Genomic DNA, 144,179 nt, shown 5'->3' on the forward strand with positions numbered 1-144,179 from the left:
TTTCCAGGAGTGTTTCTGAATAACATCAGGATCCCTGTTCCAGGTGAGTTTCTGAATGACACCGGGATTCCTGTTCCAGGTGATTTTCTGAATGACACCAGGATCCCTGTTCCAGGTGAGTTTCTGAATGACACCGGGATTCCTGTTCCAGGTGAGTTTCTGAATGACACCAGGATCTCCGTTCCTGGTGTGTTTCTGAATGACACCAGGATCACTGCTCCAGGTGCGTTTCGGAATTACACCGGGATCACTGCTCCAGGTGTGTTTCTGAATGACACCGGGATCACTGTTCCATGTGTGTTTCTGAATGGCACCGGGATCACTGTTCCAGGTGCATTCCTGAATGACACTGGGACCAGTGTTCCAGGTATGTTTCTGAATGAAAGCTGGAACTGTGTTACAGGTGTTTTTCCTAATGAAATTGGGATCCCTGTTCCAAGTGCGTTTCCGAATAACAATCAGGATCCCTGTTCCAGGTGCGGTTCTGTATTACACCGGGATTCCTGTTCCAGGTGAGTTTCTGAATGACACCAGGATCCCTGTTCCAGGTGAGTTTCTGAATGACACCGGGATTCCTGTTCCAGGTGAGTTTCTGAATGACACCGGGATCACTGCTCCAGGTGCGTTTCTGAATGACACCGGGATCACTGCTCCAGGTGCGTTTCTGAATGACACCGGGATCACTGTTCCAGGTCCTTTTCTGAATAATGCCGGGATCACGGTTCCAGTAATGTTTCTGAATGACACTGGGATCACTGTTCCAGGTGTGTCCATATGACACCGGGATCACTGTTACAGGTAAGTTTATGAATGACACATCGATCACTATTCCAGGTGAGTTTCTGAATTACACTGGGATCACTGTTCCAGGTATGCTTCTGAATGACCCCGGGATCCCTGTTCGAGGTGTGTTTCCATATGACACCGGGATTCCTGTTCCAGGTGCATTTCTGAATGACACCAGGATCCCTGTTCCAGGTGAGTTTCTGAATGACACCAGGATCTCCGTTCCTGGTGTGTTTCTGAATGACACCGGGATCACTTCTCCAGGTGCGTTTCGGAATGACACCGGGATCACTGTTCCAGGTATGCTTCTGAATGACCCCGGGATCCCTGTTCGAGGTGTGTTTCCATATGACACCGGGATTCCTGTTCCAGGTGCATTTCTGAATGACACCAGGATCCCTGTTCCAGGTGAGTTTCTGAATGACACCAGGATCTCCGTTCCTGGTGTGTTTCTGAATGACACCGGGATCACTTCTCCAGGTGCGTTTCGGAATGACACCGGGAACACTGCTCCAGGTGTGTTTCTGAATGACACCGGGATCACTGTTCCATGTGTGTTTCTGAATGGCACCAGGATCACCGTTCCAGGTGCATTTCTGAATGACACTGGGACCAGTGTTCCAGGTATGTTTCTGAATGAAAGCTGGAACTGTGTTACAGGTGTTTTTCTGAATGACACCGGGATCACTGTTCCAGGTCCTTTTCTGAATAATGTCGGGATCACTGTTCCAGTAATGCTTCTGTATGACACTGGGATCACTGTTCCAGGAGTGTTTCTGAATAACATCAGGCTCCCTGTTCCAGGTGTGTTCCTGAATGACACCGGGATCACTGTTCCAGGTGTGTTTCTGAATGACACCGGGATCACTGTTCCAGGTGTGTTTCTGAATGACACTGGGTTCACTGTTCCAGGTGTGATTCTGAATAACACAGGGATCCCTGTTCCAGGTCCTTTTCTGAATAATGCCGGGATCAATGTTCCAGTAATGTTTCTGAATGATACTGGGATCACTGTTCCAAGAGTGTTTCTGAATAACATCAGGATCCCTGTTCCGTGTTTGTTTCTAAACGACAGCGGGATCACTTTTCCAGGTGTGTTTCTGAATGACACTGGGGTCACTGTTCCATGTTTGTTTCTGAATGACACCGGGATCACTTTTCCAGGAGTGTTTCTGAATGACACTGGGGTCACTGTTCCATGTTTGTTTCTAAACAACACCGGGATCACTGTTCCAGGCATTATTCTGAATGACACCGGGATCACTGTTCCAGGTGTGTTTCTGAATGACACGGGGATCCCTTTTCCAGGAGTGTTTCTGAATGACACGGGGATCCCTTTTCCAGGATTGTTTCTGAATAACGTCAGGATCCCTGTTCCAGGTGAGTTTCTGAATGACACCGGGATTCCTGTTCCAGGTGAGTTTCTGAATGACACCAGGATCTCCGTTCCTGGTGTGTTTCTGAATGACACCGGGATCACTGCTCCAGGTGCGTTTCGGAATGACACCGGGATCACTGTTCCATGTGTGTTTCCATATGACACCGGGATTCCTGTTCAAGGTGCATTTCTGAATGACACTGGGACCAGTGTTCCAGGTATGTTTCTGAATGAAAGCTGGAACTGTGTTACAGGTGTTTTTCCTAATGAAATTGGGATCCCTGTTCCAAGTGCGTTTCCGAATAACAATCAGGATCCCTGTTCCAGGTGCGGTTCTGTATTACACCGGGATTCCTGTTCCAGGTGAGTTTCTGAATGACACCGGGATCACTGCTCCAGGTGCGTTTCTGAATGAACCGGGATCACTGTTCCAGGTCCTTTTATGAATAATGCCGGGATCACTGTTCCAGGTATGCTTCTGAATGACCCCGGGATCCCTGTTCGAGGTGTGTTTCCATATGACACCGGGATTCCTGTTCCAGGTGCATTTCTGAATGACACCAGGATCCCTGTTCCAGGTGAGTTTCTGAATGACACCGGGATTCCTGTTCCAGGTGAGTTTCTGAATGACACCAGGATCTCCGTTCCTGGTGTGTTTCTGAATGACACCGGGATCACTGCTCCAGGTGCGTTTCGGAATGACACCGGGATCACTGCTCCAGGTGTGTTTCGGAATGACACCGGGATCACTGTTCCATGTGTGTTTCTTAATGGCACCGGGATCACTGTTCCAGGTGCATTCCTGAATGACACTGGGACCAGTGTTCCAGGTATGTTTCTGAATGAAAGCTGGAACTGTGTTACAGGTGTTTTTTTGAATGAAATTGGGATCCCTGTTCCAAGTGCGTTTCCGAATATCAATCAGGATCCCTGTTCCAGGTGCGGTTTTTTATGACATCGGGAATCCTGTTCCAGGTGAGTTTCTGAATGACACCAGGATCCCTGTTCCAGGTGAGTTTCTGAATGACACCGGGATTCCTGTTCCAGGTGAGTTTCTGAATGACACCGGGATCACTGCTCCAGGTGCGTTTCTGAATGACACCGGGATCACTGTTCCAGGTGAGTTTCTGAATGACACCGGGATCACTGTTCCAGGAGTGTTTCTGAATGACACTGGGATCCCTGTTCCAGGTGCGTTTCCGAATAACATCAGGATCCCTGTTCCAGGTGCGTTTCTGAATGACACCGGGATCCCTGTTCCCGGTGAGTTTCTGAATGACACCGGGAATCCTGTTCCAGGTGAGTTTCTGAATGACACCGGGATACCTGTTCCATGTGCTTTTCTTAATGACACCGGGATCACTGTTCCAGGAGTGTTTCTGAATGACATCGGGATCACTGTTCCAGGTGTGTTTCTGAATGACACCGGGATCCCTGTTCGAGGTGTGTTTCCAGATGATCCCGGGATCACTGTTCCAGGTAAGTTTCTGAATGACACATGGATCACTATTCCAGGTGTGTTTCTGAATGACACTGGGATCACTGTTCCAGGTATGCTTCTGAATGACCCCGGGATCCCAGTTCGAGGTGTGTTTCTATATGACACTGGGATTCCTGTTCCAGGTGCATTTCTGAATGACACTGGGACCAGTGTTCCAGGTATGTTTCTGAATGAAAGCTGGAACTGTGTTACAGGTGTTTTTCTGAATGAAATTGGGATCCCTGTTCCAAGTGCGTTTCCGAATATCAATCAGGATCCCTGTTCCAGGTGCGGTTTTTTATGACATCGGGATTCCTGTTCCAGGTGAGTTTCTGAATGACACCAGGATCCCTGTTCCAGGTGAGTTTCTGAATGACACCAGGATCACTGTTCCATGTGTGTTTCTAAATGGCACCAGGATCACTGTTCCAGGTGCATTCCTGAATGACACTGGGACCAGTGTTCCAGGTATGTTTCTGAATGAAAGCTGGAACTGTGTTACAGGTGTTTTTCTGAATGAAATTGGGATCACTGTTCCAGGTCCTTTTCTGAATAATGCCGGGATCACTGTTCCAGTACTGCTTCTGAATGACACTAGGATCACTGTTCCAGGAGTGTTTCTGAATAACATCAGGCTCCCTGTTCCAGGTGTGTTTCTGAATGACACCGGGATCACTGTTCCAGGTGTGTTTCTGAATGACACCAGGATCACAGTTCCATGTTTGTGTCTGAATGACACCGGATCACTGTTCCAGGTGTGTTTCTGAATGACACCGGGATCACTGTTCCAGGTGTGATTCTGAATAACACCGGGATCCCTGTTCCAGGTCCTTTTCTGAATAATGCCGGGATCAATGTTTCAGTAATGTTTCTGAATGATACTGGGATCACTGTTCCAAGAGTGTTTCTGAATAACATCAGGATCACTGTTCCATGTTTGTTTCTAAACGACAGCGGGATCACTTTTCCAGGTGTGTTTCTGAATGACACTGGGGTCACTGTTCCATGTTTGTTTCTGAATGACACCAGGATCACTTTTCCAGGTGTGTTTCTGAATGACACTGGGGCCACTGTTCCAGGTGTGTTTCTAAACAACACCGGGATCACTGTTCCAGGCACTATTCTGAATGACACCGGGATCACTGTTCCAGGTGTGTTTCTGAATGACACGGGGATCCCTTTTCCAGGAGTGTTTCTGAATAACATCAGGATCCCTGTTCCAGGTGAGTTTCTGAATGACACCGGGATTCCTGTTCCAGGTGATTTTCTGAATGACACCAGGATCCCTGTTCCAGGTGAGTTTCTGAATGACACCGGGATTCCTGTTCCAGGTGAGTTTCTGAATGACACCAGGATCTCCGTTCCTGGTGTGTTTCTGAATGACACCAGGATCACTGCTCCAGGTGCGTTTCGGAATGACACCGGGATCACTGCTCCAGGTGTGTTTCTGAATGACACCGGGATCACTGTTCCATGTGTGTTTCTGAATGGCACCGGGATCACTGTTCCAGGTGCATTCCTGAATGACACTGGGACCAGTGTTCCAGGTATGTTTCTGAATGAAAGCTGGAACTGTGTTACAGGTGTTTTTCCTAATGTAATTGGGATCCCTGTTCCAAGTGCGTTTCCGAATAACAATCAGGATCCCTGTTCCAGGTGCGGTTCTGTATTACACCGGGATTCCTGTTCCAGGTGAGTTTCTGAATGACACCAGGATCCCTGTTCCAGGTGAGTTTCTGAATGACACCGGGATTCCTGTTCCAGGTGAGTTTCTGAATGACACCGGGATCACTGCTCCAGGTGCGTTTCTGAATGACACCGGGATCACTGCTCCAGGTGCGTTTCTGAATGACACCGGGATCACTGTTCCAGGTCCTTTTCTGAATAATGCCGGGATCACGGTTCCAGTAATGTTTCTGAATGACACTGGGATCACTGTTCCAGGTGTGTCCATATGACACCGGGATCACTGTTACAGGTAAGTTTATGAATGACACATCGATCACTATTCCAGGTGAGTTTCTGAATTACACTGGGATCACTGTTCCAGGTATGCTGCTGAATGACCCCGGGATCCCTGTTCGAGGTGTGTTTCCATATGACACCGGGATTCCTGTTCCAGGTGCATTTCTGAATGACACCAGGATCCCTGTTCCAGGTGAGTTTCTGAATGACACCAGGATCTCCGTTCCTGGTGTGTTTCTGAATGACACCGGGATCACTTCTCCAGGTGCGTTTCGGAATGACACCGGGATCACTGTTCCAGGTATGCTTCTGAATGACCCCGGGATCCCTGTTCGAGGTGTGTTTCCATATGACACCGGGATTCCTGTTCCAGGTGCATTTCTGAATGACACCAGGATCCCTGTTCCAGGTGAGTTTCTGAATGACACCAGGATCTCCGTTCCTGGTGTGTTTCTGAATGACACCGGGATCACTTCTCCAGGTGCGTTTCGGAATGACACCGGGAACACTGCTCCAGGTGTGTTTCTGAATGACACCGGGATCACTGTTCCATGTGTGTTTCTGAATGGCACCAGGATCACCGTTCCAGGTGCATTTCTGAATGACACTGGGACCAGTGTTCCAGGTATGTTTCTGAATGAAAGCTGGAACTGTGTTACAGGTGTTTTTCTGAATGACACCGGGATCACTGTTCCAGGTCCTTTTCTGAATAATGTCGGGATCACTGTTCCAGTAATGCTTCTGTATGACACTGGGATCACTGTTCCAGGAGTGTTTCTGAATAACATCAGGCTCCCTGTTCCAGGTGTGTTCCTGAATGACACCGGGATCACTGTTCCAGGTGTGTTTCTGAATGACACCGGGATCACTGTTCCAGGTGTGTTTCTGAATGACACTGGGTTCACTGTTCCAGGTGTGATTCTGAATAACACAGGGATCCCTGTTCCAGGTCCTTTTCTGAATAATGCCGGGATCAATGTTCCAGTAATGTTTCTGAATGATACTGGGATCACTGTTCCAAGAGTGTTTCTGAATAACATCAGGATCCCTGTTCCGTGTTTGTTTCTAAACGACAGCGGGATCACTTTTCCAGGTGTGTTTCTGAATGACACTGGGGTCACTGTTCCATGTTTGTTTCTGAATGACACCAGGATCACTTTTCCAGGAGTGTTTCTGAATGACACTGGGGTCACTGTTCCAGGTGTGTTTCTAAACAACACCGGGATCACTGTTCCAGGCATTATTCTGAATGACACCGGGATCACTGTTCCAGGTGTGTTTCTGAATGACACGGGGATCCCTTTTCCAGGAGTGTTTCTGAATGACACGGGGATCCCTTTTCCAGGATTGTTTCTGAATAACGTCAGGATCCCTGTTCCAGGTGAGTTTCTGAATGACACCGGGATTCCTGTTCCAGGTGAGTTTCTGAATGACACCAGGATCTCCGTTCCTGGTGTGTTTCTGAATGACACCGGGATCACTGCTCCAGGTGCGTTTCTGAATGACACCGGGATCACTGCTCCATGTGTGTTTCCATATGACACCGGGATTCCTGTTCAAGGTGCATTCCTGAATGACACTGGGACCAGTGTTCCAGGTATGTTTCTGAATGAAAGCTGGAACTGTGTTACAGGTGTTTTTCCTAATGAAATTGGGATCCCTGTTCCAAGTGCGTTTCCGAATAACAATCAGGATCCCTGTTCCAGGTGCGGTTCTGTATTACACCGGGATTCCTGTTCCAGGTGAGTTTCTGAATGACACCGGGATCACTGCTCCAGGTGCGTTTCTGAATGACACCGGGATCACTGTTCCAGGTCCTTTTATGAATAATGCCGGGATCACTGTTCCAGGTATGCTTCTGAATGACCCCGGGATCCCTGTTCGAGGTGTGTTTCCATATGACACCGGGATTCCTGTTCCAGGTGCATTTCTGAATGACACCAGGATCCCTGTTCCAGGTGAGTTTCTGAATGACACCGGGATTCCTGTTCCAGGTGAGTTTCTGAATGACACCAGGATCTCCGTTCCTGGTGTGTTTCTGAATGACACCGGGATCACTGCTCCAGGTGCGTTTCGGAATGACACCGGGATCACTGCTCCAGGTGTGTTTCTTAATGGCACCGGGATCACTGTTCCAGGTGCATTCCTGAATGACACTGGGACCAGTGTTCCAGGTATGTTTCTGAATGAAAGCTGGAACTGTGTTACAGGTGTTTTTTTGAATGAAATTGGGATCCCTGTTCCAAGTGCGTTTCCGAATATCAATCAGGATCCCTGTTCCAGGTGCGGTTTTTTATGACATCGGGATTCCTGTTCCAGGTGAGTTTCTGAATGACACCAGGATCCCTGTTCCAGGTGAGTTTCTGAATGACACCGGGATTCCTGTTCCAGGTGAGTTTCTAAATGACACCGGGATCACTGCTCCAGGTGCGTTTCTGAATGACACCGGGATCACTGCTCCAGGTGAGTTTCTGAATGACACCGGGATCACTGTTCCAGGAGTGTTTCTGAATGACACTGGGATCCCTGTTCCAGGTGCGTTTCCGAATAACATCAGGATCCCTGTTCCAGGTGCGTTTCTGAATGACACCGGGATCCCTGTTCCCGGTGAGTTTCTGAATGACACCGGGAATCCTGTTCCAGGTGAGTTTCTGAATGACACCGGGATACCTGTTCCATGTGCTTTTCTTAATGACACCGGGATCCCTGTTCCCGGTGAGTTTCTGAATGACACCGGGAATCCTGTTCCAGGAGTGTTTCTGAATGACATCGGGATCACTGTTCCAGGTGTGTTTCTGAATGACACCGGGATCCCTGTTCGAGGTGTGTTTCCAGATGATCCCGGGATCACTGTTCCAGGTAAGTTTCTGAATGACACATGGATCACTATTCCAGGTGTGTTTCTGAATGACACTGGGATCACTGTTCCAGGTATGCTTCTGAATGACCCCGGGATCCCAGTTCGAGGTGTGTTTCTATATGACACTGGGATTCCTGTTCCAGGTGCATTTCTGAATGACACTGGGACCAGTGTTCCAGGTATGTTTCTGAATGAAAGCTGGAACTGTGTTACAGGTGTTTTTCTGAATGAAATTGGGATCCCTGTTCCAAGTGCGTTTCCGAATATCAATCAGGATCCCTGTTCCAGGTGCGGTTTTTTATGACATCGGGATTCCTGTTCCAGGTGAGTTTCTGAATGACACCAGGATCCCTGTTCCAGGTGAGTTTCTGAATGACACCGGGATTCCTGTTCCAGGTGAGTTTCTGAATGACACCAGTATCCCTGTTCCAGGTGAGTTTCTGAATGACACCAGGATCACTGTTCCATGTGTGTTTCTAAATGGCACCAGGATCACTGTTCCAGGTGCATTCCTGAATGACACTGGGACCAGTGTTCCAGGTATGTTTCTGAATGAAAGCTGGAACTGTGTTACAGGTGTTTTTCTGAATGAAATTGGGATCACTGTTCCAGGTCCTTTTCTGAATAATGCCGGGATCACTGTTCCAGTAATGTTTCTGAATGACACTAGGATCACTATTCCAGGAGTGTTTCTGAATAACATCAGGCTCCCTGTTCCAGGTGTGTTTCTGAATGACACCGGGATCACTGTTCCAGGTGTGTTTCTGAATGACACCAGGATCACAGTTCCATGTTTGTGTCTGAATGACACCGGATCACTGTTCCAGGTGTGTTTCTGAATGACACCGGGATCACTGTTCCAGGTGTGATTCTGAATAACACCGGGATCCCTGTTCCAGGTCCTTTTCTGAATAATGCCGGGATCAATGTTTCAGTAATGTTTCTGAATGATACTGGGATCACTGTTCCAAGAGTGTTTCTGAATAACATCAGGATCACTGTTCCATGTTTGTTTCTAAACGACACCGGGATCACTTTTCCAGGTGTGTCTCTGAATGACACCGGGATCAATATTCCATGTGCGTTTCTGAATGACACCAGGATCACTGTTCCAGGTGTGTTTCTAAATGACACCGGGATCATTGTTCCAGGTGTTTTTCGGAATGACGCCTGATATCAATATCCCAGGTGCGTTTCTGAATGACACCAGGATCACTATTCCAGGAGTGTTTCTGAATAACATCAGGATCCCTGTTCCAGGTGAGTTTCTGAATGACACCGGGATTCCTGTTCCAGGTGATTTTCTGAATGACACCAGGATCCCTGTTCCAGGTGAGTTTCTGAATGACACCGGGATTCCTGTTCCAGGTGAGTTTCTGAATGACACCAGGATCTCCGTCCCTGGTGTGTTTCTGAATGACACCAGGATCACTGCTCCAGGTGCGTTTCGGAATGACACCGGGATCACTGCTCCAGGTGTGTTTCTGAATGACACCGGGATCACTGTTCCATGTGTGTTTCTGAATGGCACCGGGATCACTGTTCCAGGTGCATTCCTGAATGACACTGGGACCAGTGTTCCAGGTATGTTTCTGAATGAAAGCTGGAACTGTGTTACAGGTGTTTTTCCTAATGAAATTGGGATCCCTGTTCCAAGTGCGTTTCCGAATAACAATCAGGATCCCTGTTCCAGGTGCGGTTCTGTATTACACCGGGATTCCTGTTCCAGGTGAGTTTCTGAATGACACCAGGATCCCTGTTCCAGGTGAGTTTCTGAATGACACCGGGATTCCTGTTCCAGGTGAGTTTCTGAATGACACCGGGATCACTGCTCCAGGTGCGTTTCTGAATGACACCGGGATCACTGCTCCAGGTGCGTTTCTGAATGACACCGGGATCACTGTTCCAGGTCCTTTTCTGAATAATGCCGGGATCACGGTTCCAGTAATGTTTCTGAATGACACTGGGATCACTGTTCCAGGTGTGTCCATATGACACCGGGATCACTGTTACAGGTAAGTTTATGAATGACACATCGATCACTATTCCAGGTGAGTTTCTGAATTACACTGGGATCACTGTTCCAGGTATGCTTCTGAATGACCCCGGGATCCCTGTTCGAGGTGTGTTTCCATATGACACCGGGATTCCTGTTCCAGGTGCATTTCTGAATGACACCAGGATCCCTGTTCCAGGTGAGTTTCTGAATGACACCAGGATCTCCGTTCCTGGTGTGTTTCTGAATGACACCGGGATCACTTCTCCAGGTGCGTTTCGGAATGACACCGGGATCACTGTTCCAGGTATGCTTCTGAATGACCCCGGGATCCCTGTTCGAGGTGTGTTTCCATATGACACCGGGATTCCTGTTCCAGGTGCATTTCTGAATGACACCAGGATCCCTGTTCCAGGTGAGTTTCTGAATGACACCAGGATCTCCGTTCCTGGTGTGTTTCTGAATGACACCGGGATCACTTCTCCAGGTGCGTTTCGGAATGACACCGGGAACACTGCTCCAGGTGTGTTTCTGAATGACACCGGGATCACTGTTCCATGTGTGTTTCTGAATGGCACCAGGATCACCGTTCCAGGTGCATTTCTGAATGACACTGGGACCAGTGTTCCAGGTATGTTTCTGAATCAAAGCTGGAACTGTGTTACAGGTGTTTTTCTGAATGACACCGGGATCACTGTTCCAGGTCCTTTTCTGAATAATGTCGGGATCACTGTTCCAGTAATGCTTCTGTATGACACTGGGATCACTGTTCCAGGAGTGTTTCTGAATAACATCAGGCTCCCTGTTCCAGGTGTGTTCCTGAATGACACCGGGATCACTGTTCCAGGTGTGTTTCTGAATGACACCGGGATCACTGTTCCAGGTGTGTTTCTGAATGACACTGGGTTCACTGTTCCAGGTGTGATTCTGAATAACACAGGGATCCCTGTTCCAGGTCCTTTTCTGAATAATGCCGGGATCAATGTTCCAGTAATGTTTCTGAATGATACTGGGATCACTGTTCCAAGAGTGTTTCTGAATAACATCAGGATCCCTGTTCCGTGTTTGTTTCTAAACGACAGCGGGATCACTTTTCCAGGAGTGTTTCTGAATGACACTGGGGTCACTGTTCCATGTTTGTTTCTGAATGACACCAGGATCACTTTTCCAGGAGTGTTTCTGAATGACACTGGGGTCACTGTTCCAGGTGTGTTTCTAAACAACACCGGGATCACTGTTCCAGGCATTATTCTGAATGACACCGGGATCACTGTTCCAGGTGTGTTTCTGAATGACACGGGGATCCCTTTTCCAGGAGTGTTTCTGAATGACACGGGGATCCCTTTTCCAGGATTGTTTCTGAATAACGTCAGGATCCCTGTTCCAGGTGAGTTTCTGAATGACACCGGGATTCCTGTTCCAGGTGAGTTTCTGAATGACACCAGGATCTCCGTTCCTGGTGTGTTTCTGAATGACACCGGGATCACTGCTCCAGGTGCGTTTCTGAATGACACCGGGATCACTGCTCCATGTGTGTTTCCATATGACACCGGGATTCCTGTTCAAGGTGCATTCCTGAATGACACTGGGACCAGTGTTCCAGGTATGTTTCTGAATGAAAGCTGGAACTGTGTTACAGGTGTTTTTCCTAATGAAATTGGGATCCCTGTTCCAAGTGCGTTTCCGAATAACAATCAGGATCCCTGTTCCAGGTGCGGTTCTGTATTACACCGGGATTCCTGTTCCAGGTGAGTTTCTGAATGACACCGGGATCACTGCTCCAGGTGCGTTTCTGAATGACACCGGGATCACTGTTCCAGGTCCTTTTATGAATAATGCCGGGATCACTGTTCCAGGTATGCTTCTGAATGACCCCGGGATCCCTGTTCGAGGTGTGTTTCCATATGACACCGGGATTCCTGTTCCAGGTGCATTTCTGAATGACACCAGGATCCCTGTTCCAGGTGAGTTTCTGAATGACACCGGGATTCCTGTTCCAGGTGAGTTTCTGAATGACACCAGGATCTCCGTTCCTGGTGTGTTTCTGAATGACACCGGGATCACTGCTCCAGGTGCGTTTCGGAATGACACCGGGATCACTGCTCCAGGTGTGTTTCTTAATGGCACCGGGATCACTGTTCCAGGTGCATTCCTGAATGACACTGGGACCAGTGTTCCAGGTATGTTTCTGAATGAAAGCTGGAACTGTGTTACAGGTGTTTTTTTGAATGAAATTGGGATCCCTGTTCCAAGTGCGTTTCCGAATATCAATCAGGATCCCTGTTCCAGGTGCGGTTTTTTATGACATCGGGATTCCTGTTCCAGGTGAGTTTCTGAATGACACCAGGATCCCTGTTCCAGGTGAGTTTCTGAATGACACCGGGATTCCTGTTCCAGGTGAGTTTCTAAATGACACCGGGATCACTGCTCCAGGTGCGTTTCTGAATGACACCGGGATCACTGTTCCAGGTGAGTTTCTGAATGACACCGGGATCACTGTTCCAGGAGTGTTTCTGAATGACACTGGGATCCCTGTTCCAGGTGCGTTTCCGAATAACATCAGGATCCCTGTTCCAGGTGCGTTTCTGAATGACACCGGGATCCCTGTTCCCGGTGAGTTTCTGAATGACACCGGGAATCCTGTTCCAGGTGAGTTTCTGAATGACACCGGGATACCTGTTCCATGTGCTTTTCTTAATGACACCGGGATCACTGTTCCAGGAGTGTTTCTGAATGACATCGGGATCACTGTTCCAGGTGTGTTTCTGAATGACACCGGGATCCCTGTTCGAGGTGTGTTTCCAGATGATCCCGGGATCACTGTTCCAGGTAAGTTTCTGAATGACACATGGATCACTATTCCAGGTGTGTTTCTGAATGACACTGGGATCACTGTTCCAGGTATGCTTCTGAATGACCCCGGGATCCCAGTTCGAGGTGTGTTTCTATATGACACTGGGATTCCTGTTCCAGGTGCATTTCTGAATGACACTGGGACCAGTGTTCCAGGTATGTTTCTGAATGAAAGCTGGAACTGTGTTACAGGTGTTTTTCTGAATGAAATTGGGATCCCTGTTCCAAGTGCGTTTCCGAATATCAATCAGGATCCCTGTTCCAGGTGCGGTTTTTTATGACATCGGGATTCCTGTTCCAGGTGAGTTTCTGAATGACACCAGGATCCCTGTTCCAGGTGAGTTTCTGAATGACACCGGGATTCCTGTTCCAGGTGAGTTTCTGAATGACACCAGTATCCCTGTTCCAGGTGAGTTTCTGAATGACACCAGGATCACTGTTCCATGTGTGTTTCTAAATGGCACCAGGATCACTGTTCCAGGTGCATTCCTGAATGACACTGGGACCAGTGTTCCAGGTATGTTTCTGAATGAAAGCTGGAACTGTGTTACAGGTGTTTTTCTGAATGAAATTGGGATCACTGTTCCAGGTCCTTTTCTGAATAATGCCGGGATCACTGTTCCAGTAATGTTTCTGAATGACACTAGGATCACTATTCCAGGAGTGTTTCTGAATAACATCAGGCTCCCTGTTCCAGGTGTGTTTCTGAATGACACCGGGATCACTGTTCCAGGTGTGTTTCTGAATGACACCAGGATCACAGTTCCATGTTTGTGTCTGAATGACACCGGATCACTGTTCCAGGTGTGTTTCTGAATGACACCGGGATCACTGTTCCAGGTGTGATTCTGAATAACACCGGGATCCCTGTTCCAGGTCCTTTTCTGAATAATGCCGGGATCAATGTTTCAGTAATGTTTCTGAATGATACTGGGATCACTGTTCCAAGAGTGTTTCTGAATAACATCAGGATCACTGTTCCATGTTTGTTTCTAAACGACACCGGGATCACTTTTCCAGGTGTGTCTCTGAATGACACCGGGATCAATATTCCATGTGCGTTTCTGAATGACACCAGGATCACTGTTCCAGGTGTGTTTCTAAATGACACCGGGATCATTGTTCCAGGTGTTTTTCGGAATGACGCCTGATATCAATATCCCAGGTGCGTTTCTGAATGACACCAGGATCACTATTCCAGGAGTGTTTCTGAATAACATCAGGATCCCTGTTCCAGGTGAGTTTCTGAATGACACCGGGATTCCTGTTCCAGGTGATTTTCTGAATGACACCAGGATCCCTGTTCCAGGTGAGTTTCTGAATGACACCGGGATTCCTGTTCCAGGTGAGTTTCTGAATGACACCAGGATCTCCGTTCCTGGTGTGTTTCTGAATGACACCAGGATCACTGCTCCAGGTGCGTTTCGGAATGACACCGGGATCACTGCTCCAGGTGTGTTTCTGAATGACACCGGGATCACTGTTCCATGTGTGTTTCTGAATGGCACCGGGATCACTGTTCCAGGTGCATTCCTGAATGACACTGGGACCAGTGTTCCAGGTATGTTTCTGAATGAAAGCTGGAACTGTGTTACAGGTGTTTTTCCTAATGAAATTGGGATCCCTGTTCCAAGTGCGTTTCCGAATAACAATCAGGATCCCTGTTCCAGGTGCGGTTCTGTATTACACCGGGATTCCTGTTCCAGGTGAGTTTCTGAATGACACCAGGATCCCTGTTCCAGGTGAGTTTCTGAATGACACCGGGATTCCTGTTCCAGGTGAGTTTCTGAATGACACCGGGATCACTGCTCCAGGTGCGTTTCTGAATGACACCGGGATCACTGCTCCAGGTGCGTTTCTGAATGACACCGGGATCACTGTTCCAGGTCCTTTTCTGAATAATGCCGGGATCACGGTTCCAGTAATGTTTCTGAATGACACTGGGATCACTGTTCCAGGTGTGTCCATATGACACCGGGATCACTGTTACAGGTAAGTTTATGAATGACACATCGATCACTATTCCAGGTGAGTTTCTGAATTACACTGGGATCACTGTTCCAGGTATGCTTCTGAATGACCCCGGGATCCCTGTTCGAGGTGTGTTTCCATATGACACCGGGATTCCTGTTCCAGGTGCATTTCTGAATGACACCAGGATCCCTGTTCCAGGTGAGTTTCTGAATGACACCAGGATCTCCGTTCCTGGTGTGTTTCTGAATGACACCGGGATCACTTCTCCAGGTGCGTTTCGGAATGACACCGGGATCACTGTTCCAGGTATGCTTCTGAATGACCCCGGGATCCCTGTTCGAGGTGTGTTTCCATATGACACCGGGATTCCTGTTCCAGGTGCATTTCTGAATGACACCAGGATCCCTGTTCCAGGTGAGTTTCTGAATGACACCAGGATCTCCGTTCCTGGTGTGTTTCTGAATGACACCGGGATCACTTCTCCAGGTGCGTTTCGGAATGACACCGGGAACACTGCTCCAGGTGTGTTTCTGAATGACACCGGGATCACTGTTCCATGTGTGTTTCTGAATGGCACCAGGATCACCGTTCCAGGTGCATTTCTGAATGACACTGGGACCAGTGTTCCAGGTATGTTTCTGAATCAAAGCTGGAACTGTGTTACAGGTGTTTTTCTGAATGACACCGGGATCACTGTTCCAGGTCCTTTTCTGAATAATGTCGGGATCACTGTTCCAGTAATGCTTCTGTATGACACTGGGATCACTGTTCCAGGAGTGTTTCTGAATAACATCAGGCTCCCTGTTCCAGGTGTGTTCCTGAATGACACCGGGATCACTGTTCCAGGTGTGTTTCTGAATGACACCGGGATCACTGTTCCAGGTGTGTTTCTGAATGACACTGGGTTCACTGTTCCAGGTGTGATTCTGAATAACACAGGGATCCCTGTTCCAGGTCCTTTTCTGAATAATGCCGGGATCAATGTTCCAGTAATGTTTCTGAATGATACTGGGATCACTGTTCCAAGAGTGTTTCTGAATAACATCAGGATCCCTGTTCCGTGTTTGTTTCTAAACGACACCGGGATCACTTTTCCAGGTGTGTTTCTGAATGACACTGGGGTCACTGTTCCAGGTGTGTTTCTAAACAACACCGGGATCACTGTTCCAGGCATTATTCTGAATGACACCGGGATCACTGTTCCAGGTGTGTTTCTGAATGACACGGGGATCCCTTTTCCAGGAGTGTTTCTGAATGACACGGGGATCCCTTTTCCAGGATTGTTTCTGAATAACGTCAGGATCCCTGTTCCAGGTGAGTTTCTGAATGACACCGGGATTCCTGTTCCAGGTGAGTTACTGAATGACACCAGGATCTCCGTTCCTGGTGTGTTTCTGAATGACACCGGGATCACTGCTCCAGGTGCGTTTCGGAATGACACCGGGATCACTGTTCCATGTGTGTTTCCATATGACACCGGGATTCCTGTTCAAGGTGCATTCCTGAATGACACTGGGACCAGTGTTCCAGGTATGTTTCTGAATGAAAGCTGGAACTGTGTTACAGGTGTTTTTCCTAATGAAATTGGGATCCCTGTTCCAAGTGCGTTTCCGAATAACAATCAGGATCCCTGTTCCAGGTGCGGTTCTGTATTACACCGGGATTCCTGTTCCAGGTGAGTTTCTGAATGACACCGGGATCACTGCTCCAGGTGCGTTTCTGAATGACACCGGGATCACTGTTCCAGGTCCTTTTATGAATAATGCCGGGATCACTGTTCCAGGTATGCTTCTGAATGACCCCGGGATCCCTGTTCGAGGTGTGTTTCCATATGACACCGGGATTCCTGTTCCAGGTGCATTTCTGAATGACACCAGGATCCCTGTTCCAGGTGAGTTTCTGAATGACACCGGGATTCCTGTTCCAGGTGAGTTTCTGAATGACACCAGGATCTCCGTTCCTGGTGTGTTTCTGAATGACACCGGGATCACTGCTCCAGGTGCGTTTCGGAATGACACCGGGATCACTGCTCCAGGTGTGTTTCGGAATGACACCGGGATCACTGTTCCATGTGTGTTTCTTAATGGCACCGGGATCACTGTTCCAGGTGCATTCCTGAATGACACTGGGACCAGTGTTCCAGGTATGTTTCTGAATGAAAGCTGGAACTGTGTTACAGGTGTTTTTTTGAATGAAATTGGGATCCCTGTTCCAAGTGCGTTTCCGAATATCAATCAGGATCCCTGTTCCAGGTGCGGTTTTTTATGACATCGGGATTCCTGTTCCAGGTGAGTTTCTGAATGACACCAGGATCCCTGTTCCAGGTGAGTTTCTGAATGACACCGGGATTCCTGTTCCAGGTGAGTTTCTGAATGACACCGGGATCACTGCTCCAGGTGCGTTTCTGAATGACACCGGGATCACTGTTCCAGGTGAGTTTCTGAATGACACCGGGATCACTGTTCCAGGAGTGTTTCTGAATAAAATCAGGATCCCTGTTCCAGGTGTGTTTCTGAATGACACCGGGATCACTGTTCCAGGTCCTTTTTTGAATAATGCCGGGATCACTGTTCCAGTAATGTTTCTGAATGACACCGGGATCACTGTTCCAGGTGTGTTTCTGAATGAAACCGGGATCAATATTCCATGTATGTTTCTGAATGACACCAGGATCACTATTCCAGGTGTCTTTCTAAATGAAACCGGGATCACTGTTCCAGGTGTTTTTCGGAATGACGCCTGATATCAATATTCCAGGTGCGTTTCTGAATGACACCAGGATCACTATTCCAGGTGTCTTTCTGAATGACAGCGGGATCACTGTTCCAGGTGTTTTTCTGAATGACACGAGGGTCAATGATCCAGGTGCGTTTCTGAATGACACCGGGATCACTGGAACAGGTCCTGTTCTGAATGATGCCGGGATCACTGTTCCAGTAATGTTTCTGAATAACACTGGGATCACTGTTCCAGGAGTGTTTCTGAATAACATCAGGATCCCTGTTCCAGGTGTGTTTCTGAATGACACCGAGATCACTGTTCCAGGTCCTTTTCTGAATAATGCCGGGATCACTGTTCCAGTAATGTTTCTGTATGACACTGGGATCTCTGTTCCAGGTGTGTTTCTGAATGACACCGGGATTCCTGTTCCAGATGTGTTTCTGAATGACACCGGAATCACTGTTCCATGTTTGTTTCTGAATGACACCGGGATCACTGTTCCAGGTGTGTTTATAAATGACACCGGGATCAGTGTTCCAGGTCCTTTTCTGAATAATGCCGGGATCACTGTCCCAGTAATGTTTCTGAATGATACTGGGATCACTTTTCCAGGAGTGTTTCTGAAGAACATCAGGTTTCCTGTTCCATGTTTGTTTCTGAATGACACCGGGATCACTTTTCCAGGTGTGTTTCTGAATGACACTGGGATCACTATTCCAGGTGTGTTTCTAAACAACACCGGGATCACTGTTCCAGGCATTTTTCTGAATGACACCGGGATCACTGTTCCAGCTCCGTTTCTGAATGACACTGGAATCACTGTTCCAGGTGTGTTTCTGAATGACACCGGGATCCCTGTTCCAGGAGTGTTTCTGAATGACATCAGGATTTTCTGAATAACATCAGGATCCCTGTCCAGGTGCGTTTCTGAATGACACCAGGATTCCTGTTCCAGATGTGTTTCTGAATGACACCGGGATCACTGTACCATTTTTGTTTCTGAATGACACCGGGATCACTGTTCCAGATGTGTTTCTGAATGACACCGGGATCACTGTTCCAGGTGTGTTTCTGAATAACACCAGGATCACTGTTCCATGTTTGTTTCTAAATGACACCGGGATCACTGTTCCAGGTGTGTTTCTGAATGACACTGGGATCCCTGTTCCAGGTGTGTTTCCAGATGACGCCGGGATCACTGTTCCAGGTGTGCTTCTGAATGACACCGGGATCCCTGTTCCAGTAATGTTTCTGAATGACACCGGGATCACTGTTCCAGGTGTTTTTCTGAATGACAGTGGGATCACTGTTCCAGGTGTTTTTTTGAATGACGCCGTGATCACTATTCCAGGTGCGTTTCTGAATGACAGCGGGATGACTGTTCCAGTTGTGTTTCTGAATTACACCGGGTTCACAATTCCAGGTGTGTTTCTGAATGACGCCGGAATCACTATTCCAGGTGTGTTTCTAAACAACACCGGGATCACTGTTACAGGTGTTTTTCTGAATGACACCAGGATCACTGTTCCAGGTGCGTTTCTGAATGACACCGGGATCACTGTTCCAGGTGTGTTTCTAAATGGCACAAGGATCACTGTTCCAGGGGTGTTTCGGAAAGACGTTGGGATCACTATTCCAGGTGTAAGTCTGAATAACAGCGGGTTCACGGTTCCAGATGGGTTTCTGAATGACATCGGGATCACTGTTCCTGGGGTGTTTCGGAAAGACATCGGGATCACTGTTCCAGGTGTATGTCGGGATAACACCGGGATCACTGTTCCATGTTTGTTTCTGAATGACACCAGGATCACTGTTCCAGGTGTGTTTCTGAATGACACCGGGATCACTGTTCCAGGTGTGTTTCTGAATGACACCGGGATCACTTTCCAGGTGTGTTTGTGAATGACACCGGGATCACTATTCCAGGTGTGTTTCTGAAAAACATCCGTATCCCTGTTCCAGGAGTGTTTCTGAATAACATCAGGATCCCTGTTCCAGGTGTGTTTCTGAATAACGTCAGGATCCCTGTCCAGGTGCGTTTCTGAATGACACCGGGATTCCTGTTCCAGATGAGTTTCTGAATGACACCGGAATCAATGTTCCATGTTTGTTTCTGAATGACACCGGGATCACTGTTCCAGGTGTGTCTCTGAATGACACCGGGATCAATATTCCATGTGCGTTTCTGAATGACACCAGGATCACTGTTCCAGGTGTGTTTCTAAATGACACCGGGATCACTGTTCCAGGTGTTTTTCAGAATGACGCCTGATATCAATATTCCAGGTGCGTTTCTGAATGACACCAGCATAACTATTCCAGGTGTGTTTCTGAATGACAGCGGGATCACTGTTCCAGTTGTGTTTCTGAATGACACCAGGATTACTATTCCAGGAGTGTTTCTGAATGACGCCGGAATCATTATTCCAGGTGTGTTTCTGAACAACACCGGGATCACTGTTCCAGGTGCGTTTCTGAATGACACTGGCATCACTGTTCCAGGTCCTGTTCTGAATAATGCCGGGATCACTGTTCCAGGAGTGTTTCTAAACGACACTGGGATGACTGTTCCAGGTGTGTTTCTCAATGACACCGGGATAACTGTTCCAGGTGTGTTTCTGAATGACACCAGGATCACTGTTTCATGTTTGTTTCTGAATAACACCGGATTCACGGTTCCAGATGTGTATCTGAATGACATCGGGATCACTGTTCCTGGGGTGTTTCGGAAAGACATCGGGATCACTGTTCCAGGTGTATGTCGGAATAACACCGGGTTCACTGTTCCATGTTTGTTTCTGAATGACACCGGGATCGCTTTTCCAGGTGTGTTTCTAAACAACACCGGGATCACTGTTCCAGGCATTTTTCTGAATGACACCGGGATCACTGTTCCAGCTCCGTTTCTGAATGACACTGGGATCACTGTTCCTGGAGTGTTTCTGAATAACATCAGGATCCCTGTCCAGGTGCGTTTCTGAATGACACCAGGATTCCTGTTCCAGATGTGTTTCTGAATGACACCGGGATCACTGTTCCATGTTTGTTTCTGAATGACACCGGGATCACTGTTCCAGGTGTGTTTCTGAATGACACCAGGATCACTGTTTCATGTTTGTTTCTGAATGACACCGGGATCACTGTTCCAGGTGTGTTTCTGAATGACACCAGGATCACTGTTTCGTGTTTGTTTCTGAATGACACCGGGATCACTGTTCCAGGTGTGTTTCTGAATGACATTGGGATCACTGTTCCAGGTGTGCTTCTGAATGACACCGGGATCCTTGTTCCAGGTGTGTTTCCGGATGACGCCGGGATCACTGTTCCAGGTGTGCTTCTGAATGACACCGGGATCACTGTTCCAGGTGTGTTTCCGGATGATGCCAGGATTACTGTTCCAGGAGTGTTTCTGAATAACATCAGGATCCTTGTTTCAGGTGCGTTTCTGAATGACACCAGGATCAATTTCCAGGTGTGTTTGTGAATGACACCGGGATCACTATTCCAGGTCTGTTTCTGAAAAACATCAGTATCCCTGTTCCAGGAGTATTTCTGAATAACATCAGTATCCCTGTTCCAGGAGTGTTTCTGAATAACATCAGTATCCCTGTTCCAGGAGTGTTTCTGAATAACATCAGGATCCCTATTCCAGGTGTGTTTCTGAATGACACCGCGATCACTGTTCCAGGTCCTTTTCTGAATAATGCTGGGATCACTGTTCCAGTAATGTTTCTGAATGATACTGGCATCACTGTTCCAGGAGTGTTTCTGAAGAACATCAGGTTTCCTGTTCCATGTTTGTTTCTAAACGACACCAGGATCACTTTTCCAGGTGTGTTTCTAAATGGCACAAGGATCACTGTTCCAGGGGTGTTTTGGAAAGACATTGGGATCACTATTCCAGGTGTAAGTCTGAATAACACCGGATTCACGGTTCCAGATGTGTTTCTGAATGACATCGGGATCACTGTTCCTGGGGTGTTTCGGAAAGACATCGGGATCACTGTTCCAGGTGTATGTCGGAATAACACCGGGATCACTGTTCCATGTTTGTTTCTGAATGACACCGGGATCACTGTTCCAGGTGTGTTTCTGAATGACACCGGGATCACTGTTCCAGGTGTGTTTCTGAATGACACCGGGATCACTGTTCCAGGTGTGTTTCTGAATGACACCAGGATCACTTTCCAGGTGTGTTTGTGAATGACACCGGGATCACTATTCCAGGTGTGTTTCCGAAAAACATCAGTATCCCTGTTCCAGGAGTGTTTCTGAATAACATCAGGATCCCTGTTCCAGGTGTGTTTCTGAATAACATCAGGATCCCTGTCCAGGTGCATTTCTGAATGACACCGGGATTCCTGTTCCAGATGAGTTTCTGAATGACACCGGAATCAATGTTCCATGTTTGTGTCTGAATGACACCGGGATCACTGTTCCAGGTGTGTCTCTGAATGACACCGGGATCAATATTCCATGTGTGTTTCTGAATGACACCAGGATCACTGTTCCAGGTGTGTTTCTAAATGACACCGGGATCAATGTTCCAGGTGTTTTTCGGAATGACGCCTGATATCAATATTCCAGGTGCGTTTCTGAATGACACCAGGATCACTATTCCAGGTGTGTTTCTGAATGACAGCGGGATCACTGTTCCAGTTGTGTTTCTGAATGACACCAGGATCACTATTCCAGGAGTGTTTCTGAATGATGCCGGAATCACTATTCCAGGTGTGTTTCTAAACAACACCGGGATCACTGTTACAGGTGCGTTTCTGAATGACACCGGGATCACTGTTCCAGGTGTGTTTCTGAATGACACTGGCATCACAGTTCCAGGTCCTGTTCTGAATAATGCCGGGATCACTGTTCCAGTAATGTTTCTGAATAACACTGGGATCACTGTTCCAGGAGTGTTTCTGAATAACATCAGGATCCCTGTTCCAGGGGTGTTTCTGAATGACACCGGGATCACTGTTCCAGGTCCTTTTCTGAATAATGCCGGGATCACTGTTCCAGTAATGTTTCTGAATGATACTGGGATTTTTGTTCCAGGAGTGTTTCTGAATATCATCAGGATCCCTGTTCCAGGTGTGTTTCTGAATAACATCAGGATCGCTATCCAGGTGCGTTTCTGAATGTCACCGGGATTCCTGTTCGTGATGAGTTTCTGAATGACACCGGAATCACTGTTCCATGTTTGTTTCTGAATGACACCGGGATCACTGTTCCAGGTGTGTTTCTGAATGACACCGGGATCACTGTTCCACGTGTGTTTCTAATTGACACCGGGATCACTGTTCCAGGTGCGTTTCTGAGTGACACCGGGATCACTGTTCTAGGTGCATTTCTGAATGACACCGAGATCACTGTTCCAGGTCCTTTTCTGAATAATGCCGGGATCACTGTTCCAGTAATGTTTCTGAATGATACTGGGATCACTGTTCCATGAGTGTTTCTGAAGAACATCAGGTTTCCTGTTCCATATTTGTTTCTAAACGACACCGGGATCACTTTTCCAGGTGTGTTTCTGAATGACACTGGGATCACTATTCCAGGTGTGTTTCTAAACAACACCGGGTTCACTGTTCCAGGCATTTTTCTGAATGACACTGGGATCACTGTTCCAGCTCCGTTTCTGAATGACACTGGAATCACTGTTCCAGGAGTGTTTCTGAATAACATCAGGATCCCTGTCCAGGTGCGTTTCTGAATGACACCAGCATTCCTGTTCCAGATGTGTTTCTGAATGACACTGGGATCACTGTTCCAGGTGTGTTTCTGAATGACACCGGGATCCTTGTTCCAGGTGTGTTTCCGGATGACGCCGGGATCACTGTTCCAGGTGTGCTTCTGAATGACACCGGCATCACTGTTCCAGGTGTGTTTCCGGATGATGCCAGCATTACTGTTCCAGGAGTGTTTCTGAATAACATCAGGATCCTTGTTTCAGGTGCGTTTCTGAATGACACCAGGATCACTTTCCAGGTGTGTTTGTGAATGACACCGGGATCACTATTCCAGGTCTGTTTCTGAAAAACATCAGTATCCCTGTTCCAGGAGTATTTCTGAATAACATCAGTATCCCTGTTCCAGGAGTGTTTCTGAATAACATCAGTATCCCTGTTCCAGGAGTGTTTCTGAATAACATCAGGATCCCTATTCCAGGTGTGTTTCTGAATGACACCGCGATCACTGTTCCAGGTCCTTTTCTGAATAATGCCGGGATCACTGTTCCAGTAATGTTTCTGAATGATACTGGGATCACTGTTCCATGAGTGTTTCTGAAGAACATCAGGTTTCCTGTTCCATGTTTGTTTCTAAACGACACCGGGATCACTTTTCCAGGTGTGTTTCTGAATGACACTGGGATCACTATTCCAGGTGTGTTTCTAAACAACACCGGGATCACTGTTCCAGGCATTTTTCTGAATGACACTGGGATCACTGTTCCAGCTCCGTTTCTGAATGACACTGGAATCACTGTTCCAGGAGTGTTTCTGAATAACATCAGGATCCCTGTCCAGGTGCGTTTCTGAATGACACCAGCATTCCTGTTCCAGATGTGTTTCTGAATGACACTGGGATCACTGTTCCAGGTGTGTTTCCGGATGACGCCGGGATCACTGTTCCAGGTGTGCTTCTGAATGACACCGGCATCACTGTTCCAGGTGTGTTTCCGGATGATGCCAGGATTACTGTTCCAGGAGTGTTTCTGAATAACATCAGGATCCTTGTTTCAGGTGCGTTTCTGAATGACACCAGGGTCACTTTCCAGGTGTGTTTGTGAATGACACCGGGATCACTATTCCAGGTCTGTTTCTGAAAAACATCAGTATCCCTGTTCCAGGAGTATTTCTGAATAACATCAGTATCCCTGTTCCAGGAGTGTTTCTGAATAACATCAGGATCCCTATTCCAGGTGTGTTTCTGAATGACACCGCGATCACTGTTCCAGGTCCTTTTCTGAATAATGCCGGGATCACTGTTCCAGTAATGTTTCTGAATGATACTGGCATCACTGCTCCAGGAGTGTTTCTGAAGAACATCAGGTTTCCTGTTCCATGTTTGTTTCTAAATGACACCGGAATCACTTTTCCAGGTGTGTTTCTAAATGACACAAGGATCACTGTTCCAGGGGTGTTTCGGAAAGACATTGGGATCACTATTCCAGGTGTAAGTCTGAATAACACCGGGTTCACGGTTCCAGATGTGTTTCTGAATGACATCGGGATCACTGTTCCTGGGGTGTTTCGGAAAGACATCGGGATCACTGTTCCAGGTGTATGTCGGAATAACACCGGGATCACTGTTCCATGTTTGTTTCTGGATGACACCGGGATCACTGTTCCAGGTGTGTTTCTGAATGACACCAGGATCACTGTTCCAGGTGTGTTTCTGAATGACACCGGGATCACTGTTCCAGGTGTGTTTCTGAATGACACCAGGATCACTTTCCAGGTGTGTTTGTGAATGACACCGGGATCACTATTCCAGGTGTGTTTCTGAAAACCATCAGTATCCCTGTTCCAGGAGTGTTTCTGAATAACATCAGGATCCCTGTTCCAGGTGTGTTTCTGAATAACATCAGGATCCCTGTCCAGGTGCGTTTCTGAATGACACCGGGATTCTGTTCCAGATGAGTTTCTGAATGACACCGGAATCACCGTTCCATGTTTGTTTCTGAATGACACCGGGATCACTGTTCCAGGTGTGTTTCTGAATGACACCGGGATCACTGTTCCAGGTGTGTTTCTGAATGACACCAGGATCACTGTTCCAGGTGTGTTTCTGAATGACACTGGGATCACTGTTCCAGGTGTGTTTCTGAATGACACTGGCATCACTGTTCCAGGTCCTTTTCTGAATAATGCCGGGATCACTGTTCCAGGTGTGTTTCTGAATGACACCGGGATCACTGTTCCAGGTCCTTTTCTGAATAATGCCGGGATCACTGTTCCAGTAATGTTTCTGAATGATACTGGCATCACTGTTCCAGGATTGTTTCTGAAGAACATCAGGTTTCCTGTTCCATGTTTGTTTCTAAACGACACCGGGATCACTTTTCCAGGTGTGTTTCTGAATGACACTGGGATCACTATTCCAGGTGTGTTTCTAAACAACACCGGGATCACTGTTCCAGGCATTTTTCTGAATGACACCGGGATCCCTGTTCCATGTTTGTTTCTAAACGTCACCGGGATCACTTTTCCAGGTGTGTTTCTAAACAACACCGGGATCACTGTTCCAGGCATTTTTCTGAATGACACCGGGATCACTGTTCCAGCTCCGTTTCTGAATGACACTGGAATCACTGTTCCAGGAGTGTTTCTGAATAACATCAGTATCCCTGTCCAGGTGTGTTTCTGAATGACACCAGGATCACTGTTTCATGTTTGTTTCTGAATGACACCGGGATCACTGTTCCAGGTGTGTTTCTGAATGACACTGGGATCACTGTTCCAGGTGTGCTTCTGAATGACACCGGGATCCTTGTTCCAGGTGTGTTTCCGGATGACGCCGGGATCACTGTTCCAGGTGTGTTTCCGGATGATGCCAGGATTACTGTTCCAGGAGTGTTTCTGAATAACATCAGGATCCTTGTTTCAGGTGCGTTTCTGAATGACACCAGGATCACTTTCCAGGTGTGTTTGTGAATGACACCGGGATCACTATTCCAGGTCTGTTTCTGAAAAACATCAGTATCCCTGTTCCAGGAGTATTTCTGAATAACATCAGGATCCCTATTCCAGGTGTGTTTCTGAATGACACCGCGATCACTGTTCCAGGTCCTTTTCTGAATAATGCCGGGATCACTGTTCCAGTAATGTTTCTGAATGATACTGGCATCACTGCTCCAGGAGTGTTTCTGAAGAACATCAGGTTTCCTGTTCCATGTTTGTTTCTAAACGACACCGGGATCACTTTTCCAGGTGTGTTTCTAAATGACACAAGGATCACTGTTCCAGGGGTGTTTCGGAAAGACATTGGGATCACTATTCCAGGTGTAAGTCTGAATAATACCGGATTCACGGTTCCAGATGTGTTTCTGAATGACATCGGGGTCACTGTTCCTGGGGTGTTTCGGAAAGACATCGGGATCACTGTTCCAGGTGTATGTCGGAATAACACCGGGATCACTGTTCCATGTTTGTTTCTGAATGACACCGGGATCGCTTTTCCAGGTGTGTTTCTAAACAACACCGGGATCACTGTTCCAGGCATTTTTCTGAATGACACCGGGATCACTGTTCCAGCTCCGTTTCTGAATGACACTGGAATCACTGTTCCTCGAGTGTTTCTGAATAACATCAGGATCCCTGTCCAGGTGCGTTTCTGAATGACACCAGGATTCCTCTTCCAGATGTGTTTCTGAATGACACCGGGATCACTGTTCCATGTCTGTTTCTGAATGACACCGGGATCACTGTTCCAGGTGTGTTTCTCAATGACACCGGGATAACTGTTCCAGGTGTGTTTCTGAATGACACCAGGATCACTGTTTCATGTTTGTTTCTGAATGACACCGGGATCACTGTTCCAGGTGTGTTTCTGAATGACATTGGGATCACTGTTCCAGGTGTGTTTCTGAATGACATTGGGAACACTGTTCCAGGTGTGCTTCTGAATGACACCGGGATCCTTGTTCCAGGTGTGTTTCCGGATGACGCCGGGATCACTGTTCCAGGTGTGCTTCTGACTGACACCGGGATCACTGTTCCAGGTGTGTTTCCGGATGATGCCAGGATTACTGTTCCAGGAGTGTTTCTGAATAACATCAGGATCCTTGTTTCAGGTGCGTTTCTGAATGACACCAGGATCAATTTCCAGGTGTGTTTGTGAATGACACCAGGATCACTATTCCAGGTCTGTTTCTGAAAAACATCAGTATCCCTGTTCCAGGAGTATTTCTGAATAACATCAGTATCCCTGTTCCAGGAGTGTTTCTGAATAACATCAGTATCCCTGTTCCAGGAGTGTTTCTGAATAACATCAGGATCCCTATTCCAGGTGTGTTTCTGAATGACACCGCGATCACTGTTCCAGGTCCTTTTCTGAATACTGCCGGGATCACTGTTCCAGTAATGTTTCTGAATGATACTGGCATCACTGTTCCAGGAGTGTTTCTGAAGAACATCAGGTTTCCTGTTCCACGTTTGTTTCTAAACGACACCGGGATCACTTTTCCAGGTGTGTTTCTAAATGGCACAAGGATCACTGTTCCAGGGGTGTTTCGGAAAGACATTGGGATCACTATTCCAGGTGTAAGTCTGAATAACAGCGGGTTCACGGTTCCAGATGTGTTTCTGAATGACATCGGGATCACTGTTCCTGGGGTGTTTCGGAAAGACATCGGGATCACTCTTCCAGGTGTATGTCGGAATAACACCGGGATCACTGTTCCATGTTTGTTTCTGAATGACACCGGGATCACTGTTCCAGGTGTGTTTCTGAATGACACCGGGATCACTATTCCAGGTGTGTTTCTGAAAAACATCAGTATCCCTGTTCCAGGAGTGTTTCTGAATAACATCAGGATCCCTGTTCCAGGTGTGTTTCTGAATAACATCAGGATCCCTGTCCAGGTGCGTTTCTGAATGACACCGGGATTCCTGTTCCAGATGAGTTTCTGAATGACACCGGAATCAATGTTCCATGTTTGTTTCTGAATGACACCGGGATCACTGTTCCAGGTGTGTCTCTGAATGACACCGGGATCAATATTCCATGTGCGTTTCTGAATGACACCAGGATCACTGTTCCAGGTGTGTTTCTAAATGACACCGGGATCACTGTTCCAGGTGTTTTTCGGAATGACGCCTGATATCAATATTCCAGGTGCGTTTCTGAATGACACCAGGATCACTATTCCAGGTGTGTTTCTGAATGACAGCGGGATCACTGTTCCAGTTGTGTTTCTGAATGACACCAGGATTACTATTCCAGGAGTGTTTCTGAATGACGCCGGAATCACTATTCCAGGTGTGTTTCTAAACAACACCGGGATCACTGTTCCAGGTGCGTTTCTGAATGACACTGGCATCACTGTTCCAGGTCCTGTTCTGAATAATGCCGGGATCACTGTTCCAGTAATGTTTCTGAATAACACTGGGATCACTGTTCCATGAGTGTTTCTGAATAACATCAGGATCCCTGTTCCAGGGGTGTTTCTGAATGACACCGGGATCACTGTTCCAGGTCCTTTTCTGAATAATGCCGGGATCACTGTTCCAGTAATGTTTCTGAATGATACTGGGATTTTTGTTCCAGGAGTGTTTCTGAATATCATCAGGATCCCTGTTCCAGGTGTGTTTCTGAATAACATCAGGATCGCTATCCAGGTGCATTTCTGAATGTCACCGGGATTCCTGTTCCAGATGAGTTTCTGAATGACACCGGAATCACTGTTCCATGTTTGTTTCTGAATGACACCGGGATCACTGTTCCAGGTGTGTTTCTGAATGACGCCGGGATCACTGTTCCAGGTGCGTTTCTGAATGACACCGGGATCACTGTTCCAGGTGCATTTCTGAATGACACCGCGATCACTGTTCCAGGTCCTTTTCTTAATAATGCTGGGATCACTGTTCCAGTAATGTTTCTGAATGATACTGGGATCACTGTTCCAGGAGTGTTTCTGAAGAACATCAGGTTTCCTGTTCCATGTTTGTTTCTAAACGACACCGGGATCACTTTTCCAGGTGTGTTTCTGAATGACACTGGGATCACTATTCCAGGTGTGTTTCTAAACAACACCGGGATCACTGTAGCAGGCATTTTTCTGAATGACACCGGGATCACTGTTCCAGCTCCGTTTCTGAATGACACTGGAATCACTGTTCCAGGAGTGTTTCTGAATAACATCAGGATCCCTGTCCAGGTGCGTTTCTGAATGACACCAGGATTCCTGTTCCAGATGTGTTTCTGAATGACACTGGGATCACTGTTCCAGGTGTGTTTCTCAATGACATCGGGATCCTTGTTCCAGGTGTGTTTCCGGATGACGCCGGGATCACTGTTCCAGGTGTGCTTCTGAATGACACCGGGATCACTGTTCCAGGTGTGTTTCCGGATGATGCCAGGATTACTGTTCCAGGAGTGTTTCTGAATAACATCAGGATCCTTGTTTCAGGTGCGTTTCTGAATGACACCAGGATCACTTTCCAGGTGTGTTTGTGAATGACACCGGGATCACTATTCCAGGTCTGTTTCTGAAAAACATCAGTATCCCTGTTCCAGGAGTATTTCTGAATAACATCAGTATCCCTGTTCCAGGAGTGTTTCTGAATAACATCAGTATCCCTGTTCCAGGAGTGTTTCTGAATAACATCAGGATCCCTATTCCAGGTGTGTTTCTGAATGACACCGCGATCACTGATCCAGGTCCTTTTCTGAATAATGCCGGGATCACTGTTCCAGTAATGTTTCTGAATGATACTGGGATCACTGTTCCATGAGTGTTTCTGAAGAACATCAGGTTTCCTGTTCCATGTTTGTTTCTAAACGACACCGGGATCACTTTTCCAGGTGTGTTTCTAAATGACACAAGGATCACTGTTCCAGGGGTGTTTCGGAAAGACATTGGGATCACTATTCCAGGTGTAAGTCTGAATAACAGCGGGTTCACGGTTCCAGATGTGTTTCTGAATGACATCGGGATCACTGTTCCTGGGGTGTTTCGGAAAGACATCGGGATCACTGTTCCAGGTGTATGTCGGAATAACACCGGGATCACTGTTCCATGTTTGTTTCTGAATGACGCCGGGATCACTGTTCCAGGTGTGTTTCTGAATGACACCGGGATCACTGTTCCAGGTGTGTTTCTGAATGACACTGGGATCACTGTTCCAGGTGTGTTTCTGAATGACACCAGGATCACTTTCCAGGTGTGTTTGTGAATGACACCGGATCACTATTCCAGGTGTGTTTCCGAAAAACATCAGTATCCCTGTTCCAGGAGTGTTTCTGAATAACATCAGGATCCCTGTTCCAGGTGTGTTTCTGAATAACATCAGGATCCCTGTCCAGGTGCATTTCTGAATGACACCGGGATTCCTGTTCCAGATGAGTTTCTGAATGACACCGGAATCAATGTTCCATGTTTGTGTCTGAATGACACCGGGATCACTGTTCCAGGTGTGTCTCTGAATGACACCGGGATCAATATTCCATGTGTGTTTCTGAATGACACCAGGTTCACTGTTCCAGGTGTGTTTCTAAATGACACCGGGATCAATGTTCCAGGTGTTTTTCGGAATGACGCCTGATATCAATATTCCAGGTGCGTTTCTGAATGACACCAGGATCACTATTCCAGGTGTGTTTCTGAATGACAGCGTGATCACTGTTCCAGTTGTGTTTCTGAATGACACCAGGATCACTATTCCAGGAGTGTTTCTGAATGATGCCGGAATCACTATTCCAGGTGTGTTTCTAAACAACACCGGGATCACTGTTACAGGTGCGTTTCTGAATGACACCGGGATCACTGTTCCAGGTGTGTTTCTGAATGACACTGGCATCACAGTTCCAGGTCCTGTTCTGAATAATGCCGGGATCACTGTTCCAGTAATGTTTCTGAATAACACTGGGATCACTGTTCCAGGAGTGTTTCTGAATAACATCAGGATCCCTGTTCCAGGGGTGTTTCTGAATGACACCGGGATCACTGTTGCAGGTCCTTTTCTGAATAATGCCGGGATCACTGTTCCAGTAATGTTTCTGAATGATACTGGGATTTTTGTTCCAGGAGTGTTTCTGAATATCATCAGGATCCCTGTTCCAGGTGTGTTTCTGAATAACATCAGGATCGCTATCCAGGTGCGTTTCTGAATGTCACCGGGATTCCTGTTCGTGATGAGTTTCTGAATGACACCGGAATCACTGTTCCATGTTTGTTTCTGAATGACACCGGGATCACTGTTCCAGGTGTGTTTCTGAATGACACCGGGATCACTGTTCCAGGTGTGTTTCTGAATGACACCGGGATCACTGTTCCAGGAGTGTTTCTGAATAACATCAGGATCCTTGTTTCAGGTGCGTTTCTGAATGACACCAGGATCACTTTCCAGGTGTGTTTGTGAATGACACCGGGATCACTATTCCAGGTCTGTTTCTGAAAAACATCAGTATCCCTGTTCCAGGAGTATTTCTGAATAACATCAGTATCCCTGTTCCAGGAGTGTTTCTGAATAACATCAGTATCCCTGTTCCAGGAGTGTTTCTGAATAACATCAGGATCCCTATTCCAGGTGTGTTTCTGAATGACACCGCGATCACTGTTCCAGGTCCTTTTCTGAATAATGCCGGGATCACTGTTCCAGTAATGTTTCTGAATGATACTGGGATCACTGTTCCAGGAGTGTTTCTGAAGAACATCAGGTTTCCTGTTCCATGTTTGTTTCTAAACGACACCGGGATCACTTTTCCAGGTGTGTTTCTGAATGACACTGGGATCACTATTCCAGGTGTGTTTCTAAACAACACCGGGATCACTGTTCCAGGCATTTTTCTGAATGACACTGGGATCACTGTTCCAGCTCCGTTTCTGAATGACACTGGAATCACTGTTCCAGGAGTGTTTCTGAATAACATCAGGATCCCTGTCCAGGTGCGTTTCTGAATGACACCAGCATTCCTGTTCCAGATGTGTTTCTGAATGACACTGGGATCACTGTTCCAGGTGTGTTTCTGAATGACACCGGGATCCTTGTTCCAGGTGTGTTTCCGGATGACGCCGGGATCACTGTTCCAGGTGTGCTTCTGAATGACACCGGCATCACTGTTCCAGGTGTGTTTCCGGATGATGCCAGGATTACTGTTCCAGGAGTGTTTCTGAATAACATCAGGATCCTTGTTTCAGGTGCGTTTCTGAATGACACCAGGATCACTTTCCAGGTGTGTTTGTGAATGACACCGGGATCACTATTCCAGGTCTGTTTCTGAAAAACATCAGTATCCCTGTTCCAGGAGTATTTCTGAATAACATCAGTATCCCTGTTCCAGGAGTGTTTCTGAATAACATCAGGATCCCTATTCCAGGTGTGTTTCTGAATGACACCGCGATCACTGTTCCAGGTCCTTTTCTGAATAATGCCGGGATCACTGTTCCAGTAATGTTTCTGAATGATACTGGCATCACTGCTCCAGGAGTGTTTCTGAAGAACATCAGGTTTCCTGTTCCATGTTTGTTTCTAAACGACACCGGAATCACTTTTCCAGGTGTGTTTCTAAATGACACAAGGATCACTGTTCCAGGGGTGTTTCGGAAAGACATTGGGATCACTATTCCAGGTGTAAGTCTGAATAACAGCGGGTTCACGGTTCCAGATGTGTTTCTGAATGACATCGGGATCACTGTTCCTGGGGTGTTTCGGAAAGACATCGGGATCACTGTTCCAGGTGTATGTCGGAATAACACCGGGATCACTGTTCCATGTTTGTTTCTGGATGACACCGGGATCACTGTTCCAGGTGTGTTTCTGAATGACACCAGGATCACTGTTCCAGGTGTGTTTCTGAATGACACCGGGATCACTGTTCCAGGTGTGTTTCTGAATGACACCAGGATCACTTTCCAGGTGTGTTTGTGAATGACACCGGGATCACTATTCCAGGTGTGTTTCTGAAAACCATCAGTATCCCTGTTCCAGGAGTGTTTCTGAATAACATCAGGATCCCTGTTCCAGGTGTGTTTCTGAATAACATCAGGATCCCTGTCCAGGTGCGTTTCTGAATGACACCGGGATTCTGTTCCAGATGAGTTTCTGAATGACACCGGAATCACCGTTCCATGTTTGTTTCTGAATGACACCGGGATCACTGTTCCAGGTGTGTTTCTGAATGACACCGGGATCACTGTTCCAGGTGTGTTTCTGAATGACACCGGGATCACTGTTCCAGGTGTGTTTCTGAATGACACCGGGATCACTGTTCCAGGTGTGTTTCTGAATGACACTGGCATCACTGTTCCAGGATTGTTTCTGAAGAACATCAGGTTTCCTGTTCCATGTTTGTTTCTAAACGACACCGGGATCACTTTTCCAGGTGTGTTTCTGAATGACACTGGGATCACTATTCCAGGTGTGTTTCTAAACAACACCGGGATCACTGTTCCAGGCATTTTTCTGAATGACACCGGGATCCCTGTTCCATGTTTGTTTCTAAACGTCACCGGGATCACTTTTCCAGGTGTGTTTCTAAACAACACCGGGATCACTGTTCCAGGCATTTTTCTGAATGACACCGGGATCACTGTTCCAGCTCCGTTTCTGAATGACACTGGAATCACTGTTCCAGGAGTGTTTCTGAATAACATCAGTATCCCTGTCCAGGTGCGTTTCTGAATGACACCAGGATTCCTGTTCCAGATGTGTTTCTGAATGACATCTTGATCCCTGTTCCAGGAGTGTTTCTGAATGACACCAGGATCACTGTTTCATGTTTGTTTCTGAATGACACCGGGATCACTGTTCCAGGTGTGTTTCTGAATGACACTGGGATCACTGTTCCAGGTGTGCTTCTGAATGACACCGGGATCCTTGTTCCAGGTGTGTTTCCGGATGACGCCGGGATCACTGTTCCAGGTGTGTTTCCGGATGATGCCAGGATTACTGTTCCAGGAGTGTTTCTGAATAACATCAGGATCCTTGTTTCAGGTGCGTTTCTGAATGACACCAGGATCACTTTCCAGGTGTGTTTGTGAATGACACCGGGATCACTATTCCAGGTCTGTTTCTGAAAAACATCAGTATCCCTGTTCCAGGAGTATTTCTGAATAACATCAGGATCCCTATTCCAGGTGTGTTTCTGAATGACACCGCGATCACTGTTCCAGGTCCTTTTCTGAATAATGCCGGGATCACTGTTCCAGTAATGTTTCTGAATGATACTGGCATCACTGCTCCAGGAGTGTTTCTGAAGAACATCAGGTTTCCTGTTCCATGTTTGTTTCTAAACGACACCGGGATCACTTTTCCAGGTGTGTTTCTAAATGACACAAGGATCACTGTTCCAGGGGTGTTTCGGAAAGACATTGGGATCACTATTCCAGGTGTAAGTCTGAATAATACCGGATTCACGGTTCCAGATGTGTTTCTGAATGACATCGGGGTCACTGTTCCTGGGGTGTTTCGGAAAGACATCGGGATCACTGTTCCAGGTGTATGTCGGAATAATACCGGGATCACTGTTCCATGTTTGTTTCTGAATGACACCGGGATCACTGTTCCAGGTGTGTTTCTGAATGACACCGGGATCACTGTTCCTGGGGTGTTTCGGAAAGACATCGGGATCACTGTTCCAGGTGTATGTCGGAATAACACCGGGATCACTGTTCCATGTTTGTTTCTGAATGACATCGGGGTCACTGTTCCTGGGGTGTTTCGGAAAGACATCGGGATCACTGTTCCAGGTGTATGTCGGAATAACACCGGGTTCACTGTTCCATGTTTGTTTCTGAATGACACCGGGATCGCTTTTCCAGGTGCGTTTCTAAACAACACCGGGATCACTGTTCCAGGCATTTTTCTGAATGACACCTGGATCACTGTTCCAGCTCCGTTTCTGAATGACACTGGAATCACTGTTCCTCGAGTGTTTCTGAATAACATCAGGATCCCTGTCCAGGTGCGTTTCTGAATGACACCAGGATTCCTCTTCCAGATGTGTTTCTGAATGACACCGGGATCACTGTTCCATGTCTGTTTCTGAATGACACCGGGATCACTGTTCCAGGTGTGTTTCTCAATGACACCGGGATCACTGTTCCAGGTGTGTTTCTGAATGACATTGGGATCACTGTTCCAGGTGTGTTTCTGAATGACATTGGGAACACTGTTCCAGGTGTGCTTCTGAATGACACCGGGATCCTTGTTCCAGGTGTGTTTCCGGATGACGCCGGGATCACTGTTCCAGGTGTGCTTCTGACTGACACCGGGATCACTGTTCCAGGTGTGTTTCCGGATGATGCCAGGATTACTGTTCCAGGAGTGTTTCTGAATAACATCAGGATCCTTGTTTCAGGTGCGTTTCTGAATGACACCAGGATCAATTTCCAGGTATGTTTGTGAATGACACCAGGATCACTATTCCAGGTCTGTTTCTGAAAAACATCAGTATCCCAGTTCCAGGAGTATTTCTGAATAACATCAGTATCCCTGTTCCAGGAGTGTTTCTGAATAACATCAGTATCCCTGTTCCAGGAGTGTTTCTGAATAACATCAGGATCCCTATTCCAGGTGTGTTTCTGAATGACACCGCGATCACTGTTCCAGGTCCTTTTCTGAATAATGCCGGGATCACTGTTCCAGTAATGTTTCTGAATGATACTGGCATCACTGTTCCAGGAGTGTTTCTGAAGAACATCAGGTTTCCTGTTCCACGTTTGTTTCTAAACGACACCGGGATCACTTTTCCAGGTGTGTCTCTGAATGACACCGGGATCAATATTCCATGTGCGTTTCTGAATGACACCAGGATCACTGTTCCAGGTGTGTTTCTAAATGACACCGGGATCACTGTTCCAGGTGTTTTTCGGAATGACGCCTGATATCAATATTCCAGGTGCGTTTCTGAATGACACCAGGATCACTATTCCAGGTGTGTTTCTGAATGACAGCGGGATCACTGTTCCAGTTGTGTTTCTGAATGACACCAGGATTACTATTCCAGGAGTGTTTCTGAATGACGCCGGAATCACTATTCCAGGTGTGTTTCTAAACAACACCGGGATCACTGTTCCAGGTGCGTTTCTGAATGACACTGGCATCACTGTTCCAGGTCCTGTTCTGAATAATGCCGGGATCACTGTTCCAGTAATGTTTCTGAATAACACTGGGATCACTGTTCCAGGAGTGTTTCTGAATAACATCAGGATCCCTGTTCCAGGGGTGTTTCTGAATGACACCGGGATCACTGTTCCAGGTCCTTTTCTGAATAATGCCGGGATCACTGTTCTAGTAATGTTTCTGAATGATACTGGGATTTTTGTTCCAGGAGTGTTTCTGAATATCATCAGGATCCCTGTTCCAGGTGTGTTTCTGAATGACACCGGGATCGCTATCCAGGTGCATTTCTGAATGTCACCGGGATTCCTGTTCCAGATGAGCTTCTGAATGACACCGGAATCACTGTTCCATGTTTGTTTCTGAATGACACCGGGATCACTGTTCCAGGTGTGTTTCTGAATGACACCGGGATCACTGTTCCAGGTGTGTTTCTGAATGACGCCGGGATCACTGTTCCAGGTGCGTTTCTGAATGACACCGGGATCACTGTTCCAGGTGCATTTCTGAATGACACCGAGATCACTGTTCCAGGTCCTTTTCTTAATAATGCTGGGATCACTGTTCCAGTAATGTTTCTGAATGATACTGGGATCACTGTTCCAGGAGTGTTTCTAAACAACACCGGGATCACTGTAGCAGGCCTTTTTATGAATGACACCGGGATCACTGTTCCAGCTCCGTTTCTGAATGACACTGGAATCACTGTTCCAGGAGTGTTTCTGAATAACATCAGGATCCCTGTCCAGGTGCGTTTCTGAATGACACCAGGATTCCTGTTCCAGATGTGTTTCTAAAATGACACTGGGATCACTGTTCCAGGTGTGTTTCTGAATGACATCGGGATCCTTGTTCCAGGTGTGTTTCCGGATGACGCCGGGATCACTGTTCCAGGTGTGCTTCTGAATGACACCGGGATCACTGTTCCAGGTGTGTTTCCGGATGATGCCAGGATTACTGTTCCAGGAGTGTTTCTGAATAACATCAGGATCCTTGTTTCAGGTGCGTTTCTGAATGACACCAGGATCACTTTCCAGGTGTGTTTGTGAATGACACCGGGATCACTATTCCAGGTCTGTTTCTGAAAAACATCAGTATCCCTGTTCCAGGAGTATTTCTGAATAACATCAGTATCCCTGTTCCAGGAGTGTTTCTGAATAACATCAGTATCCCTGTTCCAGGAGTGTTTCTGAATAACATCAGGATCCCTATTCCAGGTGTGTTTCTGAATGACACCGCGATCACTGATCCAGGTCCTTTTCTGAATAATGCCGGGATCACTGTTCCAGTAATGTTTCTGAATGATACTGGGATCACTGTTCCATGAGTGTTTCTGAAGAACATCAGGTTTCCTGTTCTATGTTTGTTTCTAAACGACACCGGGATCACTTTTCCAGGTGTGTTTCTAAATGACACAAGGATCACTGTTCCAGGGGTGTTTCGGAAAGACATTGGGATCACTATTCCAGGTGTAAGTCTGAATAACAGCGGGTTCACGGTTCCAGATGTGTTTCTGAATGACATCGGGATCACTGTTCCTCGGGTGTTTCGGAAAGACATCGGGATCACTGTTCCAGGTGTACGTCGGAATAACACCGGGATCACTGTTCCATGTTTGTTTCTGAATGACACCGGGATCACTGTTCCAGGTGTGTTTCTGAAAAACATCAGTATCCCTGTTCCAGGGGTGTTTCTGAATAACATCAGGATCCCTGTTCCAGGTGTGTTTCTGAATAACATCAGGATCCCTGTCCAGGTGCGTTTCTGAATGACACCGGGATTCCTGTTCCAGATGAGTTTCTGAATGACACCGGAATCAATGTTCCATGTTTGTTTCTGAATGACACCGGGATCACTGTTCCAGGTGTGTCTCTGAATGACACCGGGATCAATATTCCATGTGCGTTTCTGAATGACACTGGAATCAATGTTCCAGGTGTGTTTCTAAATGACACCGGGATCACTGTTCCAGGTGTTTTTCGGAATGACGCCTGATATCAATATTCCAGGTGCGTTTCTGAATGACACCAGGATCACTATTCCAGGTGTGTTTCTGAATGACAGCGGGATCACTGTTCCAGGTGTTTTTCTGAATGACACCAGGGTCAATGTTCCAGGTGCGTTTCTGAATGACACCGGGATCACTGGAACAGGTCCTGTTCTGAATGATGCCGGGATCACTGTTCCAGTAATGTTTCTGAATAACACTGGGATCACTGTTCCAGGAGTGTTTCTGAATAACATCAGGATCCCTGTTCCAGGTGTGTTTCTGAATGACACCGGGATCACTGTTCCAGGTCCTTTTCTGAATAATCCCGGGATCACTGTTCCCGTAATGTTTCTGAATGACACCGGGATCACTTTTCCAGGTGTGTTTCTGAATGACACCGGGATTCCTGTTCCAGATGTGTTTCTGAATGACACCGGAATCACTGTTCCATGTTTGTTTCTGAATGACACCGGGATCACTGTTCCAGGTGTGTTTATAAATGACACCGGGATCAGTGTTCCAGGTCCTTTTCTGAATAATGCCGGGATCACTGTCCCAGTAATGTTTCTGAATGATACTGGGATCACTGTTCCAGGAGTGTTTCTGAAGAACATCAGGTTTCCTGTTCCATGTTTGTTTCTGAATGACACCGGGATCACTTTTCCAGGTGTGTTTCTGAATGACACTGGGATCACTATTCCAGGTGTGTTTCTAAACAACACCGGGATCACTGTTCCAGGCATTTTTCTGAATGACACCGGGATCACTGTTCCAGCTCCGTTTCTGAATGACACTGGAATCACTGTTCCAGGTGTGTTTCTGAATGACACCGGGATCCCTGTTCCAGGAGTGTTTCTGAATGACATCAGGATTTTCTGAATAACATCAGGATCCCTGTCCAGGTGCGTTTCTGAATGACACCAGGATTCCTGTTCCAGATGTGTTTCTGAATGACACCGGGATCACTGTACCATTTTTGTTTCTGAATGACACCGGGATCACTGTTCCAGATGTGTTTCTGAATGACACCGGGATCACTGTTCCAGGTGTGTTTCTGAATAACACCAGGATCACTGTTCCATGTTTGTTTCTAAATGACACCGGGATCACTGTTCCAGGTGTGTTTCTGAATGACACTGGGATCCCTGTTCCAGGTGTGTTTCCGGATGACGCCGGGATCACTGTTCCAGGTGTGCTTCTGAATGACACCGGGATCCCTGTTCCAGTAATGTTTCTGAATGACACTGGGATCACTGTTCCAGGAGTGTTTCTCAATAACATCAGGATCCCTGTTCCAGGTGTGTTTCTGAATGACACCGGGATCACTGTTCCAGGTCCTTTTTTGAATAATGCCGGGATCACTGTTCCAGTAATGTTTCTGAATGACACTGGGATCACTGTTCCAGGAGTGTTTCTGAATAACATCAGGCTCCCTGTTCCATGTGAGTATCTGAATGACACCGGGATCACTGTTCCAGGTGTGCTTCTGAATGACACTGGGATCACTGTTCCAGGTGCCTTTCTGAATCACACCAGGATCACTGTTCCAGGTGTTTTTCTGAATAACAGCGGGATCAATATTCCAGTAATGTTTCTGAATGACACCGGGATCACTGTTCCAGGTGTTTTTCTGAATGACAGTGGGATCACTGTTCCAGGTGTTTTTTTGAATGACGCCGTGATCACTATTCCAGGTGCGTTTCTGAATGACAGCGGGATGACTGTTCCAGTTGTGTTTCTGAATTACACCGGGTTCACAATTCCAGGAGTGTTTCTGAATGACGCCGGAATCACTATTCCAGGTGTGTTTCTAAACAACACCGGGATCACTGTTACAGGTGTTTTTCTGAATGACACCAGGATCACTGTTCCAGGTGCGTTTCTGAATGACACCGGGATCACTGTTCCAGGTGTGTTTCTAAATGGCACAAGGATCACTGTTCCAGGGGTGTTTCGGAAAGACGTTGGGATCACTATTCCAGGTGTAAGTCTGAATAACAGCGGGTTCACGGTTCCAGATGGGTTTCTGAATGACACCAGGATCACTGTTCCAGGTGTATGTCGGAATAACACCGGGATCACTGTTCCATGTTTGTTTCTGAATGACACCGGGATCACTGTTCCAGGTGTGTTTCTGAATGACACCGGGATCACTGTTCCAGGTGTGTTTCTGAATGACACCGGGATCACTGTTCCAGGTGTGTTTCTGAATGACACCAGGATCGCTATTCCAGGTCTGTTTCTGAAAAACATCAGTATCCCTGTTCCAGGAGTGTTTCTGAATAACATCAGGATCACTGTTCCAGGTGTGTTTCTGAATAACGTCAGGATCCCTGTCCAGGTGCGTTTCTGAATGACACCGGGATTCCTGTTCCAGATGAGTTTCTGAATGACACCGGAATCAATGTTCCATGTTTGTTTCTGAATGACACCGGGATCACTGTTCCAGGTGTGTCTCTGAATGACACCGGGATCAATATTCCATGTGCGTTTCTGAATGACACCAGGATCACTGTTCCAGGTGTGTTTCTAAATGACACCGGGATCACTGTTCCAGGTGTTTTTCGGAATGACGCCTGATATCAATATTCCAGGTGCGTTTCTGAATGACACCAGGATCACTATTCCAGGTGTGTTTCTGAATGACACCAGGATCACTATTCCAGGTATGTTTCTGAATGACACCAGCATAACTATTCCAGGTGTGTTTCTGAATGACAGCGGGATCACTGTTCCAGTTGTGTTTCTGAATGACACCAGGATTACTATTCCAGGAGTGTTTCTGAGTGACGCCGGAATCACTATTCCAGGTGTGTTTCTAAACAACACCGGGATCACTGTTCCAGGTGCGTTTCTGAATGACACTGGCATCACTGTTCCAGGTCCTGTTCTGAATAATGCCGGGATCACTGTTCCAGTAATGTTTCTGAATAACACTGGGATCACTGTTCCAGGAGTGTTTCTGAATAACACTGGGATCACTGTTCCAGGTGTGTTTCTCAATGACACCGGGATAACTGTTCCAGGTGTGTTTCTGAATGACACCAGGATCACTGTTTCATGTTTGTTTCTGAATGACACCGGGATCACTGTTCCAGGTGTGTTTCTGAATGACATTGGGATCACTGTTCCAGGTGTGTTTCTGAATGACACCAGGATTACTATTCCAGGAGTGTTTCTGAGTGACGCCGGAATCACTATTCCAGGTGTGTTTCTAAACAACACCGGGATCACTGTTCCAGGTGCGTTTCTGAATGACACTGGCATCACTGTTCCAGGTCCTGTTCTGAATAATGCCGGGATCACTGTTCCAGTAATGTTTCTGAATAACACTGGGATCACTGTTCCAGGAGTGTTTCTGAATAACATCAGGATCCCTGTTCCAGGTGTGTTTCTGAATGACACTGGGATCACTGTTCCAGGAGTGTTTCTAAACGACACTGGGATGACTGTTCCAGGTGTGTTTCTCAATGACACCGGGATAACTGTTCCAGGTGTGTTTCTGAATGACACCGGGATCCTTGTTCCAGGTGTGTTTCCGCATGACGCCGGGATCACTGTTCCAGGTGTGTTTCCGGATGATGCCAGGATTACTGTTCCAGGAGTGTTTCTGAATAACATCAGGTTCCTTGTTTCAGGTGCGTTTCTGAATGACACCAGGATCACTTTCCAGGTGTGTTTGTGAATGACACCAGGATCACTATTCCAGGTCTGTTTCTGAAAAACATCAGTATCCCTGTTCCAGGAGTATTTCTGAATAACATCAGTATCCCTGTTCCAGGAGTGTTTCTGAATAACATCAGTATCCCTGTTCCAGGAGTGTTTCTGAATAACATCAGGAGCCCTATTCCAGGTGTGTTTCTGAATGACACCGCGATCACTGTTCCAGGTCCTTTTCTGAATAATGCCGGGATCACTGTTCCAGTAATGTTTCTGAATGATACTGGCATCACTGCTCCAGGAGTGTTTCTGAAGAACATCAGGTTTCCTGTTCCATGTTTGTTTCTAAACGACACCGGGATCACTTTTCCAGGTGTGTTTCTGAATGACACTGGGATCACTATTCCAGGTGTGTTTCTAAATGACACAAGGATCACTGTTCCAGGGGTGTTTCGGAAAGACATTGGGATCACTATTCCAGGTGTAAGTCTGAATAACACCGGATTCACGGTTCCAGATATGTTTCTGAATGACATCGGGATCACTGTTCTGGGTGTTTCGGAAAGACATCGGGATCACTGTTCCAGGTGTATGTCGGACTAACACCGGGATCACTGTTCCATGTTTGTTTCTGAATGACACCGGGATCGCTTTTCCAGGTGTGTTTCTAAACAACACCGGGATCACTGTTCCAGGCATTTTTCTGAATGACACCGGGATCACTGTTCCAGCTCCGTTTCTGAATGACACTGGAATCACTGTTCCTGGAGTGTTTCTGAATAACATCAGGATCCCTGTCCAGGTGCGTTTCTGAATGACACCAGGATTCCTGTTCCAGATGTGTTTCTGAATGACACCGGGATCACTGTTCCATGTTTGTTTCTGAATGACACCGGGATCACTGTTCCAGGTGTGTTTCTGAATGACACCGGGATCACTGCTCCAGGTGTGCTTCTGAATGACATTGGGATCACTGTTCCAGGTGTGCTTCTGAATGACACCGGGATCCTTGTTCCAGGTGTGTTTCTGGATGACATCGGGATCACTGTTCCTGGGGTGTTTCGGAAAGACATCGGGATCACTGTTCCAGGTGTATGTCGGAATAACACCGGGATCACTGTTCCATGTTTGTTTCTGAATGACACCAGGATCACTGTTTCATGTTTGTTTCTGAATGACACCGGGATCACTGTTCCAGGTGTGTTTCTGAATGACATTGGGATCACTGTTCCAGGTGTGCTTCTGAATGACACCGGGATCACTGTTTCAGGTGTGTTTCCGGATGATGCCAGGATTACTGTTCCAGGAGTGTTTCTGAATAACATCAGGATCCTTGTTTCAGGTGCGTTTCTGAATGACACCAGGATCAATTTCCAGGTGTGTTTCTGAATGACACCGGGATCACTATTCCAGGTCTGTTTCTGAAAAACATCAGTATCCCTGTTCCAGGAGTATTTCTGAATAACATCAGTATCCTTGTTCCAGGAGTGTTTCTGAATAACATCAGGATCCCTATTCCAGGTGTGTTTCTGAATGACACCGGGATCACTGTTCCAGGTCCTTTTCTGAATAATGCCGGGATCACTGTTCCAGTAATGTTTCTGAATGATACTGGGATCACTGCTCCAGGAGTGTTTCTGAAGAACATCAGGTTTCCTGTTCTATGTTTGTTTCTAAACGACACCGGGATCACTTTTCCAGGTGTGTTTCTAAATGACACAAGGATCACTGTTCCAGGGGTGTTTTGGAAAGACATTGGGATCACTATTCCAGGTGTAAGTCTGAATAACACCGGATTCACGGTTCCAGATGTGTTTCTGAATGACATCAGGATTTTCTGAATAACATCAGGATCCCTGTCCAGGTGCGTTTCTGAATGACACCAGGATTCCTGTTCCAGATGTGTTTCTGAATGACACCGGGATCACTGTACCATTTTTGTTTCTGAATGACACCGGGATCACTGTTCCAGATGTGTTTCTGAATGACACCGGGATCACTGTTCCAGGTGTGTTTCTGAATAACACCAGGATCACTGTTCCATGTTTGTTTCTAAATGACACCGGGATCACTGTTCCAGGTGTGTTTCTGAATGACACTGGGATCCCTGTTCCAGGTGTGTTTCCGGATGACGCCGGGATCACTGTTCCAGGTGTGCTTCTGAATGACACCGGGATCCCTGTTCCATTAATGTTTCTGAATGACACTGGGATCACTGTTCCAGGAGTGTTTCTCAATAACATCAGGATCCCTGTTCCAGGTGTGTTTCTGAATGACACCGGGATCACTGTTCCAGGTCCTTTTTTGAATAATGCCGGGACCACTGTTCCAGTAATGTTTCTGAATGACACTGGGATCACTGTTCCAGGAGTGTTTCTGAATAACATCAGGCTCCCTGTTCCATGTGAGTATCTGAATGACACCGGGATCACTGTTCCAGGTGCGCTTCTGAATGACACTGGGATCACTGTTCCAGGTGCCTTTCTGAATCACACCGGGATCACTGTTCCAGGTGTTTTTCTGAATGACAGCGGGATCAATATTCCAGTAATGTTTCTGAATGACACCGGGATCACTGTTCCAGGTGTTTTTCTGAATGACAGTGGGATCACTGTTCCAGGTGTTTTTTTGAATGACGCCGTGATCACTATTCCAGGTGCGTTTCTGAATGACAGCGGGATGACTGTTCCAGTTGTGTTTCTGAATTACACCGGGTTCACAATTCCAGGAGTGTTTCTGAATGACGCCGGAATCACTATTCCAGGTGTGTTTCTAAACAACACCGGGATCACTGTTACAGGTGTTTTTCCGAATGACACCAGGATCACTGTTCCAGGTGCGTTTCTGAATGACACCGGGATCACTGTTCCAGGTGTGTTTCTAAATGGCACAAGGATCACTGTTCCAGGGGTGTTTCGGAAAGACATTGGGATCACTATTCCAGGTGTAAGTCTGAATAACAGCGGGTTCACGGTTCCAGATGGGTTTCTGAATGACATCGGGATCACTGTTCCTGGGGTGTTTCGGAAAGACATCGGGATCACTGTTCCAGGTGTATGTCGGAATAACACCGGGATCACTGTTCCATGTTTGTTTCTGAATGACACCGGGATCACTGTTCCAGGTGTGTTTCTGAATGACACCGGGATCACTGTTCCAGGTGTGTTTCTGAATGACACCGGGATCACTGTTCCAGGTGTGTTTCTGAATGACACCAGGATCACTTTCCAGGTGTGTTTGTGAATGACACCGGGATCACTATTCCAGGTGTGTTTATGAAAATCATCAGTATCCCTGTTCCAGGAGTGTTTCTGAATAACATCAGGATCCCTGTTCCAGGTGTGTTTCTGAATAACGTCAGGATCCCTGTCCAGGTGCGTTTCTGAATGACACCGGGATTCCTGTTCCAGATGAGTTTCTGAATGACACCGGACTCAATGTTCCATGTTTGTTTCTGAATGACACCGGGATCACTGTTCCAGGTGTGTCTCTGAATGACACCGGGATCAATATTCCATGTGCGTTTCTGAATGACACCAGGATCACTGTTCCAGGTGTGTTTCTAAATGACACCGGGATCACTGTTCCAGGTGTTTTTCAGAATGACGCCTGATATCAATATTCCAGGTGCGTTTCTGAATGACACCAGGATCACTATTCCAGGTGTGTTTCTGAATGACAGCGGGATCACTGTTCCAGTTGTGTTTCTGAATGACACCAGGATCACTATTCCAGGAGTGTTTCTGAATGACGCCGGAATCACTATTCCAGGTGTGTTTCTAAACAACACCGGGATCACTGTTCCAGGTGCGTTTCTGAATGACACCGGGATCACTGTTCCAGGTGCGTTTCTGAATGACACCGGGATCACTGTTCCAGGTCCTGTTCTGAATAATGCTGGGATCACTTTTCCAGTAATGTTTCTGAATGACACCGGGATCACTGTTCCAGGTGCGTTTCTGAATGACACTGGCATCACTGTTCCAGGTCCTGTTCTGAATAATGCTGGGATCACTGTTCCAGTAATGTTTCTGAATAACACTGGGATCACTGTTCCAGGTGTGTTTCTGAATAACATCAGGATCCCTGTTCCATGTTTGTTTCTAAACGACACCGGGATCACTTTTCCAGGAGTGTTTCTGAATGACACTGGGATCACTATTCCAGGTGTGTTTCTGAATAACATCAGGATCCCTGTTCCAGGCACTTTTCTGAATGACACCGGGATCACTGTTCCAGCTCCGTTTCTGAATGACACTGGAATCACTGTTCCAGGTGTGTTTCTGAATGACACAGGGATCCCTGTTCCAGGAGTGTTTCTGAATAACATCAGGATCCCTGTCCAGGTGCGTTTCTGAATGACACCGGGATTCCTGTTCCAGATGTGTTTCTGAATGACACCGGGATCACTGTTCCAGCTCCGTTTCTGAATGACACTGGAATCACTGTTCCAGGTGTGTTTCTGAATGACACAGGGATCCCTGTTCCAGGAGTGTTTCTGAATAACATCAGGATCCCTGTCCAGGTGCGTTTCTGAATGACACCAGGATTCCTGTTCCAGATGTGTTTCTGAATGACACCGGGATCACTGTTCCAGCTCCGTTTCTGAATGACACTGGAATCACTGTTCCAGGTGTGTTTCTGAATGACACAGGGATCCCTGTTCCAGGAGTGTTTCTGAATAACATCAGGATCCCTGTCCAGGTGCGTTTCTGAATGACACCAGGATTCCTGTTCCAGATGTGTTTCTGAATGACACCGGGATCACTGTTCCAGCTCCGTTTCTGAATGACACCAGGATCACTGTTCCATGTTTGTTTCTGAATGACACCGGGATCACTGTTCCAGGAGTGTTTCTGAACAACACCGGGATCACTGTTCCAGGTGTGTTTCAGAATGACACTGGGATCACTGTTCCAGGTGTGCTTATGAATGACGCCGGGATCCCTGTTCCAGGTGTGTTTCCGGATGACGCCGGGATCACTGTTCCAGGTGCGTTTCTGAATGACACCAAAATCACTGTTCCAGGTCCTTTTCTGAATAATGCCGGGATCACTGTTCCTGTAATGTTTCTGAATGACACTGGGATCACTGTTCCAGGAGTGTTTCTGAATGACATCAGGATCCCTGTTCCATGTTTGTTTCTAAACGACACCGGGATCGCTTTTCCAGGAGTGTTTCTGAATGACACTGGGATCACTGTTCCAGGTGTGTTTCTGAATGACACCGGGATCACTGTTCCATGTTTGTTTCTGAATGACACCGGGATCACTGTTCCAGGTGTGTTTCTGAATGACACTGGGATCACTGTTCCAGGTGTGCTTCTGAAAGACACCGGGATCACTGTTCCAGGTGTGTTTCCGGATGATGCCAGGATTACTGTTCCAGGAGTGTTTCTGAATAACATCAGGATCCTTGTTTCAGGTGCGTTTCTGAATGACACCAGGATCACTTTCCAGGTGTGTTTGTGAATGACACCGGGATCACTATTCCAGGTCTGTTTCTGAATAACATCAGGATCCCTGTTCCAGGTGTGTTTCTGAATAACATCAGGATCCCTGTTCCAGGTGTGTTTCTGAATAACATCAGGATCCCTGTTCCATGTGTGTATCTGAATGACACCGGGATTTCTGTTCCAGGTGTGTTTCTGAATGAAACCGGGATCAATATTCCATGTGTGTTTCTGAATGACACCAGGATCACTATTCCAGGTGTCTTACTAAATGACACCGGGATCACTGTTCCAGGTGTTTTTCGGAATGACGCCTGATATCAATATTCCAGTTGTGTTTCTGAATGACACCGGAATCACTATTCCAGGTGTGTTTCTGAATGACACCGGGATCACTGTTCCAGGTGTTTTTCTGAATGACACCAGGATCACTGTTCCAGGTGTGCTTCTGAATGACACCGGGATCACTGTTCCAGGTGTGTTTCCGGATGATGCCAGGATTACTGTTCCAGGAATGTTTCTGAATAACATCAGGATCCTTGTTTCAGGTGCGTTTCTGAATGACAACAGGATCACTTTCCAGGTGTGTTTGTGAATGACACCGGGATCACTATTCCAGGTGTGTTTCTGAAAAACATCAGTATCCCTGTTCCAGGAGTGTTTCTGAATAACATCAGGATCCCTGTTCCATGTGTGTTTCTGAATGACACCGGGATCACTGTTCCAGGTCCTTTTCTGAATAATGCCGGGATCACTGTTCCAGTAATGTTTCTGAATAACACTGGGATCACTGTTCCAGGAGTGTTTCTGAATGACACCGGAATCACTCTTCCATGTTTGTTTCTGAATGACACCGGGATCACTGTTCCAGGTGTGTTTCTGAATGACACCGTGATCACTGTTCCAGGTGTGTTTCTGAATGACACCGGGATCCCTGTTCCAGGTGTGTTTCTGAATGACACTGGGATCACTGTTCCAGGTCCTTTTCTGAATAATGCCGGGATCACTGTTCCAGTAATGTTTCTGAATGATACTGGGATCACTGTTCCAAAGTGTTTCTGAAGAACATCAGGTTTCCTGTTCCATGTTTGTTTCTGAATGACACCGGGATCAATATTCCCGGTGTGTTTCTAAACAACACCGGGATCACTGTTCCAGGCATTTTTCTGAATGACACCGGGATCACTGTTCCAGCTCCTTTTCTGAATGACACTGGAATCACTATTCCAGGTGTGTTTCTGAATGACACAGGGATCCCTGTTCCAGGAGTGTTTCTGAATAACATCAGGATCCCTGTCCAGATGCGTTTCTGAATGACACCAGTATTCCTGTTCCAGATGTGTTTCTGAATGACACCGGGATCACTGTTCCATGTTTGTTTCTGAATGACACCGGGATCACTGTTCCAGGTGTGTTTCTGAATGACACCGGGATCACTGTTCCATGTTTGTTTCTGAATGACACCGGGATCACTGTTCCAGGTGTGTTTCTGAATGACACTGGGAACACTGTTCCAGGTGTGTTTCTGAATGACACCGGGATACCTGTTCCAGGTGTATTTCCGGATGACGCCGGGATCACTGTTCCAGGTGTGCTTCTGAATGACACCGGGATCACTGTTCCAGGTGTGTTTCCGGATGATGCCAGGATCAATGTTTCAGGAGTGTTTCTGAATGACACCGGGATTCCTGTTCCAGGTCCTTTTCTGAATAATGCCGGGATCACTGTTCTTGCAATGTTTCTGAATGATACTGGGATCACTGTTCCAGGAGTGTTTCTGAATAACATCAGGATCCCTGTTCCATGTTTGTTTCTAAACGACACCGGGATCACTGTTCCAGGAGTGTTTCTGAATGACACCGGGATCACTGTTCCAGGTCCTTTTCTGAATAATGCCGGGATCACTGTTCCAGGTGTGTTTCTGAATGACACCGCGATCACTGTTCCAGGTGTGCTTCTGAATGACACTGGGATCACTGTTCCAGGTGCCTTTCTGAATGACACCGGGATCACTGTTCCAGGTGTGTTTCTGAATGACACCAGGATCACTGTTCCAGGGGTGTTTCGGAAAGACATTGGGATCACTGTTCCAGGTGTATGTCTGAATAACACCGGGATCACGGTTCCAGATGTGTTTCTGAATGACATCGGGATCACTGTTCCGGGGTGTTTCGGAAAGACATTGGGATCACTGTTCCAGGTGTATGCCTGAATAACACCGGGATCACGGTTCCAGATGTGTTTCTGAATGACATCGGGATCACTGTTCCAGGAGTGTTTTGGAAAGATATCGGGATCACTGTTCCAGGTGTATGTCGGAATAACACCGGGATCACTGTTCCACGTGTGTTTCTGAATGAAAGCTTCAACTCTGTTCTAGGATGTTTTTCCGAATGACACCGGTATCCCTGTTCCAGTTGTTTTTCTGAATGACACCGCGATTCCTGTTCCACGTGCGTTTCTGAATATCACTGGAATCACTGTTCCAGGTGTGTTTCTGAATGACACCGCGATTCCTGTTCCAGGTGCATTTCTGAATGACACCGGGATCACTGTTCCATGTTTGTTTCTGAATGACACCGGGATCACTGTTCCACGTGTACTTCTGAATGACACCGGAATCCCCGTTCCAGGTGTGTTTCCGGATGACGCTGGGATCACTGTTCCAGGAGTGTTTCTGAATAACATCAGGATCCCTGTTCCAGGAATGTTTCTGAATGAAAGCTGGAACTGTGTTCCCGGTGTTTTTCTGAATGACACTGGGATCACAGTTCCAGGTGCGTTTCTGAATGACACCGGGATCAAATTTCCAGGTATGTTTCTGAATGAAAGCTGGAACTCTGTGCCAGGTGCCTTTCTGAATGACACCGGGATCCCTGTTTCAGGATGTTTCTGAATAACATCAGAATCCCTATTCCAGGTGCGTTTCTGAATGACACCGGGATCCCTGTTTCAGGATGTTTCTGAATAACATCAGGATCCTTATTCCAGGTGCGTTTCTGAATGACACCGGGATGACTGTTCCAGGTGTGTTTCTGAATGACTCCGGGATCAATGTTCCAGATGTGGTTCGGAATGCCACTGGGATCACTGTTCCAGGTATGTTTCTGAATGAAAGCTGGAATTCTGTTCCAGGTGTTTTTCTGAGTGACACCGGGATCACTGCTCCAAGTGCGTTTCTCAATATCACCGGGATCCCTGTTCCAGGTGTGTTTCTGAACAACAATGAAATCCCTGTTCCAGATGTTCTGTTGATGTGCTGTGTCCCAGAAGTTCTGACGGTTGTCCTCGTTCCTCCAACGGGTCAACCTGGGCACATGTGGTATTCAGCTTATTTCCATTATCACTGGCTCTGCTAATGGAATCCTTGTACCATGCCTGGTCATTCCCTGGGCCTCTGCCCTGACTTGTCGAGGCTGCCCATATTGGGGCACTATCAACTGCAGAGTTAAAACCAAACATCAACCATCTGCATAACCCAGCCTCATCTCCAAATGGGTGCTATTCATCCAAGTCAGCGAAACAAGCTGTGGTAAATTTTGCTTCAGCAAACTTGTGGATGTCTGTGCCCCATTGTAAAAACCAAAAGACCACACCCAGGCTGTTAGAAACTGTAAAGGGAGACATCAGGGTGGTATTTATTCTGTTTCCCAACTTCTAAATGGGGCCATCAAAAAGCAGGGAATGCCTTTGGAATAAATGCTGGCCTGCCAACATCTGTCAATGCATTTTTAAAAATCTACATTTTCACTGGTTAGCCTTTCAGCCTTACCACTATATGTTATTGTTTATACTTTTTATATCCAGAAGTGATCTTACACACATCTGAATGTTCTTGTTTTCCCCATCACCCATAATTTTTGTCCATCTATTCATCACTGCCAGTGAAGTGCTTGTGTTTTCTCATTTATGTGCAAAACCTATTAACGGCAATGCAGACTCTCAAAGGGGAGGGAGGGAGGGGGCTAAATCAAAGTGGAGTTAAAACACTGTATCTTCTGCAGTACCCACCTCTCTACTCAAGGTATAGACAGACGCCACATGCTCCCTCTGCAAGGACACCAGACACAGATGAAGAGGGACAGACAGTTGGAGCCATGATCCCCTCCACACCCTGGACCTGTTAATGGCCAAGTGTCTATCCTTGATAAAGGAGCAGTGATCATCTTCCCCACATGGGCTGTTATAGATAGCTATAGCCAACCTGTTCTTATACATTACCACATGCTCTAGGGCAGGTGGGACTTGAACCTAGGCTCAGAGAGAAGGATACTACCACTGTGCCAGAGGCCTGTTCCGTTATTGACACAGACCTTGTTTAATTCATTACTCTCAGCACCCTCTAAGCAATCGTAAATTCTCCTCTCTGTCCCAAGTCTCTGGCAATAAGATTAAAACCATTTCCTTTGTCCCACAAAGGAATAGTTAGGGTCGGAAATGCACTGTGTGGAATTATGGTGAAATTATTGAGACATTCAAGATGGCACTGGATGATAATTTGGTTAAAAATAATGTGTCAGGCTATGGGGAGAAAGCAGGAAATTTGTATTGGGAATGATGCTCATTTGAAGGGTTAGTGCTGACATGGTGGGCTGAATGGCCATTTTTTCTTATATAAGACTTCTACAGTTCTGAGATTTAAATCCCACTAAACTCAAAGAATAAATCTAGAACTGAAAGCTAGTCCCATTCGCGCACAAGGCTGTGAATCCAGTGCTAGAAAGTGTGGTTAGAATAGATCAATGTTTGATGATTTTCCACTTGGACATAGAGTCATAGAGATGTACAGCACGGAAACAGTGCCATCAGTCCAACCCGTCCATGCCAACCAGATATCCCAACCCAATCTAGTCCCACCTGCCAGCACCCGGCCCATATCCCTCCAAACCCTTCCTATTCATATACCCATCCAGATGCTTCTTAAATGTTGTAATTTTACCAGCCTCCACCACTTCGCCTGGCAGCTCAGTCCATACATGCACCACCCTCAGTGTGAAAAAGTTGCCCCTTAGGTCCCTTTTACATCTTTCCCCTCTCACCCTAAACCCTCTAGTTCTAGGGCGATTTTCTGTTCAGTATAAACTTTATGTCTCTCTGGGACTTAAAAACTCTCTATAACAGTCACATCCATGAAACAATAATCTTCTCTGACCAATTATGAACCAAAATTTGACACTGAGGCACAGAAGGACAGGTGAGCAATGGTTTATTCAAACAGTCAATGTTTTAAAAAGAACCTAGACCTGTCTTTGAGATAAAATGTAGTTTTGTTTCCTGGGCAGTGAATTGTTGCATTTTGTTTAACTTGTAAATATTTTAAAAGGGCTTGAATGAAGATGACAAGAATCCCACGTCTACAATAAATACGGGAATGTAACAAAAGAGGGAGGCTATAACCAATAGAAATCTGACATCGATTACCAAGTGCAAAGTTCACCCAAAATATAAGCTGGTCACCAGACACCAAACATTCGCTCTCTTTTATTTTGTTGAAATAGAATGCTCCCCAATCCCACAGTCTAAAATTGTCAAGAGTGAATTAAGTGAGGTGTTAAATATAAAATCTTTACATTTTTAGATTTTTTTTGTAAAACATTTGGAATTGTGAACTCCATGTTGCTCGATTCTCTCAACATTAGGAGTGAGTCAGACTTTCTTTGAGGAGCCCAGTCCTTCAGACAATGTGGTCAATGTACAAACTTCTTACAGGCAGCTCACTGGGTAAAGAAGACCCTCAACAAATATCTCACTCCTCCTCCAATTGAATTAAAGCGTGCAGCACACATTCACTCAGTTACACCACTCTCTTAAGGGCAATTAGGGATGTGCAACTAATACTGGCCAGCTCCACCCACATCACACTGAAGAATATTTGTAAATACATTGAATTTGTGGTTGTGTCAAGTCAACCAATTATGTTTACACACGTGTTTTTAAATTCATTTTATTGTATGACTGGCCTCATTTATTAGGCAAAAGTGAGGACTGCAGATGCTGAAAACCAGAGTTTAGATCAGAGTGGTGCTGGAAAAGCACAGCAGGTCAGGCAGCAACCCAGGAGCAGGAAAATCGACATTTTGGGCAAAAGCCCTTCATCAGGGCATTTATTGTCTATCCCTCATTGTCCATAGGGCAGTTAAGAGTCAATGACCTTGCTGTGGGTCTGGAGTTACATGTAGACCAGACCAAGTAAGGATGGCAGATTTCCTTCCCCTTAAAGGACATTAGTCTCTCAGCCTGATTCAAAGTGAAACATTTCACGCAGTCAAATTCTCTTCAAATTACTCAGGGGCTGAGGGGTGGAGGGGGGGGGGGAGGTGGAGGTGAGATATGGGGCTAAATTGGATCCATCTTTTACAGAGGCAGCACAGGGAACTTCGGGTCAAAAGGACTCTTTCTTGGCCCGGGCATTGTATATCAAGCTCCACAGCGGTTTCCCCTCCCGCTCTGAATGTTCTTTAGTATTCATTCTCTCTGCAGATGCACCTGTAGGAGCAGAGAGAGAGAGAGAGCTGGCGTTGGAATCCAAAGTAAAACTGAGGGAGCCGTCGCGGGGGCGGGGAAACTGCTGGGTTTATGACCGCGGGAACCAAAAGAGAAAATGCTGGAAAATCTCAGCAGGTCTGGCAGCATTTGTAAGGAGAGAAAAGAGCTGACGTTTCGAGTCTAACTGACCCTTTGTCGAAACGTCAGCTCTTTTCTCTCCTTACAAATGCTGCCAGACCTGCTGAGATTTTCCAGCATTTTCTCTTTTGGTTTCAGATTCCAGCATCCGCAGTAATTTGCTTTTATGACCGCGGGAATTCTGTCTTCTTTCTCTCGCCCATTCCCTTAAAAGGGTCAGACGTCAAAAAAAATCTTATTCTTTATTCTTGGATTGGTTACATTTGTCCTTTTTGGGTTCCTGTTGCTGGGCAACTTGCGTAAGCCAGCCAAGAAATCTGGCTTTCCAAAATATATTTAAACAGACAAAGTTGGGTGGGCGGAGAGTGGAGCTGGGAACCAGGGCGAATGGGAATCTTTTTTTCTCCCCCTCCCCATATGAAATAATTAACATTTATGTGATCTCGTAACTTTAATGACTTTCGTTTCGAAAATTCTGCTGAGTCAGATTAAACATTTAATTCGGAATTAATTGTAACATACGCGAATAAGATTAGTAGGAGGCGGCACGATGTTGTTGAAAGATACTTGCACTGCGCTGGAAAATAAAAGGCAACTAGGGAGCGAAGGTTTAACATCTCAAAAAAATATACTTGAAGAAGCAAAACGGCAACGTGCGCCCTTCACATTAATGCTAAAATAAACGCATAAAACAAAGCTTATAAACTCAACGCGCCGAACAAACTTTCCAACAATTAATTCTACGAAGCGAATTTAATCGGCGAGTGAAGTGCAGGTATCCAATTGTTAGTTAGGTACAAAATTATATTGATTACATTCGGTTCATACAGCGCTGCCTTTAAAATTCATCACAGAGAAGATGTTGTGAAAATGTATCACAGTGGGGGGAGAAAAGTTATTTATAAATATTAAAGACACGTGCAGCCCAGGCAAAAAGGGTTTATTTTGATACAATTAATTTCATTTTTTTTTAGATGTCGCCACGTTTGCAGCTGTTATTTTTTTAAACAAAGTTTTTATTTGTTACAAGACAAATATGCCTTCTTTTTCAGATACATATATGTGAAAGCACGAATCTTATGCAAAGATTTTGTCTTCCAGTGGGGTTTTAGCGCCTGGATATTTTCCAGCTGCTGTTCTCTGCTATAGAGACTGCACAGATTCATTACCTCAGCCACAATGCCCATTTATCACCCCATAGCGTTATTCAAATTCAGTGCCAGTTAAAGACAATCGCTCTCCCTCTCTCTTTCTGCTGTGGTCACTATACACTTATTGTTTGGGGGGGGGGGGGAGTGGAGGGAGAGAGGGAGGGAGGAAGGAGGAGGGGGCGGTGTTGGGGGTGGGCTGGTGGTGTTGGGAGACAGAAGGCTGGGGAGAAGCTCTGATTTTCACTAACTGAGCATTCGACAATGCACCGGGCAACCCGTTTCAGGAGGAGCCCCGGGAACATCATCTCAGTCGGAGGAGGAGGAGGAGGAGGAGGGGGGGGGGGGGGGGCGGGATCGAAATACCGATACTTTTTCGTGGATATCCTTTTTCTTTGTAGCTTCTGTGTTTGAAAGTCGTGTCTGTATGTAGATGTATATCGATATGTGGCTCCAGCAATCATAAATCAATGGTAGTTTTCAGACGTTGGTGCTGATGCTCCTAATTTCTCATTTTTATTTTCAACAAAATGCATTTTTTTTTAAAAAAGAAAATGCGGATAACATTTTGTGTTGACGCAAAAATGGTGGTCAAAACAATGCGAGTCCTTATTTGCAAAACGAAAAACAAATTGATAGATGACCCCCCCCCCCCCCCCCCCCCCAACCCCCAACCGCTTGTATTTATAAATTGCCTGCAGTGTGCTCTCTCAAAACCTCGTATAATACGATTCTCACAGCTCCTGGGTTTGTTGTGGAGGTTTGGGGAGGGGGAGGTGGGGAAGAGATGGCAAATTGACGAGGGTAGTGCGTTGGTCGGCAGAACTGTTTAAAATGTTATTTTCTGTGTGTGTGTGCATTGAAGAAAGGAGATGCTGACTCTGGGAGACAGAGACGGGGATAAAAAAAAACCCTTGGAAATTCTCGCTATTGATTGTCCAAACGCAATTCTTGTGCTTTTTCAATTCAGGCCCCGAGAATTGTGGATGGACATCCGTAGCTGGTTTTTCATGTTCTTCAGTGACAAGAAGGGAAATGTGCAGATATTATTGGCGGCTGCTTCTTTTTTGTTTGAAAGTCCCGTTTCTGATCAGAGAGGGGAAAAAAAAAGTCAAGAAAGCAGGTTTAACGCAGAAACACCTTGAGCTGGACTTGTATCTGCTGAGCCGCGGATGGGACTGGTCGAATCTTCCAAAGATGTTCAACGCCCAGATCACAGAAGACGCCTGTAACAGGGAGCAGGTAAACTCAGAAACCGACGCGACGCTTTGCAAAATAAGTCGACAATTTTGTTCATAGGTTGACGTTATTTCTCTTCTGAGAGAGAGGGTTACCCGTGACAATAGCAGCAGCAGAAAGGAAATGTTAAATCTCCCTTTTAATATAATTTTTAGTTAAATGCTGGCGGTTCCCTTTTAGATTTTAAGCTCCGTCAAAAAAATCTGTGCAAATTTCGTTTACAAAGTAATTTTATTCGATAAATCCTCGTTCTCCACACACAAAAAAACTTTTTATTCGGTTGCAGCTTTTTTTCAACTGCGGCGCCTAAAATGATTTGTATATTTTTTAAAAAAAATTGGGCGTTACTATAAAACTTAAAATACCACAGCACCTGTTCCCTCTTCCCTTTTCCCGAATTTGTTAACAAAAATAGAACTGCCCGATGCTGGAAATCTGAAACTAAAACAGAAAATGTTTGAGAAACTCAGCAGGTCTGGCAGCATCAGTGCAGACAGAGAAAGCAGTTATAAAGTTTCAGGTCCAGAAAAGGTAACTCTGTTTCTCTCTCTCTACAAATACTGCCAGACCGGCTGAGTTTTTTTTTCTAGCAATTTAACTGTGCTTTCCCTCTCCACAAATGCGGCCAGACCTGCTGAGTTTTTTCCCAGCAATTTAACTGTGCTTTCTCTCTCTCTACAAATGCTGCCAGACCTGCTGAGTTTTTTCCCAGCAATTTAACTGTGCATTCCCTCTCCACAAATGCGGCCAGACCTGCTGAGTTTTTTCCCAGCAATTTAACTGTGCTTTCTCTCTCTACACAAATGCTGCCAGACCTGCTGAGTTTTTCCCAGCAATTTAACTGTGCTTTCTCTCTCTACACAAATGCTGCCAGACCTGCTGAGTTTTTTCCCAGCAATTTAACTGTGCTTTCTCTCTCTACACAAATGCTGCCAGACCTGCTGAGTTTCTCCAGCATTTCGTTTTTTGTGACGACTTTAACTTGTTTAGCCCCGTGATGATGAGCACAGGATATCATCATAAACCAAGCGCCTTAGTGTTGGAAAGCACCTCTGCCTCAATCTCTTGGGCATTCTGTGTTTCCAACTTGTTCTGATCATCCCTGCAGATTGCGGTCTGTGCCTGGCGAGGGTTTATTGCAGTTAACGCACTGTCTCTGTGATTCGAGCGAGAAATGATTCGTTCCACACCGCGGTGGGCCCGTGACTAGTGTCTGTGCAGAAATCTCCCTTTGAAGGCTGCACCTTGGTCTGTTTCAGCCCTCTGTGAACGAATGAGGTGCGTTTGCGAACGAACTGGGTGTGGGGGGGGGGGGGGGTGGTGGTGGGGGGGGGGGGGTGGCAGAGAGAGGAGAGGGTGAAAATGCTTTCACGAACCGCTCAAGATAAAAGAGCTGCGAGACTTGCAACACGACAGCCATGATTTCATGTCAATTTATTTTGAGGAAAATTATAGTCGTTCACACAAAAAAAAGAATCGTTTGAAACGAGCGGAAATTTCAGGCTTAATGCATTGATGTTAAAACCTGTAACATAACTGTCAACGTTATATATTACAATTACTTGCTTTTAAATAGGGATTAAGGATTTCAAGGATCAGGGGAGCTTATTTTATTTTACAGTTCACCATCTTTACATAAACACTGATGTTCTCAGTCTCATTTGTAATCCTAATGCACTGCGGGTCAAACCACTTGTATGTTACAAACAGGCGATCCGAATAAACCCGGGAATAATGTTGCCATCGCTTTGATGCACGGTTAAATGGCTTTACAGAAAATCTTTTGGTCGCTTCCTTTTGTTTTTATTTTTTAAATATCAAACTGTTTCGTTAACCGCCGTGCAACGTTGATATAAAAACGATGATGTCTCGGTTCTCCAGTTTATAATCCAACTGACCCTGTGCAAAAACACAAAGACAGGGAAAATCCCAATCAAAACGATAGGCAGCGAATTGTACACATCAACGGAAGCCTTCACCGATTTGTAACTACATTTTCTTTAACAGTAGCTTTTTGTGCATCAAAATATTCGTTAAAATGCAGGGTCTTTTTATATCGGCCCAGTGTCCACATAGGATTTACTGCTCGATATTTTACCGCACATTCTCCCTCTCTTCTGCAGCTCCATCAGATCACTTAAAATTAATGTCACATTTTCAGAACGGTCTATAATTTCTGAGTTGATATCTGAACGGCATCCTCCCCACCCCCAATTTTTATAAACAAACGACAATTGTTTCAGTGTAAAGATTAACTCCTAACCTAAACTGGCATTGAGCTCCCCTCGGTGAGCACCTTAAGAATAAACCTTCCATCGTGACAGCGAGATCTTGACGAAAGAAAATTCAAATAAAACAAAACAAAACAATCCAAACTATAATTCACTCTCTCCTCCCTCAGAGTAAGATTCACTGTCGCCTCCCTCAGACTAAAATTCACTCTGGTCTCCCTCAGACTAAAATTCACTCTCTCTCTTCCCTCAGACTAAAATTCACTTTGTCACCCCCCTCAGACTAAAATTCACTCTCTCTCTTCCCTCAGACTAAAATTTACTCTGTCGCCTCCCTCAGACTAAAATTCACTCTCTCTCTTCCCTCAGACTAAAATTTACTCTGTCGCCTCCCTCAGACTAAAATTCACTCTCTCTCTTCCCTCCGACTAAAATTTACTCTGTCGCCTCCCTCAGACTAAAATTCACTCTCTCTCTTCCCTCAGACTAAAATTCACTCTCGCCTCCCTCAGACTAAAATTCACTCTCTCGCCTCCCTCAGACTAAAATTCACTCTCTCGCCTCCCTCAGACTAAAATTCACTCTCTCGCCTCCCTCAGACTAAAATTCATTCTGGTCTCCCTCAGAGTAAAATTCACTCTCTCTCCTCCCTCAGACTAAAATTCACTCTCCCTCCTCCCTCAGACTAAAATTCACTCTGTTGCCTCCCTCAGACTAAAATTCACTCTCTCTCCTCCCTCAGACTAAAATTCACTCTCTCTCTTCCCTCAGACTAAAATTCATTCTGGTCTCCCTCAGAGTAAAATTCACTCTCTCTCCTCCCTCAGACTAAAATTCACTCTCCCTCCTCCCTCAGACTAAAATTCACTCTGTTGCCTCCCTCAGACTAAAATTCACTCTCTCTCCTCCCTCAGACTAAAATTCACTCTCTCTCTTCCCTCAGACTAAAATTCATTCTGGTCTCCCTCAGAGTAAAATTCACTCTCTCTCCTCCCTCAGACTAAAATTCACTCTCTCTCCTCCCTCAGAGTAAAATTCATTCTGGTCTCCCTCAGAGTAAAATTCACTCTCTCTCCTCCCTCAGAGTAAAATTCACTCTCTCTCCTCCCTCAGAGTAAAATTCTCTCTCTCTCCTCCCTCAGACTAAAATTCACTCTGGTCTCCCTCAGACTAAAATTCACTCTCTCTCCTCCCTCAGACTAAAATTCACTCTTGTCTCCCTCAGATTAAAATTCACTCTGGTCTCCCTCAGACTAAAATTCACTCTCTCTTCCCTTCCAAACTAAAATTCTCTCTCTCTCTCTCCACCCTCAAAGATTAAAATTCACTGTAAGACAATTCACCTCAACTGTGGTCTGAATTGCCATCAGCAGCCATTTTCTCCATGGGAATATAAAATGGACGGACATATCCTGTGATTAATTATAACAAAAAAAATGCAGTTCATTAAAGCAACGAATCTGCTTCCAAGGCGGGTGAATTACTTCGCTATAACGGGTCAAAAATAATATGTTTAAAATGGCTCTTTAACTCCCTGTCCCGGTGCACCACAAACTAAACAAGGCCTGCTCTCTTTTAAATTGGGACTAAGAAATTAATATTTCAGCAACTCGGGGCTTTGGAGGGGTACTGCTGAACTAGTCCCTTTCGCTGCCCGTGAGCAGGAATAATCATCACATATTACTGTACAGGTGTAGGAACAGGAAATCTTTCTATTAAACCCGCACTGACAAGTGAACCGCTCTGCGTTTATTGTCCTTCTTAACTTTTTAAAAATACCACCCACGCCTCCTCCTCCTCCAGACCCCTTCACTGAGATTCGACCGCGAACGAAAATCGGCGACACTAACCATTAGTTCCCAGTCGGCATCGTTGACCAGAACTAGGATACCGGGTCTCCTAGAGACAGAACAAGACAAGGGAAGGAACAGCAGGTCAGACAGCTTTCTCTCTGTGTGTGCGTGAGTGCGTGTGTGTTTGTATGTAAATTGTGTTTGCATGTATGTTCTGTGTTTGTGTGTATGCGTGAGTGTTTGTATGTAAATTGTGTTTGCATGTATGTTCTGTGTTTGTGTGTATGCGTGTGTGTTTGTGTGTATGAGATACAAATACAGTCGATTTTAAATCAATTTCACATCTTCACAATTTCTGGGTTAATTTCTGACTCCCAGGGCTGACCAAACAATTGATCTTTGCAAAACGAAGATGTAGATTTGAGGTTTTCAGCCCAGGCTGATCTTTCTCCTACACGCTCAGTTTTTTCATTAATTTGGGAACGTGTCTGGAGTTGGAGGAATATAATTTAGAATTGGTTGGAAGGGAAGAAAAGTTTCCGCATCGCGTTGTTGCTGATGTTTAAGTTTCTATCAAAAGAATCGCTGTGTAAGGGGAGAGACAGCCCATTTAAAGGGAAAGGCAGCAATTGGGGAGCAAGAGAATCGACGTTTCGGGCAAAAGCCCCGAATCAGAAACGTCGATTCTCCTGCTCCTCGGACGCTGCCTGACCCTCGCCTCTGATCTCCAGCATCTCCAGTCCACATTTTCTCCCATTTAAAGGGAAAGCCAGGTTAGAGAGAGAGTCAGGTTAAAAAGAGGTTAAAGGGATACCCAGGTTACAGGGATAACCAGGTTAAAGAGAGAACCCAGTTAATGGAAAAGCCAGGTTAAAGGGATAGCAATTCCACCAGAGGCTGTTCCTAATTTTCTCTGCTCCTCCCAGTGAGGAACCCCCTTTTTAACCAATGCTCTAGAAATGAAATTGCTATGTTTTGAATTACTGGAAATATTAGAAGCTCTTGTCTCTTGTGCTCTGTATTCATGACAAGACACATTAATACAGCCAGGAAGCTTGCTTGCAGGAGTGAACAGTCAAAGCAGTCAGTACATTGACATAGTGCCTTTGCAGAGAGGTCAGGGCTGTTTTCTTTCGAGCAGAGAAGGCAGGGGGATGTGGTGGAGAGACCTGATTCAGGTCTACAAAGTTGAGGGGCCTGGAGAGGGAGAAATGTTTCCCCTCAGAGAGGTCATTAACCAGGGCGCACAGTTTTAAGCTTTACAGGGGTAGAATCCCTACATAGAATTCCTACAGTGTGGAAACAGGCCATTTGGCCCAACAAGTCCACACCAATCCTCCGAAGAACATCCCACCCAGACCCATTTCCCTACCCTACATTTACCCCTGACTAATGCACCTAACCTACACATCCCTAAACACGGTGGGCAATTTAGCATGGCCAATCCACCTGACCTGCACATCTTTGGCTTATGGGAGGAAATCGGAGCACCCGGAGGAAACCCACGCATACAAGGGGAGAATGTGCAAACTCCACACAGACAATCACCCAAGGCTGGAATTGAACCCAGGTCCCTGATGCTGTGAGGCAGCAGTGTTAACCACTGAGCCCCCCGTGCTGCCCCTGTTTCAGTGATGTTGGTTGCAGGAAAAATACTGGTCAGGATGCTGGAGTGAACTTGCCTCATTAGTGCCAGGGGATCATCTGCAGCACCTTGCTATCAGGTTTATCTTCTCTCCGAAACAGTGGCCCTTCAGGATTAAGGTGCTATTGGATTGTGGTCACAACTGTGTAGCGGGCTTTGACTTTATTACCTAGAGATAGCACAGCTACTTCTAGTGATTTCAGTATGGTGCGGGGACCTTGTACTGGGGGAGCAGGGAAGTCCTCTGTATATTAAGGCCTATGCTTGCAGGCCACCCCCACTGAATGAGGTTCAGCCAAGCCATTCACAAACTGCTGGCCTCATCTGACCTCAACATGCGCTTCCAACCTCTATCATGGAGACTACCCACATCTACCTGTAACACTTGGAGGTAGTAAGGACGGCATGTCAGAGTCGATAACATGCGGAGCTGGAAAGGCACAGCAGGTCAGGCAGCATCGGAGGAGCGGGAGAATCGACGTTTCGGGCATAAGCTCTTCAGCAGGAATCAGGCTCATTCCTGATGAAGGGCTTATGTCCAAAATGTCTATCTGCTCCTCGGATGCTGCCTGACCTGCTGTGCTTTTCCAGCACCATACTCTTCAACTCCAGCTGTGCAACCCAAACAAGGTATGTGTTCTTCCAACACAGGCCTCTGGGACATGGCCTACATTGATCACCGGTGGCTACTGTGCTTTCAGCTGCATTGGCCCCAAACCCTGGCCTTCCCTCCGTGTAACCCTCTCTCCTGCTCCTGCACACTCCTGAAAGATCTATGACCAGCCTATTGGGCATCTTGCCCTGCTGCTGTCTTTGGCTGCTCTGTGTTTGATTACACGTCGGTGAAGAACTTTTGTTTTACGAGTGGTAGGGTGCCATATAAATGCAAGCTGGTGGACAACACACCAAATTAATAAACTCATCATCATACTCCCAGCAGGTGTGAGTCAAAAGTTTCTTCTTTCTCTGCACCCTACAGATGGAAAGCATTCCCCTAGGGAATACTGCGTCCCCTGAGATAACTAGGATTGCAGTGGATCAAAAAGGCATTTCTACTTTACATCTTCCTGTGTTTTTATTTGTTTGCCTCTGCCAGGAGGTGCAGTGGGAAGGGGTAGCACATGTACAGCCATCAGTGCCAGTGTTGGTGCACCAAGCCTTTTGATCTTGTGCTGCCTGTGAATGTTGGATGGTGTGTTGAGAGCTTTCAGATACATTATGATGTTGCTTAGAGCGGTGAAAATAACAGCACTCCATTCTAAAACACAGTGCGCTCCACTAGGAGTCATACAATATGTGGATTATTAAAACAATGCTACAATTAAAATTAAGGCCCAAATTATTTTCAATTCATTTAGCAAATACTTAACACCAGACACTGTCTGTTCCCCTAAGTGAACATTAATTTGTTCAAAGATTCTCTGGCTTCTCACCAGCATTCTCTAGATTCTGGTTCTTGATCATCACCATCAGCACCTCACCCAAGTATCCATTCTTCATTGCAGATGCTCAGTTGGATGAGGAGGCAATTTGACCCCAGGAGGCTTCACCCTGACCTCCAGCCACACATATTTCAGCCATCTGCAGCAGTGGACTGGTCCATGAGACAGTGATGAATGCAGGAGGTCAAGGCAGAATGAAACAACCTCCATTTGTATTCGTGCCTTTCCCAATTCTCAGATTGTCACATGTAGCTGCACAGCCAATTAAATACCTGTGTGTAATCACTTTTCTACGTTGGACAAGGATAGCAGTCAACTCCTGCACAGGGAGATCCCACAAACAATGAGATAAATAACCAATTAATCTGTAACCAACCCTGTTTGGAAAAAAAGAATAAGTGTGGGCCAAGGTGTCATCACCTGACAAGAGTTTCTGAATGTCACGACACAAGGCATTTGTCATCAACTGCTGGGCACCCATCTGAGGTCTGGAATTATTTTGAAGCTTTTTGGTTTGAGTTGTCTACAGTTGCCTGTCATTCATCCATTGTCCTTTTACAATGCCAGACATCATGAAACCTCTCCAATAACTCTGTGCCTTGTTGGCAGACTGAGATCAGTTAGCTGTGGGAGCTTTCTGTTTTCAATTCACTCAGGAATATGGCCATCACTGGCTGGGTCAGCAATTATTTCTCATCCGCGGTGTCCTTGAGGTGGTGATGGGAGCTACCTTCCTGAGCCGCTGCAGTCCATTCGGACCCACAGTGCTAATTCAAGAGGATGCCGGCCTACACAATACTATATATATGGTGACAGTGCATTCTGCATCAAATGCTAGCCCTCAGTCACCCTGCACCTCTTTAAATACTGAAAACCAGGACAATATAATCTTAGAACACAGTCATAATGCTTGTGCTGTTTAAAGTGAATTTAGCATGAATAAAGTTCATCACTCACAGTACATGCATTAATTATATTGATATTTACTAGTGAGCTTTTGCTCTGATTGCTTGTTGGTGTTATGATCAGAGTCCAACTTTTTTGTTTCGGTTTGTGGTGGGTGGGGTTAAATCCCAGCTGACTCATGAAGTGATTTTAGTCTCATTCACGAATCTCAGAAACACTGCCATTGCCATTTTAATGACCACAGGCCTGCACATAAATCAACGTCCACTGCAAGAGTGTGGAAGGAAGGAAGGAAGGATCTTGTGGAGTTTGCATGTTTTCCCCATGTCTGCGTGGGTTTCGTGCTCCAGTTTCCTCCTACAGTTCAAAGGTGTGCAGGTTAAGTGGATTGGCCATGGGAAATGCAGGGATGGGGTGGGGTTCTGGATGGGATGCTCTTCAAAAGGTTAGTGCGGGCTTGATGGGCCAAATGGCCTGCTTCCACACTAGAGGGATTCCATGATAACTGGTTGAGCTGTGTCAATCCCTCAATAGATTCAGTTCAATACACATCTCCCTGCCATTACCAGACTTCTATTGCCTCTCCTATGGTGTTGAGGGCATTATCAGCAGCTTGTTACAATCTTCTATTCATTGCTAGCACCAATGACTGACCAAGCAACAATGTGGGATCTTTATTTGGAGATAAGCTGATGTTCAGATAATGTGAACTGGGAGGTGGATTAGACATAACTGCTATGTAGGACCACTCACTGTCATGGGATTAATCATCACATCATGGTTCATGGGGGACAGTGATGGACAGCAGTTTAAGGTATGGCCCTCTCAAAGGTACATGGACATCCCATCACAGCATACTGAAGCAGTTGGGTATTTCAGCCTAAACTATGCTTGCCTTTATTGGTCAGTGCATTGAGTATAGGAGTTGGGAGGTCACGTTGCAGCTGTACAGGGCGTTGGTCAGGCCACTTTTGGAATACTGCGTTCAATTCTGGTCTCCCTGCTATAGGAAGAATGTTGTGAAACTTGAAAAGGTTCAGAAAAGATTTACAAGGATGTTGCCAGGGTTGGTGGGTGTGAGCTATAGGGAGAGGCTGAACAGGCTGGAGCGGTTTTCCCTGGTGCGTCAGAGGCTGAGGGGTGACATATAGACATTTATAAAATCATGAGAGATACAGATAGAGTGATTAGCCAAAGTCTCTTCCCAGAGTATGGGAGTCCAAAACTATAGGACATAGGTTAATAAGAGAGAGTAAAGGTATAAAAGGGACCTAAGGGGCAACTTTTTCATGCAGAGGGTGGCGCATGTATGGAATGAGCTGCCTGAGGAAGTGGAGGTAGTTGGGTACAATTACATAATTCAAAAGGCATCTATATGGGTACTTGGAATGGGAAGGGTTTAGAGGGATATGGGCCAAGTGCTGGCAAATGGGGCTAGATTAATTTAGGATAATTAGGTTGGCATGGACAAGTTGGACTAAAGAGTGTTTTTGTGCTGTATATCTCCATGACTCTGCAGGTACTTAGGATAGCCACTTGATTTCTCAATTATGCTGCTTGCAATTTCATACCCTGTGTATTTTCCTGTCTCTTTCAGGTTCTTACTTCACGTTAACAGTGAGACGAGAGGCACTGAGCAATGTACTCGGAGGCTTCCCTGGAGCAAGATGCATTTCAAGGGACAGGGAATTGTATCGGTTTTCCTATTTCTATGACAACAATCTCCACGAAGAAAAGTTTTTTAAGGAAATTGTTGAAATGAAAGAAAGAGTTGATAACATGGACACCAAACCTATTGTGTGTGTCTCTCTCGTACACATAGCACAGGGACCATTGGAGAACCTCACGCCTATTTTCTCACCTCTAGTCTAGGAATAAAGCAGCAATTGCAAAGTCCCCTACAAGAGGGCAAGACAAGATCAGCGCAGACCACGGAACAAATCTACTCCCATTTCCAAATCTGTACGGTTCTGCACACTGGTCAACTGATCCACTGGGCTGATTGCAACTTATTCTGTTGTAAAACATCTCGAATTATCTATAGAAATAAATTTTATTGTATAGCATTGTGCACAACTTTGTTGATTCTTTTAACATAATCCTTCAGAAAGATGCAGGAGCTATGCCAATGACATTGTGTTTCACTAGTTCAGACAAGTTACTGAGAGCTTTGGAGTTTGGATTATGCTCCAGGGGTAATTTCTTTTTCTTTATTCATTAACGGGATGAGGGCATTGCCAGTTGGGCAGCATTTATTGCCCATCCCTAGGTCCCCCAGATGGCATTTGAGAGTCAACAACGTTGCTGTGGGTCTGAAGTAACACGTAGGGTATACCATGTAAGGACAACAGTTTCCTTCCTGGAAGGACATTAGTGAACCAGATGGGTTTTGCCAACAATCAACAATGGATTCATGGTCAGCATTAGACTCCTAATTCCAAAGTTGGTCTGTACTGAATTCAAATTACACCACCTGCCAGGGCAGGATTTGTACCCAGGTCCCTAGAACATTTTCTGGGTCTCTGGATTAACAGTCCAGCGATAATACCACCGGGCCATCGCTTCCCCCCCTGATGGTGAGACAGAACCACTACAAAAACCCAATCTTGCTCCCGCCTGAAATGTGCAGACCACAAACTTTCCCAGTCACAGCAGCAAGTGGCCACAGGAACCTGGATACTCTCACATTAGTTCAACTCCTGTAACGTTTATCAACGCTCTCACAGCCCCAGGCCGACATGAACAAACTCAGCAAATGAACCTGGTCTTTCCCCAGTCGATGTGGCTCCATCTCTCCCTCTCTGGTTATTGGCATGCCTCACCCACCACCAGAAACATATCATATATATCCTTTAGCATCCAATTAATACACTGGATGGAATGTACTTGCTAACATTTCACTTTATAGGAGGCAATTTCAAGTATGTTATTATGACGGACATATCCTAGTTGCTTCTGGGGAGACTGGACTATCTGTGCATGGATTTGAAAAGCAAAGAAAACTCCCCAATATTTGCTTCTCTGCTCTGAACACACTCCTTCAAAACTGCATCTACGCCATCCTGAATGGTTACGTTCACTCCAGCCTGTAATCAATCCTACTGTCTCCTAACCTAGTATGAACATTCCTTCCCCATTCTGCATTAACTCCAGTTCCACTCATTGCCCCTTCTTTAAGGTGAGAGTTGTTGGTAAGCCCTTTCCTGCCTATCTCGAACTGCCCTTGCCTGGTTAGGGCTAGTTCAGAGGGCAGTTAAAAGTCAAAGACATTGCAGTGGTTCGGGAATCACATGTGAACCAGTCTAGGGAAGGATGGCAGATTTCCTCCCCAAAAGGGTATTTGCGAATCAACAACTCTAGGCATCATTACTGGGACTAGCTTCTTAAATTTTTTTTAATGAATGGAGTTTAAATTCCATTAGCTGCCGTTGTAGAACTGAAACCCATGTCTCCTCACTGATAGTCACATAGGTGATGACGGAGCAGCACTCTGAAAGCTTGCAATTTCAAATAAACCTGTTGGACTGTAACCTGTTGTCGTGCGACTTCTGACTGTCCACCCCAGTCTGACACCGGCACCTCTACATCCCCACCATTAGCCCATGTTTAGATTACCAAACTAGCGATATTACCACTAAGCTACTATCTCACCCTCACCCACTTTGACTCACTCCCTATTTCCTGCCAATGCTTTCATACAATTACAATGATGGTGCATCTTAGCTCAGACACATTAAGCACGTCCATTGCAGCATTGTAGATTTACAGCTTTCCAGACCAAAGTCTGTTGCACTCACTGGGTTGTTTTTCCAACCATATCAGTCCAAAGATTTGCCTATCACTGGTCTGAGCCAATGCTCCCCTTGGTGTACTTTCCTGAACTAAGATTTTGCATTTTCTCTATAAGACACACAAGCAGAAAAGAACAAATTCTCCCAATCATTCCTTCATAACAGAGCCCTCAAACAGCATTCGGTTTTGTGACCCTACTCCATCCTCAAATGTCTTTCTCCTCCAGGGCTCAGTGCAGGGTGACCAGAAACCTGCACGCTTTGATTCTAACTTCCTCTCAATTATCGTCCTTATTTACAAATCACATGTCCTCGCCTTCTCTGACCTTATCAATTTCCATCAGAGTTCATATCAAAGAATCTAACAACTAGGATCTTCCACACCTTAGTCTCTGGACAGTCTGCCCTGCTCCTTTACTTTGTATCCATCACTGCCAGCGCTATCAGCCAGCACTGCAACCCTATATTCTGCAACTCAAGACCCCTGTGCCTCGGCACCTCCCCATTTGCTGAAGCCTTCTCAGCAACTAATTATACACAAATAAAAATAACATTAGAAACAGAGAAAGGCTCAATGGGTGAGGGGGTGGAGTCACCTTCCTCTTTAATTCAATATACAGTCATTGCTATAATCACTAAATCTCACATAAGTGAGCTGGGAGTAGTTGCTTGGCAGCACACCACAAACAGGGAAGCATGTTAACGTGACACTTGGAAATGCTATCAGGGCTATTAACTTAAAGCATGGCTACAAAAGGAAAGCATCAGTACATCAGTTAATGATCAAAGCTGGATGGAACTGCTGTTTGATCTTCAACGCACTTTAATAATTGTCTTTCTCCAAACAGGAGCGTTGCACACTTCAAGCTGTTAGGTGTGCCCTGAATTTTAAAGCAGATCTGAAGGGCCAGACATACGCTGGGAACTGCTGCAGCACATCATCAGGCATTCTGACAACAGCAGAGTTCAAGATTTTGAGTAGGATGTGGCGAGGAAGCATTTTAAAAGAAAAACGTCAAGCTAATTCACAACTCTTTGCTCCAAGCCTTGTCGTTTGGTCAGTCTGAGAGACCTGGATGCAGAGTGAGAGCAGAACACTTCTCCAGAAAAGGCCTGAGCCTGGCCTCAGCCAACACGCTCACAGCAGGCTGCAGTTCATAATGAAGGCTGGCATTTCACTGCAGTACCAAGGACGCAAGGACAGAAGAAATAGGATCAGGAACACATTATTGGGCTGCTTAAGTCAGCACTGCTTTTCAATAGGATTGTGGCTGATTGACACAGAATCAGAAAGATTCACAGCACAGGAAAAGGCCCTTCAGCCCATCATATCTGTGCCATTCAGAAACAGTCACCTAACTATTCCTTGGTTTTAACCCTTCCATATCCCTTGACTCTCTGAGATACCAAAAATCTATTATAGACTCTCAGTCATAGAGATGTACAGCATGGAAACAGACCCTTTGGTCCAACTTGTCCACGCCGACCAGATATCCCAACGCAGACTAGTCCCAACTGCCAAGCACCCGGTCCATGTCCCTCTGAACCCTTCCTATTCATATACCCTGCCAATGCCTCTTAAATATTGTAATTGTACCAGCCTCCACCACTTCCTCTGGCAGCTCATTCCATATACGGTCCACCCTCTGCGTGAAAAAGTTGCCCCTTAGGTCTCTTTTATATCTTTCCCCTCTCACCCTAAACCTATGCCCTCGAGTTCTGGACTCCCCACCTCAGGGAAAAGACTTTGTCTATTTATCCTATCCATGCCCCTCATGATTTTAAAAACCTCTATAAGGTCACCCCTCAGCCTCCGATGCTCCAGGGAAAACAGCCCCAGCCTGTTCAACCTCTCCCTGTAGCTCAAATCCAACCCTGGCAAAATCCTCGTAAATCTTTTCTGAACCCTTTCAAGTTTCACAACAGCTTTCCGATAGGAAGGAGACCAGGATTACATGCAATAGTCTAACAGTGGCCTCATCAATGCCCTGTACAGCGCAACGTGACCTCCCAACTGCTATACTCAATACTCTGACCAATAAAGGAAAGCATACCAAACGCCACCTTCACTATTCTATCTACCTGCGACTCCACTTTCAAGGAGCTATGAACCTGCACTTCAAGGTCTCTTTGTTCAGCAACACTCCCGAGGACCTTACCATTAAGTGTATAAGTCCTGCTAAGGTTTGCTTTATTTTCACCTTAAATACATTCAGCAGTGAAAAAATCCTCAACTCCCTGAGTTGGAGGTTTCTAAAGAATCACAAACTTCTGAATAATGATATTTCTCATGTGTCCTAAATAATTGGCCTCTCATCCGGAGTGTGGGGCTCCCTCTGACAACCAAACAACACTTACAAGTTTCACACTTTAAAATATATTCTGCCTTTTCATTCTTACTAGCAAAGCGTAAAACCTCAAGCGTCCTCAGCTTACAGTTCACCTGGCACTCCACTGCCCAATCTGTAAAAACCATGTCTTTTATTCTTATGTCTTTAAAATCCTTTTTGTGTTTTTTAAAGACTGAAATGAGAACAAGTATTTTAAATGCAACGTTTTGGCAAGGGTGCTGCAGTTCTGAAAAGCAGGTAACCTGTCACCTATAGGAGATAGTAATTGAAGTGTTGAGATGCAGCTAGTTTGAAGCCAAGGGGGCCCTGAGGCAGTTTTTGCTGGCAACAAGAAATTGAACGGTCTCTGGACTAGCCACCCGTTATCAAAGATGGGAGGCTTTTTATCTGCCAACAGATCTGTGGGATTGGTTTGTGACTAACTGAACAGTTTGGAGCTGGGAACAAGTTATAGAGAAAGGAAGAGAGGTGTTCAGCTCACAGCCCCCTCCCCCAGCTCAGGAACAGTCTCTCTGTTCTCTGCAGTCAAAACTCATTGTAAACCCTCCAAAAAAAGTTAGTCTTTCCTGCAGTTATCATATGCTCTGACATTTAACTAATAAGTCAGACACGGTTTTTAATAAAGTAAACTAGTCACCTTGTGTCTCCTACTAAACAGCATAGGCATCTGGAGAAAGAGGATTGGAGCAATATGCTGGCCAGCAGAAAAGACAGAAGGATCATCTCAAAGACTATGAACTCAGATATTCTCCACTATCCATAGCTTATTTGTGTTAAGGAGGTGGTTTATAAGTAGATTAATTTTAATTAGTATTACATGCCAACATTTTAGACCTGCTTACCTGTAGCTAGAGTCTAATCACTTGTCATAAATATAGTGACATTTTCTCAGAACATTGTTGAGATTTTCTTAGTAATAGATTCCCACAGTTTCCCAGTACAGAGCAACCTCTATTATCTGAATGACACGGGCAGGCAAGTATTCGGTTCGGATAATCAAATATTCAAATAACACATTTTACCCAAGTACTGGGACCTTGAGCCCTTGTTCGGATAATCGATGCTGTACTGTAATTGATGCTTGAATAGCTGTCCTGGAGAACCCAGCTATCCCTCTCAGCACCGAAACATAGGCCATGATTTCTATTAATCTGGCTCCAAAAGACAAGCAAGTTGGGGAACCTTTTATCTTTTAAAACCTTTAATTTCTGTGACAGCTCCAGGAATACTGGGTATGATTTCCAATGCGTTATCTTGGTGAGGTTTAACAACGCACGCTAACCTGTCAATATCACTTTGCAGCATGCGCGCGTCCATGTCTCCGTTTACATCTAATACCTTTACATCATCATCTCCATCCTTTTGTCAATTGTACATTGCTGATATCCTAGCAATGATTTTTGCAACATTGTCACAGCCTACCAACGTAAAAATGCTATTCATCCTTTGCCTCCAAACTGCTAACCAGTCTATTATCCATGTGAACATATTATCCCAATTCCATCAGGCTTATCTTGTGTGTTAATTTCTTTTGTGGTACCTTATTGTAATTTTGACGGCTCCCTTTATCTATCTAACTGGCTACATCCTTAAAAAAATCTTTGCGAGATCTGTCAAATATGATTTGGTTTTTGTAAAACAAGTCAACTTTGATCGCACTATGATTTTCTGAGTACATTGTTGAGATTCTTTTAGTGATAGATTCCAACACTTGCCCAGTAATCAATACATGAATACCTGACCTGGAGCATCTAATTACCCCTTGCCCTCCTTTCTTGAAAAACACAGTAATATATTTGTAAACTTGCAATCTGATGAGGTCATTTTAGAATATCATGAAATCATTTATAATAATAGCCAGTGACTCCACTATCTCTGCTGCTATCTACTTTACAAAGCCAGCATGTAGATCAACAGACGTCATCTTTTGGATAATGTGCGCGCAGACTTAGGTGTAGGTAAAAACAATGACTGCAGATGCTGGAAACCAGATTCTGGATTAGTGGTGCTGGAAAAGCACAGCAGTTCAGGCAGCATCCAAGGAGCAATAAAATCGACATTTCGGGCAAAAGCCCTTCATCAGGAATACAGGCAGAGTACCTGAAAGGTGGAGAGATAAATGAGAGGAGGGTGGGGGTGGGGAGAAAATAGCACAGCGAGACTGTTTTAGGACATGGCTGAAGGTAACCTGAGAGTTGCAGTGGGAGAGGGACTCCCTGAGATTCTTGTAGAGAGAGGAGGAAAACTTCTTCAAGGCAGGCATCCTTGCAAGTGGATTCGCAGTAGGGTTAAAATCAACTAGGTCCTGAAACAGACTCGCTATGCTACTTTCTCCCCACCCCCACCCTCCTCTCATTTATCTCTCCACCCTTCAGACACTCCGCCTGTATTCCTGATGAAGGGCTTTTGCCCGAAATGTCGATTTTACTGCTCCTCGGATACTGCCTGAACTGCTGTGCTTTACCAGCATCACTAATCCAGACTTGGGTGTACAAGATGTAAAAAAAATGCCGCGGTGTTATCTTCAAGAACAGTAGTGGGGAAGATTCTCCCCACCAGGTATTCCAGCCAATCTTTATCCCGAAGAAGGGTTACACCCGAAACGTTGACTTCTTCACCTCCTGATGCTGCCTAGCTTGCTGTGTTCTTCCAGCCTCCAGCCCGTCTACTAATTTTTATCCCTCGGCCAATATCACTTACACAAAAAAAGGTACAAAAGCAAAAATCCTGCAAATGCTGGGAGTCTGAAATAATAAAAACTGCCGCAAATACTCAACAGGTGAAGATCAAAACAGAAGGAACATTTCAGCTGGACGGCCTATCAGTTCTCCTGAAAGGTTCAACTCCTTTTCTGTCTTCACTGGGACTGTCTGACCTCCTGAGTAGCTCTAGCATTCACTGCCTTCACTATCAGTAAAAACAGTCCATCTGGTCATTACCACAATGCTGTTTGGGGGAGTTTACTGTTTGCAAATTGGCTATAATATTGCAATCGTGACTGCACTCCAATAGATAGTTTACTGATTGCACAGCGCTGTGGGGTGTGCTGGGTCTGTGAAAGTGATTATACAAAGACAAGCACTTTCTTTCAAACAGGCACTTTGTGGAAAATGTCACTTGATGGACATCGGGACCAGGAACCCTGGGCGATTGTTCTTGCTGCCTAACTCGGCCATTGAGGGCAAATGGAGCGTTTCTTAACCGAGATCAGCAGAGGCCAGGGATCAATCCTGGGACCTATGTGACTGTGCGTGTGTGTGTCACACTGAAACCCTGCACCAGTGATTGAAGGATGTTGTCGAAGGAGACGAAGGCAGGGTCTCAGATTAACGGTCGAGCATTTCCTAGCTACATAGTGAGCGTGCAATATCTTTATTACTTATCATGGCAGAGATGATACCTTTAGGCGACAAGCTGTTGGGAGAATAGAGCTTAAACACTGCAGGTTAAAAGTTCAGTCAAGTCTAATTAGAAAGCACCCATACACAAATAAATATTCAACACAAGAGAGGCCACTAAATGAAACTGAATTTCTAACAAGTCACCACCACCAAATTTAATAACAAATACCCGACTTAAGATACACTGGAAAATAATGAGAACCATTAAATATTCATGGCACACAGCTGCCCCTTGTTGCTCAACCCTAGATACTGCGTGTCACCAGATCTGATGTAACACAAATTGTTTACGACGTCCCTCACTAACAGAGACAGCCTCATGTAACACTCCTTTCTCAGAGAGCAGCTCACCAGTGTGCGTTGGTAACCTCGGCCATGGTTAGCAACATCCAAGGATCATTCACTTACATTAGGCCTTTACATTTTGCTGGGTTACCAGATTGTCATCCCCACGGTGGCATATTATTTAAAAAAAAAAGTTCCTGCAAAATAACGACAGCATGGTATTGGTTGGTTGGTACCGTCATAGAGACGTACAGCACAGAAACAGACCCCTTGGTCCAACTCGCTCAGGCCGACCAAATATCCTAAATTAATCTAGTCCCATTTGCCAGCACGTGGCTCACATCCACTGTCTTTTGGAAGCTAGGATTCCAGGTCCGCGGACAGTGCTATGGTTGCCAGGCGTCCTGATGGTGACAATATTTGCAGTGGGTTTCTGGGAATATGCTGAGATGTACAGAGGGTTCCCTGGGAACATACAAGCATTTTGACAGTCCTCAGGAGCGCACAGAGGATCCCTCAAAATGAACACTGTCAAAAAAATCCCCTGTGCAGAGCACAGCAATGGTGTCAGAATACAAAGACTCAGCATTGCCTAGCGACCTTTTACCCACAGACCATGAGGGGTTTAGAAAAGAGGACTGCATAACCTAAGCTATGATACCTCTTTATAATTCATTTCTTCTTTCACATGATGAAATAGACAAAAAAAAAAGCTGTTTTTTGTTTAAAAGGAATAGTGGGCCAGCAGCATTGTTTAATTTTCAGTTATATTACTTGAAGTATTGGACCAAACGTGGTTGAGCAGCAGCAGAGATTGACACTTAGGACAGGAAGCTATGGCCAACCTGGGATGGAAGTACCAGGGTTAGACTGTGGTGGTCAAAGGAGAAAGTGAGCCCCGCAGATGCTGGAAAAGCACAGCAGGTCAGGCAGCATCCAAGAAGCAGGAGAGTAGACGTTTCAGGCATAAGCCCTTCATCTGGAATGAGGCTTGTGGGCCGGGGGCTGAGAGATAAACGGGAGGGGTGGGGCTAAGGGAAAGGTAGCTGGGAATGTGATAGGTAGATGAAGGTGGTGGAGAGCAGGGGCTGGGGGGTGGGGGGTTAAATGTGCTAGGTTGGAGAGGAGGGTGGAGCAGATAGATGGGAACCTGACGAAGGAGCAATGCTCTGAAAGCTTGTGATTTCAAGTAAACCCGTTGGACTGCAATCTGGTGTCATGTGATTTATCAACGTTGGGAACATAGCCCCTCTCTGATTGAAAGATTGCACAAGAGCCAGAGAATAATGACCTACATGACACATAAGCTCCACACAAAGCAGCCCTCTGACATTTAAAACGTCCACCCACTCGGCTACCGTGAAGTGGGTGCGAAAATCTAAACCAGGCAGACGGTCAGGAGGGAAGCAACCAGTGTGACAGAAGTAAGGCTGCGTGCAGTGACAGGGCACTTGATAAGGAATGGTTTGAGGGGGTGGGGTGGGTTTGGGGGCTCAAGAAACTCACGCAAAAGGTTAAAACTAGTCCCAACCTCCCAGACACTCACTGGAAGGTCGATGAATGAGAGAAGACCTTATTGAACCATACACGATTCTTCGGGCATTGACAGGATAGATCCCGAGGGATTGCTCCCCATTGTGGGAGAGTCTAGGACCACAGGCATCATCTCAGAATAAAAGGTCACCATTCGAGGCAGAGATAAGGATGAATTCCCTCTTTCAGCGGGTTTTTCTTCGCTGGAATTCTTTCCTGCAGACGGCCGTCAAGGTTGGGTCATCAAGTATACTCAAGGTTGATAACAGACAGCTTGTTAATTGGGGAGGGAACCACAGGTTATGGGGGAAGGGCAGGTGAATGGAGTTGAGGATTATCAGACCAGCTATAATCTCACTGAACTGTAGAGGAGATGCAAATAGCCTACATCTCTTAGGGTCACAATCCCTGGTGACGATTATCTTTAAGAGAGGATCTTGGTATAAAACATGGAAATAAAAGTAAACCAAGGACATGTGCTTATTTAAAAAAAATAAAATTCCATAGTTGCAGGAATTCTCTGACATCTCTTGCTTGCATCCTTTGCTGCTGTCAAGCAGTAGCTAGGAACCAACAGTCCCTCACTCACCTGGCCACCCTTCAAGAATAGCGAGCTATTGAACTGTGGGATCATCACATCCAGATTTTAAAACCTCTTCCTCACACAAGTCATGGTTGACAGATGTCAGTGTGATTAGTAACTACAGCTCTTACCTATTCTCCCTAAACAATACACAATGCCCCTTTTAATGAGAGGTTTCATGTAGACAGAAGCTATGTAGAAGATAACATCTGACTGGACCTGGGGATGACTAATGATGTTACTGATGCCAAATCGCAGTGTTTGGACACTTATTACTTCAGTTGGGACAGCTGGGAGGAGCAGCTCATAGACTGCTTACGACAGAGAGATTCGGCTGAAATTTCCAGCTAAGGCGACTCAGCAAATCCACAGGAAACGGTGACTCAGAATATTCCGGAAAACGTGTGAATCACAATGACAACAGTGAGCAGCATCAAGAAACACACACTGATACAACCTGTGAAATACTCTAAACCACAGCGTACAAGGCTGATTGTGGTGCATGCTGTTCTGGCTCATAGCCAACAACTGAATAAAGGCAAAATAGCAGAGGAATGCCAAGGGGAGACAGTGGCATACTGGTAACATCACTGCACCAGTAATCTAAAGGTCCAGGCTATTGATCTAGGATCATGGGTTCAAATCCCACTGCTGTGGCTGGTAGAATTCAAATTGTATGAATAACTCTGGAATACAAATGGTATTATTTGCTGTAAAAAATACTATTTGGCTAAGATTGACAGTTAATAGACACTTTGCCAAACCAGCCATGGTCCAGCCACTTGACATCAATACTGCCCACCCTACAAATTGGTGTTCCCATTGGCTTCTTGTGCCCCAGTGCTGATGAATGAAAGACAAAAAGCTTCAATTTAATATCTCTAGAAATGTCTTGGCTCAATAATGTCCTTCAGGGAGGAAAACTTGCATCCTCACCTGGCTTGGCATACACTTGACCCCAAATCCACAGCAATAAAGGTTCTGCCCTCTAAAATGCCAGCCATTTCAAGGGCTGTTGTTGGGGATGGGCAATTAAATTGTTACCTCAGTGCGTGTGGCTGGGATACTCACTGAGCCACATTGGGCGTTAAGTGTGCCCAGATATAGATGCCACACAGGGGTGGAACTGTACTTAAATGAAATCGGGAGCTGAACTTACACAGAGTCACCTTGAATGAAAAGCTCCGGCCGCTCTTTCAGCAAGTTGTTTTTAATCCACATCAGAAGCTGCCGAATATCCCCTAAACAAAACAAAAGCAGGAATTGTAAGATAGCAGTCACTGTAGGGCAAAACTGAGGAGTGAGAAAGTGCTGATTAGAGTGGTGCTGGAAAAGCACCGGTCAGGCAGCATCAGAGGAGCAGGAAAATCAAAGCCCGATTCTCCTGCTCCCCAGATTCTGGCTGGCCTGCTGCGCTTTTCCAGCGCCACACTAATCTTGACTCTGATCTCCAGCAGCTGCAGTCCTCACTTTCGCCTAGTGAGAAAGTGCTGTCTGGCAGGACAACTCTGAGTGCACATGCCACGAAAACGTGGACCAACCAAGGTCAGGTGTGACACACAAACTGGAAGTGTGCGATTACGGGATATCAAACATGTCTCCGTCATAAACCAGGTCAAGACTTTTGAATTGAAAAGGAAGCCACGCAAAGATTATTTTAAACAATTTACAGATAATAAAACCTATGCACAAGCCATTGCATCCGGAACCGATTCCCAATCAACCAGGAAGAGGCATCACAGCTGAAAGGACGTAACACTTAAGAGGATGAAAAGAAAAAAAAAATCCAAAGGGGCAGATGGAGAGAGTGTGCAAACATGTTAAAAGAGAAGCATATTTATTGATGGGAATAAGAAACAGACACTCAACCTCAAACAGTTGACAGAAATCACTGCTGAACGTCATTGTCAGACTCATAGAATATTCAAATAATCGCACTGCATTTTCCTCTCAGCTCTTATTTGAACGTTTCATCGGGGAAATCTCAGCATAGGGATTGGGGAATGAGACTCATACAAGTCCAATTAAACATCACGTGAATAATATACAAGGAAAATTCAAAGCACTTCAATTTTAGAATATCACAAAGACAGATTAAGCTATAAATAAAAAAGGAATCACTGCAGTAAGTCAAGCTCACGGTTAGTTCTCTGATCAGTCACGTTAGCTTGATAGATGAACAGTTTCAGCTTTTTACCGACAGTGGGGACTGTGTGGTGCAATATGAATTAATGATGCTCACATCAGTGCCACCTGTCTGATCAAACCTACACTGTACACAGGATCACTCCGGTAACTGATTTAATGTCACTGCAGTGAAAATGCACAGGGAGCTCTTTATGTTTTAATGTTATAGACATCCAATTGATGAATCTAAATGCTTTCTTCCAAAACGTATTGCCCTATTGCTCTGCATTAAATACAGTGACCATTATTGACACAACTGTACCTGTCACCTCTGTCACTAGATACTGGGCTCTGTACAGTTGTTGAGCTAGGTTGTGGTAATGTCAATGGACTAGAATCCAGAGAACCAGGCTAAACCTCTGGGCTCAAATTCCATCATGGCAAAATTTAAAACAAATCAATTTTGAATATAAAGCCAAATCAGTTGCTGCAAGATCCCATGTGGTTCACTAATGCCTCTTTAGGGAGGGCTATGTGGCATCCTGATTTGATCTGGTCTAGTCTATGTGCAACTCCACACCCATGGCAGTGTGGTTGGAAATGCCCATACATACCATTCAGTTCAGGGGCAAATGGGCAAGGTAATAAATACTGGCCTTACCAATGACACACCACATCTCATAAGAGAATAAAGAAATTAAAAAGTATTTACAAAATAGATATAGATTAGTGATTTCCATGTTTAGGCATCATACAAGTGTCATCTCGTCCTTTTCCTTCTAACTTGGTTAGATTAGAATCTTCCATTCTTTCAAAATTTGCCTAGTTAGTAACTTGCATTTAACTAGTACCTTTAACACAGTGAAACAACCCAATATTCCACCTCAGCTGTTTAACGAAATATTAGGGGAGATGCAAAAGCTTCAGTCCAAGCTGTTGGTTTGAGAAGCACCTTCAAAAGTGGAAAGGAACGGCAAGATAAGATGATGAGAGAGAGACAGTGAGTGGGAGTGAGATAGAGAGAGAGTGCGAGAGGAGGAAGAGGGGCAGGAGGAGAGAGGGAGGGGGAGGACTAGAGAGAGAGAGAGAGCGCGAGAGCGAGAGAGAGAGAGAGAGAGGAGGAGCAGGGGGAGGGCGAGAGACAGAGTCAGCGAGAGAGCGCAAGATTTTTAATGTTGCAGATAGACACCTCAGAGGCTTGCTGGATTGGATAGAATTGCAGAGAAAGAAAGGGAAAAAGGTGTGAATTTTGAAATTGAGGCATTGTTTAACCAAGAGCTAATGGAGGTCAGTGAGCTCAGTGTTAATAGATGAAGAAGACTTGATGAAAGTTAAGACACAGGTCTCAGAATTTTGGAAGATCTCAAGTCAAACCTTTCCAGAATGTGATCAGTGAGTAATTCAACATTTCCAGCTGCTATAGGCTATAGTCCAGTGATCTCACTTTCAGGGAGTATCCACTCCTAACATGCTATGGGAGGATTTACGCTGAGGAATAAGCACTTGATGGAGGACTACCAGACGGCAGCTTAGATACCAAGCATGTCCTTGACAGACCCAGCGAATTCAGCCACACAACCCAAGTTCAAGTTGTCACTGGTGGCAGCTGGGGTTCAAGTAGTGACCTCAACATCATAGCTCAGCAGGGAGTGATAGCTCTGGGCCTGGTCTCACATTTACTCTCAAGAGATAAAGAACAGTGTACAGTGAGAGTATGCCAGTGTGTGCAAGAAGGACAATACCCTGACCAGAGCCTACGACCTTAAACAGTAGGAATAAAAATGAAAAACTAAAAGTAAGCTTCTTGTAGAACGTCACTTTACTGAAGTATTCTGCACCTTTCAGTTCAGTTTCAGTGAGAGCAGCTCAGAGACATGAATGGCATATATTCATAGAGCCTTTACTGTTATGGATTCATTACTGTATATCTATACTTTTAGAAACAGACTAAAGCTACGGTCATTGGGTTTGGAGGGGTATACTTTTAACGTGCCTCTCTGCAAATAAAAGCTGTGAAGGTGTGTAAAGACTGGACTTTAGTTGTATACATCTCTGCTTGGCTTGAGGAAGCAGAACTGGTGCTTTGGATGTTACCTTGGTTGCAGTCTGATTGGATACACTGCACTGACAGGCATGTGAAATCTTGTACCTTTTAACTTACTTGCCCTTTGAAAAACAAAAACTGCTGTCAAGATGTCTGCAATGCTGAAACGTTCCCCCATATCGAGCCACCCTGTTTAACTGGCCATCTCTACGGGACTCAAAGAGTTGACCAAGGTTAAAGAAATACTTTCAACAAGTTCTTTTATTTATTTAGATTCAAAAACAGTGACTTCAGTCTGTCAGTGTAAAGCAAAGTCCAAGCACTGAGCAATGTATTAACACAGATATCCGTTGTTGCCAGGGCCTTCCGTTGGTGTGTGGTGGTGGTGGGGGGGGGGGCGCACGCCAGTTCCATCCAGTTTCAAATTGCAAACACAAAGACAAGAGAAGTCACCCACCCAGCCTCCGAAACTACCTCCCTGAACTTCCAACCATTCCACCTTCTGCTCGCTCAGACAGACAGTGGTCTTGCTGGGTTCTTTCTATGCCACAGAAACAAAGAGAAGATGAGTCATTTATCAGAGACTCTCCCTAAAGGCTTGGGTCATCTGGGCTGTCCTATGGCTTCAGACTCCCGACCCCAGTGCATTCCAGTCCCGCATCACCTTTTGTGGCCTGGTTGCTATGGAGAAGCAGCCCATTTGTTGCCAGGACGGGGGGTTTAGCGTTATTGTTCTGAAGGATGGGGATGCTCACTGTAAAACCTGTCAGAACCTGCACCATGTGAAGATATACAAAACATATCGAGAAGGATAAAAGACAGGGAAGCAAAACTTCAATATTATACTGTCATTTCTCACTCCAGAACAAGTACTGGGTTAATAAAAAGGTGAAGTTAAAATGGGCACCATCTTCTCAAAAATGTTTGGCAAATGAGTCCTTGCCCCTTTGTTTTTAAAATTCTCGTCTTCTTAAAGTTGCAACTCCATAGTGCCAGTTTCCTCCAATACAATGTCACACTGATCATACAGGTGTGTCATGGTAGACCAGTAACCAGCTGCCACTGGCTACGTAGATTTGCTGGTTCTACCCGATTCCTCTGCTCCAGGATGTAATCACTGATTTTGACTCTTACTGTTCATGGTTGGGCACACAGCAGGGAGGTTCAAGGTTCAATGAGCATGTGCGTTGTAGCTGGGAGGCAGGTGGGTGGGAATACACACACCTCCAAAGCACATAGTATCCTGACTTGGAAATATGCAATTGCTCCTTTGTGATTGCTAGATTGAAATCCCAGAGACAGAACTGCAGATGCTGGAATCCAAAAGCAGACAGACAGGAGGCTGGAAGAACACAGCAAGCCAGGCAGCATCGGGGGGTGGAGAATAGACAATAGGTGCAGGAGTAGGCCATTCTGCCCTTCGAGACAGCACCACCACACTTCTCACCTCCTAATGCTGCCTGGCTTGCTGTGTTCTTGCAGCCTCCTGCCTGTCTGCTTCTGACTGAAATTCCAGAGCTCCGTCCTTAACAGTACCTTCATCGTCTGAACTGCAGCAACTCAGGATTGGCTGCTCACCCCCACCTTCACGAAGGCAATTCGGGGCATTGGGGTAAATGCTGGCCTTGCCAGTGATGTACACGTCCCGAGAATGAATGTGACAAACCAAACGAGGCACTCCCCGGAGATCTCGGAGATGGTCAACTGGGGAGCTTCCTTCTTTGGAATCGTGATGTCCTTTAATGTGTGCATTCGTCAGCCATTGGCAATATCATGCTCACCTGTGATGCACCACCAGTTCAACAGCCACAGCTCAAGAATTCGTACTTTCACCCACCACCCCTTAACAAAACTTTTTCAGGCCTCAGTCCTTTAGAATCTACTCCCTGACTAAATCCTCGCTCATCTGGTTGAATATCTGTTCATGGGACTGGGTGTTAAATATTATTTGGATCATCACTTCTCTGAAGCTTCCTGGGATAATAGTTACGTGAAGAGGATGACGTCAATGTAAGTTGTTGTTGCATGCTCACAGCCACTTGGAGAACTGCCAGTACTTTCACTGGAGCAAGGAGAAAACTTCAACAATCCACAGGTCAACCGGCAGGTCAGGAAGTGGCAATCGCTCAGTGGTGCATATTCAACCCAGCCCCTTGGTACCAGTTAAACAGAAAACAGTGGGCACCCTTGTCACAACAAAAGTAACATTGAAATGTATTTCAATAGCTGTCAGTTTGCCAATTGCGTCAGTCCCAAGGCACAATGTGAATGAAGTTAGGACTACAAACAAAGGCAGGCATCGGCCAAGAGATGGAATTCACAAAATAGGAATCATTAAAAGGCAAGTGCACCACTAAAAGGGTTACTCTGATAACGTGGGCCGAATGGTCTGACTATGTACTAAAACTACTTGACAATATGTAGGCCCAGTCACAGATCTGAATAGTTCAATCGTGTTAAATTCTCTGTACTACTTGCCTTTGATCAATATAAATATCCTGTCCCAGTCAATTGGAATAAACAATATCCAAGGCTGGATGTTCCTCACCCTTTGAATAAAATTTCACCCTGTTGATTTGAGTAGGTGGTAAATAGTCCATTAATATACAAGCACCCTCACCCCCTGTTCAAAAAATGGATAAAGTTAGTCAGAGTCAGCACGGAAACAGACCCTTCGGTCCAACTAGCCCACACCGACCATAATCCCAAACTAAACCAGTCCCAGCTGCCTGCTTCTGGCCCACATCCCTCCAAACATTTCTTATTCATGTACTTCGTCAATGCCTTTTAAAGTTTGTAACTGTATCGCATCCACCTCTTCCTCTGGAAGTTCATTCCACACATGAACCTCTCCATATAAACAAATTGCCCTTATGTCGTCTTAAAATTTTTTTGATAAATATTTTTATTTTTAAAAAATCTTATGTCTTTTACAAAATTACAAAACCAGTACAAAATAGTATGTCATTTCTTTTTAAAATCTTTCTCCTCTCACCTTAAATATATTCCCCCAGTCTTGAAATCTCTCACCCTAGGTAAAAGACACCTGCCACCTATACTCCTCTACGAGGTCACCTCTTAACCTCCCACAATCCAGTGAAATAAGTCCCAGCCTCTCCTATAACTCAAACCCTGCATTCCAGCAACATCCTGGCAGAGCTCTTCTGAATCCTCTCCAGCTTAGTAATATCGTCTCTGTACACTTCCTGGGGCCAAAGGGATCAAAGGGTATGGGCAGAGAGCAGGTTCAGGGTAAAATAGCAATTCAGGCTCAAAAAGGGTCAAATGGTCTGTTCCTGCTCCAACCAGAACTGGTCATGTTTCTATGCAAATTCTAACTGGCCCAACTACATGCAAGACGATGTTAAATGAATCCCAAACCAAGATGGTGCAGCATTACCGAGATGCAGGTTATTTTATTTATGGTCGTTTATTTACAGAATGCAGTATTACAGGTGTCTGCCTCCTTTCTACTACCACCCAGTGTTCCAGCAGCTTTCTGAACGGGCTGAAAATGAATAGAACAAAACCAAACACTTGGACAGAAATGGTGGAATCAGGCACAATTACAATGTTTCAAAGGCATTTGGATAAGTACATGAATAGGAAAGGTTTGGAAGGATATGGGCCAGGAGCAGGCAGCTGGGACTAGTTTAGTTTGGGATTATGGTCGGCATGGACTGGTTGGACCGAAGAGTCTGTTTCCGTGCTGTATGACTCTATAAACGAAGCCAGTTAGCACACCCGGCATCTGCCGCACTCATCAGTAATTTCTCTTCATTAATAAATGTGCTTAACATTTTCTAATCAACCTGTTTGGAGATGTTTGGAGCAAGTGGGATTGAACGCAGCTCCCAGCTCAGAGATAGGGAGACTATGATTGCGCCGTAAGAGCCCTTTTCTGGCTCAGATATACACTGACTTTGTTCTGTTCAACATTCTCAGAAATGTTAGGGCACACCTCTACAGCAGGTGGGAAGTGAACCGTGGTCCCCTGGCTCAGAGTTAGGGACACTACCACTACATCACAAGAGCCCTGAAAGCAGATTAAAGGGTCATTTACTTTAATTCTGGAACTTCTTACGATTTGATTAGATTAGATTAGATTAGATTCCCTACAGTGTGGAAACAGGTCCTTCGGCCCAACCAGTCCACACCGACCCTCCGAAAAGTAGCCCACCCAGACCCATTCCCCTCTGACTAATGCACCTAACATTATGGGTAATTTAGCATGGCTAATTCACATGGCCTACACATCTTTGGGCTGTGGGAGGAAACCAGAGCACCCGGAGGGAAACCCACATAGACAGTCACCCGAGGCTGGAATTGAACTTGGGACCCTGGTGCTGTGATGTTTGCATCATTTCTCATCAACATTCCCAAAATTGTAACGACACACATTTGCAGCAGGTGGGACTTGAACCCAGCCCTCCTGGCTCAGAGTTAGGGGCAATACCACAGCCCCACAAGGCTCCTCATTTACTCATGCTCCTCACCTATGCATTTTTAATCTTAGTGTTCTCGCTGGTAGCTGGAAAGAGGGGTATGGGAGAAACAGTAAAACAATCGAGTCCTTCCTTCCAAATCTGTGTTTGGGGTGAGAGGTGAAGAGAGGGTGGAATTAAGATTGGTGGGCGCTTAGCACCTCTAATAGATCAGAGGAAAAACATCCTGCATGAGGCAGGTGTAGGACTTTGAGAAGAGGCACATCAATTATATCATTTATAAAAGAGGGAAAAACAAAGTGGCAGAAATGCCAGGAAAACAAATCACATACAACACTGAATCATAGAGCACTGAAATAAACCCTTCGGCTCAACATGCCCTTGCTGATCTGGTTTCCTAAACTGAACTAGTCCCATGTGCCTGCATTTAACCCATATCCCTCTAATTCTTCCCCATCCATGGAGATGTCCAAATGATGTTATCACGCTCACCTCCACCACTTCCTCTGGCAGCTCATTCCATACACGCATAACCCTCTGCGTGAAAAAGTTGCCCCTCAGGTCCCTTTTAAATCTTTCCCCTCTCACCTTAAACCTATGCCCCCGAGGTTTGGCCTCCCCCACCCCAAGGAAAAGACATTCGCTTGTCACCTTATCCAAGCCCCTCATGATTTTACGAACCTCGGTAAACCTGAGTTCACCCCTCAGCCTCCGAAGCTCCAGGGGAAAAAGTCCCAGCTTATCAGAATAGCCTAATAACTGCCGCCTCGGGCAACTGTCTGTGTGGAGTTTGCACGTTCTCCCAGTGTCTGCGTGCTCCGGTTTCCTCCCACAGTCTAAAGATGTGCAGGTTAGGTGAATTGGCCATGCTAAATTACCCATAGTGTTAGGTGTAGGGGGATGGGTCTGGGTGGGTTGCTCTTCAGAGGGTCAGTGTGGACTTGTTGGGCCGAAGGGTCTGTTTCTACACTCTAAGTAATCTAATCTAAAAACTCAAACCCTCCAGTCTTGGTAACATGCTCACAGATCTTTTCTACACCATTTCCAGTAAAGTAACATTCTTCCTATAGCAGGGTGACCAGTACTCCAAAAGTGGCCTTACCAATGTCTTGTACAGCATAACATGGCATTCCAACTCCTCTACTTGATGCTGACCAATGGAGGCAAGTGTGTCAAACGCCTTCTTCACAACATTATCTATGTGTGAGTCCACTTTCAAGGAACAATGAACCTGAACGCCTAGGTCTCTTTGTTCAATACTACTCCCCAGTACCGTGCTGTTTAACTTTGTAAGTCCTGCCCGATTAATCTTACCAAAATGCAACATCACACAATAGTAATCATTTTCCAATGAGAGTTTTAAATGGGGAAATCTTTCACAATCTTGAGGGGAATATATTCTTCATGAAGGAGTTGGGTGGGTGGAGGGGGTTACAAGAGAAATAAAGTACACCATACCATGTAGAAACAGAAGTAGGCCATTCAGCCCATCACGTTTGCGCTGCCATTTAATGAGATCACAGCTGATATTCACTCCACTTTCCTGCCTTTTCCCCATAACCTTTGATTCCCTTCTAGATTAAAAATCCCTCTATTTCAGCGTTGAATACATAGAACATAGAACAATACAGTGCAGTACAGGCCCTTTGGCCCTCGATGTTGCACCGATCCAAGCCCACCTAACCTACACTAGCCCACTATCCTCCATATGCCTATCCAATGCCCGTTTAAATGCCCATAAAGAGGGAGAGTCCACCACTGCTACTGGCAGGGCATTCCATGAACTCACGACTCGCTGAGTAAAGAATCTACCCCTAACATCTGTCCTATACCTACCACCCCTCAATTTAAAGCTATGCCCCCTCGTAATAGCTGACTCCATACGTGGAAAAAGGTTCTCACGGTCAACCCTATCTAAACCCCTAATCATCTTGTACACCTCTATCAAGTCACCCCTAAACCTTCTTTTCTCCAATGAAAACAGTCCCAAGTGCCTCAGCCTTTCCTCATACGATCTTCCTACCATGCCAGGCAACATCCTGGTAAACCTCCTCTGCACCCGTTCCAGTGCCTCCACATCCTTCCTATAGTATGGTGACCAAAACTGCACACAATATTCCAGATGTGGCCACATCTTATACAACTGCAACATGACCTCAGGACTCCGGAACTCAATTCCTCTACCAATAAAAGCCAGTACGCCATATGCCTTCTTCACCGCACTATTTACCTGGGTGGCAACTTTCAGAGATCTGTGTACATGGACACCAAGATCCCTCTGCTCATCCACACTACCAAGTATCCAATCATTAGCCCAGTACCCATCTTTTTGTTACACATACCAAAGTGAATCACCTCACACTTACCCACATTGAACTCCATTTGCCACCTTTCTGCCCAGCTCTGCAGCTTATCGAAATCCCGCTGTAACCTGACACATCCTTCCTCACTGTCAACAACTCCACCAACTTTTGTATCATCCGCAAACTTGCTCACCCAACCTTCTAGCCCCTCCTCCAGGTCATTTATAAAAATGACAAACAGCAATGGTCCCAAAACAGGTCAAACAATACATTTAATGACCCAGCTTCGACAGCCCTCCGTGATAAAGAATTCCATAGACTCACTTCCCTCACAGGAAATTCCTCCTCACTTCCATCTTAAATACGGAAGATCATACCCTCTGATCCTAGATTTCCCCACAAGGGAAACAACCATTTCCCGTCCATCTTGACTAAGAATCTGTGTTTCTGTATCTCCCCTCTCATGCATCTAAATTATGAGTATAGACCCAACCTCTCCTCAAAATGCGAGCCTTCTCTGGATTGCCTCGAATGCCAAAATATTTTCCCTTAGATTAAGGGCCCAAAACAGTTCATAGTATTCCAGCTGTGGTCTGCCCAGTGCCTTGTGGTTTTAGTTGTTTTAAATCATACAGCCATAGAGATGTACAGCATGGAAACAGACGCTTCGGTCCAACCCGTCCATGCCGACCAGAAATCCCAACCCAATCTCGTCCCACCTGCCAGCACCTGGTCCATATCCCTCCAAACCCTTCCTATTCATATACCCATCCAAATGCCTCTTAAATGTTACAATGGAACCAGCCTCCATCGCTTCCTCTGGCAGCTCATTCCATACACGTACCACCAATACAGACATGTGATGACACAGCCATGAGGCAGGTTGGACTTGAATCCAGACCGACTGGCCCACAGATAGGGACACTACCATTGCAACACTAGACCCTCTAATATAATTTTAGTAAGTCCTTCCTATTTATATAATCCAACTGCCTTTCCTTTTACCTGCTGAACTTGTATACCAGCTCTTTGTGATTGGTGCACAATAATCCCTAAACTTTATGTCACAGGTAGACAGGGTGGTTAAGGCAGCATTTAGCACATTTGCCTTCATTGTTCAGACCTGAGTCTAAGAGTTGGGACGTCACGTTGAGGTTGTACAGGACGTGACTGAGGCCATTTGTGGAGGACTGAGTCCAGTTCTGGTCGCCCTGCTTTATGACGAATATTAATAAACTGGAGAGGGTTTAACAAAAGATTTACCAGGATGATTGCTGGGAATGGAGGGCTTGAGTTACAAGGAGCAGCTGGGTAGGCCGGGATTTTTTTTCTGCTCACTGGAGTGTAGGAAGTTGAGGGGTGATCTTATAGAGGCTTATAAAATCATGAGGGGTATAGATAAGGTGAATGGCAAAGGTCTTTTCCCCAAGGTGAGGATTTTAAGACTATGGGGCATATTTTTAACGAGAGACAAGGTAGATTTAAAAACGATAGGAGGTACAATTTTTGTTTTCTTTATACAGAGAGGGGTTCACATGTGGAATGAACTTCTAAAGGAAATGGTGGATGCAGCTACAGATACAATGTTTAAAAGACATTGGGATAAGTACGTAATAAGAAATGTTTGGAGAGATATAGACCAAGTGCAGGCAGGTGGGACTAGTTTAGATTGAGATTATGGGTGGCATGGATTGGTTTGACCGAAGGGTCTATTCCTGCTGCGTATGACTCAAGAAAAAAGAAATGAAAGAATGGCGATGCCGAAAATCAGAAACAAAAACAAAAACAGAAATTGCTGGAAAAACTCAGCAGGTCTGGCAGCATCTGTGGGGAGAAAGCAGAGTTAACAAGGATGAAACTGGAGTTGGAATCCACGTGGGGGTGAACTGGAGCCTGAGGCATTCACTGTGGAATGTGATGTGCCCGTGGAAAAGAGTTTTGGCAATTTTTGGAAGGATTCCTGCACCTGAAACGTTAACTCTGATTTCTCTCCACAGATGCGGCCAGACCTGCTGAGCTTTTCCAGCAAGCGTTGTCGTTTTGCCCCAAATCCCTTAGCTTGATACCTCTCTGCAGTGTTCCCCACTTACATAGTAATCAGCTCCTCGACCTTTCCTGCCAAAGTGCATAACCTCACAATTTCTGACAGTACATTCCATCTGCCAGATTTTTGGCCAATCACTCTTGTTGATTTCCTTTTGCACGTTTGCTTTTCCTGTCTTCCTCACCACTTGCCTTCTCACCTGTTTTTGCGCCGTCCACAAACATTCACGTTGCTCAACCAAGTTATTAATATGTTGTAAACAATTGCGACCCCAGTACCAATCCTTGAGGCACTCCATCAGTCACATCCTTAAAATGTCCCCTTGATATCAACTCTCCACCCTCAATTAGTGGAAAACGTTAACATGACGAATATGGGCCAAATGAGACTAGACTTATTTAGGATATCTGGTCAGCATGGACCATGTGGACCGAAGGGTCTGTTTCCGTGCTGTACATCTGTGACTCTATGACAGAAACAACAGGTTCTCAGCAATACGACACTGACCGACTCCAGCTTCATTTTGATACAATTTCTTGTTTAACAGACATTGTAAATTTTTTTTAAAAAGGTGTTTACTGTGGTTGGTGAACCTTTAAGAGAATGCAGCTATTGTTGATCACTGAATGTAACATGGCTAGGGGCTGGCGATGGTGGCGACTGTCACACTCAGGAGCATGTTGGCAAATAAACTGGCTTGTACAGCAAATGCCCCCAGATGGTATTCTCCCAGGGAACACAATGGCAGTGCACACAAGCCCGCCCGCCTGGCACACGAGCCCTCAAGTAGCCTTTGTTTTCATGTAAATGTGAAATAATGGCTTCCCTTTGTCCCTTGTTCACCCGCTCTCAAATATAAAATTCAACCTAACCTCTACAGAAGAGCCAGTGCTCTGTGCTCACATAGCCAATCAAAACTCAACTTTAGGCACACGTTGACAGACACAAGAAAAATAAACTGTTGATGACTGTACAATAGAATAAACAAAATGAGCATGTGATCTCTCCATCGGGCCAAAGAAAACGCTCCGTTTATTCCAAATCTGTTACTCCTCCAAAAAGGTTAAATTTTGCTACTTTTCTGAATAATAAATTTACCATTGCTTTCTCCCCCTGCAAGTTTCAGCTCATCATTTATTCCTAAGATCTGTACCTAGGTATCTTTGTACCTAAGATGGCACAGTGATTGACGACTCGTGGGTACATGAGACAAATGAAGCTAATTCTGATTCTTCTGGAAGTGCTGCCTTCTTTATGCTAGGGTACCGTCCCAAGGACGTCAAGAATCTTCACCAAGGATGATCGATCAAGGTCAGATTTTGGGAATTTCTCATTCACACTAATCTTGGGCAAAGATCTTGGAAGCAACAGAGCACGTGGAACTGACGTAAGTGGATGGGGTGATCTGTAAAAACTGAAAGAACTGCGGATGCTGTAAAATCAGGAACAAAAACAGAAGTTGCTGGAAAAGCTCAGCGGGTCTGGCAGCATCTGTGGAGAGAAATCAGAGTTAACCTTTCGGGCCCTTCTTCAGAACAGGGGTGATTTGTAAAGTCTGGCGAATTCGGATCCCACTTGCGGGATTCTCTGTGCCCGATTCACCTGCTCCTTCTCATTTCTACTGGCTCCCAGCATTAGCTCCCACCTCCAGCAATGGAATTCAAAGCTTTTGTTATCATCTTCAGGTCCCTGTAAAGGGCTGCATCAGCTGGCCGGGGAGGCTGGAACATAAAGACGCAGCACAAGTGGACAATCATTTAAGGTCGGGTTAAGGAGACATTTCTTCACCCAATGGGCTGAGAATCACTGGAATTCTCAGCCCCAGGAGGTGGGGAGTGCTCCATTGTGGAGAATATTTAAAGCAAAATAAATCTGCTGAGGGACCCAAGGGAAATGAGAAGTGAGGGAGGTGGCGGTCTTTCTCTGCCCCTACTTTTAATGTTCTGATAATTATGAACGCGCCTTAAATAAAACCAAAGCTTCCTTGCCAATTCCCCGTGTTTGTCCTTGCAAGATACCCTCAAAACACTTGAGCGCGATACTGGAATGACTACTCTTGACAAAGGGCAATCGGTCACATGGTGCTATAATTGAGGGACTAAGCGACACAGATGAAAGATATACATCAAAACATCATGGAGAGAGACAGGGCTGGAGAGAAACACCACAGCATTGTCTCCTGCGTTCAGTAACTCCTCACAAAAATGGCCACTATGCTTTGGTCTCCACGCTAAGCTTGTGCAGGGACAATGTCAGCAGCAGCAGTAACTTTCTCTCCATTTCCAATATGAAGCAAGGAATTATACTGACCCAGGGTCCCACAAGGATTTTACTTACCCTGGGCAGGTTCAATGTGTTCTCGGGCACTGTGGTTGGTGGGGGGTGGGGGTGGAAACAGAGCAAAACAAAATAGAAAAGGAAAAAAATGGCACACATTAGATCGCTGTTTAATCACCGTTTTCCTCAGGGCGCACATATTGCCATTACACCCACAGATACTGTCCACTCAGAAGCTTCATTAGAATTCGCATGGTTTCTGCTGACGTGAGGCTCCGTTTCATTAGGGCTAGACTCAACGGCCATAAAATAAAACGTGGCATTAGACCGTTTTAAATGGATCTTTAGACAGAGAGTCACAGCCCATCTCCCTGTCATCTCCTTCAAAAGTACGATTGATGAGTCAAGGTCAAGAGGTTATAGACACACTGGCTCCCGTGTCAAAGCACCGCCAATGGGTTGGTGGACTTTGTGTGCTGCAGACAATTGCTTTTGCATATTTACACATTTATACAAAATTTTAAAAAAGCACACAGAAACTGAGTGTGACAGCGCAATTGCAAGGACAGAATTATATATGCTGCATGCACAGTTTTTCATTAGTGTGATATACAACCTCCAATGGACAAGTTTCTATGACAGGTTACGGACAAAGAACTACTCAGATAAGGGAAAGCCAGCCTGGTTTTTACTCAAAAGTTTCACAAGCAATTTACTGACCTAAAATTGATTTCGGTTTAATCTGCAAACAGCTAAAATAACCTGGATTTCAATTTATGCTTTGCCTTATGTGAAACAAGGAAGATTAGCAATTAAACATCAGAGATCCCGAATCACCCCTGGTCTGTGTATGTTACATACACATATGTAACATAGACTATTTTGCTTCCGATTAGTTGACCCATGCACCATTTTTATCAGAGTGCCAGAGGCAGTATTAGCTTCTACAGTAAATCAGAACAAAGCAGGGGATATGCCACTGGCACCATTAGACTCTCTCAGCAGGAGTTTCTCTTTTCGCTCCTTGCAATTTTCTCCGGTCATTCTGCACCGTCGGGTGTCCAGACCTTCCACAGATAACAGAGCAGGCCATGCCTCAAAAAAAAAGTCTAAAGCCATGATCCACACCCACACAACGATGTCAAGAATCACAGATCACTTGATCCGGTCCATCTGTGTTTCCCACATCACAACAGTAACCACAGATAAATTAAAGTTATTTTATTGGCTGTAAAACACTTGGGGGATGGTCCCCGGGTCACGAGAGGCGTTGTGTAAATGCAAGCCCTTTAATTTTCTGGGAGCAAGAGAAAAAGCAGGTGTTAACTCATTGAGTGTCATGGATGACAAAAACTGAACAGCTGCAGCATGGCATGATCGTGCAAGCGACTCTTCCAATTGTACAAGAGCTGCACACTTGTACTGGTGAATAGTGCCTGGGACTTAAACACTCTGGGAGTAAGCTAGCCACATTTGTTAAGGACAGTCACCTAGATGAACACACTTCAAGAATGAACCACCTGCTCATTCATCTCACTGTTGCATCGCATTGTAAGCAAGTTGCTAACTCAAGTTTGGAGGGTAGATAGTGCGACTGTGCTCGGAGAGGAGAAGGTGAAGAGGAGATCTGATCAGAGGGGGCTCATGAACAGAGTAGATGAAAAGTCGTCCTCTCGAATCAAAATGAGGGGGCACGGACTTCAAGTGATTCACGAAAACTGCAAAACAAGAGATGAGAAAACAAAAACCTTTTCACACAATGAGTTGTGTGGGCCTGGAAATGGGGTGGAAACAGGTTTAATCGAGACATTCAAGAGAGCTCTGGTTCTGTTTAAATTATGTGCAAGGACTTTAAGGAAAAAATGTGATGCCATGGGTGCACAGACAATGCACTGAGTGGCCTCCTGAACTGTAACACGGCTGAGATTCTCTTCCACCCCCATTACACTTCAAAACAAAAAGCAATTCGTGACTAAAGTGCCTCGAACTCTCCCGAGTGTGCAAAAGGTACCGTATAAATGCAAGTTGCTGCTACCTTTGACAGGAATCTGGCCTTACAAATGGCCAGCCTCAGCAAACTCAACATTTATTCTCACATTTCACAAACTGAATGCAAGAAAGCCAACAGCACAGCACTTAACCCAATATAAAAACAGCCCAAATCAGTCACCACCCTCACCCCCCACCGGCCCACCCCCTACCCCCCACTAAAGTCTAAGCTGCGGGATCTGTAACTACATTTACAAGTGAATAGCGCGTAACAAAGCCCCAGCTTGTGTAAAGAATGAGGCAGAAGATGGATTTTCACAGATGTTGCACAGAGTCACCGTTCATTGTTTAATTAGGCAGAAACTTGCCTTTTTAAAATGTGATTTGCACAGAGGTGCAGGCCGTTTAAACTTTGTTCAGAGTTCAGCAAACAGGACTCTTCAAACTAACTCAGAATGACCAGCTGGTAATGAGCAGCGTGTGAACTGAATATTAAACACAACAGCATCTCCCACACCTCACTGGGACATGACTGGGTCACTTTATTTTAAAAAGGGACAGGATTTTCTTTTAAACAAAGTAAACACTCTAGGATTATACAACACCAAGGTAACTGCGCTGAAGATTAATTTAAAAAAAAACTTCTTTATGAGGACGGAGCCAGGAATGAGGTATTTTGGTTACCCAGAGAAGCTGGGGTTGCTGTCACTGTGAGCAGAGAATGAACAGGAGAAAGTTGATTTCACAAAACAGGTCTGGTTTTGAAAACAAAAACTTAAAAAGGACTTACAAAATAGGAACTGGGAAAGGCCAATCGGCCCCTTGAACCTGTTCTGCCAATTAAGATTTTCAGTTTAACAACCTCCCTGCCTACTCTTTTGGGCGGCACGGTGGCACAGTGGTTAGCACTGCTGCCTCACAGCGCCAGAGACCCGGGTTCAATTCCCGCCTCAGGCGACTGACTGTGTGGAGTTTGCACGTTCTCCCAGTGTCTGCGTGGGTTTCCTCCGGGTGCTCCGGTTTCCTCCCACAGTCCAAAGATGTGCAGGTCAGGTGAATTGGCCATGCTAAATTGCCCGTAGTGTTAGGTAAGGGGTAGAAATAGATGTAGGGGTATGGGTGGGTTACGCTTCGGCGGGGCAGTGTGGACTTGTTGGGCCGAAGGGCCTGTTTCCACACTGTAAGTAATCTAATCTAATCTAAAAAATCCTTTGGTTTTCTCATGAGGGAAGGATGCATTTATGTAGCATTTTTTTTTTTTACAATGACTGATGTCTCAAAGTGCTTTAAAGGCCAGGTAGTATTTATTGCATGGTCACTGTAGCAATGCAGGATACATGGGAGCCATTGCACAGTATGCAGGTACTGACAGTACTGTGACCACACCCAGATAGCCCCCACAATTTGTAACCAGACCACAGGGAATGGATAAGGAGCAAGGCCGACTCTTGCACAGATAGGTGCAAACATGGCAGACTGAACGGCAGATGACTCTGACATCGCTGTCCTCAAAAGCAGCAGGTTCTTCGATTTACAACGAGCAGTCCCCCAGATGCGTCAGTAAAGGCAATGAGAGCAGTCCATCAGCCTAATGCAGCCAACACACTTCAGTAGCAATGGAAAATACTCCCTGCGTGTTTAAAACTGGATGCTGCTGACGAGCTTTGCAAGGTTGGTGATCATGTGGTTAAAACGCAGTCACAAAAACAGAAGGCACTGGAAAAGCTCAGCAGGTCTGGGTAGAGAGAAATCAGAGGTAACGTTTCAGGTCCAGTAACCCTTCCTCAGGACTTTGCATTCACAGTTCCTTCAGTTAAAATTCAGCGAGGGGAGTGCCCTTACCGGACAGTCAGGTTGGCCGAGCACCAATACTGTGCACAAAGCACACGTAACTGCCTTCCTGTGGAACCAGCATCTGACCCGCGGCAGGTGGAACCAGATGAACATTCAAAAGGGAACACATTTGCCAAGTTCTGGTGGAAGGGCAGGGGGTGGTGGGGCTAAGGGGGCAGCTCTTTCAAGAGAGCCAGCACAGGAACGATGGACATAACAGCCTCTTCCTGTGCCCTCTCATTTTAAAGATAAACACGCATTGCAGTTCAACTGTCAGAAATATTTACAGATAATGGGGAAACCACATGCTGCACAATGGAATTACATTTAGTTAGGATATCCAGTCAGCATGGATGAGTTGGACTGAAGGGTATGTTTCCGTGCTGCACATCTCTATGATTCTAAGCGAATGGACAAGAGAAGAGTCACCATTCTGTGAAAGCTACCCCAACCCATCAGTCTCCATTCAGAATCAGCCTTTTCTGAACCTTTCTTGCAGGAACCACCTTGGAGGGTGGTTCTATAAAGGGGCAGGGAAAGGTCATCACAACTGAACGTCACAATTGTGTTTCAGACCCCAAACTTCCTCCGAGAGAAGGGGACAAAAGAAGCCAGTATGGTTTGCCAAAGAAATTGTGCAGTTTGAAGTCGAGGTGGATCAATATTTGAAACTAATTTACCAAACAGCTGGAGATGCAGAGCTATTTCAGGCTGGCAGCTGCTGCAAACTATAGGGAATCCTGCGATCCCTGCCAAATTTGCTTAGTGGATTCCCAATTCTGCCCTCCATTTCGGTCTTTGAACACGAGTCTCTCCTACTTCACGCATTGAGTTTTGTTAAAAAATTCATTGGCTTTGAGAAGACGGGGTGGAGCTGCCTTCTTGAATCGCTGCAGTCCACTTGCTTTAGGTAGACCCGCAATGTCCGTAGGGATGGAATTCCAGGATTTTGAGCTAGCAACAATGGCAATATATTTCCAAGTCGGGCTGGCCACTGGCTTGGAGAGGAACTTGCAAGGATGGCGTTCCCATCTGCTGACATTGTCCTTCTATACGGAAGTGGGTTTGGAAGGTGCTGCCGAAGGATTTTTGGTGATTTTTCTGTCGCGTGTCTTGTAGCTGGTACACACTGCTGCTACTGAGTATCGGTAGTGGGGGTTTATGAATGTGGTGCCGATCAAGCGGGCTGCTTTATCCTGGATGGTGTCAAGCTTCTTGAGTGTTGTTGGAGCTGCCCCCATCCAGGGAAGTGGGGAGCATTCCATCACACTCCTGACTTGTGCCTTGTAGATGGTGGACAGGCCTTGGGGAGTAAGGAGGTGAGTTACTCACCGCAGTATTCCTCACCTCTGACCTGCTCTTGTAGCCACTATATAGAGAGTCTAGTTCAGTTTCTGGTCAATGGTAACCCTTAGGATATTGGTAGAGAATGAAACAATGATGGTAACACTATTGAATATGAAGAGGCGATGGCTACACTGTATCTTGGTGGAGATGGTCACTTTGTAACACAAATGTTACTTGTGCTGATCTTTTTGATGTTACTCGGCTCAAAAGTGCAAGGCAGAGGTCCAGAGGACAAAGTGGGACTAGCAATCATAAGGTTACGTTACTATAGCTGGCAACTGATGTAATAAATAGAGGAAAATAGGACAATGCAAGAAAATAACATTGAGGGAGCAAATCAACTAGTTGAATGGCAGAGCAGACCAAAGGGGCTGAATGGCCTAGCTCCTACTTCCTATGTTCCTACAGTAGGTGCATCGAAATGGTGCATTCTAAATCCATATTTTACAGCTCTGTGTTTTGCCCCCTGCCCAAAGGCATAAGCACGGCTGGAAGGTGTTCACTTTGAAGAGAAGTCACTTGTTATTGTACGGGGAACTTGCCAGCCAATCTACCCACAGCAAGCTCCACTGAGACAATGACCAGATCAATGTGAGGCGACGTTACTTAAGGGACTGATACTAACAAAGACACAAGGCAGGTCTCCCTGTTCCTCTGGGAATTATCCAGAGTATCACATGCATTCCACCCGAGAGGGCAGTATTACCTGGGTTTCATGTCTCTACTGAAAGATGGCACCTCTGATATGACAAAACAGATTAATCAAGCTTTGAAAAAAATACTCTGTGAACTGCTGAGTAATGTTGTGTAGATGTACATACAGAGTCATCATTAATTGCCTTGAAATGGAGAGTATTCCAGCTTTCTTTCAACCGAACAGCAATGGACTTGATTTAATTAAGTTCACTAAGAATGCTGTTTTCAGTTCAAGGACATGAAATAAACTGATTAAAGGTGTCACTTTGTGAACTCCAATCAAACCAAGGAAGCATAAAAATGAATAAATACTACCCTAGAATCATGTCACTTCTCAAATCTACCTCTCTCCCCCCTAATACTTGAAAAACTCCCCTACCTCTTTCACAAGTTATTTGCCCTATACCCCTCCTCTGTTGGCAAAGTGTAACCGCTCCTGTGAAGTTTCTGGTGTTGCTGCACAATGCTAAAATGCTATATTGTATGTTAAACCTAAAGCTGCTCTCAACACTGAGTGCTTATTACACAAGATGCAAAACTCTGAAGTAAATGCAAGGTCACCAAAATCCTGGAGAACCATCGGGCTGCTCTCTCATTCAAGAAATGACTGGTGCTGGTTTAGTCTGAGGATCACTGCACCTCAGACAGGAGTGAGGCTGGGTAGATGAGACCTTCATGGTAGCCTCAGCTGCTGCAGAAAGTGAACCCATGCTTTTGGCATCATCCTGCACCACAAACCAGACATCCAGCCAACTGAGCTAACTGACCCCTGACACAAAACTGTTACTGGCTGTTAAAACGCTTTTGAGGATTGCTTTCCCAAGATATTTCCCATAGCATTTATTTTCTATGCAGTCTTCAAAACAGTGTCCCTCCCTGCTGGGTGACAGTCCCATGGATACTGACTGGCATTTGGTACCTTGCCCGGTTTCATGATCAGCAATCAGCATCATAGAATCTCTCTAGTGCACAGGGAGGCCATCGATCCCCCAGACAGCAACCCACACGGACCCACCCAGAGGACAGCGATTCCATCTCAGTGATCCAATTTCCACTTTAGGCATATCGAGACGATTCACCTCAATCCTGCTCCCTGTAGGACCGATGTCCATATTTCCCCACACTCTCTGGGGAAAGAAATCTCGTTGTGGTTCTGTTCGCCGAGCTGGGAATTTGTATTGCAAACATTTTGTCCCCTGTCTAGGTGACATCCTCAGTGCTTGGGAGCCTCCTGTGAAGCGCTTCTGTGATCTTTCCTCCAGCATTTGTAGTGGTTTGAATCTGCCGCTTCCGGTTGTCAGTTCCAGCTGTCTGCTGTAGTGGTCGGTATTGGGTCCAGGTCGATGTGTTTGTTGATAGAATCTGTGGATGAGTGCCATGCCTCTAGGACACAGAGGACAAGCAACATGAGTTCGACTGGGACAACACTACTATTATAGGCCAAGCCAAACAGAGAACAGCCAGGGAATTCCTAGAGGCATGGCACTCATCCACAGATTCAATCAACAAACACATCGACCTGGACCCAAATATACCGGCCACTGCAGCGGACAGCTGGAACTGACAACCGGAAGCGGCAGAGACAGGCCACTATAAATGCTGGAGGAAAGATCACAGAAGCGCTTCACAGGAGGCTCCCAAGCACTGAGGATGTCACCTAGACAGGGAACGAAACGTCTGCAACACAAATTCCCAGCTCGACGAACAGAACCACAACAACGAACACCCGAGCTACAAATCTTCACACGAAAGAAATCTTTCCTGAATTTGGAATTGAGTTTATCAGTAACAGTGTTATAGAATCTTAGAATCCATAGTGTGGAAGCAGGCCATTCGGCCCACTGAATCCACAATGGCCCTCCAAAGAGCATCCCATCCAGACCGAGCCCCTGACCCTATCCCTTTAAACCTGCATTTCCCATGGTCAACCCACCTAGTCTGAACATCCCTGGACACGATGGGCAATTTAGCATGGCCAATCTGCCATAACGTGCCCACCTTTGGACTGTGGGAGGAAACTGGAGCACCCAAGGATAAACCACACAGACACAGGGAGAATGCGCAAACTTTAGCAGGATTAGGCTTTTGAGTTGGACGATCAGCCATGATCACGATGAATGGCGGAGCAGGTTTGAAAGGCAGAATGGCCTCCTCCTGCTTCAATCTTCTATGTTTCTATGTTCCTCCACACAGACAGTCACCTGAGGCTGGAATTGAATCCGGCTCTCTGTGAGGCAGCAGTGCCAACCACTGAATCATTGTGAGAGGCATCATGGCCAGATACCAGCAGACATGTGCAGGGTTGCCACTCGCAGAAGTCAACTCCCCTTCAGCCCAGGGTGGCAAAGCTCAATGCCAGGCTGTCCACCCGCTTTCTGGCCAAGGGGCGGTCAGAGACATCTTCTGTAATGAGGGAATGCCTTCTCTGGCCTGAAACACCAGGCCACATCAGATAATCGTGACTGAACTATGAAAGTTGAGTCAACTGCAAAGAGAGGCTGTGACAGTTTACCCTCACTTGGCAAGTGAAGACATTTTGCGTTTGCCTCCCAACTTACCAGACAGCTTCAAATCAAACCATTTGAGATTCCTGGCCGTAGAAAGCCATGATGAAGCAGAAAACCTTTTTTTGTTCATCTGTTTGCCTTTCCAAAGACAATAATAAGAGTTCCTCAGCAGGGCAATCGTCATGCCTCAGGACGCACTGTTGCGGCCGTGTCGCGGTTGCCTAGCATGCCTTTGGCCACTAACCCCTACCTCACCTGATTTGACCCTGCGCAACATCCTGTGGATCAGTTACGGGGCACAAAAGGAAATGGAAGAGGCAGTCAAAACTTGATGTGCCTCTCAGAGCAACCCTAATGGGAATGCTGTTTGAGACAGAAGTTGAGAGAGTAAGGAAATACGATTTGTAGACCATGTAGGAGCTGGGGGAGGGCGGACACAACCTGGAGAGAATGGTCCACAGCGTTATGCATCAGAAACAAAGTGAGGACCGATAAAGTTATTCGAGAAATACACGTCTCTTGTTTCTAAACACCTCCAGATCAGGACACAAAGCAATGCACCCAGACACAAACATTCAAATACAGCATCAGAAAGGTCACACTGATCGTGCAACACACACAAAACTTTGCAGTGTTAAAATATAAAAGCATATATCCAAACACACAAAAGGATTACAAACATTGAACCCATACCCCAGCACACACACAACAAAGATCAAGACTTGTATCTCAACAAGCAGACGTACACAAAAGCACCAATAAGATCAAAGCTGAACACAACCTGCGAAAGAAAAATCAAAGATTAATTCAGAGTGGAAGAGAGCTGCACTTTCACACACTTGTGCCCTGCAGGGTGGATCACTTGCGTGAATTGAAAGTCAAGCTTGAATCGCTGAAAGGTACCACAGCACACAGACCAACTGCTGTGAATTTTTACCATATGTTAGGTACAATTGTATCGTGGACACATGACCCAGAGGTTGGGAGTTCAAATCCCACTGCAGCTAGCTCCAAAGCTGAAGTGGATAAAGTTGATAATATGTGAGAAAGCATTGGGAAAAGTGACCCTGAAAGCTGCTAGGTCATGGGTCTACACTAGAAAGTGTGTGCTCGAACGCTGAACTTTTAACAAGATCGAGCTCAGCGGTGATACCCTGCAAACAAAAGTACCGCTGACACAGAGACAATAAATACGATCACTACGACGTGGTGCTGAAGCATGGGCAATGACCTACGGAACTGTATCGTAGGAAAAGTTGAGCAGAGGCAGAGAGAAGACTGGGTTTGTACAGCACCTTTTATAACACGGGATGCCCTGAAGCACATCTGAAGTGCTGTCGTCGCTGTAATGTAGGGTCAGAAAGGCAGGCAATTTGTGCACAGCAAGCTCCCGCAAACAGCAATAAGATAAACAACTAGCTCCTCTGCTACATGGGTGTTGGCTGAGGGATAGATGCTGGCCGGGGCACCAGGGTGAACATCTCAGCTTGTCTTCAGAACAGGAGGATGTAAAAGATGCTGGGATACCAACAAAGCAAAGACTGTGCCAGGTGGTGGTGGGAGTTTAAATGTCTCGTCCAAATGACAGTTCTTCCCCACAGTGTTCACGTTCAGAACAGACAGCATCACTCGTTGAGCCACAATTGAAGCCCTGAAAATTGGCAGTGGAGAAACAGAAAATGTGGATGCACCACCCAGTACTGTCCCTGTTCCACCACTTTGGACCTACACTCACTTTGTTTCCTCATTCACAGGAACAGGGCACCACTGGCAAGGCCAGTATTCAAAGGCTGACAAACAATGCCTTTCCAAACTAAAAACCTTTTGTCTTATGCATCCATATCTCTCTATTCCCTGCCTATTCCTGTACCTGTCAAGATTCCTCTATGTCTCACATAACTTTGTAAATTTCTCTTAGGTCACCCCTCATCCTTCAACATTCAAGAGAAAACAAACCAAGTTGGTCCAATCTCTCCCTGTAACTAATACCCTCCAAATCAGGCAACATGCTGTTAAAGTGTTTCTGTACTCTCTCCAAAGCCTCCACATCCTTCTGGTAGTGTGGTGACCAGAGCTGTACACAATATCCCAAAATGAGGCCTCACTAAAGGTCTATAAAAACCACTTTTATACTGTATGCCCTGATCAATGAAGGCAAGCATGAAGATATAGCTATGACTCAATGCTTGTTTAGAACACTGAAAATAGGACAGGAGATTTTCGTCAGGTTTTTTGTTTAAAAAAAAAACCTGATGAGACAGGAAATTCTCACAAATGAGCTTCAAACACTATTTCCAGGTCTGATGCTTAATCATCAATCCTGCCTTTTTTTCAGTGAAGTGTAAACAACAGCTGTACAGTGCCCTACAAATTCAGACAGAACATAGACCGACAAGTGAGTTTAATTCCGAAACTGGTGGGGATACTGAAGCAATGATAAACTTATCAGTGGCACTTAGGCCACAGCAACTAAATTTCACAAGAACGGGGCAAATGGGCTCGTTAGCCCACAAGAGATGGGAACACGAGAATCAGGTTCAATCCACTGAGCCTGCTCTGCCATTCAACTGGATTACGATCCTTCTTCTATCTTGCAAATATTCTCCATTAGTATCACACCAATAATATTATTCATTACTGTGAGATGCCACCTGACTTTGCAAGATCAGTCGATTTTGGTTTTTACATTGTGAAACGCTGTCCAAAGGCCAACGAGTGTCTTTTGTGATTGAAACAGTATTTGTACTTTTCGGTCACTGCACACAAATGGCCCATATTACAGGACATGCCTTCAAACTATTCACAATCACAAACAGGGGGATGAGAGTTCTTTTCCATAGAACTTGAGCCCATTCAGGACAATGCAGCTCATTTGATTAGTGCAAAAACCGCCAGGTTCAATTCACTCCCTTCAGCAGCAGCAACATATACCATATACAAAATACACAGCAAGGACTGTTCAACAGCACCTTCCAAACCTGAAACCTCTCGCACCTAGAAGGACAATGACAGCGGATATATGGGAACACCACCACCTACAAGTTCCCCGCCAAGCCATTCGTCATCCTAACGTGGAAACGTACAGCCATTCATTCAGTGTCACTGGATCAAAGTCCTGGAACTCTATCCTTAACAGCATTGTGGGTGTCCTCAAACCCAAAGGACTGCAGTGTTCCAAGGAGGCAGCTCATCACAACCTTCGACAGAACAATTTCTAGACAATAAATGCTCACCTAGTCAGCAAAACCCAAATCCCATCAATAAGAAGTTCAAAAAAAAATCTCTGGAACAACTTTAAGCAGTGGGTGCTCTTTGTGATCTGGGCAGAGATCACATCATGGAGAAGGGAAGTCAAATAATAATTTTTTTAAAACCTGGAACACCCAATCTAGATTTTATTGCTGGGGGTGGGTGAGCTTCCACTTTGTTTTCTCTTACTTTTAATCTCTCCCAGGTGAGACTGAGGTGCAGGAGGCAGGGATATCTAGTTCCAGCATTACAGAACATTACAGCATAGGACAGGCCCTTCGGCCCTCAATGTTGCACCGATCTGTGAAACTAATCTGAAGCCTATTTCTCCTACACTATTCCATCTTCATCCATATGCCTAGCCAATGAGCATTTAAATGCCTGTAAAGTTGACGAGACTACTTCTGTTGCAGGTACTGCGTTCCAAGCCCTTACTAAGTAAAGAACCTACCTCTGATATCTGTCTTATATCTATCATCCCTCAATTTAAAGCTATATCCCCTTGTGCTAGCCATCATCATCCGAGGCAAAAGGCTCTCTTCTCCACCCTATCAGATATCTCTGATTATGTGTCTCAAGTCACCTCTCAACCTTCTTCTCTCTAACAAAAACAACCTCAAGTCTCTCAGCCTTTCCTCATAAGACCTTCCCCCCACACCAGACAACATCCTGATAAATCTCCTCTACACCCTTTCCAAAGCTTCCACATCCGTCCTATAATGCGGCGACCAAAAATATAGACAGTACTCCAAATGCAACTGCACTCAAGTTTTGTACAGCTGCAGAATGACCTCATGGCTCTGAAACTCAATCCCTCTTCCAATAAAATCTAACACATCTTACGCCTTCTTAACAAACCTTTCAACCTGTGTGATGACTTTGACAGGTCTATGCACATGAACACAGATTTCTCTGCTCATCCACACTTGCAAGAATCTTACCAAGTTAAAAATCACACAACACCAGGTTATAGTCCAACAGGTTTAATTGGAAGCACTAGCTTTCAGAGTGCTGCTCCTTCATTAGGTGGTAGTGGAGGGCTCAATCTTAACACATACATTTTTGCTATAAATTCTACAGTATGATGTAACTGAAATGATACATTGAAAAATTGATTGTCTGTTAAGCCTTTCACCTGTTAGAATATCATGATAGTTTCACTTCTTTCATGTGTAAATCACAAAGCCTTTTTTTAAAAAGTTGCATTCTCAGGTTAGCTTTTAACAATGGTGAGAGCTAGACAATATGTTGAAGGTGTTGGCCCCCTGTGTTCTCTGTCTATACCATGATGTTTAGAGTGATTCTAATCTAAAAAGTGAGATAACAGAGTTTTACATAAATTCATGCAGTTTTTGAGCTCAGAGTTCCACATGAATGCATGCAGTTTTTGAGTAAAGTACAATGTAACTCTGCAAGTACAAATTCACCCCACAAGATGTGTGCGCTTGTGGGTCTTTGTGTGTGTGTGCGTGCATGTGCGCATGTGTGAGAGAAAGTGCACAGTGTCGGGAGCGAGTGTGGGCACAGGCGTGCGTAGGACTGTGCGTGTGTGTTTAGTGCAATGGTGGTCACCTGTTACGTGACATGAACCCAAGGTCCCAGATGAGTCCCTCCCTACGGGTACCGAACTTAGCTATCAGCCTCTGCTCGGCCACTTTTCGCTGCTGCCTGTCCTGAAGTCCGCCTTGGAGGATGGTCACCCGAAGGTCCGAGGTCGAATGTCCTGGACCACTGAAGTGTTCCCCAACTGGGAGGGAATACTCCTGTCTGTTGATTGTTGTGCGGTGCCCATTCATCCGTTGTCGTAGCCTTTGCTCGGTTTCCCCAATGTACCATGCCTCCGGGCATCCTTGCCTGCAACGTATAAGATAGACAATGTTGGCTGAGTCACATAAGTACCTGCCATGTACAAGGTGGGAGGTGTTCCCACGCGTAATAGTGGTATCTATGTCCACAATCTGACATGTCTTGCAGTGTCCACCGTGACAGGGTTGTATGGGGTTGTCCTGAGAGGTGAGGTGCTCATCCTCATTGATAATGTGTTGCAGGTCATGAAGAACATGGCGTAGGTTTTCAGCTCCTGGGAAATACTGCACCTCACCAAGACCTTCCCCACACCTCCACTACTTGCCTTTAAACAACCGCCAAACCTCAAACAGATCGTTGTTCGTAGCAAACTGCCCGGCTCTCAGGACAACCCCATACAACCCTGTCACGGTGGACGCTGCAAGACGTGGACATAGATACCACTATTACGCGTGGGAATACCTCCCACTTTGTACATGGCAGGTACTCATGTGACTCAGCCAACGTTGTCTATCTTATACATTGCAGGCAAGGATGCCCGGAGGCATGGTACATTGGGGAAACCGAGCAAAGGCTACGACAACGGATGAATGGGCACTGCACAACAATCAACAGACAGGAGGGTTCCCTCCCAGTTGGGGAACACTTCAGCAGTCCAGGACATTCGACCTCGGACCTTCGGGTGACCATCCTCCAAGGCAGACTTTGGGACAGGCAGCAGCGAAAAGTGGCCGAGCAGAGGCTGATAGCTAAGTTCGGTACCCGTAGGGAGGGCCTCAACCGGGACCTTGGGTTCATGTCACATTACAGGTGATCACCATTGCACTATACACACACACACACACACACACACACTTTCTCACACTCTCAACCCCCAACCCATACAAACACACACACACAAAGACCCACATGCACACATATATTTTGTGGGGTGAATTTGTACTTGCAGGGTTACATTATACTTTACTCAAAATTTATGTAAAACTCCGTTATCTCACTTTTTAAGATTAGAATCAATCTAAACATCATGGCATAGGCAGAGAACACAGGGGGCTAACATCTTCAACAATATTGTCTAGCTATCACCATTGTTAACAGCTATCCTGAGAAAAGGTTTTGTGATTTACACATGAAAGAAGTGAAACTATCATGATATTCTAACAGATGAAAGGCTTAACAGACAATCAATTTTTCAATGTATCATTTCAGCTACATCACACTAAACTTTTGCTATAAATTCTGTGTGTTAGGATTGAGCCCTCCACTACCCCCTGATGAAGGAGTGACGCTCCGAAAGCTAGCATGCTTCCAATTAAACCTGTTGGACTATAACCTGGTGTTGTGTGATTTTTAATTTTGTACACCCCAGTCCAACACCGGCATCTCCAAATCAAGAATCTTACCATTAGCCCAGTACTTTGCGGGACACTTATCACGAGCATATGCGAGACTTGATAGACCAGCTGATCATTTACTTACATCTGGTTCACAATAGCTGCCTCTTTCCCTCCAATAAACACACAACAGGCGCAATTCTCTATTCCCATACTTTGTGGCAAGCTGCCAGGAAGGATTCTCATACTTTAAATTCTCTTTCACAAATCACAAAACCAAAAAAGATTTCCAATACTCACATGGTGTTGACTGAGTGGGCAATGTGACATGTTGCTCCTTCACTCCATTGAAGAGCAGTTCAGCACCACCTCTATAAGATATTAGTTATGAAAAAAAAAGTTAGAGATTATTCAACTGTTTGCAAAATGGATACAAAATACAATATTTTCCTTGTGGTTCTGAAGGAGAGGAACTGTCAATGCTAACGAACAGAGCAAGCTTCGACTCTTCCAATAGCCTGCATCAAACAATCCCAAATTAGGAAGAGGGTCATTCAATGAAACATCAAGCATTCTCCACTCTATCCAAACCACACATTCTAACCACACTCTCAAGAAAGCCTAGCTGCACCAGTGTTACCTACTTTCATACTGATAGAAAAAAATGGATACTTTCACAGGAAGAGGAGCAGGCCATTCAGTTCACCAAGCTCTATAAGCTACTGGATGAACACTCGCCAAATTGTTATTGGTTCCCACTGTCTCATTCAAACAACAAATTAGTCACTGCTTATATAGTCCGGTACACCACAAGGTGGCTGAATGGTCTGAGACAGCTGGCTCATGTTCAGAGGACTCTTGTGTGGTGCAGTGATAGTGTCCCTACATCTAGGCCAGACAGTCCAGGTTCCTGATGAAGGGCTTTTGCCTGAAATGTTGATTTTCCTGCTCCTCAGATGCTGCCTCCAGCACCACTCTAATCTTGAGTCCAGGTTCAAGTCCCACCTGCTCCAAAAGTGTGCCAAAGCATGCCTGAGCAGGGTGATCAAAAAAAACTAAAAAAAAAACAAAAAAAAAAAAATAAATCGACATAAACAAGGCCTCATTTTCCACTCGGGCACTCTACAGCCTCTGGATTCGATATCAAGTTCAACAACTTTAGGTTCTCCTATGTCCTGACCCCAATACTCACGAGACCTTGTCACCACATGGTCTGATATTACACACAACCTATGGTTAGCTACTGATAGTCTTCAATAACAGCTATTCACTCTCCTAGCCTGATTGTTATCCATTCCTTTGTGTTTCTCTCTCTCTGAACTCTACCTTCTGTATAAAAACCATCAGTTCAGAGGAAAGGTTGCTGGACCTGAAATATTAACTGATTTCTCTTCACAGATACTGCAGCATTTTCATTTTTTTAATTCGATATAACCAATGTGCAGCTAGTGGCAGAATTCAATCAGGTTCAGTATCCCTAAAGTAGTAGACTGAGAGAAACAAACCATGATTACATCCCGATTAGATGGCAATCAGAAAAAAAAACAAATCAATCCCGATAGAAACAGTGGGGAATCCTGAACAAGAGTCAGTTCTGATTCAGCTGAATACCTCACTGTTGGAAAGATTGGCAGCACCCTGCCTAATGTCAAACGTGAAGCATCAACACTATCACTGGAGGTTTGCTACCATCCTCTAAGCAAGGATACAAGAAAATGAGAAATATAGGTGTGGATGCTGGAAATCTGAAACAAACAAAGAAAATGCTGGAGAAATTCAGGAGGTCTGGCAGGGCCAGTGCAGTGAGAAACAAGGTTAATCATTCAGGTCAAGAACCAGCTCCTTCAAAAGAAATCTCCAAAGAAGTCACTCCAGACTTGAACCTGTTTCTCTCACAGTTTCTGCCTCTCCCTCTCTTTTTGAGGTTGGAGCCAAAAAAAAACCCGATGAGAGTCAAATAAAACTAGAAGTGTTGCTGATGTTGGAGATAAACTCGGCAGCTTCTGGGAGTGAATCGCTGGGGCTTCCCTTCAGAAGAAAACTCTTCCTCAGTAACTCCGCAAGCCCTGAGCTCCCCGGCGCGAGCCCCGAGTCCCCAGCGCAGAGCCCCCCAACCCCCCGGGGCCCGGGCCACACCCCCCCCCCCCCGGGACCCGGGCTCACACCCCCCCCCCCCACCCCGGGGCCCGGGCCACACCCCCCCCCCCGGGGCCCGGGCTCACACCGACACCCCCCCCGGGGACCGGGCTCACACCGACACCCCCCCGGGGCCCGGGCTCACACCGACACCCCCCCGGGGCCCGGGCCACGCCCCCAAACCCCCCGGGGCCCGGGCTCACACCGACACCCCCCCCCCCCCGGGGCCCGGGCTCACACCGACACCCCCCCCCCCCGGGGCCCGGGCTCACACCGACACCCCCCCCCCCCCCGGGGCCCGGGCTCACACCGACACCCCCCCCCCCCCCGGGGCCCGGGCTCACACCGACACCCCCCCCCCCCCGGGGCCCGGGCTCACACCGACACCCCCCCCCCCCCCCGGGGCCCGGGCTCACACCGACACCCCCCCCCCCCCCCGGGGCCCGGGCTCACACCGACACCCCCCCCCCCCCCCGGGGCCCGGGCTCACACCGACACCCCCCCCCCCCCCGGGGCCCGGGCTCACACCGACACCCCCCCCCCCCCGGGGCCCGGGCTCACACCGACACCCCCCCCCCCCCCCCGGGGCCCGGGCTCACACCGACACCCCCCCCCCCCCCCCGGGGCCCGGGCTCACACCGACACCCCCCCCCCCCGGGGCCCGGGCTCACACCGACACCCCCCCCCCCCCCCCCGGGGCCCGGGCTCACACCGACACCCCCCCCCCCCCCCCCCGGGGCCCGGGCTCACACCGACACCCCCCCCCCCCCCGGGGCCCGGGCTCACACCGACACCCCCCCCGGGGCCCGGGCTCACACCGACACCCCCCCCGGGGCCCGGGCTCACACCGACACCCCCCCCCGGGGCCCGGGCTCACACCGACACCCCCCCCCCCCGGGGCCCGGGCTCACACCGACACCCCCCCCCCCCGGGGCCCGGGCTCACACCGACACCCCCCCCCCCCGGGGCCCGGGCTCACACCGACACCCCCCCCCCGGGACCCGGGCTCACACCGACACCCCCCCGGGGCCCGGGCTCACACCGACACCCCCCCGGGGCCCGGGCTCACACCGACACCCCCCCGGGGCCCGGGCTCACACCGACAGCCCCCCGGGGCCCGGGCTCACACCGACACCCCCCCGGGGCCCGGGCTCACACCGACACCCCACCGGGGCCCGGGCTCACACCGACACCCCACCGGGGCCCGGGCTCACACCGACACCCCCCCGGGGCCCGGGCTCACACCGACAGCCCCTCGGTGACAGCACCTTCGGCGGGGGGGGGGGGGGGGTGGGAGGAGCGATATTAAATCGATATCGAACCCGCCGCCTCCCCGTCCACAACAAAAACCCAGGCGACATCAAACCGTCAAACCCCGGACCAACACCGCGCGCCATCCCCTCCCCCCCCCGGTCCCGGTAAAAGTCGCACCGAAACTCCAGGTGGACGCCGATGGGCGCCGCCATGTTGTCAGAGTGAACCCGGAAACAGTTGGGGCGCAAGACCGGAAGTGAATCAGTTTCAACGCCCCTTTATTTAAATATCTGTCACACAGAGAGAGAGAGAGACAGACAGTGATAGAGAGATCGTGATACAGAGAGAGAGATAGTGACAGAGAGAGAGTGATAGTGACAGAGAGAGATACTGATAGAGAGAGAGTGATAGTGACAGAGAGAGATACTGATAGAGAGATAGTGATAGAGAGAGATAGTGATAGAGAGAGAGTGATAGTGACAGAGAGAGATACTGATAGAGAGAGAGAGAGAGAGACAGAGAGAGATACTGATAGAGAGATAGTGATAGAGAGAGATAGTGACAGAGAGAGAGATAGTGATAGAGAGAGATAGTGACAGAGAGAGAGATAGTGACAGAAAGAGAGAGATACTGATAGAGTGAGAGATAGTGACAGAGAGAGATACTGATATAGAAAGAGATAGTGATAGAGAGAGAGATAGTGGTAGAGAGAGAGAGATACTGATAGAGAGAGAGAGATAGTGACAGAGAGAGATAGTGATAGAGGGAGATAGTGATAGAGGGAGAGAGACAGATAGTGATAGAGGGATATAGTGATAGAGAGAGAGACAGATAGTGATAGAGAGAGAGACAGATAATGATAGAGAGAGAGATAGTGACAGAGAGAGAGTGATAGTGACAGAGAGAGATACTGATAGAGAGAGAGAGTGATAGTGACAGAGAGAGATACTGATAGAGAGATAGTGATAGAGAGAGATACTGATAGAGAGATAGTGATAGAGAGAGATAGTGATAGAGAGAGATAGTGATAGAGAGAGAGAGAGCGAGACAGATAGTGACAGAGAGAGAGTGATAGTGACAGAGAGAGATACTGATAGAGAGATAGTGATAGAGAGAGATAGTGATAGAGAGAGAGAGAGAGAGACAGATAGTGACAGAGAGAGAGTGATAGTGACAGAGAGAGATAGTGATAGAGAGAGATAGTGATAGAGAGAGAGAGAGACAGATAGTGACAGAGAGAGAGTGATAGTGACAGAGAGAGATACTGATAGAGAGAGAGAGTGATAGTGACAGAGAGAGATAGTGATAGAGAGAGATAGTGATAGAGAGAGAGAGAGAGAGACAGATAGTGATAGAGAGAGAGACATAATGATAGAGAGAGAGAGATAGTGATAGAGAGAGAGATAGTGATAGAGAGAGATAGTGACAGAGAGAGAGATAGTGACAGAAAGAGAGAGATACTGATAGAGGGAGAGATAGTGACACAGAGAGAGAGATACTGATAGAGTGAGAGATAGTGACAGAGAGAGATACTGATATAGAAAGAGATAGTGATAGAGAGAGAGATAGTGGTAGAGAGAGAGAGATACTGATAGAGAGAGAGAGATAGTGACAGAGAGAGATAGTGATAGAGGGAGATAGTGATAGAGGGAGAGAGACAGATAGTGATAGAGGGATATAGTGATAGAGAGAGAGACAGATAGTGATAGAGAGAGAGACAGATAATGATAGAGAGAGAGATAGTGATAGAGAGAGAGACAGATAATGATAGAGAGAGAGATAGTGATAGAGAGAGAGAGATAGTGATAGAGAGACAGATAGTGATTGATAGAGAGACAGATAGTGATAGAGAGAGAGACAGATAGTGATAGAGAGAGAGAGAGACAGATAGTGATAGAGAGAGAGAGAGACAGATAGAGAGAGAGAGAGAGAGACAGATAGTGATAGAGAGAGAGAGAGAGACAGATAGTGATGGAGACAGATAGTGATAGAGAGAGAGAGACAGATAGTGATAGAGGGAGAGAGAGACAGATAGTGATAGAGAGAGAGACAGATAGTGATAGAGAGAGAGACAGATAGTGATAGAGAGAGAGACAGATAGTGATAGAGAGAGAGAGAGACAGATAGTGATAGAGAGAGAGAGACAGATAGTGATAGAGAGGGAGAGACAGATAGTGATAGAGAGAGAGAGAGACAGATAGTGATAGAGGGAGATAGTGATAGAGAGAGAGAGAGACAGATAGTGATAGAGAGAGAGAGAGACAGATAGTGATAGAGAGATATAGTGATAGAGAGAGAGACAGATAGTGATAGAGAGATATAGTGATAGAGAGAGAGACAGATAGTGATAGAGAGATATAGTGATAGAGAGAGACAGATAATGATAGAGAGAGCGATAGTGATAGAGAGAGACAGATAGTGATAGAGAGACAGATAATGATAGAGAGAGAGACAGATAATGATATAGAGAGAGACAGATAGTGATAGAGAGACAGATAGTGATAGAGAGAGAGATAGTGATACAGAGAGAGAGATAGTGACAGAGAGAGATAGTGACAGAGAGAGAGAGAGAGATACTGATAGAGTGAGAGATAGTGACAGAGAGAGATACTGATATAGAAAGAGATAGTGATAGAGAGAGAGATACTGATAGAGAGAGAGAGATAGTGATAGAGAGAGATAGTGACAGAGAGAGACAGATAGTGATACAGAGAGAGAGATACTGATAGATAGTGACAGAGCGAGAGAGATACTGATAGAGAGAGAGATAGTGACAGAGAGAGAGAGATACTGATAGAGAGTGATAGTGACAGAGAGAGATACTGATAGAGAGAGAGAGATAGTGATAGAGAGAGAGAGACAGATAGTGATAGAGAGATATAGTGATATAGAGAGAGAGAGAGAGACAGATAATGATAGAGAGAGAGATAGTGATAGAGAGAGACAGATATTGATAGAGAGACAGATAGTGATAGAGAGAGAGAGAGATAGTGATAGAGAGAGATAGTGACAGAGAGAGAGAGATATTGATAGATAGATAGTGACAGAGAGAGAGAGAGAGATATTGATAGATAGAGAGATAGTGACAGAGAGAGATACTGATAGAGAGAGTGACAGAGAGAGATAGTGACAGAGAGAGAGAGAGAGTGACAGAGAGATACTGACAGATAGAGAGAGAGACAGATACTGAGAGAGAGAGAGAGACAGTGACAGAGAGAGAGATACTGATAGAGAGAGATAGTGACAGAGAGAGATACTGATACTGATAGAGAGAGAGATACTGATAGAGAGAGAGATACTGATAGAGAGGGAGAGATACTGATAGAGAGAGATAGTGATACAGTGAGAGAGATACTGACAGACAGAGAGAGAGATAGTGATAGAGAGAGATAGTGATACAGAGAGAGAGAGATACTGACAGACAGAGAGAGAGAGATAGTGACAGAGAGAGATACTCATAGAGAGATAGTGACAGTGATAATGATAGAGAGAGATACTGATAGAGAGACAGAGATAGTGATAGAGATACTGATAGAGAGAGATACTGATAGAGAGAGATACTGATATTGAGAGAGACAGATACTGATAGAGAGAGACAGAGATAGTGATAGAGAGAGATACTGATAGAGAGAGAGAGACAGATAGTGATAGAGATACTGATAGAGAGAGAGACAGATACTTATAGAGAGAGATCCTGATCAAGAGATAGTAATAGAGAGAGATAGTGACAGAGAGAGAGATACTGACAGAGAGAGCCATAGTGACAGAGAGATACAGACAGAGGGACAGATAGTGACAGAGAGAGAGATAGTGATAGAGAGATAGTGATAGAGAGATAGTGACAGAGAGAGATACTGATAGAGAGAGAGATAGTGGTAGAGAGAGATAGTGATAGTGATAGAGAGAGATAGTGATACAGAGAAAGAGATAGTGACAGAGAGAGAGAGATACTGATAGAGAGAGATATAGTGATAGAGAGATAGTGACAGAGAGAGATACTGATAGAGAGGGAGAGATAGTGACAGAGAGAGAGATAGTGGTAGAGAGAGATAGTGATAGTGATAGAGAGAGATAGTGATAGAGAGATAGTGATACAGAAAAAGAGATAGTGACAGAGAGAGAGAGATACTGATAGAGAGAGATAGTGATAGAGAGATAGTTACAGAGAGAGATACTGATAGAGAGAGAGATATTGATAGAGAGATAGTGACAGAGAGAGACAGATACTGATAGAGAGATACTGATAGTGAGAGAGAGAGAGAGATACTGATAGAGAGAGATAGCGATAGAGAGATAGTTACAGAGAGAGATACTGATAGAGAGAGATAGTGATATAGAGATAGTGACAGAGAGAGATACTGATAGAGAGATAGTGACAGAGAGCGATAATGTTGGAGAGAGAGAGAGATATTGATAGATAGAGAGATAGTAACAGAGAGAGAGATACTGATAGAGTGAGAGGTAGTGACAAAGAGAGATACTGATAGAGAGAGAGATACTGATAGAGAGATAGTGACAGAGAGAGACAGATACTGATATAGAGAGAGATAGTGATAGAGAGAGAGACAGATAGTGATAGAGAGAGAGATAGTGACACAGAGAGAGAGATATTGATAGAGAGATAGTGACAGAGAGGGAGAGATATTGATAGATAGAGATAGTGACAGAGAGAGAGAGATACAGATAGAGAGAGTGACAGAGAGAGATAGTGACAGATAGAGAGATAGTGATAGAGAGCGAGATAGTGATACAGAGATAGAGATAGTGATAGAGAGAGAGATAGTGACAGAGAGAGAGATACTGATAGAGAGAGATAGTGACATAGAGAGAGAGAGGTAGTGACAGAGAGAGAGATGCTGATAGAGTAATAGTGACAAAGAGAGATACTGATAGAGAGAGAGATATTGATAGAGAGATAGTGACAGAGAGAGACAGATACTGATAGAGAGATACTGATAGTGAGAGAGAGAAAGAGATACTGATAGAGAGAGATAGCGATAGAGAGATAGTTACAGAGAGATACTGATAGAGAGAGAGATAGTGACAGAGAGCGATAATGTTGGAGAGAGAGAGAGATATTGATAGATAGAGAGATAGTAACAGAGAGAGAGATACTGATAGAGTGAGAGGTAGTGACAAAGAGAGATACTGATAGAGAGAGAGATACTGATAGAGAGATAGTGACAGAGAGAGACAGATACTGATATAGAGAGAGATAGTGATAGAGAGAGAGACAGATAGTGATAGAGAGAGAGATAGTGACACAGAGAGAGAGATATTGATAGAGAGATAGTGACAGAGAGGGAGAGATATTGATAGATAGAGATAGTGACAGAGAGAGAGAGATACTGATAGAGAGAGTGACAGAGAGAGATAGTGACAGATAGAGTGATAGTGATAGAGAGCGAGATAGTGATACAGAGATAGTGATAGAGAGAGATAGTGACAGAGAGAGAGATACTGATAGAGTGAGAGGTAGTGACAAAGAGAGATACTGATAGAGAGAGAGATACTGATAGAGAGATAGTGACAGAGAGAGACAGATACTGATATAGAGAGAGATAGTGATAGAGAGAGAGAGACAGATAGTGATAGAGAGAGAGATAGTGACACAGAGAGAGAGATATTGATAGAGAGATAGTGACAGAGAGGGAGAGATATTGATAGATAGAGATAGTGACAGAGAGAGAGAGATACTGATAGAGAGAGTGACAGAGAGAGATAGTGAGAGAGAGAGAGTGACAGAGAGAGATAGTGATAGATAGAGAGATAGTGATAGATAGAGAGATAGTGATAGATAGAGAGAGAGATAGTGATAGATAGAGAGAGAGATAGTGATACAGAGAGCGAGATAGTGATACAGAGATAGAGATAGTGATAGAGAGAGAGATAGTGACAGAGAGAGAGAGACTGATAGAGAGAGATAGTGACATAGAGAGAGAGAGATAGTGACAGAGAGAGAGATACTGATAGAGTAATAGTGACAAAGAGAGATACTGATAGAGAGAGAGAGATACTGATAGAGAGAGAGATATTGATAGAGAGATAGTGACAGAGAGAGACAGATACTGATAGAGAGATACTGATAGAGAGAGAGAGATACTGATAGAGAGAGATAGCGATAGAGAGATATAGTGATATAGAGAGAGAGAGAGAGAGAGAGATAGTGATAGATAGAGAGATAGTGATAGAGAGACAGATAGTGATATAGAGAGAGTGATAGAGAGAGAGATAGTGATACAGAGAGCGAGATAGTGATACAGAGAGAGAGATATTGATAGAGAGATAGTGACAGAGAGGGAGAGATATTGATAGATAGAGATAGTTACAGAGAGAGAGAGATACTGATAGAGAGAGTGACAGAGAGAGATAGTGACAGATAGAGAGATAGTGATAGAGAGAGAGATAGTGATACAGAGAGCGAGATAGTGATACAGAGATAGAGATAGTGACAGAGAGAGAGATACTGATAGAGAGAGGTAGTGACAGAGAGAGAGATACTGATAGAGTAATAGTGACAAAGAGAGATACTGATAGAGAGAGAGATATTGATAGAGAGATAGTGACAGAGAGAGACAGATACTGATAGAGAGATACTGATAGTGAGAGAGAGAGAGAGATACTGATAGAGAGAGATAGCGATAGAGAGATAGTTACAGAGAGAGATACTGATAGAGAGAGATAGTGATATAGAGATAGTGACAGAGAGAGATACTGATAGAGAGATAGTGACAGAGAGCGATAATGTTGGAGAGAGAGAGAGATATTGATAGATAGAGAGATAGTAACAGAGAGAGAGATACTGATAGAGTGAGAGGTAGTGACAAAGAGAGATACTGATAGAGAGAGAGATACTGATAGAGAGATAGTGACAGAGAGAGACAGATACTGATATAGAGAGAGATAGTGATAGAGAGAGAGACAGATAGTGATAGAGAGAGAGATAGTGACACAGAGAGAGAGATATTGATAGAGAGATAGTGACAGAGAGGGAGAGATATTGATAGATAGAGATAGTGACAGAGAGAGAGAGATACTGATAGAGAGAGTGACAGAGAGAGATAGTGACAGATAGAGAGATAGTGATAGAGAGCGAGATAGTGATACAGAGATAGAGATAGTGATAGAGAGAGAGATAGTGACAGAGAGAGAGATACTGATAGAGAGAGATAGTGACATAGAGAGAGAGAGGTAGTGACAGAGAGAGAGATGCTGATAGAGTAATAGTGACAAAGAGAGATACTGATAGAGAGAGAGATATTGATAGAGAGATAGTGACAGAGAGAGACAGATACTGATAGAGAGATACTGATAGTGAGAGAGAGAGAGAGATACTGATAGAGAGAGATAGCGATAGAGAGATAGTTACAGAGAGATACTGATAGAGAGAGAGATAGTGACAGAGAGCGATAATGTTGGAGAGAGAGAGAGATATTGATAGATAGAGAGATAGTAACAGAGAGAGAGATACTGATAGAGTGAGAGGTAGTGACAAAGAGAGATACTGATAGAGAGAGATACTGATAGAGAGATAGTGACAGAGAGAGACAGATACTGATATAGAGAGAGATAGTGATAGAGAGAGAGACAGATAGTGATAGAGAGAGAGATAGTGACACAGAGAGAGAGATATTGATAGAGAGATAGTGACAGAGAGGGAGAGATATTGATAGATAGAGATAGTGACAGAGAGAGAGAGATACTGATAGAGAGTGACAGAGAGAGATAGTGAGAGAGAGAGATAGTGATAGATAGAGAGATAGTGATAGATAGAGAGATAGTGATAGATAGAGAGAGAGATAGTGATACAGAGAGCGAGATAGTGATACAGAGATAGAGATAGTGATAGAGAGAGAGATAGTGACAGAGAGAGAGAGACTGATAGAGAGAGATAGTGACAGAGAGAGAGAGAGATACTGATAGAGTAATAGTGACAAAGAGAGATACTGATAGAGAGAGAGATATTGATAGAGAGATAGTGACAGAGAGAGACAGATACTGATAGAGAGATACTGATAGAGAGAGAGAGAGAGAGATACTGATAGAGAGAGATAGCGATAGAGAGATATAGTGATATAGAGAGAGAGAGAGAGAGAGATAGTGATAGATAGAGAGATAGTGATAGAGAGACAGATAGTGATATAGAGAGAGTGATAGAGAGAGAGATAGTGATACAGAGAGCGAGATAGTGATACAGAGATAGAGATAGTGATAGAGAGAGAGATAGTGACAGAGAGAGAGATACTGATAGAGAGAGATAGTGACATAGAGAGAGAGAGATAGTGACAGAGAGAGAGATACTGATAGAGTAATAGTGACAAAGAGAGATACTGATAGAGAGAGAGAGATACTGATAGAGAGAGAGATATTGATAGAGATAGTGACAGAGAGAGACAGATACTGATAGAGAGATACTGATAGAGAGAGAGAGAGAGAGATACTGATAGAGAGAGATAGCGATAGAGAGATATAGTGATACAGAGAGAGAGAGAGAGAGATAGTGATAGAGAGAGATAGTGAAACAGAGAGAGAGATACTGACAGACAGAGAGAGAGGTAGTGATAGAGAGAGATAGTGATACAGAGAGAAAGATACTGACAGACAGAGAGAGAGAGATACTGACAGACAGAGAAAGATATTGACAGAGAGAGATAGTGATAGAGAGAGATACTGATAGACAGAGATAGTGATACAGAGATACTGATAGAGGGAGAGAGATATAGTGATAGAGAGAGATACTGAGATCCTGATAGAGAGAGAGAGAGATACCGATAGAGAGAGACAGATAGTGATACAGACAGAGAGATAGTGATAGAGAGAGAGACAGATAGTGATAGAGAGAGAGATAGTGATACAGAGAGAGAGATAGTGACAGAGAGAGATACTGATTGGGGGAGAGATAGTGACAGAGAGAGAGAGATACTGACAGAGAGAGAGAGATACTGATAGAGAGAGATAGTGATAGAGAGAAATAGTGATAGAGAGAGTGATAGTGGTAGAGAGAGAGAGATAGTGATAGAGAGAGATAGTGATAGAGAGAGGGATAGTGATAGAGAGAGATAGTGATAGAGAGAGGGATAGTGATAGAGAGAGATAGTGATAGAGAGAGGGATAGTGACAGAGAGAGAGATACTGATAGAGAGAGATAGTGACAAAGAGAGATACTGATAGAGAGAGAGAGAGAGATAGTGATAGAGAGAGAGAGAGATAGTGATAGAGAGAGAGAGATAGTGATACAGAGAGAGAGAGTGACAGAGAGAGAGATAGTGACAGAGAGAGAGTGATAGAGAGAGAGAGATACTGATAGAGAGAGAGAGAAACAGATAGAGAGAGAGAGAGAGAGACAGATAGTGATAGAGAGAGAGATACTGACAGAGAGAGAGAGATACTGATAGAGAGGTAGTGACAGAGAGAGAGATACTGATAGAGAGATAGTGACAGAGAGAGAGAGATAGTGACAGAGAGAGATACTGATAGAGAGAGATAGTGATAGAGGGAGATAGTGATAGAGAGAGAGAGAGACAGATCGTGATAGAGAGAGTGACAGATAGTGATAGAAAGATAGTGATAGAAAGAGAGAGATAGTGATACAGAGAGAGATAGTGACAGAGAGAAAGAGATACTGATAGAGAGAGAGATAGTGACAGAGAGAGATACTGATAGTGATAGATAGTGATACAGAGAGAGAGATCCTGATAGAGAGAGAGACAGATAGTGATAGAGAGAGATAGTGATACAGGGAGAGAGATACTGACAGACAGAGAGAGAGATACTGACAGACGGAGAGAGATAGTGATAGAGAGAGATACTCATAGAGAGATAGTGACAGTGATAGTGATAGAGAGAGATACTGATAGAGAGAGAGACAGAGATAGTGATAGAGAGAGATAGTGATAGAGAGAGATACTGATAGTGAGAGAGAGACAGATAGTGATAGAGATACTGAGAGAGAGAGACAGATACTGATAGAGAGAGATACTGACAGAGAGAGAGAGAGACAGATAGTGATAGAGAGAGAGAGAGACAGATAGTGATAGAGAGAGATAGTGATACAGGGAGAGAGATAGTGATAGAGATAGTGATACAGAGAGAGAGATACTGACTGAGAGAGAGATACTGACAGACAGAGAGAGAGATAGTGATAGAGATAGTGATACAGAGAGAGAGATACTGACTGAGAGAGAGATACTGACAGACAGAGAGAGATAGTGACAGAGAGAGATACTCATAGAGAGATAGTGACAGTGATAGTGATAGAGAGAGAGACAGATACTGATAGAGAGAGATACTGACAGAGAGAGAGAGAGAGACAGATAGTGATAGAGAGAGATCCTGATAGAGAGAGAGATAGTGACAGAGAGAGAGATACTGACAGAGAGAGCCATAGTGACAGAGAGAGAGATAGTGATAGAGAGATACAGACAGAGAGACAGATAGTGACAGAGAGAGATAGTGACAGAGAGAGAGAGATAGCGATAGAGAGATACAGACAGAGAGAGGGATAATGATAGAGAGAGATAGTGAGACAGAGATAGTGACAGTGAGAGAGATACTGATAGAGAGAGAGATAGTGATAGAGAGAGAGAGAGATACTGACAGAGAGAGAGCGAGAGATAGTGATAGAGAGAGAGCGAGAGATAGTGATAGATAGTGACAGTGAGATAGTGATAGAGAGAGAGATAGCGACAGAAAGAGCGATAGCGATAGACAGAGATGGTGACAGAGAGACATACTGATAGAGAGACATACACTGATAGAGATAGTGACAGAGAGAGATATAGTGATAGAGAGAGTGACTGAGAGAGAGATAGTGACAGATAATGATAGAGAGAGCGATAGTAACAGAGAGAGATACTGATAGATAGAGAGATAGTGACAGAGATACTGATACAGAGAGATACTGATAGAGATACAGAGAGAGATAGTGACAGATAGAGTGACAGTGAGATATTGACAGAGAGATAGTGACAGAGAGAGAGACAGTGACAGAGAGAGAGAGAGATAGTGATAGAGAGACATACACTGATAGAGAGAGAGATACAGACAGAGAGAGAGATAGTGACAGAGAGAGAGAGATAGTGACAAAGAGACAGCAAGAGATAGTGACAGAGAGAGAGAGCGATAGTGACAGAGAGAGAGAGATAGTGACAGAGAGAGAGAGATAGTGACAGAGAGATAGAGATAGTGACAGAGAGATAGAGATAGTGACAGAGAGATAGAGATAGTGATTGAGAGACATACACTGATAGAGAGAGAGATAGTAACAGAGAGAGAGAGAGATAGTGACAAAGAGACAGCAAGAGATAGTGATAGAGAGATAGTGACAGAGAGAGAGGGCGATAGTGACAGAGAGAGAGATAGTGACAGAGAGAGAGCGACAGTGACAGAGAGATACTGACAGAGAGATAGAGATAGTGATTGAGAGACATACACTGATAGAGAGAGAGATAGTAACAGAGAGAGAGAGAGTTAGTGACAGAGAGAGACATAGTGACAGAGAGAGAGAGAGATAGTGAAAGAGAGAGTGACAGAGAGAGAGAGATTGATAGAGAGAGAGAGAGACAGTGATAGAGAGATACTGACAGAGAGAGATAGTGATAGAGAGACATATACTGATAGAGATAGTGACAGAGAGAGAGATAGTGATAGAGAGAGTGACAGAGAGAGAGATAGTGACAGATAGTGACAGAGAGAGATAGTGATAGAGAGAGCGATAGTGACAGAGAGATATACTACCAGGTAGAGAGATAGTGACAGAGAGAGATAGTGACAGAGATACTGATACAGAGAGAGATAGTGATAGAGATACAGAGAGAGATACTGATAGAGAGAGATAGAGACAGAGAGAGAGAGATAGTGACAGAGAGATACTGACAGAGAGAGATAGTGATAGAGAGGGTGATAGAGAGAGAGAGATAGTGACAGAGATAGTGATAGAGCGAGATACTGATAGAGAGAGAGATAGTGACAGAGAGAGATAGTAACAGAGAGAGAGAGATAGTGATAGATACTGACAGAGATATAGTGACAGAGAGAGGGAGAGTGATAGAGTGACAGAGAGAGATACTGATAGAGATATAGTGAGAGAGAGAGAGATAGTGAGAGAGAGAGAGTGATTAAGAGAGTGACAGAGAGAGAGAGTGACAGAGAGAGGGATAGTGATAGAGAAGGATAGTGACAGAGAGACAGATAGTGACAGAGACACAAATAATAACAAAGAAAGAGATAGTGAGAGAGATAGTGATAGAGAGATACAGAGAGAGAGAGATAGTGATAGATACAGACAGCGAGAGAGATAGTGATAGAGATAGATATTGATAGAGAGATACAGACAGAGAGAGCGATAGTGACAGAGAGAGACAGATAGTGACAGAGATAGTGATAGTGATAGAGATAGTGATAGAGAGAGAGATAGTGATAGAGAGAGAGATAGTGATAGAGAGAGAGATAGTGATTGAGCGATAGATATTGATAGAGAGATACAGAGAGAGATAGAGATAGTGAGAGAGAGATAGTGACATTGAGAAAGATAGTGAGAGATAGATAGTGACAGAGAGAGAGATATACTGACAGAGAGTGAGAGATAGTGATAGAGAGAGAGAGATAGTGACAGAGAGAGATAATGACAGAGAGAGAGAGATACTGATAGAGAGAGAGATACTGACAGAGAGAGAGATACTGATAGAGAGGTAGTGACAGAGAGAGAGATACTGATAGAGAGATAGTGACAGAGAGAGAGAGATAGTGACAGAGAGAGATACTGATAGAGAGAGATAGTGATAGAGAGAGATAGTGATAGAGGGAGATAGTGATAGAGAGAGAGAGAGACAGATAGTGATAGAGAGACAGATAGTGATAGAAAGATAGTGATAGAAAGAGAGAGATAGTGATACAGAGAGAGATAGTGACAGAGAGAAAGAGATACTGACAGAGAGAGAGATAGTGACAGAGAGAGATACTGATAGTGATAGATAGTGATACAGAGAGAGAGATCCTGATAGAGAGAGAGACAGATAGTGATAGAGAGAGATAGTGATACAGGGAGAGAGATACTGACAGACAGAGAGAGAGAGATACTGACAGACGGAGAGAGATAGTGATAGAGAGAGATACTCATAGAGAGATAGTGACAGTGATACTGATAGAGAGAGATACTGATAGAGAGAGAGACAGAGATAGTGATAGAGAGAGATAGTCTTAGAGAGAGATACTGATAGTGAGAGAGAGACAGATAGTGATAGAGATACTGATAGAGAGACAGATACTGATAGAGAGAGAGACAGATACTGATAGAGAGAGATACTGACAGAGAGAGAGAGAGACAGATAGTGATAGAGAGAGAGAGACAGATAGTGATAGAGAGAGATCCTGATAGAGAGAGAGACAGATAGTGATCGAGAGAGATAGTGATACAGGGAGAGAGATACTGACAGACAGAGATAGAGATAGTGATACAGAGAGAGAGATACTGACTGAGAGAGAGATACTGACAGACAGAGAGAGATAGTGACAGAGAGAGATACTCATAGAGAGATAGTGACAGTGATAGTGATAGAGAGAGAGACAGATACTGATAGAGAGAGATACTGACAGAGAGAGAGAGAGACAGATAGTGATAGAGAGAGATCCTGATAGAGAGAGAGATAGTGACAGAGAGAGAGATACTGACAGAGAGAGCCATAGTGACAGAGAGAGAGATAGTGATAGAGAGATACAGACAGAGAGACAGATAGTGATAGAGAGAGAGATAGTGACAGAGAGAGAGAGATAGCGATAGAGAGATACAGACAGAGAGAGGGATAATGATAGAGAGAGATAGTGAGACAGAGATAGTGACAGTGAGAGAGATACTGATAGAGATACTGATAGAGAGAGAGATAGTGATAGAGAGAGAGAGATACTGACAGAGAGAGAGCGAGAGATAGTGATAGAGAGAGAGCGAGAGATAGTGATAGATAGTGACAGTGAGATAGTGATAGAGAGAGAGATAGTGACAGAAAGAGCGATAGCGATAGACAGAGATGGTGACAGAGAGACATACTGATAGAGAGACATACACTGATAGAGATAGTGACAGAGAGAGATATAGTGATAGAGAGAGTGACTGAGAGAGAGATAGTGACAGATAATGATAGAGAGAGCGATAGTAACAGAGAGAGATACTGATAGATAGAGAGATAGTGACAGAGATACTGATACAGAGAGATACTGATAGAGATACAGAGAGAGATAGTGACAGATAGAGTGACAGTGAGATATTGACAGAGAGATAGTGACAGAGAGAGAGACAGTGACAGAGAGAGAGAGAGATAGTGATAGAGAGACATACACTGATAGAGAGAGAGATACAGACAGAGAGAGAGATAGTGACAGAGAGAGAGAGATAGTGACAAAGAGACAGCAAGAGATAGTGACAGAGAGAGAGAGCGATAGTGACAGAGAGAGCGATAGTGACAGAGAGAGAGAGATAGTGACAGAGAGATAGAGATAGTGATTGAGAGACATACACTGATAGAGAGAGAGATAGTAACAGAGAGAGAGAGATAGTGACAAAGAGACAGCAAGAGATAGTGATAGAGAGATAGTGACAGAGAGAGAGGGCGATAGTGACAGAGAGAGAACGATAGTGACAGAGAGAGAGATAGTGACAGAGAGAGAGATAGTGACAGAGAGAGAGCGACAGTGACAGAGAGATACTGACAGAGAGATAGAGATAGTGATTGAGAGACATACACTGATAGAGAGAGAGATAGTAACAGAGAGAGAGAGAGTTAGTGACAGAGAGAGACATAGTGACAGAGAGAGAGAGAGATAGTGAAAGAGAGAGTGACAGAGAGAGAGAGATTGATAGAGAGAGAGAGAGACAGTGATAGAGAGATACTGACAGAGAGAGATAGTGATAGAGAGACATATACTGATAGAGATAGTGACAGAGAGAGAGATAGTGATAGAGAGAGTGACAGAGAGAGAGATAGTGACAGAGAGAGATAGTGATAGAGAGAGCGATAGTGACAGAGAGATATACTACCAGGTAGAGAGATAGTGACAGAGAGAGATAGTGACAGAGATACTGATACAGAGAGAGATAGTGATAGAGATACAGAGAGAGATACTGATAGAGAGAGATAGAGACAGAGAGAGAGAGATAGTGACAGAGAGATACTGACAGAGAGAGAGATAGTGATAGAGAGGGTGATAGAGAGAGAGAGATAGTGACAGAGATAGTGATAGAGCGAGATACTGATAGAGAGAGAGATAGTGACAGAGAGAGATAGTGATAGATACTGACAGAGATATAGTGACAGAGAGAGGGAGAGTGATAGAGTGACAGAGAGAGATACTGATAGAGATATAGTGAGAGAGAGAGAGATAGTGACAGAGAGAGAGTGATTAAGAGAGTGACAGAGAGACAGAGTGACAGAGAGAGGGATAGTGATAGAGAAGGATAGTGACAGAGAGACAGATAGTGACAGAGACACAGATAATAACAAAGAAAGAGATAGTGATAGAGAGATACAGAGAGAGAGAGATAGTGATAGATACAGACAGCGAGAGAGATAGTGATAGAGATAGATATTGATAGAGAGATACAGACAGAGAGAGAGCGATAGTGACAGAGAGAGACAGATAGCGACAGAGAGAGAGATAGTGATAGAGATACAGACAGAGAGAGAGATAGTGATAGAGAGAGAGATAGTGATAGAGAGAGAGATAGTGATAGAGAGAGAGATAGTGATTGAGCGATAGATATTGATAGAGAGATACAGAGAGAGATAGAGATAGTGAGAGAGAGATAGTGACATTGAGAAAGATAGTGAGAGATAGATAGTGACAGAGAGAGAGATATACTGACAGAGAGAGAGAGATAGTGATAGAGAGAGAGAGATAGTGACAGAGAGAGATACTGACAGAGAGAGCCATAGTGACAAAGAGACAGCGAGAGATAGTGATAGGGAGATACAGACAGAGAGAGAGATAATGATAGAGAGAGATAGTGACAGTGAGAGAGATAGTGACAGAGAGAGAGAGAGAGAGCGAGAGATAGTGATAGATAGTGACAGAGAGAGTGATAGTGACAGAGAGAGTGATAGTGACAGAGAGAGAGATAGTGACAGAGACAGAGAGTGATAGTGACAGAGTGAGAGAGTGATAGTGACAGAGTGAGAGAGTGTGATAGTGACAGAGTGAGAGAGTGTGATAGTGACAGAGAGAGAGAGAGAGAGAGTGATAGTAACAGAGAGAGAGTGATAGTGACAGAGAGAGAGACAGAGAGAGAGAGTGATAGTGACAGAGAGATAGTGACAGAGAGAGAGATAGTGACAGAGAGATAGTGATAGAGAGATAGTGACAGAGAGAGAGAGAGATAGTGACAGAGAGAGAGAGATAGTGACAGAGAGAGAGAGATAGTGACAGAGAGAGAGAGAGTGATAGAGAGAGAGTGACAGAGAGACAGAGATAGTGACAGAGAGAGAGTGATAGTGACAGAGTGATAGTGACAGAGAGAGAGAGAGTGACACAGAGAGAGAGAGAGAGTGACAAAGAGAGAGAGTGATAGTGACAGAGAGAGAGAGTGACACAGAGAGAGAGAGATAGTGACAGAGAGAGTGACAAAGAGAGAGAGTGACACACAGAGAGAGAGAGAGAGAGATAGAGACAGAGAGAGAGAGTGTCAGAGAGAGAGAGAGATAGTGACAGAGAGAGAGATAGTGATAGAGAGGGATACCTGATCGAGAGAGAATGACAGAAAGGGGGATGGTGACAGAGAGAGAGATAGTGACAGAGAGATAAATAGTGACAGAGAGAAATACTGATAGAGAGATAGTGACAGAGAGAGAGTGACAGAGAGAGATACTGATAGATACTGACGGAGAGAGATATGACGGAAAGAGAGTTAGTGACAGAGAGAGATACTTATAGACAGATAGTGACAGAGAGAAGTACTGAGAGAGAGAGAGATAGTGACAGAGAGAGATACTGATAGAGAAATAGTGAGATAAGAAATAGAGAGAAAGAGGGTAAGTGATAGAGAGAGATAGTGATAGAGATAGTGATAGCGAGAGAAATAGTGATAGAGATACAGATAGAGAAATAGTGAGAGAAGAAATAGAAAGGGGGTAAGTGATAGAGAGGGATCGTGATAGAGGGATAGTGAGAGAGAGAGGAATAGTGATAGAGAGGAATAGAGAGAGGGGAGGGTTAGTGATCGAGAGAGGGGCTTAGTGATAGAGAAGCAATAGTGATAGAGTGAGTGAGATAGTGGTAGAGACAGAGAGGGATAGTGATTGAGAGAGGGATAGTGATAGAGGGATAGTGAGAAAGAGAGGAATAGTGAGAGGGGAGGGTTAGTGATCGAGAGAGGGGCTTAGTGATAGAGAAGCAATAGTGATAGAGTGAGTGAGATAGTGGTAGAGACAGAGAGGGATAGTGATTGAGAGAGGGATAGTGATAGAGGAATAGAGGGATCGTGATAGTGAGACACAGGGACAGTGGTAGAGAGAGAGGGATGATGATAGAGGGAGAGGGGGAATGATAATAGAGAGGATAGTGATAGAGCGAGAGAGTCATAGTGATAGAGAGGGTTAATGACAGAAAGAGAGTGGGATAGTGATAGATAGAGGAATAGTGAGAGGAGGGATAGTGATAGAGGGAGAGGGATAGTGTTAGAGGAATAGTGAGAGAGAGGGATGGTGATAAAGAGATAGTAGAATAGTTAGAGGGAGGATTCGTGATAGAGGGAGGGTTGGTGATAGAGAGGGGGATGGTGATAGAGAGGGGGATAATGACAGAGAAAGAAGGATAGTGATAGAGGACTAATGATAGAGGGATAGTGATAGAGAAAGGGGGATAGTGGTAGAGAGCTAGAAAAATAGTGAGAGGGGGCTAGTGATAGGGAGAGGGGGATAGTGATAGGGGGAGAGGGGGATAGTGACGGGGAGAGAGAGGGATAGTGATGGGGAGAGAGAGGGATAGTGATAGAGAGAAATAGTGAGAGAGAGGATTAGTGATAGCAAGGGATAGTGATAGAGAGGAGAAAGTGAGGACTGCAGATGCTGGAGATCAGAGCTGAAAATGTGTTGCTGGAAAAGCGCAGCAGGTCAGGCAGCAACAAAGGAGCAGGAGAATCGACATTTCGGGCATCAGTCCTTCTAGAGAGAGAGAGATAAGTGATAGAGAGAGAGAGAGAGATAGATAGTGATAAAGAGGGATAGTGATAGAGATAGGGATGGTGATAGAGAGATAGTGGAATAGTGAGACAGAGAGGAATAGTGAGAGAGAGAGGAATAGTGAGAGAGAGAGAGACAGGGTTAGTGATAGAGAGGGATAGTGATAGAGGGATAGTGATAGAGGGATAGTGATAGAGGGATAGTGATAGAGAGGAATAGTGATGGAGAGGGATAGAGAGAGAGAGAGATGGGTAGTGATGGAGAGGGATAGAGAGAGAGAGATGGGTAGTGATGGAGAGGGATAGAGAGAGAGGGATAGTGATGGAGAGGGATAGAGGAATAGATGGGATAGTGATAATGAGAGCAAGATAGGAGGATCGAGAGGAAGGGATAGTGATGGAGGGGGGAAGACCGAGGGGTAGAGGGACAGTGATAGAGGGACTCAGTTAGTGAGGTGGGGGGGGGGTGGTGGACATTGATAGAGAGGGATGGAATAATAGTGAAGGCTAGTGATTGAGCGGAATAAAGGAAGAAGGAGGTAAAGGGATAGTGTGGGATTGTGATCGAATGGGAGGGATGAGGGAGTGAGAGAGGGAGAGGGATAAAGGAATACTGACCGGTAGGAGTCAGAGAGGGACAGTGATGGGGGAGGGGGGATAGAAGGCTGGTGTGGGACAGTGATCGGGGGTGTGAGAGAGGGACAGTAATAGAGGGAGAGAGCTGGGAAATTGAAGCTAGCTCCTTGGATAAAATACTGGAAGACAGTTGATGCCAGTGGCCTTGTGTTAGAGTTCACTCTGGGATTCCAGTTTGTACTTTCACATTCTGGAGCAATGGACAGTCCCAGCATAGGGAGACCAGAAATCTCCCCTGCCCTCACCCCTTCCAATGGTACATTCTGGGAGGCTTACCCCCGCCCCCCCCCCCCCCCCAACATGATAAATCAGCTGGTTTAGCCCCATTGTGAAGGGCTGATGCCCGAAACGTCGATTCTCCTGCTCCTGGATGCTGCCTGACCTGCTGCGCTTTTCCAGCAACACATTTTTCAGCTCTGATCTCCAGCATCTGCAGTCCTCACTTTCTCCTCGAAGTTGCTGCTTCAGAGGCAGGCAATACAGCCACTGCTCCACGGGAGCTTTGGTGGAACTGGAGTCTGATTATAACCAGAATTAACCACCAAAAGGTGAGCTGGGAATTTGAGATTTATGTTTGGGACTCGAACATCAAACCGCAATCAACATTCGCTTTAATTTTACACTCAATTGTAGGAATAAAATGGGGAGTGGGTTGTCATCCTGTTTGTGTGGGAAACCCAGACCTGCATGTTTCTTTCTGTCTCTGCCTCTTTCCCTGTTGACCCTGGCCATAAGCCATGGCAAACAAGGGCACGGTCTCTTTAAAACATCCAAAGAAACATTTGAATTGCAGATCCCCCTGCATTACCGGCTTCTGTCAGAGATGTGAGACCATTTGCAGTCTCCCTGTTCATGTGCTAATTGATAGTGAAGCATGCATTGGGTCCCACTGACCTTATCGCTTTGCACAGTTTAAACTGAATAAAAATAAAGGATTAGAGGAAGCTTTGGAACTCCAAATGACACCAACGAGGCCTTCAAAATGCAGGAAGCATCTCGGTGGGAGCCCCTTGTGTTCACAATGAATTCTATTTTCTAATTAAAGCAAACTAGTTAAACAAAGGGTTTTAAAAATTAAACCACTTAACCCAGACAACTATTTAAAAAAAAAGTGTTCTCATGGGTGGAGAAGACTCATGTTTTCGGGATTGGTGTAAACGTTTCTAAGATAACAAATAGTGTATTGGTCAGAAACATTTGTGTCCAATATATTGATGTCAATGCTTCAGCGTGAATTGCTGTGTACACCAGTGTGTGCTCAGTAACAATGAGAAGGAAAATGACAGCATAATGTTCATGAAGCTCAATGCCCCAGGTAGCCAGTCATGATTGACTCTCCCTCTCTCTCTCATCGCTTAGTAACCATATCAGGTGTACATACAATAATCACAGCCTTTAAATTACCAGCACATTTTATATTATTACGGTAGGCAATGGCCAAGTGATATTATCGCTTGACTGTTAATCCCGAGACCCAAATAATGTTCTGGGCACCTGGGTTTGAATCTCTCCACGGCAGATGGTCTAATTTGAGCTAAGAGTCTAATAGTGACCGTGAATCCATTGCCAATTCTTGGAAAAACCCATTAGATTCACTGATGTCCTTCAGGGAGAATCTACCATCATTACCTGGTCTGACCTACATTTGACTCCAGACACATAGCAATGGGTAAAAACAATGACTGCAGATGCTGGAAACCAGATTCTAGATCAGAGCAGTGCTGGAAGAGCACAGCAGTTCAGGCAGCATCTGAGGAGCAGCAAAATCGACATTTCGGGCAAAAGCCCTTCATCAGGAATAGGCTTTTGCCCGAAACGTCGATTTTGCTGCTCCTCAGATGCTGCCTGAACTGCTGTGCTCTTCCAGCACCACTAATCCAAAAACATAGCAATGAGGTTGACTCTTCACTGCCCTTGGGACAATTAGGGACGGGTAATAAACGCTGGCTTGGCTGTGACGCCCTCATCCTGTGAATGAATTTTTAAAACATGATGTGGGCAGCATGGTGACTCAGTGGTTAGCACTGCTCCCCACAGCACCAGGGTCCCAGGTTCGATTCCAGCCTCAGGTGACTGTCTGTATGGAGTTTGTTCATTCTCCCTGTGTCTTCCCTCCGGGTGCTCCGGTTCCTCCCAAAGTCCAAAGATGTGCAGGTTAGGTGAATTGGCCATGGTAAATTGCCCGTAGTGTTAGGTGCATTAGTCAGAGGGAAGTGGGTCTGGGTGGGTTATTTTCCCGAGGGTCGGTGTGAACTGGTTGGGCCGAAGGGCCTGTTTCCACATGGGCTGGTTAGGGCTGATTGGCCTGTTTTAGATTAGATTCCCTACAATGTCAGTTTGTATACTTGGCCCTCCTCCTGTTTTGTTTTATTTAAATCTATCACCACCTATTCCCTTCTTTCTGTGTGTCTAACTTTCCTTTAATTGCATCCACACTATTCATGCCAACCCCTCCCTGTCATAGAAAGTGTGGGTGGAGAGGATTCTTTCACGTTTCCTGTTGGATTTCTTGGTGATTCTCTTATATCAATGGCCTCTGGTTGGTCCTCCCCCAGAAGATGAAAGATTCTCTCGGTGGGGACACTTTTCTTAATTTTAAAGTTCAAAAGACCTCTAATGGATCCCTTCCTCTGCCTCTTGCTAACAGGAGAGGTGACACTCAGCTGGATTCAAGATGGCGCTGACACAGGGCGACTCTTTGCGAGCTCTCTATGACTCTAAGATCTGCCACAAAGATGTACAGCACGGAAACAGACCTTTCGGTCCAACCCGTCCATGCTGACCAGATATCTCAACCCAATCTAGTCCCACCTGCCCAGCACCCAGCCCATATCCCTCCAAACCCTTCCTATTCATATACCCATCCAGATGACTTTTAAATGTTGCAATTGTACCAGTCCCCACCACTTCCTCTGGCAGCTCATTCCATACACGTACCACCCTCTGCGTGAAAAAGTTGCCCCTCAGGTCTCTTTTATATTTTTTCCCCTCTCACCCTAAATCAATGCCCTCTAGTTCTGGACTCCCTGACCCCAGGGAAAAGACTTTGTCTATTTACCCTATCCATGCCCCCCATAATTTTGTAAACCTCTATAAGGTCATCCCTCAGCCTCCGACGCTCCAGGGAAAACAGCCCCAGCCTGTTCAGCCTCTCCCTGTAGCTCAAATCCTCCAACTCTGGCAACATCCTTGAAAGGGTTCAGAAAAGATTTATAAGTTTCACAACATCCTTCCGATTGGTTAGGCCAATGTTGGAATATTGCATGCAATTCTGGTCTCCTTTCAATGTCCTGTCCAACTGCAACATGACCTCCCAACTCCTGTACTCAATCCACTGACCAGTAAAGGAAAGCATACCAAACGCCTTCTTCACTATCCTATCTACCTGCAACTCCACGTTCAAGGAGCTATGAGCCTGCACCTGAAGGTCTCTTTGTTCAGCAACATTCCCTAGGACCTTACCATTAAGTGTATAAGTCCTGCTAAGATTTGCTATCCCAAAATACAGCACCTCGCATTTATCTGAATTAAACTCCATCTGCCACTTCTCAGCCCATTGGCCCATCTGATCAAGATCCTGTTGTAATCTGAGGTAACCGTCTTCACTGTCCACTACACCTCCAATTTTGGTGTCATCTGTAAACTTACTACCTCTTATATAAATGATGAATAGTTAATGATTTGGATGTGAACCTAAAAGTAGTGGACCCAGCACCGATCCTTGTGGCACTCAACTGGTCACAGGGCTCCAGTCTGAAAAACTATACTTACAAACGTTCTGCAAGCACTTTTACCCTCTCACCTTTCACTTTTACCCTCTGACATTTCAAATCTAATCATGATCTTGCTCTTAGTGCGCCTTCTCTGCAGTCATAACTTTGTATTCCTGGCTCTGTCCAATCACCCCATGATCTTTTCATCGTACGATCTACCTGTTCTGCACACAAAACAAAACCTTTCACTGTGCTGAGGTACATGTGACAATAATAACTCAATCACCAAAAAGCCTATCACTCCTCTCCTGATCTGTCTACCGACACACAAGGTTAATACTCAAAATAAGTATCCATATTCAAAGAAATAACTGAATGTTTTGTGACAATGCAACAATTTGGGAGTCTAAAGAGGATGAGAGAAGAATCTATTCTTACACCTCCCAATAGATTTATCTTTCTTCAATGTGTTTACTCTCTTCCATTAGGCAAGAGTATAACCGGGGTGGGAGGGGTCTTTGATGATGTTGATTGCTTTCCCGAGGCAGTCGGAAGTGTAGATGGGGTCAGTGGATGGAAGGCCGGTTTGTGTGATGAACAGAGCTGTGTTCACGACGCCCTGTTGTTTCTTGTGGTCCAGGGCACAGCAGTTGCTATACCATACTGTGATGCATCTGGATGCAATGCTTTCTATGGGTATCTATAAAAAATTGGTAAGAGCACACAAAACAATACTTTTCACTGAATCACAGTACGTGACAATAATAGAGCAAATCAAATCGACACACAGTTCCTGCTTTCTGCCCTTACTCTTTCATTCCTTTAGCCCTAAGAATCACAGTCATTCAGCACAGAAACAGACTGACAAGGTTTTCTCAACTGAACCAGTCCCATTTGCCATTTGCCCATCTGACTCATATCCCTCTCAATCTTACCTATCCATGTATCTGTCCAAATGTCTTTTAAATGTTGTCATTGTACCCACCTCTACCACATCCTCTGACAGCTCATTCCATACACGTATCACCCTCTGCGTGAAAATGTTGTCTCTGAGTTCCCTTTTAATTCTTTACCCTCTCACCCTCAACCTTTTCCCAGGGTAGGAGAATCCAAAACTAGAGGGCAAAGACCTTGGCTATTCATCCTGTTTATGCCATTCATGATTTTATAAATCCCTATAAGGTCATGCCTCAGACTCCGATACTCCTGGGAAAAACATGCTCCGACCTGTCCGATCTTTCCTCATAACTTAAACCCTTCAGACTCAGTAATATTGTCGTAAATCTTCTCTGTACCCTTTCCAGTTTAATAACATCCTTCCTGTATCAGGGCGACCTCCTTGAAAATATTCAATGTTTTGGCCTCCTCCACTTCCTGAGGCAGAGAATTCCACTCTCAAGACGGAGAAATATCTTCACCCCTTCTTCTTAGATTGTGACCCCTGGTTCTGGACTGCCTGGTCTCATTCCTGCATTTACCCTGTTTAGTCCTGTTAGCACGTGCAGGTTTCTGTGAGATCTCTCTGTGCCATGATCATATTGAATGATGGAGCAGGCTCAAAGGACCGAATGGCCTCTTACTGCTATTTTCTACGTTTCTTTGATGGGGACCAGTGCTGGAGCCTTCCTGCCCATTCTCCGGGTGGGAACAGAGCAACCAAGTGTCAGTCGGTAAAAGCAAAATACTGCAGATGCTGGGAATCTGAAAAGAAAACTGAGAATGCTGGAGAAACTCAGCAGGTCTGGCAGCATCTGTGGAGAGAGAAACAGGGTTAAACTTTCAATGTGACCCTTCTTCAAAACCCAAGAAGACTAGTAATGCTGGACCTGAAACATCAACTCTGTTTCTCCCTCCACAGATAATCAGCTTCTCCAGCAGTTTCTCTGTGCTGTACATCTCTTCTTATATTCATAGAGACAGACCCTTCTGTCCAACTTGACCATGCTGACCAGGTATCCTGAATTAATCTAATCCCATTTGCCAGCACTTGGCCCATATCCCTCTTAACAGGCATCTGGATGGGTATATGAATAGGAAGGGTTTAATGTTGCAATTGTACCAGCCTCCACCACTTCCTCTGGCAGCTCATTCCATACATGTACCACCCTCTGTGTGAAAAAGTTGCCCCTTAGGTCCCTTTTATATCTTTTCCCTCTCACCATAAACCTATGCCCTCTAGTTCTGGACTCCCTGACCCCAGGGAAACGACCTTGGCCGTTTATCCTATCATTTGCCTCTCACGATTTTATAAACATCTACAAGGTCACCCCTCAGCCTCTGATGCTCCAGGGAAAACAGCCCCAGCCTGTTCAGCCTCTCCCTGTAGCTCAAATCCTCCAACCCTGGCAACATCCTTGAAAATGTTCAGAAAAGATTTACAAGTTTCACAACTTTCCAATAGGAAGGAGACCAGAATTGCATGCAATATTCCAACAGTAGCCTAACCAATGTCCTGTACAGCCACAACATAACCTCCCAACTCCTGTACTCAATACTCTGACCAATAAAGGAAAACATACCAAACGCTTTCTTCACTCTCCTATCTACCTGCAACTCAACTTTCAAGGAGCTATGAACCTGCACTCCAAGGTCTCTTTGTTCAGCAACACTCCCTAGGACCTTACCATTAAGTGTATAAGTCCTGCTAAGATTTACTTTCCCGAAATGTATCACCTCACATTTATCTAAATTAAACTCCATCTGCCACTTCTCAGCCCATTGGCCCATCTGGTCCAGATCCTATTGTAATCTGAGGTAACCCTCTTCGCTGTCCACTACACCCCCAATTTTGGTGTCAACTGCAAACTTACTAACTGTCATTTACATAAATGATTTGGATGTGAGCATAAGAGGTACAAAAAGTAGAGGACCCAGCACTGATCCTTGTGGCACTCCACTGGTCACAGGCCTCCAGTCTGAAAAACAACCCTCCACCACCACCCTCTGTCTTCTACCTTTGAGCCAGTTCTGTATCCAAATGGATAGCTCCCCATACTCACCAATAAGAACAGAAATGGCAAGGCAGACTCGAGGGGCTGAATGGCCTACTGTTCCTGGTTTTTAAGATGCTCATTGCTGATCTCATCTCAGCCTCAACCCCACTTTCCTGCCCATTCTCCATAACCCTTCAACCCGTTATTAATTAAAACTCTACCTCCTCCTTAAACTTACTCGATTGATTCTTATCACACGAACCAAGATACAGTGATCAATCAGTGTTGTTTTGCGTGCTCAATGGTCAGATCGTACCATACAATGGACATCAGGGTAGCAGAACAGCATGTAGGTTAGAGTGTTACAGCCACAGGGAAGGTGCAGAGGGAGAGATCAGAATGGACACTTTTGAATGGACCTCTCAAGTGTGATAATAGCGGGGAAGAAGCTGTTCTTGAATCTGTTCGTGAATCTGTTCGTACATGCTTTCAAACTTTTATATCTTCAGCCTGACGGAAGAGAGTGGAAGGGAATATAACTGGGCACGAGGGGTCTTTGATGATGTTAGTCACTTTCACCATGCAGTGGGAAGTATAGATGGAGTCAGCGATTGGAAGATTGGTTGTGTGATGGACTGGGCTGTGTTCACAACTCTCTGTAGTTTATCATGGTCTTGGGCAGAGCAGTTGCACCAAAGAAAGCATCCTCTCCAGACGTATCAGTGTGGTCCAGCATCTATAAACACTGTTGTGCTCCACCAATGTCTCTCCTTGCTCAGGAGGCTGAGGAAATTCAGCAAGGACTCTAAACAGAGTCTGGGCGGGTGAGTTCCACAGAATCACAACCCTTATGAGAAGTCACTTCTCTCAACTGAAAACTGAGATAGTTGGATTTTTATTAGTTAGTAGGGGGAGAGGTGATGATTCATGATAAGCGATAGCAGATTTAAAACAGTTAAGAACTCTCTCTGCAAAATATTACTGAAGCTGGAGGTTAACACTTTACCCAAATACTTTTTGAACTGAACCTGTTGTTTGTTTCTGGAAAAAAATGGTTGTGTTATGGACTGAAAGAACAGATATGGGTCATCACATACTTTTATTAAAGAATACCGCCCTCTGGTGGTGATGGCAAGATAAGGCAGGATATCTCAAAAATCACTTTAATAGTTTCTGGGCTATCGTGGATTAACCTATTGAATGCTGTACAGACTTTAACATTAGATCTTACAGGTTCTTTGCTGGAATGTTAGAAATATTGATTATTATTGTCAACATCAAATTAGTTCTTTTACACCTGGTTTGGAAATTGTACCGTCTTGGATTATTAGTTCTTAATGATCCTCTCAGCTGTCCTCACTATCCGTTGTCGGGTCTTTGGTGTCTCTCTCCCTCCATTACAGACTTTTTCACAAATGTTCTTAGCCTTTTGGATGCAGCGTCGGTGTAAGACCCCACACACCCCTCACTCAAACTCTTCTCTCTCCTGTCAACTTGCAGAAGATTCTAGAACATTCGGTCTCTCACGGCCAGACTGTGCAAAAGTTTCTTCTCCCAAGCCATCAGGCTCTTTACCACAGTATAATTGGACTTCTAGCAGCAACTCGAAGTTGTGCAAAGAATTTCAGATGGGAAAGAGTCCAAAGATGTGCAGGTTAGGTGAATTGGCCACGCTAAATTGCCCGTAGTGTTAGGTGAAGGGGTAAATGCAGGGGTATGGGTGGGTTGCGCTTCAGCGGGTCGGTGTGGACTTGTTGGGCCAAAGGGCCTGTTTCCACACTGTAAGTAATTTAAATAATCTAAAAAAATGTATATTATCATTCTTCTGTTACCCTGTAACCTGCGTGTTTGCACTTCTAACACACTGCATGCCGTGTACGAGTGTGTAGTTTGTGCTGTCAATGTAGCATCCTCAGTCCTGGAGGAACACTACTGTGTGTTGTTTTCTACCATAAAAAAATACAACTGATAAAGTAACAAATCTACTCTACCTCTGCTTTCTCTCTCCATGCATGCTGCCAGACCTGCTGAGATTTCTCAGCAATGTCTGTTGTTAGAGTAATGTTTCGGGTTCAATGACCCTTCTTCCAAAAAGTTCAGAACTTTCCCAGCAATTTAACTCTGCTTTCCTCTCTCCACAGATGCTGCCAGACCTGAAGTTCCCCAGGCAGTTCTATTGTTTCCAATTTCTAATATGTGCAGATCAAGTATGATTAGGAATCAAAAACAATTTAAAAACAAACAGCTCGCCCTTTTTCCTAGTTGCTAAGAGTCCTGATGAAGAATCACCAAACTGGAAATGTTAACTCTGCTTTCTTCCTACAGATGCTCCCAGACCTGCTGAGTTTCTTCAGCAATTTCTGTTTTGCCCTCTACAGTGTCTCTTTCCACAATATGGAGGAGTATTTGACAGTAGGATAAAACTGGCTGTCATGCATGTTCCTGCTATAAACGAGTGTGATATTAAGCTGCTCCCCACAAGTGAAACATTTTTTGTTTAATCCCTCAGTCAGCTGGGATGGGGGGAACGGGTGGGGGGGGGGGGGGGGGGGGGGGGGGGGGAAAGGTGATGGGGATAGAGTAATGGCGTTTCGGGTCAGTGTGCTGGGGAGGTGATATTTAAACAGTGTTGCTGGAACACAGGTGGGTGGCTGTGGATTGAAGACAGGCGAGGAGTCCATGATATCAGGGTACAACTGGAGCTACAATCTGGCTGGTTCTCAGCATCAAAGGCAGGGAGATAGATAGGAGGACAAGGTCGTGCTCAGCAGACTGACTCCCCAGTGCAGTACTGAGGGAGGGCTGCACTGTTGGAAGTGCTGTCTTTCCAATGCGTTGTCAAATGGAAGCTTCATCTGTCCTCCCTGTGACATCATCAAGGAAGTTAAAAATCACACAACACCAGGTTATAGTCCAACAGGTTTATTTGCAAGCACTAGCTTTCAGAGCACTGCCCCTTCATCAGGTGGATGTGAAGGTTAAGATCAATCTCACAGCACTTCTAGCCAAAGGAGTCCATGTCATGGGGATGTGATACGGTAAACAACCTCAGCTTAAAACTTTCATCTTTTAAATTGCATTTTCAAGAAGTTCTGGGATTTTGATATCAAAGAACAGAAACCAGGATATCCCATTATAAAAGATAGCTCAGCTTTGTAAAACTATAAACAGTAGATGTGAAGTCTGTTTGATAAACCCTCTGTAAAGTCTGATATAGCATTGGGACACAGTTTTACATGGATTCATGCAGGTTTTGAGCAAAATAAAATGTAATTCTGCAAAAACAAACTCACCATAACCAAGCTTACACACACACATTTATACACACACACTGTCATGTGCACTCACACCTACAATCACACTCATGTACACACTTGTTCTGTCGCTCCTACATTCTCACACACACTTACCCTCTCACACTTAACCTTATATGTGTGAGCAAGTGTAATGGACTAAGTGTTGGTGTATGTGTGTGCATATGAGAGAGAGCTTGTGTCTGAGGGAGGGTCTGCGTGGGTGTGTGAGAGAGTGTATCGTGCAGTGGGGTCACCTGTAGTGGGACATGAATCCAAGGTCCCAGTTGAGGCCATTCCCATGGATACTAAGATTTGCTATCAGCTTCTGCTCAGTCACTCTGCATTGTTGCTTGTGCCAAATTCCAACTCTGGGTGACCATCCTCTAAGGTCTAAGGTCGAATGTCCCAGACTGCTGAAGACCTCCTAGTTCCCCGACTGTGAGGGAACATTCTCACCTTGAAATAACCACCAAACCTTAAAACAGATCGTGATTTGTAGCAAACTGTCCCAGGCTTCAGGACAGCAACACCGTACAATTCTGACATGTCTTGCAGCGGCTGCTGTGGCAGAGTATCGACACAGGTAACACCATTACACGTGGAGATGCCAACCCACGTCCACCACAACTGGGAATTCCCAACCAGGTCATTGAGTCATAGAGATGTACAGCATGGAAACAGACCCTTCGGTCCAACTTGTCCATGCCGACCAGATATCCCAACCCAATCTAGTCCCACCTACCAGCACCCAGCCCATATCCCTCCAAACCCTTCCTATTCATATACCCATCCAAATGCCTCTTAAATTTTCCAATTGTGCCAGCCTCCACCACATCCTCTGGCAGCTCATTCCATACACGTACCACCCTCTGCGTGAAAAAGTTGCCCCTTAGATCTCTTTTATATCTTTCCCCTCTCACCCTAAACCTATGCCCTCTAGTCTGGACTCCCTGACCCTAGGGAAAAGACTTTGTAAACCTCTATGAGGGGCATGGATAGGATAAATAGACAAAATTATAAGGTCACCCCTCAGCCTCCGACGCTCCAGGGAAAACAGCCCCAGCCTGTTCAGCCTCTCCCTGTAGCTCAGATCCTCCAGCCCTGGCAACATCCTTGAAAGGGTTCAGAAAAGATTTACAAGTTTCACAACATCCTTCCAATAGGAAGGAGACCAGAATTGCACGCAATATTCCAACAGTGGCCTAACCAATGTCCTGCACATCCGCAACATAACCTCCCAACTCCTGTGCTCAATACTCTGACCAGTAAAGGAAAGCATACCAAACGCCTTCTTCACTATCCTATCTACCTGCGACTCCATGTTCAAGGAGCTATGAACCTGAACTCCAAGATCTCTTTGTTCAGCAACATTCCATAGGATCTTATACAATTAATGGTAAGTCCTGCTAAGATTTGCTTTCCCAAAATGCAGCACCTCGCATTTATCTGAATTAAACTCCAGCTGCCACTTCTCAGCCCATTGGCCCATCTGGTCAAGATCCTGTTGTAATCTGAGGTAACCCTCTTCGCTGTCCACTACACCTCCAATTTTGGTGTCATATGCTCGCATCATAATCATTTATGCAAGTTTGCAGAAGAGGTACAGTTCGTAAATGACAAAAAGTAGACAGCCCAGCAACGATCCTCGTGGCACTCCACTGGTCACAGGCCTCCAGTCTGAAATACAACCCTTCACCACCACCCTCTGTCTTCTACCTTTGAGCCAGTTCTGTATCCAAATGGCTAGTTCTCCCTTTAAACCATGAGATCTAACCTTGCTAATCAGTCTCCCACGGGGATCCTTGTCAAACACCTTACTGAAGTCCATATAGATTGCATCTACGGCTCTGCCCTCATCAATCTTCTTTGAGTTTTTTGAAGAAGTAACAAACTTGATTGAGACATGATTTCCCAGGCACAAAGCCATGTTGACTATCCCGAATCAGTCCTTGCCTTTCCAAATACATGTACATCCTATCCCTCAGGATTCCCTCCAACAATTTGCCCACCACCGAGGTCAGGCTCACTAGTCTATAGTTCCCTGGCTTGTCTTTAAGAAGGGTGGTAAAGCAGTACCATGTTTGCCAACCTCTAGTCTTACGGCACCTCTCCTGTGACTATCGATGATACAAATATCTCAGCAAGAGGCCCAGCAATCACTTCTCTAGCTTCCCACAGAGTTCTAGGGTACACCTGATCAGGTCCTAGGGATTTATCCACTTTTACCAGTTTCAAGACATCCAGCACTTCCTCCTCTGTAGGGAAATAGACTGTAATATGGACATTTTGCAAGATGTCACCATCTATATCTTCCATATCCTTTTCCACAGTAAATACTGATACGATATGAATATTTTGCATCTCCCCCATTTTCTGTGGCTCCACACAAAGGCCGCCTTGCTGATCTTTAGGGAAAGAATAGGGTCCCTCAGTTATCCTTTTGTCCTTAATATTTTTGTAAAAACCCTTTGGCAAATACAATGAAGGAGAATCCAAAGTTATCTCATGTCCCCTTTTTGCCCTCCTGATTTCCCTCTTCAGTATACTCCTACAGGTGATGGGCCCAGGTTGGGGATTCCCCATTGTGGTGGGTCCTGGATGCAGATTTCCGGATATTGGTGAGAAGGGGCAGTAGCGGTGGAGCCAGGGGATCCTGGTTGGGTGTGGGTCTCAGCCTGGGCTCGGCTAGCACAGCAGCAAAGAGATGGCTCCTGAAGACTGGCTACTCCTGCACTAATGAGCTGGCTCAGGCAGAGACAGCGGAACAAAAGGGGACTCGCTTTCACTTTTGTCATTTTGTGTAGTTGAAGAATAAAATGATATGAGTTAAAGGTTTTTACTGTATCATGTATTTTACAGTGACTGAAAGTGACATGGATAATTTGAAATTGTTATGTAAAATGATGACATTATTCAATGGTGACCTCTGAAGTACGCTAGTGACTTTTCAAGATTTGGGAGTGTCTGTACAAAATGTGAAACGGTGCTATACAAATGCAAGACTTTCTGTGTGTAACATGCTCTTATTCAGGCAGCTGATTGGGTGCAGACCAGCCAATGCAGTCGATCCTGGGCTGGATGTGAAGAGTGGATTGGAGTGAAGATTGGTGCTTCATTGGGGACAGGGGGGTGGGGGGAGATTAGAGACACAGTCAATGGAACTGACTGACAGGAGCTGCCACCAATGGGGAAAAAGGAGGAAACGGGGGGATAGGTCAATACAATAAGCAAGAGGATGCTGCAGGAACAGAATAGTTTGGGGAGCCAACTCAATGCAGCAGGTTAATGGAGTCTCTCGGTCTCTGCGTCACCATTCCAGCCCCACAATATGATGATGATAAAACAGCACAATCCCCATGGCTTAGATCCCACAGTCTCCCAAATGATCACAGCAGCACTGGCAGGCTGGGTGGGTGGATAACCCATAGCTCCCATTGCAAGGTGAATCAGCTAGTGCTTCAGATGTGAAGATGGAGAGGCACAGCAGGTCAGACAGCATCCGAGTTGGGGTGGCACAGTGGCTCAGTGGTTAGCACTGCTGCCTCACAGCGCCAGGGACCTGGGTTCGATTCCAGCCTCGGGTGACCATTTGTGTGAAGTTTGCACATTCTCCTCGTGTCTTTGCGGGTTTCCTCCGGGTGCTCCGGTTTCCTCCCACAGTCCAGAGATGTGCAGGTCAGGTCAATTGGCCATTCTACAGGCCCATAGTGTGCAGGGATGTGTAGGTTAGGTGGGTTAGTCAGGGGTAAATGTAGAGTAATAGGGTAGGGGAATGGGCCTGGGTGGGTTACTCTTCGGAGGGTCAGTGTGGACTTGTTGGGCCTGCTTCCGCACTGACTTTCCTGCTCCATGTGGAATCCCTACAATGTTCCGGGCTGAAACTGTTTCCAGATGCTCCCTGGCTTGCTGTGCCCTTCCATCTATTGACTCCGCAGATGCTGGGAGGCAGTCCTGAGACACACTCCCTCTCTCAGGGAGCAGCTGGGTGTAAATGGGTTTCCTTCCTATGTCGGTGGTGGTGAATAAACAGGAAGGGGGAATACCAACTGCACACCCATCAGGCTGGAGGCTGAATGTGAAGAGAGGCCATTCACCTTCAGACCGCCCTCTCTGGCCGGAGTTATTCCCCGGTTCTCCAGATGCTCTCCCCTCACAGCTTCTCTATGTTCTTACCCTGAGCTGAGGGGTCAAACCCTGTACTGCTACGTTATCCAGGCCACCAGTCTGCACGAGTAAGGGGCTGTGATAGATCATCTCATCTCTCGCCATTGCAGCTCCCCCTCCACTCCGTTTCTACTCTCTCCCAAATCACCAACCACCGCCCTCATGTTGTGTTTGTTTGGGTCTACAGGAACCATCAGAGAGGCCTAGAGTTTTTTTTTAAGAAAACAGTACAATATGGATCAGTTTATTTACAGTTGGTATATTTCACAATACAGACCAGGTCTTTTCTGTTTTTTCACAAGCAGAAAACTCAGGTCTCCCATTTATACCAACAATTACAAAGCTCGCTCCTTGCCAGCCAGTTCACTCACTCCCTCCCCCCCCCCAGGGTAAGCATGTCAAACATGTACCCTCACTCTCCCCACACAATTCTCAGCATCTTCACTCGCTCCATCCAAGTAGCGAGACTCTCCAGGAAGCCACCAAATCAGTGGTGCCAGAGGAGAGTTAGTGCAGATCCAACAAACTCTGGCTCCTATCCTTCTCCATGCCCAGCGCTCTCTGTATTGCCTCCACACTGTTATCTCACTCCTCCTAGTCTGGCTTCATGATGTCCTGCAGGAGGACCCAGCCCCCACATTTATTCTGGAATTCCATAGGTGTCATGCGTTGGGAATGGTGACAGGGAGCAAAGCGTATTATTGCTGTTTCTCTCAGTGACTGGGGACACGTGGGAAGGATAGTTGCCCCAGCTCTGCAGCAGCAGACAAGGTGAAGTCTGTCACCAGGACAGGTCGGTTACAGCGGGCTTCATTGCTCGATATCATGTGACATGGATACACACGAGTCCTTTGTAAGGCCTTAAGCTATACTTAAAAAAACGGACAAGTACACACATTGAAACATTATGGCCCACAACTGTGAGGCAGCTAACAACGGTTAGCTCCACCCAGGGGCAGTCCTTTATATCCTGATGGGCGGAGCTTGTGAGATACCAATTTACAGAATTGT

The 144,179-nt window shown here is 45.5% G+C and overlaps 1 protein-coding gene and 1 long non-coding RNA gene across 4 annotated transcripts; one reads left to right on the top strand and one right to left on the bottom strand.

Annotated features, from left to right (window-relative positions):
- The first annotated feature begins 56,038 nt into the window (after positions 1–56,038).
- LOC140469355 (uncharacterized) lies at positions 56,039–67,004 on the top strand. Its single transcript, XR_011956076.1, has 5 exons — positions 56,039–56,145; positions 56,643–56,914; positions 58,020–58,189; positions 60,946–61,076; positions 66,526–67,004. It is a non-coding gene; the product is annotated as an uncharacterized lncRNA (long non-coding RNA).
- On the bottom strand, positions 58,331–110,499 carry urm1 (ubiquitin related modifier 1). 3 transcript variants are annotated; one of them, XM_072565790.1, is made up of 5 exons: positions 110,441–110,499; positions 107,174–107,244; positions 78,032–78,113; positions 60,993–61,041; positions 58,331–58,810 (listed from the first exon to the last, which is right to left on the bottom strand). In XM_072565790.1, exons 1-5 carry the CDS (start codon positions 110,473–110,475, stop codon positions 58,742–58,744), a joined length of 306 nt encoding a protein of 101 aa, XP_072421891.1. In that variant the 5' UTR covers positions 110,476–110,499; the 3' UTR covers positions 58,331–58,741. The 3 variants fall into 3 exon arrangements, with proteins under 3 accessions (XP_072421891.1, XP_072421893.1, XP_072421892.1); XM_072565792.1 differs by lacking the exon at positions 58,331–58,810 and having other exon boundaries at positions 60,702–61,041; XM_072565791.1 differs by lacking the exons at positions 58,331–58,810; positions 60,993–61,041 and having other exon boundaries at positions 78,028–78,113.
- Positions 110,500–144,179: the final 33,680 nt, after the last annotated feature.

Source organism: Chiloscyllium punctatum, chromosome 49 (genome assembly GCF_047496795.1).
Source record: "Chiloscyllium punctatum isolate Juve2018m chromosome 49, sChiPun1.3, whole genome shotgun sequence".
Classification (NCBI taxonomy): domain Eukaryota; kingdom Metazoa; phylum Chordata; class Chondrichthyes; order Orectolobiformes; family Hemiscylliidae; genus Chiloscyllium; species Chiloscyllium punctatum.

Coding starts and splice junctions, on each gene's coding strand:
- urm1 (XM_072565792.1), bottom strand. CDS start 110,475: ATGGCGGCGCCCATCGGCGTCCACCTGGAGTTTCG. Junction 107,245..110,440: donor GGCGTCCACCTGGAGTTTCG/GTGCGACTTTTA, acceptor AATATCTTATAG/AGGTGGTGCTGAACTGCTCT. Junction 78,114..107,173: donor GCCCACTCAGTCAACACCAT/GTGAGTATTGGA, acceptor TGTTTTGTTTAG/GGGATATTCGGCAGCTTCTG.